The sequence below is a fragment of the Dendrobium catenatum genome, unplaced genomic scaffold (genome assembly GCF_001605985.2).
Source record: "Dendrobium catenatum unplaced genomic scaffold, ASM160598v2 fragScaff_scaffold_1125, whole genome shotgun sequence".
In the NCBI taxonomy this organism is placed as follows: domain Eukaryota; kingdom Viridiplantae; phylum Streptophyta; class Magnoliopsida; order Asparagales; family Orchidaceae; genus Dendrobium; species Dendrobium catenatum.
Genome location: NW_021319587.1, coordinates 1,344,141 through 1,488,319, shown reverse-complemented (window position 1 = coordinate 1,488,319; position 144,179 = coordinate 1,344,141). Strand labels below are relative to the sequence as shown.

General features: G+C 34.9%; 1 protein-coding gene across 2 annotated transcripts; it reads right to left on the bottom strand.

Annotated features, from left to right (window-relative positions):
* Nucleotides 1-32,815: 32,815 nt before the first annotated feature.
* Nucleotides 32,816-98,805, bottom strand: LOC110095556 (calmodulin-binding transcription activator CBT). 2 transcript variants are annotated; one of them, XM_020821149.2, is made up of 6 exons: nt 98,520-98,805; nt 76,373-76,498; nt 72,125-72,240; nt 49,277-49,365; nt 40,358-40,403; nt 32,848-33,029 (listed from the first exon to the last, which is right to left on the bottom strand). In XM_020821149.2, exons 1-6 carry the CDS (start codon nt 98,578-98,580, stop codon nt 32,979-32,981), a joined length of 489 nt encoding a protein of 162 aa, XP_020676808.1. In that variant the 5' UTR covers nt 98,581-98,805; the 3' UTR covers nt 32,848-32,978. The 2 variants fall into 2 exon arrangements, with proteins under 2 accessions (XP_020676809.1, XP_020676808.1); XM_020821150.2 differs by lacking the exon at nt 76,373-76,498 and having other exon boundaries at nt 32,816-33,029.
* Nucleotides 98,806-144,179: the final 45,374 nt, after the last annotated feature.

The window sequence follows — 144,179 nt, the reverse complement described above, 5'->3', positions numbered from 1 at the left end:
CACAGAGAAATTCTCGTGCGAGAAACAATATGCTTTATACGTGATCTTAGCATGCTCATCAGGCAATCGAGACATCATCAAATCCCTCTTCTCAGCAAACTCGATAGCACATTTTCGGATAACAACCATTAAAAGAATAGAAGTTGCTGGCCAAGATGGCTTGAGTAGTCGAGACCGACTCCGGGGGAGGGAACAAGTCGGCATATTGAAGAGAGAGAGCAAAGTAACAGGCGTATCCACGGCCTCACCCCCATATGTACACTCGACGACACTTAATCCTGTGCCTCCATGAAGCCCAAAAACAGGCGTCAACACCTCCTTGGAAACACCTCGGTCTATGACAACCCCTTCGTCATCGCCTTGCTCCATTTTTGACTCCATTAGCAATGCCTAGATTATGATAACCTCCTCTACATTATCGACGATGACGGGTTCAATTTAGGGGGTAGTTGCTGAAGGCTTGACATCAAGAGATGTCATAACAGACGGCTCAACAATAGTCAACTTTCTTGTCAGCATCATTAAAAATTGGTCAGAACTTAAACTCTAGAATATGCAGGGGAACATACTATACTTGGTCTCGCAGTATATTCCTATTACGATATTTGAAGGTCGTCTACTGTTACAAAGCATTCATCTCCTGTTCACTTGGTAGACACTGCAACAACTTGCTCGAGGATACGCAAACTATTGGCTCTCTCACAACATGTACCTTCTTTCGTAACAAAACAATTTTTAAATAACTACAGTTGTTTCTATTGCATTTAGGGGTATTAAAATGTGTCGACGGGTTGAGTTTGAGGCTGACTTGAAATTGATTTGACCTGAACCCAACCCGATTCCAGTCAACCTGAACATAACCAGTTTAATAAACAGATCAAAAACACTGATACGAACCCAAATCGGTAGCAAATAGAATGACTCTAGTCTGACCTGTTAACCCGTTTCAGTTAATTTTTTTAGTCATGATGGTTTGCTAGTAAAGTCAGGCATCATCCACCTGACAAATTTAGTTCCAAATGTAAGGGTAAGCTTGAGGCAAAAACATTTATTTTATTAAAAATGATGTTAACATAACTCTGTGTGTTAACCAATATACTATCGATCTGGTAGTTGTTGACCAAAACAATGATGACTACTACATCATTGTAGGGGTTCTCTAGAGGGCCTATCTGCTTCAAAAAAAGTGATTGGGGAGACATCCACCATTGGTATCCAGGAAGTGGATGTTGAATTAACTTAACCTATTTAAAACCTCTTAGCCGCCGTGGAAGACGGCTCATTTTTATCTTATGATGACATGCACTATTCTAGTGATGTGAATGGAGCGAGCAGCTTATTCCTACTGCTCTCCACTAGGGATTTCCTTGGGCATTGAGAATGGTTAGTGAGTACAAACATTTATTAGCTTCCTAGCCTTGTTAAGATTTTTAGCTAGCAAATGGAGGCTGCGACACTCCTTAGTATCATGTTCATGGTCATTGTGGAAGGCGCAATGCCTATATGTATCCGTGGTGTTTACTCGCCTTTATAGGCATTGGTTGCTTAAATAACTCCTTATTTTAGTTGGCCTATTCTAGCTTGGCTAATGATGCTAATAGAGAGGGGGGGGGGGGGAGTTTACACGAAAGTTGGAGTCGCCTGCCTATCTTTGCCTTCTTTAAGAATAGTGATTTTTAAGAGTCATTAAGAATAGTTGACATTTAATGCATCATTGACATCCAACCATGATGTCTTGGACTCAAAGTTAGCAATGTGATTGCTGGGTTAGTCTTTCCCATGTAAGACTTAGATGAGGCATCTTGAATTTTGGAGGAAGCATAATCTCTTCTCTCTCTTGAAAAGCATTCATCAATTCATGCTCGACCCTTCTCATGCTCGGTGGTGTTGGGTTGTATTCTTCATCACTCTTCATAATTTGAGTTGGGTTTGAATTGGGTCTTGAGGTCAGTGTTGTGCTTTTCGGCCTCCTATAGTGAACAACTGAGATAGAAGATCCCTTTGGGGTGCTTTCCTTTTGTGCAAGCCTTGGTACCCCTATTATGGCATCTTTTGGATCATCTTGGTCATCTTTTCCTTCATCACCATTAGATCTTGACGAGTGGTGTAATTTGGGTTTTCAATGTTCACATATGGCTGGTTGGATAGCTTGCTCATTAAGTTACTTTCTTCTAGTCACTGGCATTGATTCATGCTCACTTCACTTTTTATGATGTTAGATTCAAATTTGTCTGTAGGTGATATCGAATCTTGCTAGCGTCCAAGCTCCAAAGGTTGGAGCTCAAGACCTATGGTAGAGTATGGAAAGAAGAAGTTTTTTTGGGGGCAAGTATTTTACTAGCTCAATAATATCTTTATAAATTACCGAAAACTCCAAAATTTGCATCTTCACCTTTTATTTATAATGATCTAAGGGCTACTAGAAATGTTACACTAAAAGGGAAAGAAGAAATTATAGTAAGTGGGACCTAGTACAGACCACCTTGGGCACGTTTCATGCTTTCATAGGCACTTGGAATAGCCATTTTTTTGGTCCAACTTTGCCTAGGAGCGAGGCCTCTATTGCTGAGTGCTCATAGGCAAATTGATGAAAAAGTTTGCTGGTCGATCAAACGGAAAGGACTATTGCTTACGAGTCCTTTTACAATGCTAATGAACTTTGTTATGGAGTCTTGGGACTGCCTTGATGCTAGGGGTTAGTATTTTTTTTTTATTAATTATTTTTGAATTATTGGGGTTGTGAACTCTCTGGCTGGTTGAGTGTTAGAAGGTGATCTTGGGTCGTCTTGTGATGATCCTTCTTTGCAACTAAGTAGATGGAGTTCACTAATGGCTCAACACCTGGGATTTTGGAGAATTATTTTGAAAGTGTACTTCTCGTAGGAGGGACGAGTCCTCCATAGTTGCGGAACCCTATGTGAACCTGCGGTGTTTCTTCGAGCAGAGTCTTCCATTAGATAGCTTTGTCTAGTTGGCGACGATTACGGCTTAGGCAAGTCTTCATTTTTGAGGTTCATGTGGTTCAAATTCACCCATTGTAACATGTTAACTATTTGTTAAAGATTTGAAAAAGTATATGCGAGCATACATTTGAATCTTTTTTTAATTTGATGTCCTATTCACTATTTATATTTTGTTGATACCGGTTCATTCAATTTAGCAGTTTTTCTTTCTATGCATGCGTTTTTCATGATTTGAGGGGCCATCTTTTTAGCCGTACTGATTGTAAAGCATGGGATAAATGGTATAAAGGCATACACTTCATATTTTAGCATATATCTGTCTTGAATTATTGCCTACAATTAATGCTTATCAGCATCCTTACGCCTTTTTTTTGTGTTGGAATGACTTAAACATCAAAGCTAGAAGTTGTCTAGTGTTAGTTTTGTATGAGAATCGATTATTTTATTCATCATTAAAAACAGTAACCTATAAATCATTGTTGCATTCATCTTATTCGGGGCCTGTAAGCAGGTATACCTTTTTCGGCAGCGGTGAAAACTTTGAGATGTATTCACCTTTGAGATGTAGTTATTCTGATATCCTCTTGCAGATAAGGAGTACATCCGTAATTAGAAAAAAAGACAAGTGATTTGATCTTCCTATATTTTTGAAGTAGATTGCTTTCATGTCGATATCCAACTTGATCCCTTCGTATGCTCCTTTGATATTTGCGAAATGCTTGAGGAACTCTTATTTTAAGCTATCTCATCTTAAACCCTCGATCTCGCTCGGGTATTATGTTTTTAAGCTATTTCATCAAGTTTTGTACTGCCAAGCTTCTTCCTTATATTGAATCACTTCAGTTGGCCACCTAGAACCTTACTCCGGCCCTTTTATTGGTTTGAAATAATTTTAAGGAAATGAAAAGGAATGCCAACAATATTGAAAACTTATGTGTTTATTCTCATTGGGAGTTGCATACAGCAATTATATGAACCGAATTTATTTGTTTTAATCAATTGATTTTTTATTTATTTTGTAATTGCAGTAGTTGAGGCATGTTTGTGATGATGATGATCTTGAGAGTGTTATTAACCTTTAAAAAGTCTTCAAGAAAGGAATGATCTGAATATCATCGGGTTTACCGCAGGATGTTATACTGAAAGTTGACAGTGTCAGTGCCTATAGGTTAGATAGTGATCAAGAATGATCTTAGCATGCTCAGAAGGGTTATATCTTTACAACTTTCAACTTATAGAGGATTAGCAAGCCAACCTGATCAAACTCTGTATCTAATTCGATCTTCAATCAATACCAATTCAATCGAATCAAACTCTACTCAACCTAATGAGTGCCTAAGTTCATTGAAGTGCTTGAGATGAAGGCTATGTGACAACACGGTGAAACTAGGTCATATGTTCTATGAGCCAAAAAACAATGTTCTAAGGAGAAAATCAAACTTCAAAAGCTAACATGCAGTTTTTATTATTTTTAGACTGCTACCTCAAAATCACCAAGGGTAGCATAATAAATCTACCTACTACTAACATTAAATGTGATACATGCTCGTTGATACCATCCCAACAAATCCAGCTCATATGTAGACGAATATATGAAATTACCAAATTTTAGGATACAGAATGTTCAAATAAAAAAAAGAACATATATCACTAAAATATTAATACTTAAAAGAAAAGATAAGCCTGCAATAGATCAATTTAAACACGGCAGGCTCATGTATAATAATGATTTAAAAATATTAATTCGATAATAACCAACGTACATATAGTAAGGGTAATCAATAGCATAGAATGATCCAAATTAGAAAGTCATGGACAACTTAATAATAATAACATTGAGGCGGGCAACACGCAGTAAGGATAAATCCATCTGAAAATATAAAAGCAATTTTATCATTAAAAAAGGGTAACAAAATAAAAAATAAAAAATAAGGAATTACTTCATGTTTTAAAGTGAGATTCAACAAATTGAGGGGGGGGGGGGGGGGGGGATTTTAAAAATAAGTATGCAAATATGTAAGTGGAGTTAAATCTATCTAGTTATACTCCTTATTCAAAGGGTGAACACTAATAGCCTCAATGAAAGGAAATTGCATAATGAAATAATTGTATTATTTCTAAATTTGTACTCATTCAATTTTATATTATAGATGAATTTCTGTCAACCTTTGATTTTAATCTTGTGATGGGATCATCATGGCTCTAGATCTCATCTTATACTATCGATCCGCTTTGGTATTATAGCTATAGTAAGTTGATGATTGATGTTATGTCTCATTTTGTCTTTAGTGAATACCATGATAAAAGAGTGCTTAATTTTACAAAATAAAATTCTATCCTAGTGAAAATAAATACATCACTCTATTTTCTTTGATAACTTTAATAGCAAAAAATTTGTAGGCTATTTGTCAGCTTGTAACAAATTTCTACCTTAAGAATTTAAGGTTCGTTACTTTTGGATATAATCTATGCTTCTATTTTAAATTGCATGTATAAGAAGGTATAGGTGCATACAAATTGATTTTTTAAATGTAAAAGGAACTTCATTAAAAATGCCTAGGTTGTCTTAGGAGAGCATGTTATGTAAGAGGTCTTGTATTCCATTCTCATGTAATTGTTACTCTATATCACTTATTACCATTTTTCTTGCATCTATCTCTACATGCATTTTCAAAATCATCTTATGCTACCCAAGTCTTTTTCACATGACCAAATTAAATTTCCGATTAGAGCTTTAGATCACAAGCTTCAAGAAGAAAATGATAAAATTAGAGAACTTTTTCAAGAAAATAAAACTTAAATGAAAGAACTAAAAGAAAAAAATGCAACCATTAGTGAATTATTTTTAAAATAATAGAAAATTTGCCCCACTTCTTATCCCAAACTATAATATGCCTTGAGGATCTTATAGAAGGCAACCAAATCATAAGATTGGAGGTAGAAGTGACAACCATCAAAGGAATATTGATAATTTAAATGTTCCCTTTTAGATAAAAAAAATTGAAGCACTTATCTATGAAGGCATATATGATCCAAATAATTTTTAAGATTGATTAGTTGGTATAGATGATTCCTTTGGCTATCACAAAATGGAATACTACTACTGAGTAACTCTCACCAAGAAGAAATTTGTTAGGCATGCTATTTCTTACTTGAAAAACATCATTAATATTGGAAAAGATTAATCTAATATGGGTAGAAATGATAAAAATGGTAAGAGAAAAATATTTTTATAGGAACCATGGTAAGAAATTGTATGGCTAATTACTAACTTTGTGATAGGGTAGATTTTATATAATTGAATAATTAAAAACATTAGAATATCTTGACTAGAGGCCAGTAAAACCAATTTTGTTGATATTGATTAGCAATACGCCAAAAAATTTATCATTGGGCTTAGGAGCAATTGTGTTGTTATGGAGAAAAAAGAGTGATAATATGAGTGCATTCTTTCACACATGATATTTGACAAGAGATAAAGTGGTCTAATATGGTAGGATTAACAATATTTATCTAAAATTATGTAAAATACTTATATGAAGTCATATCATAAAGGTCATTGTAAGTTAAATTAAGAGAATGTTGGTTACCCTATCTCAAAAAAAGATTAGGCTTATTATATTGCTCCTCCAATAACATTTCTCATTATGTATAACATTTCTCTATCTTTATGTGTAGGCTAATTATCAAAAAGAGGATTATAATACGTAGAATATTATCCTAATATAATAATCTATATTTTGAGATGTGTTAATCAATAAGGTATATAGTGAAACACCATAATCAAGTGAGATGATTATCTTTCTATGTAGAAAATCTATGCAATATTAATCATCGAGTCGCCGAAGAAATAAAAAAGTGTAAAATGGACTAAAAAGGGGTGATGGGTAGGGTAAGAAGTCTTGATAGAAATAACGTTAGTCAAGGCATTATAGGTCTATTATTCCTAGGTTATCAAGCTTGAAATCACTTAGCTAAAGTTACACTTTGTAAACTAATAATAAGACGCTCTATTAGCAATTATAAGTTACATCTTCTAGAGTTGGCCTCATTATCTCAATCTAATGAAAGAAAACTCAAAATTTCTAAATAGATGAATTCTAAGAGGTACATGTTGAAAGATATAAGACTTATAATATCTAATAATATAGAAAATTTCTTAGACAATGAAGAGAAGGAAATGACCAAGTTGTATACAATTAGAATTACTCAACAAGACTAATAATCCTACATGGGTTAGGATTGTTGCTGCCTAGCATATTAAAAATTCATGTTTAATTTAAAAGCTCTATCATAAGAATAATTTTTTTTTTTATTTTTTAATTTTTAATTTTTTTTTATTTTTTTAGGGGAAACCCACAAAAGGGCCTACGCGTTGATTAAGGAAAAATAGTACACAGTCCTTAAGGGGAATTCAAGCCCATTACTACTCAAAGAGCTACAAAAATAAAAGAAAATAAAACCTATGAGCTCGAGTTCCCCACTAAAGAACAGTAAAAGAAACCCTAAGTACATTCTACGGTGCTTAAGAGAAAGCATTCAAAAAGCAGGAGAAAACCAAAATAAAAAAAATGCTACATGCAACCAATCCTCGTACCATCCTTGCAGCCCTCCACCCAAAAAACAACCTGTAAAAAGGCTGGCATGCAAGGAAAATATAGCAGTAATATGGCCTAAACTAAATGTATGGATACTTCAAAAGATTAATATCACAACCATTAGAGTGATAGACAAAAATAATATAAGAAACTGAACAAAATACTTGATAATTCTCCTTAATAATAGTAAGATAAAGCAGATACTCAAAAGGCAAATGACTGAAGCAGGAGAAGCTATCAGCGTTCAGGATAATAAAGCTAGGATAACCCACCTCCATATCCCTGTAAAAAGGGTATCACCAATATGAAGCCCCAATGCTCCCACCATATAAACCAAAAAAGGGAGGCAAAATCAATAAAGGAACCATAGCTTGGTAGAAAGTAGGAGATCCAGGTAACCCAGAAGTAACCAAACCAAGCCATTCAAGAAAACAGGAATGGACAGAAAAACCTGCACCCCAAAAAACACCCAGGCAAAAAAGCACAAGGAACTGGAGCACCCCTTCCATGGCTTGGCAGACCAAACCAAGGCACTAGGATACTCAAGGGAAAGCAACAGAAAGAACAGCATGTTAGAAACGAACCAGCAAAAGGCCACTGAGAAAAGCACATCCAGAACATTAAGCAGTAGAACAACACAGAGAACAAAAACCAACCCAATAAAGAGGAGGAGAATAACCACAACAACAGAAAATCCAATAAGCAGATAAAACCAAGCAAGAGACGAGAGGAAAATGGAACACCCCAAAGCAACCAACCCCATAGCCACCTTCCATACAAACTGGAAAGCAATCAGAAAGCAACATAACAAACAACAAGAAAGAAACGAACCAGAATAGGCCACCAAATACACCACATCCAAAAAAAGAAGCAGTTAATTCTTAATAAAAGATAAACCAATTTGGTGCAGTCTAAGGAGGCCTTTAACACAAAAAAGGCAATTGAGAAATAGCAAGCTCAGTCATACTGTTTAAATCATAACCTAAAATGACAATAGACTGAGCACACACATTCCCTTCATCCAAAATGATAAAAAAGGAGCAGTTTAGGGTGTTCAAGTTATCCCTAATGTCCCTTCAAATGTAAAACAAAGCAGAAGAGCAAATCCTATCCTCCTTATCATGAATAATATTGTAGTCAAAATAACAGCCCACCTCCAGCATAACATTAATAATATGAAGGTTAGCACAGAGATTTAAGCTGTGAAGCATGGCATAGGATATAACAAAATTAATATCACCATTAATAACAGGACCAACAAAACCCAACAAGTAGGTGCCATTATGATCTCTAATGACACCACCACAGCCAACAATAGTGCCCAAAAAACTAGCACAAGCCACATTTAACTTAAAAGAATTAGTGTTATGCTTCATCCAAGTAATGCACTTAAACACCTTATGACAATAATTCACCTCCAAGTTAATGCCAAAGATAGAAGAAGTAAATAAAAAATTCTTAACACAGAGTAAATTAGCAGAGAAAAAGGCAGCCACTTTATCCTTAATTTTTTGGATAATTTTATGATAATTCATAATGACCCCATTGAAACAAGATTCATTTCTCTCCAACCAAAGAAACCAAAGTATAAGGGAAGGGATAACATTTCTAACATGGCCTTTAGACTTGATAAACCAGCAATCAAGCAAATTATAAATAAATATCCTTGCAGAAAAAAGTTTTGATGAAAATTTTCCTCAAAATAATACCAAATATTAACAGCAACAGGACCAGAGATGAAAAAATGATGCATATTGTCAACATGGTAACAACATTGGCATTTAGAGGGAAAAATAAAACCTCTTCTCCTCAAATTCTCATCTATAGGAATAAATTTATGTAAAATTCTCAAAATAAAAATAGAAATCATAGAGGGTAACCTTTTATGCCAAATCATTTTAAAAACCTTAGAAGCCCATTTTTAGCTCTAAAGAAATGCCAAGCATCTTTAACACGAAATAACCCATCTTTAGTGAAAGTATAAAGCAACATATGCATTGAGCTAATGTTTAGAGGAATCTTTAAAATGAGGTGAATAATAAAGTCAGGGAGAACATCAAAAAGTTTTTCCAAGTCCCAACCATTATTAGAAAAGAAATAATTAACCTTCACAGTAGCAATGGAAAAAGAATTCAATAAAGAGTCAATTTACTGGCTATTCAGCCAATGATCTTGCCAGAAGCAAATATTGCCATTACCTAGACCCCACATAAGAGCATGCTTAACCTTCCATTTAACAGAACAGAGCCACGACCAAACTTTAGAGTGGCCAACACTTGAACTACACATGGTGGGATGTCTCCCACCATAATACTTGGCCATCATAAAATTGGCCCAAAGACTCACATTGGCCCTAAAGTTGTACTAATATTTGTAAGAAAAGGTGAAATCCAAATCAAACATATTTTTGCACCCTAAAGCCTCTTATTGCAAAGTCCCTCAACATTTACTCCAAGACGACCAATGAATCTTAGAATTGTTCCCATAACATTTTCAAAAGAATTTATTAAAAATTTTATCAATTCTATAACAAACAGTCTTAATATAGAGAAGGATTTGAAAACTATAAATCGGAATAGAGCAAAGAACACTTTTAATAAGAATAAGACGGCCACCAAAACTAAGAAAATTAGAATCCTAAGAAGAAAGTCTGTTATGCACCACAGAAATTAAGTCATCAAAGAGAAAAAGACTTCTTTTTACCCTTATAAAGAGGAATACCCAGATATTTTAAAGGCATAAAACTTTGAGTGAAGACAGTAAGATTCTTAAGAGCCATAATACGATTAGAAGGAACATTTTTAGTAGAAATAAAATAGCACTTATGCTTATTAAAAGCCAAACCACTAACTGACTCAAACTGGTCAAATAAACTCACAATTTTATTAATCTTATTCTTCGAAGCATTCGAAAAAATAATAAAGTCATTAACAAAACATAAATGGGAGATTTTAATGCCACATAAAGTTTTGAAATAGAGACTAGGACATTTATCAAAAAGATTCACAATGCCCCTAGAAAGATAATCAGCAGCAATAATAAAGAGCGTAGGGGAAATGGGATCCCCTTGCCTAAGCCCATTAGAAGTCTTAAAAAAATCATGGCTTTTACCATTCACAATAATGAAATAAAAAGGGCTTTTTAATACAAGTATTAATGAGGGAGATGAAATTATAATAAAAATCAAATAAACTCAAGATATTGTAAATAAAAGTCCAATTAACATTGTCATAAGTCCTAGCAATATCCAGTTTCATAATCATATTACCACCTCTAACCTTGACATCCAAGTCTTGACAAAATTCTTTTAGGAAACTGTCGGCAATGGAATGACCTTTGACAAAACCCATTTGAGAAGGAGAAATAAGCTTAGGCAACAAACCAGTTAACCTATTCATCAAAATTTTAGAAAGCATTTTATAAAAAATAGTACACAAACTAATATGTCTAAAATCATTATAGGAATTCATAGCATTGTTCATGGGAATAAGCACAATAAAAATAGAGGACAAAAACTTTGGAATATAATTACCATTAAAAAATTCAGTGGCAGCAGAGAAAATATCCATATAAATAATAGGTCATATTTTTTTAAAGAACTTAGTTGTGAAATCATCCGGACTAGCCACAGAATCTGCATTCATACCAAAAAGAGTATCTTTAACCTCCTCAAGAGAAGGAGATATAGATAAGCCACGATTATCCTCAAGAGAAACAATATTAGGAATAATAGAAGGATTGGTGATAATAGATGGAGTAAAGATTTTATTAAGATGGTTTTGAAAGTGAATAATAGCCAAGTTAGCAATTTCAGTAATATCCTCAGAAATAGAGCTGTTCTTACAGGAAATTTTATGAATGCAATTAATAGCTCGTTTCTTGTTAACCATAGCATGAAAATATTTAGTATTGTTATCACCTTCCGTCAGATGCTTAACAACCACTTTTTGCTTCCAAAAAGTTTCTTCCAGAGCTTGAAGCTTAAAAAGCTCAGCTTTAGCCTCTTTCAAAAGATAGAGGTTGGGGCCAGATGGATTCAACTAACAAAGATGCTCAATAGTATTCACCATATCTTCCACAATTAAAATATTATAAAAAGATCTTTAAAGACATTATGATTCCACTTGTTTAAAACTTTCTTCAACCTTTTCATTTTAAGCCAAAGTCTATTCATACCAGAAATAGAATCATCCGAAAAAAGAGGGGCATGCCAATTATTCTGGACCACATCAAGAAATGAATCTTGAAGTAACCACATATTTTAAAATCTAAATTGAGACAGGAAATCACTAGCTCTTTCCTTAATATGGACAAGAAGAGGAGAGATATAAGAGAGGGTGCAGGTAAGGTGGTCAACCTTAGTAAACTCAAAAGAATTAAGCAAAACATTATTGAATAGAACTCTATCAAGCCTTTGCAAAAAATAACCATGATGCCAAGTAAAATTATTACCAAAAAAACTTATATCGATAGGGTTGCAATACATAATCATATCATTGAAATCCTCCATTGACTGATATATAGGAAGAGAACTCCCTATACACTCAAACGGGTTTAAAATAGTATTAAAATTACCACCCACAAGCCAATGATGATTGCAAATACTATGAAATTGAATAATTTGATCCCATAAAATCTTTCTAGTATAACGAGAAGAAGCAGCATAAACGAATGAAGCACAACATTGAAAATTAGCAATCTCAATATTACAATGCAAGACTTGGGTAAAATCCCCAATGATATCAATTCTAACATAATCTTTCCAAAATACCCAAATTTTATTGGCAAAATTCAATTTAACATGTTTAAAACCCAAAAATTTAGCAGTGCTAAGTAATTTATCAACATAAATAAGAGGCTCAAGCAAAACAAAAATAGAAACATTATGAATATGACATAAAATTTTAACTCTAACTTTAGAAGAAGGGCAACCAATACCTTGGACATTCCAAATAATGGTGTTAAACATAGAAAACAAATTAATGAGAAGTATGCGAACGTGTGCTTCTAGGAGACTGTAAGAAAACATTTTTTGGTTTTCTACCTCTTTTACCACGACCCTTGGTGAAACTTAAATCATGATCTTCTCTAGCATAGCATTTAGCCAAAATATCCACCTTTGTATCAGTAAAAGCGTCACAAATGTAATGATCATGTAAAGGAAGCTTATTATCATTTTAATTACCTGAAGGCCCCTTGGAAAGAGGTAGCTCACCTTCCATATAGAAAACACCATCTTCCAAAGTAGAAACATTCCTCTCAACGCCTCCATAAAATTCCTTCACACTTATAATTTGGACAATAGGGGGGATCTCTTGTTGGGGCAAATCATCCTCTGGAAATAAGGATACAGCTCTTTCAGAAATTAGATAATTAACCTGCTCATTCATAATCATAGATTGAAGAGGATTAGGATAGTTAGTATTAATATCAGAAACAACCAATTGAGACAAAACTTGTTGGGATTCAAAAGGATTAAAAGAGGAATACAGATCAGGTATGCTATTAAAGTTATTAGGTTAACATATGTTTCTCCCCAATAGACAGCACATGTATAGTATCCATAATTGGATCCATAGTTTAACCACTAAGTAAATCACAACCAAGAGAGGAGGGAGGGTTGGCTTGAATGGGATCAGGCTGAGGAAAAACCACTTCAATACTCTAGGACATTTCACCTTTACCATCCGCCATAGTCTGATTCAAAACAGCATTGGCATGATCATTGGAAATACCTTATTGCACTTTAGAAAGCCTGGCAATATCTTTTTCCTTATTAAGGTGCGGGTGCAATTTAAAGCATTCACTTTAACATTCCTTTAGATCGAAACAGTGGGCTCGTCCGTTTGCAAAGGCCGACCAAGAATGGAAGCAAGCCCAAAAAAACACTTGAGAATTAAAAAAAGTGAAGCCTCAGATTAGGGAAAGAAACCCAAACAGGAGCGATAGGCGATTCCTCATGGACATCAAAATCAGGTGTCCATTTAAGGAGTCTCATTTGGCAAAGCCTGAATGTAATGATATTTCCTCAAGAAAATCCGCCTGTAATCCAAATCATTAGTCAGCTGGATCACCACATGACTTGGGTCAAGTAATCTGATATGAAAGGAACCAGAGAGCTTCAAATTCACAAAAACTTTGGAATAACATCGAGGTTAGGTTGCCTTAGAACAAAATTTCCAACAAGAGTAAGAGCGAAGAGGGAAACTAATTAGGACACAACTAAGTCATCGAACATTAAGGCCGAACAGCCCTTAAATGATGTCTGAATGAATTGAAAGGGAGGGGGAGAAGCAGAAGATCCTGCAAGCACATCCTTGTAAAAACAAGATTTGCCATTCAAAATTGAAGGTATTGGAGGGTATGATGACGAGGGGGTCTTCATCCCCCAGATCCATGAAGACCGAAGAGCAAAATAAAATGGGAGGTCAAAAGCAACAAGAAAAACACAGAAAACATGAAAAAAGAATGAAAACAACAGAAGGATCCACAGAAAATCCGCAAGAAGACGAGAGAATAGAGGGAACCCAACAATGCCAAATAAATCCCGAAACATAAGAGCGAAACAATAGATAAAGCAAGAGAAAAAACACACAGGAAAACAACCAGGAAGCCACCAACCGAACGCAGAAAGAGGAACCCTAGAATCGTCTCAGAATCGCCTCGAAAGCCAGAGCCAAAGAGATGTTAGAGCACAATTTAGTGATGGGTAGAAAAGAATCATATTGCTCTATCATAAGAATCATTGCATGTATGCAAAGTTATATATCTTTAAGTGAGAAGGACACTTATATTTTCATGCTTGATAGGCTATATCTTTAAATTGAACTAGCAAACTCTATCTTGTATTCAATCTAAGCTACATAAATAAAGTAAATGCTATTTAGAAAATAGATTGAGATATCCATAATGTTTAAGAAGAGTTTTTTCTTGAATTGATTTTAAGTTTATTTATCAATTTTTTAAATTTATTAAAAAAGATTTTATCCTAAGAGTTTATTGCAATATCATTTACAACACTGATAATCACAATACTCTTAATAAAAAAAACCATATCATTACTTAATTTGTTGTAGGAGAATGATGTCAATGAACTAGCGAGTTGTCCTGAATAAAATGAGCTCAGTAGTGGGTGAACACCTTTTGAGTGATGCTACATATAAGATGGACCTATAGTTGGTGGGTTGTCTCATGAGGTTAGTGAATGGCAAAGGGGGTTTAGTGTTAGCTTTCTAAGGAAGGCGAGCTGAGGTGTTAGTAGGGAAGAGGAGTTCCTGAGTTTAGTAAAAAGTTATATGCAAATGAGTGAAGGGTCATTGAGGTGGACACTTTCTCATAATAAAGTTTTGTTGGCTTGTTTGGCTCTCAAGATGTGAGCTTGATTGAGATGAGTGAGTGGTGAGTTTCTGAACAGGCATGAGTGACTGGCACCCTCTCTTTAAGCAAGTTCCTCTAGTAGTCATGGGAAAATCCTTTAAGGCATTTACTCCTAAGAAGGAATATCCTTACATGACCCTATCGTTACTTGTGAAGGAACCTAAGAAGGAAATTGAGGGTGTAAATTTAGTTCCTCACTTCACTTAACCTTTTCGATAGGTGAGCTACAAGAATGGCGAGTGGATGATATTAATAGTAGCTACCCAACTAAAATAGTGAAATAAATGTAAACTTACTACCGTAGTTTTATGGACTTCTCTAGAAGTTGGGTTTTGTTTAAGGAATTTGAAGCTCAAGGTCAAGGTGCAGGATTTGCCTATGCTTGGGTAATAAAAGTGAAGGTATGAGCATTTATGTGAAGGATTTAATTTTGAAATAATTAGGGATGAAGCCAAGGATTTGATTGGAAGTTTCATTAAGATCTAAGTTTAGTCGAAAGCTAGATTGTTAGGTTTCCTCCTAGAGTCCTTATATGTTGACTATACACTAGGCTAGGGGTGTCAAGACTTGACCCGACTTGAAACCAAACACTAAAAATTTTGGGTTCGGGTCAACCCTTTTATCATACCAGTTACGTTGTGTTTAATAAACTGACCCATTTCAAAAATTTGGCCAGGTTTGGGTTGATTCGAAAACTTCAAAATAACTCGTGAAGCTATGCTGTTTGAGTGACTATGCATTACTTTTTTAATTTTTTCTATTTTTAAAATTTTTTTATTTTTTTTTTAATTTTTGATTGACTATGCCTTAATGCATTATTTGTTTATGCCTTAATACTCTTTGGCTAATCGGCTCTACCATTCTCATTCTTTTTAGAGTTTCGCGTTCGTTCATTGATTCGTTATATGACTTCTTTCGACATTGTGTTACCTTTCTCTTCTCAACCTCATTGGCTTGTTTGTTTTCACTTTCCCTCTTTATTCCTTTCTTGGCCTCCACCTCTTATGTAGCTTTTTCATTATTTCTACAGTTGTACTATGGAGGGTCTCAATTTTTTCACATAGCCTTGGGTTATTGCCGTGTGGTTTCTATTGGTTGAAGCTTGAAATAGTGCACTTAACTAGATTGAGTCTTGTTATTTACTGTTGAAATATTGAATGCTACACTATCATCATTACTCTGTTTTCCATTTAGCTGGCTTTTTTGGGGTTATTTACTTTAATTTGCTGTTGTGGGTTTATTTCCAATTATTTTTAAGAAAAAAATATTAAAGTAAAATGGGTTGGTGGGTCAATCCGGGTCGACTTGGACTCGTATTTGATTGGGTTTAAGATCGGGTATCCAACCTGTTTCTCTAAATGAGTCGGTTTCGGGATGGGCCATATGATGACTGATTGATTTCGAGTTTAACCTGAACCTAACCCAAAAACCCATTTTGACAACACTATACTAGGCTAGGAAGACATAAGAACTAAGGATGGAGGATGATGGGAGAATTTGACCTCATACAAAATTTTGGTTCATATATGGACCCCCAATAGGCTTGAGAAACTCATTAAAGTTTATCATGCATATTAGTTTTGATCGAAGTGATTAACCAGATGTGTGATTTATGTTGAAGATTTGTTTTGATTTGATTTTGATTGAGTTAGAATGAATGAAATAAAATGGAATTGAACATGATTGTGGGTTGAACTTGGAATTATTAGTGATAGAATAAATTGATTGATTTGAAAGTCGATATTGCTCACTTTACAAAATCAGTGATTAATTGGGTTGCACTATTAGTAAAGCTAATATTAAGGAAGAGATGAATGATCATTAGAAATTTGATTGTAATTTTATAAGACTAAAGTAAAAGTCAAAGAGACAGGATGCCAAGATATACAAATTGTTACTTATCTTAAAAAACTAGAGGGCATCTTCGAAGGAAGGAAAATCCATATGAGGACTCACACCTAAAATTATAACATTTAAAATTTAAGATTTAAATTTAACTAAGATGATGCCTAAAAAGGTGTTATCTATTACTAGTGAGTTTTTTCTAAGAAAAGGAAGCCAACATACAAACTCACACGTAATCTTAAGGAAGATTTAAAATTTAAGATTTAGATTTAACTAGGATGGTGTCTAATAGATGTTCTCCAACACTAGTGGGTTTCTTCTAAGAAAAGCAAGCTTACATGGGGACTCACACATAATCTTATGAAATGTTTAAAATTTTTGACATTTTGTGCCTCATTGCCTAGTCTAGTGATTTTGATTATAACAAATATATGATTGGATGCTGTAATTTGCATGCTAAGTATTTCAAGTGCATTTGTTAGATGTACATGCAATATGATTTCTTATATGGGATGCATATAACACATCCCAAGTTTAATAAAAAAATTGATCTTAAAAAAATTTAGGTTGGATCAAGATGGATAGCTTGGAGGTTTATATATATATAATAATTCAAGTTATATGAACTTAGGAGAATCTTAGAAGTTTACAAATATTTATTGGCATGGTTTAGTTTTCCGATAATATATTATATATGTTAATATGATTTATAGATTATTAATTAAGGATAACAAGATTAATTTATAAATAAATAGGATTACTTAATTAAAAAAATGTATATGCTTCATATATTACATAAAATTTATCAAATATAAAAATATAATTAGGGAAATTAAAAGTAATAAGTCTATATGATTAAAATTTTATTTTGTATTCATTTTGAATTAAATTGTTTATAAAAAATTAGTGATGTGTTGGTGCGGGTTTATGCTTTGTTTTGTTTTAAGTTCAATTACATATAATCCCCAATAAAATGTTAGTTCACATACCAATCAAGTAATAAAGTGAATGAGAGATTATAGATCCCATGAGAAAATTATGTGCTACACATAAATGTTTTAATTATTATTTTCTTAAGTTAAGATATTTATCTTATGAGTTTAAATCAAGGGTAGTTTCTATCTTTAATGAGAAATGTAGAAATTAGTAAGGGTAAGTAATTAAAGTATTTTGGACTAATGATTGTGAATATCCTATATTTTTTCTAAGCAGACTCCTCCACATTAGTTATGAATCAAGGCATGCATCCTTAAATCTCTATCAAGCTCGTAAGAATGTAAAGGAAAGTTTATAGCCATCTTATAATTATTAAATCTTCATTGACACTAAAATACTAAGCATCCAATGTCTAGGAATGCAAACATTCCATCTCAATTCTCCTAATTATTCCAACATTTTTCTATTGAGGCAATGTATCACACTAGTTGCTAAATTTATACATGGCCATAGTATAAATTAAGTAAAGAGTGGGAGATATTGAAAACAAATATCCACACTTTAAAACACACGAGTCTATATTAATAATTACAAAGGTTTTCACATCATCAATTCAAAACTATGAGTTTAGTTGGTCATGAAATAAAAATTGAATAATACAAATTTTATTACTTGCTTAACAAAGAAAGTATAAGTAGAATTCTCTCAGAAAATCTACCTTAACAACTCTGCTCTCTAAACTAGTTTATTCTCTATATGATTGTGTGCTCACTGTAATGCTGACCAGCCACTCTAAAAGATGTATCTTATAATTCTCTGGTCTCTCCAAGACTTCTCTAAAAAGTTCTAAAAAAAATCCAACATAAAAGGATAGAAAAATTATTAATACTAAATATATAGATGAACTTAGGTGCTGCAAGGCTCTACAAGATGGCACCGCGGTGTTACAATATAAACCAACATCTCGGCGTTGCTAAATGGGTTAAATTGGTGTAACTGTTAACTAAACCGGTGTAACTTTTGGCTGAATTTGTGTGGCGCTTCTTTTTCTTTACCATTTTGTTGCGATGTTGCTAAAGATGAGGGCTGTGACGTTTGCTTAATTCACCTGGCACTATGGCATTTTTGATGTTGGCGCTCAGACATTGAATTATTTATAATTTTTTTAACACTATGGCACTGTAATATTAATTTTTAGTGCTATGAACTTTAATCCTTTGAGGAAGTTACTTTAGTGATAATATTTTGAGACTCCAATGTTGTAATGTCCAAGAATGGTATTGGGCGTTGAAGATTTTACGACGCTATTAGTTGTGGCACTGCAGTGCTGGTTCTAAACGTTATAAATTTTGCTCCATTTCTTAAGGCAGTCATGCACAACATCAAAATATACATCTCTATAAGATTAACAGAATATAAGTACTATGTAATTTTTACTTAACAAATTCTCCCCAATTTAAACATTTATTTGTTCTCAAGCATTTGCATTTACATCTTTGATTAGCTTTATTATTCCAAATAAATTATAATTTAAAATTAATTAAAATGTATGATAATACTTTACAATTTGGACATAAATTACAATGATCAAAGATGATAATTTTAATTTAAGCATTGTTGAACAAAGCATCCTAAGGAACCATCTTCATTAATATTCGACTTGAACCCCTTAACTACATGTGTAAATGCATTTTGACTTTTGATTTAGGTTGAATAGTTTATAATTTAGGAATTGATCATACATTAATTAATTTTAAAATTGATTTATAACTTTTCATATATAATAGCTTACTTACAAGCACCTTTTAAAATTACATATTTGAATTCCTTAGGAATTGAAACTTCTCTGGTATCATTTTGATTTTATAGTACTGATTTTCCTTTGGGGTTTTCTTTCTTTCTTTCCTTTTGATCTTTTTTAATCTTATTTCTCTCTTTTCAATACACGTGTACTAAAACAATAATTATAAATATCTTATTAGTGATGGGGGAGTTTGAAATATATTTAAATTTTCTTTGATACAAAAATTGATAAAATCTAGCTAAACTATGCAAATATACGTGCCAAATTAAGTAATAAAGTGATAGAATAGAGTGTCAAACCCACAAGGAAGTGTTATTCTTAATTGTAGCTTAACTATTACTGCTACATTAAATGTATGACTTATCTTGCTAAAAATAATTATGATTGTTGTGAGCTAGAATGTACAACATGGCAATAGAGTTAGAGTTTTTCATCTCAGCGTTATACAAATATCCAGCATACAAACAAAACAAAAATAAAGTACAAAGATTTTTACGTGGAAAACCAGGGAAGGGGAAAAACCACAGCGCCTTGCCCAGCTGAAAAGATTCAACTAGTGTTTGATTGGAGTACAAATGACTGATTCATCTCTAAAATTTAGGGCAATCATATTATAATAATCAACTCTTAGGTTGAAATGCAATTATAAAAAAGGATCGGCAATCTGATGATGTTGGGTGGTCAGGTAAAACTCTGGAGTCACTTGGAAATCGGACAGAATTTCGGTGCCACTTGGAGATCAGGTAGAATTCCAATGTCACTTAGAAGTCAGGCAGAATTCCGACATCTCTTGAAAGTCAGGCAGAATTTTGGCATTACTTGAAGGTCGGATAGAATTCTAGCTTCACTTGGAAGTTGGGCGGAACTCCGACAGTGCTTGAAGAAGAGTCTCTTCCTATCTTCTTGCTTCCTTGCTTAATTCCAATGTCGGCCAGCTACCGGGTGAAAGTTCGGTGGTGGTCGAGGAGGAGCTTTTTGGTTCTCTTCCTTTTCTTCCTTCCCTTTTTTCTTGGGGTCCCCTCTTAAAAGTAGTGAGGGGCTTATTATAGTTTTTTGAGAGTCGCATGACCAGTAAATAGGAGGAAGATCTGGGGTATGTTGAGAGTGATTTGAATGGACGGTTGATGTTGAATCTCTTGATCGTGGACTATTTATAAGGCATTTGAAGGCTCTCATGATATCATAATTTAATGATCTTGGGCTTGTTGGATTCGTCTCGTCAAGCATCTCAATTTTACTATAAGCATGCCATATTTAAAAATTGTTTGGTGATCCAAATTATGGATTGAACCTTCCAAAATGCGCTTTGGGTCTTTGATTTGGACTAGTTAGGGCTCAAATTGAGTTGAACTTGGCATCATTGGGTTAGTATTTCCAAGATGTTCACTTCGAATGTATGTTTGCGGAAATAAGAGTTTAGATGGTCCCAGATTTGATTTTTGAAGCCTTCAACTTATTTTTTGCCTCGAGATTCATGTTTGATCAAAATAATTCATTGATGTGATATCAGTTGCCCCCTATTTTCAAATGTCTAATATCTAGAAGTCCAAAAATATGCATCACAATGTTTGGAGAATTCTTTATATGATTTGAAACTTGAAAATAATCCAATATTATGTGTAGAGGTTTTGAATGGCTTTAGAAGTTCCAAAATTTAGTCTATAACATTGAAAAAATGATCCCAGGGACCCAAAAAATGTTTGATTTGGCCTGCACAAGCTAAAAATTAGGTTCAGATGCAATTTGGTGAGCAAATTGGCCAACTAGCCGGATGACCACCACCGCCTTCATCGCCGGAAGTAGAGCCGCACGTTGTGGTATGCCCATCGCCCTCCTGGCTTTATCCTGGCCCGAATAAAAAAATTCAAAAAAAATCCAAAAAAATTAGAAAAATTCTAGAAGCTTTTTTTCCTCCAAAATGTTACTATAAATACCCTCCTTGGGTTAGGGGGGAAATTACTCCTTTCTCTTTTCTTTCTTCTCCCTCTAACTTTTTTATAGTTGAGGTATTCCACTATTTTTTTTGTAGGTGACTTCCTCTACGTAGATAAGTGCCCCTCTCCTTGTGTAGATGTTAGAATTTTTGTAGCACTACCTTTTCTTTCTTCCCCATTTTTCTTCTTGTTATAGAGGCCTTCCACTATTTTTTTGTAGATGACTTTCCCTACTTAAATTCAATACTCCTCTTTAGTGTAGAAGCTTAAATGGGTGATCACACCTCCACCAAAATCCCCCCAGCCAAAGGAGATTTCCTTACTGCCCAATCTGGGGGTCTAAAAAAACTCATAAGGCGTCTAAGATAGATGATATTATTACCACCATAATTGGTAATTCCTTGATTAATTTTAGGACAAAATTTTATTTTTCAAATGATCTTATATTGAAGGTGCCTACAAAGTCCGTTCGTGCGCGTTCTCCTCCTCCAAGATTTTTAATAGTATATGAGTTTAGTTTGCGAGCAGGGCAATGATTTCTACCACCTACGGAGTTGATTGACATTTTAACGACATATGAAATGAGTTAGTCTCAACTTTCTTATAGAATCCTTGTTATTCATAATGGGATGGATCACATTTTTTAGAGATCATGGAGCAGTGTTATCTCCAAAGTGTCTTTCTCGGATAGGTCATCTTATTAGTGATACGCAGGATTGTATCTCTTTCAAATCCAAGTGGTTAGATATTTGCACTCGAGATTCATCAAATTGTTGGATTAGGGATTTCTTCTTTTTGCTAAATGATTGGAATCTCCTTGAAAAATGAGAAGAGCTAAAAGAGTTACCCATCCCCCTACATATTGGAGTAGAGGATCTACTGAAGATACTCAAACATTTTGATATCAACACCCTACACTATGAGGTATGTTATTTAAGAAGAAATATAGATGAAGAATATTTGTTCAAGGTGAGACAATCTTCTTATGAAGGGAGATCACATGCACTTATTCTAAAGAAGTTAGCCAAAGTCCTAGAGGCAGTTATCTAACCCTCAAAAGCTCCTCCTAACTGTCCAGGGAATGAGGGTGATCCGTATGCATCCAAGAAGAAAAGGATGGAGGAGATTTTCGAAATTATTAGCAAAGATCATCGTATCTCTCCATCCAAATCACATATTCCAGAAGTTGTTTTGAAACATCAATATGTTAGCCATTGACGAGTTGAGGAGTTGGTCAGTTCATATTTTTTTTTACATCTTCTTTTTGCATCCTAAGGATATGTCCAATATAAAACTTATTTTATTGGTTTAATTGGTGCAACATATGTATCTTGAAATTGAAATGACCAAGGCCTTGAATGTCTGGAATAATGAATTTTTGAAGGTCAAATATCTTGAAGGAGAGTACAAAAAAAAAAAAATAGTTAAATCAAGGAGATGAAGGCAGTGGAGGAGAAACTAGCAGAGTGTGAAGCTGTGCTGGCTAATATGATAACTTCAGCCTGCTTGTATAGTCAAAAAGATGGATCGTCTACATATTTAGTTGGTGGATGCACATGAGATGATCAATCAATATATAAAAGATTAATAGATCATTGATGAGAAAAAAAGGATCTATAGTATGTTATTAGAGATGGAAACCAAGCAGTCGCTTTCTAGAGTCATAGAAGAATTCAAGAAGTCTGTTGCCTTTATGATAATTATCAATGATCAGATTCTTGAAGCTCGTGACCATATATATAATATGGAGGTGAAGGCTTTGGAAGCATAGTGTATGTAGGAGGGCTTCATTTGAGGCTTTCTGAAAGGTGTCTGACTAGAGCATTGTAAGACTGGAGTAGGGGATGAAAGTACAGTAGGCTGACTCATCCCTGAGGGCGATAAGATTATAAATATCAACCATTTGGTTGAAATATAGTGACAAATGGGGATGAAAGTACAGTGTCACTTGGTGGACTGGTAGAAGTTCGATGCTACTTGAAAATTCAAGCATCAGTTGGTGGTCAGGCAGAACTTCGGGCCTCTAGTGGTGGTCAGGCAAAAATTTGGGCCTCAGGTGGTGGTTTGGTAGAACTTCAGGCCTTAAGTGGTGGTCTGGCAGAACTTTGGGCCTCAAGTGGTGGTTTGATGGAGCAACGATGTCAAGCGGTGGTCCGACAAAGGTAAGGACATCAAATGGTGGTCCAATGAAGTAATGTCATTAGAAGGTGGTCTAATGGAGGTGAGGGCCTCAAGTGATGGTTATGTAGAGCAACGATATCAAGTAGTGGTCTGGCAAAGGTGAGGGCCTCATGTGGTGGTCCTATAAAGGTGAGGGCTTTAAATGGTGGTATGGCAGAGCAACGATGTCAGATGGTGGTTCGGTGGAGGTGAGGGCCTCAAGTGGTGGTCCGGCAGAGCAATGACGTCAGGCAGTGGTTCGACAAAGGTGAGGGCCTCAAGTGGTGGTCCGAAGGAGTTGCGAGACTCAAGTGGTGGTTCGACAAAGGTGAGGTCCTCATGTGATGGTCCCGCGGTGGTCGAGGAGGAGCAATATGACAAGAGCGATCTCCAATCTCTCTGTTGAATCCTTTGGCTTGGGATCCCCCTTTCAAGAGAAAAAGTGGCTCTATTTTTAGATTTTTGTAGTAGCATGGCTCATAAATAGGTGGGAGATCAAGGGCAAAATTGGAGTGGTTGAATGGACGACCGATGTTGAATCCCTTGATCATGGACCATTTGATGAAAATTTGAATGTTTTTGTGATGTAAAAATTTAGTGATCTTGGACTCATTGGATTTGTTTTGTCGAGCCGCTCAATTTTATTATAATCACATAATGTGTGGAAGCTGTTTGGTAATCCAAATTGTGGTTCGAAACCTCCAACAGTGCTTCAAACATGTGATTTAGATCTAGTTAGACTCGGATTGAGTCGATTTTGATGTCGTTGGGTTTGTATTTTCGAGACGCTTAGTTTGAACGTAAGTTTGCTGAAATCAAAGTTCAAATGGTCACAATTTTAATTTCAGAAGTTTTCAACTTGATTTTTGCCTTGAGATTCGTGCCCGATCCAAATAATTTTTTGAGGATATATATATATATATATAATTGGAAATGATTATTGGGTCAAGTTTGGGTTATGCTGCAACTAGGAGAGGGTAGGAGACTTCTCCTTCCCCCCAAATCAACCCCGCTCGACCAAACATCGAGTGGGGGAATCTCTGTTAAATAATTGTAAATTTTATGATTGAGTCCATAAGGAGATGATATTTTTACCCTCCGGGGTAATATATCATATTCTTATGCCGTGCCCGATTATAAAATATGCAATCCGTTCGAGGATACAAAAATTCTCCAACAGCTGTCTTTAGGCCTTTCATTTACTTAAATTTAATGGGTTTAATGGGAGATATTTGGGCTGTTTGGCTGCCATTTTTGTGCCTATAAATAGAAATGTTTGTGGCTGTTTTAGAGGGGTTTTATGATGATATTTTTGGAGCCAAAAACCTGAGAGGTTTTTCTTCTTTCTTCGGAATAGCTTGCGAGCTATGTCCTTCACCTTCTTCTCCTCTCTATAGCTTGCGAGCTATACTTCGTCTTCGCTTCTAATCCCCTTCTTTTTCCCACAAGTATCCACCTCAACTATATCCTTCTTCTCAAAGCAAAGGAAAAGTAGTTTTAGGAGTTTATGTTTGTTTGTGTGTCATTTGTAAGTCAAGAGTTGTAAGCATCCTTTATGATATAAAAATGTGTTTTTTTAATATTTTATGTATTTTCTTATCCTATGAATTGTTTCTTTTTGCTCGCAAAAATTTGGTGCCCTTCTCAAATTTTTACTCGCATCAAAAAATTCCACCATCACGCTTGTCTGGTCACTTAATATAGCATGGCACTTTGTTTAAATCCGAAGCATTATCAAAAGCATACATACACAGTTTTAGCCACTTAATAGATCAGTTATGTGCCTTCGAGGATAAGTTGCATTCAATATTGATTGTAATGTAATTATATCTTGTGTGAATTTCCCCAGCTAGTTAGGATTAGAAACAAATGCCCCCTTCTGGTCCCATCCATTGAGGAAAATGAAATACTGGTCTTCCTGGGAGAATTTGGATCATAAATTCAAATCAAAGTGTAATTCTCTCCCTATATGAAAGATTTGTTTCACTTGCCATAGCTGAGAGCAAAACCACAATTCAAATAGCTGTTGATGCTATTGAAACAACAACACGAGGAAATACACATGAGCAAGTATTAAGAGTATGGAAAAAATGGCTTATGAAATTAAAGAGATCTATGTCCTGTCTTATTGAACCAATGGTTATCAAAAAGGTTTAACAAGTCCTCAAAAGCAAATAGAAATTCTTACGGATAATCATAGCAATTTGCTCATATTTTATGAGGAGATTGATAAGGATGATTTATTTTACACATATTGAGTATAAAGATTATCAGAACCAATCTAGAAAACAAAATCCCTACATGTTGGATGCCATGTTAAATTCACCTTCTTATGTTGATACGGTGGATGTTAAGAAGATAAAAAATTGATTGAAAATGATAGAGATTGGTGTGGCACAATGAGTTCAAGGAGAAGGATTTGAACCAACCACAAGATCATAGAGCAAGAAAGAATTTGTTCACAAATAGGGACCTATCACAATGAGCAAAATGAAAATAAATAGCTTTTGAACTTTAGTTGTTATATGATCGTTATAAACGATTATGTTATCACAATTTGTAGTTTTTGAACAATAGCAAATTTTAAATTTTAAATTTTGAATTTTGAAGTTAGAATTTTTAAAAATTGAGGGAAATGCTGCTTACTTTTGTTAAAATTTTATTAGCGGATTCAAAAATAATCAAATAACTAATTTAAAACATGGCATGACTAGCACCACATTTTTGAAGGGATGGTTACATTGGATAACCATCTCCTCCGCTCATTGGCTGGCCCATCTCTTTCTTCACTTTCTCTTCCTTCACTTCGATTTTTTTTCTTAATCATCTTGAATTTAATAAGACTTCTGCTAAAATAAAAAATAAGGGATTGAAGTATTTTTACTAAAATTTTAGAGTTTGTTCTACGCAAGAGGAGGCTTAATGACAGGCCTCACCCATAAGAAGTTTTGGTGATCTCTTTTTGGAATTGTCATTTTGGTGAGTGATAACTACAAGCATTTAAAGTTAAATCCACACTATTTTTTTATCATTCTCATATAAAAAACCACTTAAAATCCTAAAGAAATCTCTAGGCCAACCATTGCATGAACAAGAATTTGTCTTGTTCATTAAATTCATTTGGCCAACTAAGAAATTTGTGAAACACTCTAGAACAAAACTAGAAACAACTCTCTATCATTCGCAAATTCTTCTAGCCCTTAGTTGACTTCCACAAATAACTTCCTACACTAAAGCCCTAATTCTACTCAAGGGGTTTTCAGCCAAAGTGTTTCCCCGTGAATAGCCAATCACCTCATGACCAAATCATATAAAAGCATCTCGACCAAACCTTTCCCAAGGCTCATACACACTACCTAACACCATTTAGAAGCCTCACAAGTCTAATCAAGCCACAATTTCGAGGACTAAACCTACTTCACATCAATGTAATATCAGAAAACAGGAATAGGAGCATTGGAGTGCTCAACACTAACAGGGCTGGTTGATCAGAAAAGACTTGCAAATGATGGAATTGAAATAAAAAAACAGATTTTTTTATAATTTTAGAATTATTTAACTCCTTCTTACATTATTTTATCTTCTATTGAAAAATTAGAGACAAATAACTTAATTTAGGTAATTCTATGAGCCATTGTATGACAAGTCAACTAGTTTCCCTCAAATTTCATAACTTAGCCAATCATTCTATAACTTATCAGAACCTAAAGCTCCGTGAGTGATTCCAATTAATAAGAGACTGATCCACATTCACAATAAAACCTAGCATAAGTTCCAATCAATGTCAGGAAACCTTACATTGAAAATTTGGGCTTTATTGAACTTCAAGCAAGGATCTTAAGCATTAACCATTCTAACTTGTATCCAACATCAAAGTGAAGGCTTCAAGATTTTCAAAATCCACTTTTAAGCATTTGTTATTTATCACAAAAAGCATCCGTTACATATTTTAAGTTAAATAAAATAAAAATTCTTTCAAACTGCATTGTCATTGAATAATCACGACATACATACCACCTAAGTCTGCTAGCATGGATCAAATGGATAATTGTCTAGAAAGGTAGAAGATATAACTTTGGATAATGAAGTGAATTTCCTTAAGTTACAATAAATGATAATGTACTTAAATACCCAAATAAGTCGTGAGCACTATGATGAAAAACCCACCACTCGCTCAAAAACATGATGAAAATGATAACCCAAAATTGAAACCCTACTATTGGATATCCACAAAGGAGAGGCTATATAAAGAATTATAATAGAAATAACAATCATACAAATCATGATCATTTAAATAGCAATCATACAAATCATGATCATTTAAATAACAATCATACAAATCATGAACATTGATGCATTCATGTTTTTATTCTATTTTTGTTTTGATGTATTTTGAACAATACTAGTTATGTTTTATGTTTTTTTTTAAAGCTATCCAGTGATGGAGAGCATCCAATGATAATGGTAGGAAGTGCTTGGGCATGGCAAGCCTTGGGTTTGCTTGCATTTGAGTCCTTCTTGTCCTTGGGTTGCTTGCTGTTCTCTATTTGGAGCTATTTGCTGCTCTCGGGTTGGGCCTTGGCTACTTGGTGTTGAGCTTAAAAATTGGGTTCTACTTGGTGTTAGCTCATTAATGATTGAGCTGAAGTTTAGCTCATTATTTGGTGGAGTAAATTCACTTCTTAGCTCATAAAATCAAAAAGGTATTCTTCTATATTTAACACATTAGTGTGGAGTGGACTTGTATCTCTTCCCTTCTCCTTATCTTCTCGGTTTTCTCCTGGCTGTTGTTGTTCCCGTGCCTTCTCCTCTCGGTTTTCCCCTGGCTGTTGTTGTTCCCGTGAAAAAACTTGTTGGGGTTCCACCCCCTTTTTCTGGCCTTCTCGGTTTCTGCTGGTTCCGTCCCTTATATCCTGGATGGGGATGAATTTGGAGGATATTTGAGATGCCTTTTCAGTAGCTGTTTGGAATGACTTTTGGCCTTTTATTTCCCCAAAACTGATTGGTTTTGGTTGGAGGTGTTGTGGTTGTTTAGCTTCTTCCTTTTGCCTATAAATTAGAGATGTTTTGAGATGGAAAAGGTTGTTGAAAATCTGAGCAAAGTCTCTACAAAAACCTGAGGATTTCTTCTCTTGGAAAAGCTTGAGAGCTTGTTCCACCCCCTTTCCTCCTCTCTATTTTGTCTTGGCTTCTAATCTCTTCTTCTCTACGCAAGTTCCACTCCACCTGTATCCTTCTTCTTGAGCTTTTGGAAGTTGTTTGTTGGCTGAAATTTGGAGACATTTGTCGGAGGAGTTTGGTAGGACGTTGGACCTTTTTGTAGTGATGGACCCTCAGTTTGCAAGCCTAAGCATAATTGATGTAGGCAAGGGGGGGGTCAACTCAAATCCTATTATTTGATTTTTGACTCATCTAGCTCATTAATGTCTAGTAAAAAAATTAGCTCATTATGAGCTGATTTTTAGTTCATTTATTGAACTAAAAATTAGCTCATTATTTCTTAAAAAGTTTTTTTTTTCTCTTCCCCCCTTTTCCTTGTCCCTTCCCCTTCCCCTTTTTTTCTTGTCTCTTGGAAAACCGTGGCTTGTATTAATTGGGGGCTGAATTCTATGTTTTGAATTTATTGGAAAGTTAATGTTTTTAATGCAGCCGGTTGATATTTCCATGCCTGGGCCTTTTTTCCATGAACTTTTGGCTCCAGAGAATATAAAGCTTTGATGGGATGCTTGCTTACCGTGACATGGGCTCTTTGGTTCCATGAATTAGCCCTTTGTTTCCTGTGCTAATTTTAAATGGGGCTGATTTCCAACAGGAATGAATTGTTCCTGATGCTTTGCTGTTTTGGACGGGCTGCTTGCTTTATGGAGCCGTGAGATATAATTGTTTCCTATAGCTTTTTCTTCAGATTTAATAATGGGCTGATTTCTGAAAAGGAATGCTTTTTCCTGTTAATGTGCTGCTTTGAAAATTCAGCCTGTCTGCTTGGTGCCGTGAGTTACCAATGATTCCTGCTGGGATGTTTTCCTAAGTGGCTTTTGGAAAACCTATGGGATTTGCTGCTTTGGAATTGAAGTGTGTCTTTTGGCTTTTCCTATCCCTAAAGTTTATTGGAGGAATTATGGGTGCATTGGCTGTTGGGCTTTCTTCTTTGCTTATAAGTATGAAATGCTTTGGCATAAGATGTGATGAAAAAATAGAATGATGTGAGTTATTTTTGGGATAAAACCTGAGTGGTTTTTGGCTTTAGAAATCCTGCGGGCTCTTTCTAAGCTTCTTCCCCTCCTCCTCCGGAAATCTTGCGGGCTCTTTCCAATCTTCGTCTCATCTCCTAATCTCTTTCTTCTCTCCATAGTATCCATTCCATTGTATCCTTCTTCTCAAGTGAAGCAATTTTAGGGTGTCATTTTGTTTGTGTCAAAGTTTGAAGCGTCCAAATTGTAAGTGTCTTGTAAGTGTCATTTGAGTCAAAAGTTTGTAAGTCGTTTTTATTATATAAAGTTGTGTTTTATAGTATTTGTGTTCTTTTAAGTATTTTATGTCTTTCTATCATCCTAGAAAGAGTATTGCTTTTTGTGATCAAAAATTTGGGTCCCTCTCCCAAATTTTTGATTGCATCAATAATTTTCATATATTTTCCTACTCTCGTTGCATGTGAGGAAACCGCTAGACAGTTTTTCTGAGGATAGTGTTTTTATGTTATTATTTTGTTTCGTTTGATTTTACTTTTGTTTCTCCGAATGTTTGTTTGGTTGTTTGCAAGCTATAGTGAATCAAGTTTGGTTTTATTTTGTCCTTGTGTTCTCCAACTTGGCTTTTCTCTCTAGTTTGCACGCATCAAACATTTAAGACTAAAATGGTGGCATATACATCAAGACAGCTAAAAGCTCATGAAATAAATTGTCCCAACCATGAAGTAGAATTAGCATGGTGATTTTACACTTAAGATATAGAGATATTATTTATATGAAATAAGGTGTGAGGTCTTTATATATCATAAAAGTCTCAAATATATATTTAGTAAAAAGGAGCTTAATTTAAGACAGACTGACAGAGACAACGGTTACAACTTAACAAGGATTATGATTTAAATATACAGTATCATCCTGAAAGGACAATTGTGATTTCATATGCATTAAATAGAAAGACTTATAGTAGTGTAAATTGATTACTCACACAACAGAAGCAGATAATAAAAGATATGAAAAGATTCAGATAATAAAAGATATGAAAAGATTAGGAATTTCAGTAATAAATTATGAAGGTGTAAAATTCATGTATTTAAATCAAATGATGATAAAATCAACATTGAAAAATCGGATATGTAATTTTTTATCTCAACATATTGGTTCCAATAAATCATAAGGTGAAGGCAAGACAATAGTTAAGATTAAGAGAAACTGTTGAAATATAAAGACACAATCTACATCCCAAATGTTAACAATTTAAGAGAAAAAATATTGCAAGAAGCACATCTCTCTAATTATATCTTTCATCAAAGCAATAATAAAATGTAACAAGAGCATGGAAGAATATTTTTGTGGTCACGATTAGAAAGAAATATCGTAAAATTTATGAAAAAATATATTATATGTCAAATAATTAAAGCAAAGCATCAAAAGTTAGATGGGCAATTGCAACCTTTACTAATACCTAAATGAAAATGGGATGAAATTACAAAAGAATTTGTAATTGGATTACCTAGGTCAAGACAAAGACATGATACTATATTGTTTATTATAGATCAATTAACAAAGTTCGCTCATTTCTTGCCAATCAAATAGATTGATTCAGTGAAAAAAAATATCATAAGTATATGTTGATACAATTGTGAGATTACATAGGCTACCAAAAACTATATTTCCTAATAAATATATTAGATTTGCCTCTAGATTATAAACGAAGATTCAAGAAACTTAGGATACTAAATTGACATTCAGCATTGCATTTCATCCTCAAACAGATGGACAATAAGAAAGGACAATACAAACTTTGGAAGATCTACTTCAATTGTGTACTGGATTTTAGTGGAAATTAGGAATCACATTTACCCATAATAGAATTTGCTTAAAATAATAGTTTTTAATCCAGTATCGAAATGGCATCATATGAAGCTTTTTATGTGAGAAAATGCAAGACTCCTTTATGCTAGGTAGAGGCAAGAAAAAGAAAAGTTATCGGTAATGAGTAAGCGGATATGCTACTAATAAAATTAGATTAATCATAGACATATTGAAGGAAGTACAAGATAGATAATGAAAAAATTATGATGCAAAGCACAATCAAGTTGAATTTGAAGTTAATGAATTCATTTTTATTAAAGTCAGCATAATGAAAGATGTGTAGTGTTTTAGAAAGACAAGGAAATTGAGCCAACGATCTGTTGAACCTTTTGAAATTATTGAAAGGATTAGAAATGTCTTACAAGTTTGTTAGTTTTGCCAGTGCATATACAAGAAATACATAATCTTTTTCACATATCTAAGCTTTGAAAATAAATCTCTGATAAGTCAAAAAGGATTTTGCTGAAATTAATTAAAATGCAGCCTAATTTAAAATGTTAAGAACCTAAAAAAATACTACAATATGATATAAAATAAATAAAGAATCAATAGACATCATTTGTATGTAATCAATGAAAATATTAAACAGAAAGAGAAGCGACATGAGAAAAATAATCAAAAATGAGAGTTCAATATTAGCATTTATTCCACAAAGGTATGTCTTTTAATTTACATTTATATTTATTTACTTTTAATTTAAATTTGGATAACTAAATTTTTATAAGGAGAAATTTTTAGAACTGGACCAGTTCAATTGAACAAGTCTTCTAAAGCAAGAGAGCAGACGATTGCGGATGAGAGCAAAGCAGGCGAGCGAGTGATATGAACCTGATTCAATTCCTTAATTCTCGGGAATAGATTAGGTAATTTTAATTAATGTTCAGACAGTATGAAATGGTTCGTAAGTACGATCAGTGAAATTTTGAATTTTCAAATTTAACTTTTTTATTCAATTTAAATGAGAATTTGACTCTTAATAAGACACAATGGAGAAAAAAGATTCACGTAAGCTGACCCCACATAGTGGGATAAAGGCTTGATGTTGTTGTCGTTGTTGATTTATTAAACATTTGAATTAACTTCTATTTGAAGTTTTGAACAAATTGTATAGTACAATGTTGATCGTACATTATGATATAGATAGCACGATACGATTAACAAAAAAATTTAAGTATTCAATTTCTCTCCCCCTTATAAATATGTGCTTGATTGCTTAGCAAACATACACATAATACAGAAAATGACACAAGAAAAATAAAAAGTACAGACATGCTAAACACAAACTAACTTATATATTAACGCTACACTATCATAAATCTTGAATCTTCAAAGTTGCTCGATGTATGCTCTTCCTGAAATGGTTAGTAATATGCATGAAAATTATCTAATGTATAAAACAAGAATAAGAAAATACTCATCCAATAATATTTGCAATCATCAAAATAGATGGTCGGTCTGTCGAATTGCAACATCCTTTGGTGGGTAAATGCCCGACATTTCTCAGTTTTGGGAGAAAAGTAAGAAGGAGAGAGAGAAGAGTTTAGGTGAGGATAAAAATATAGTGTGCGTGCAACAGTATATATTTCCTTTGCCAAAAATAGGAAAGTAATTTATAGTTTTATTTTTTGTTCTTTAGGTGAAGGAGAAAGAGTAATTCATGTGCTTGACAGAGAGATGCAGGAGGAAGAGTAAGGAAATTTTTTAAGAGGAATTTAGGATTTGCTAATTTTTATTAAGCAATATGTTGTTTTAATCAACAAGAAGAAAGAAATAATACACCGTGATTCATATGATTTTAGCTCAACAAGAAAGAAGCAAATTTGACGCAAAAGATGCAAGTTTTTTAAATGAAAAATTCGACAAATTTCAAGGAATACTATATGCAATGTAATCAGAAATATAATTTGTTAGTTTAGAAAAGTTCGACATTTGATATATTGTAGTTGATGACATCTAACATGTTTGATAATAATTTGATAATATTTAATTTCTTCAAGATTTTGGGTTTAACAATTTCTAATTCAAGTTAGTGCTATTTTGGACAAAAAAGAAAATTTAACTGCAGAGCTGTGGCAAAGCACCGGAATTAAGAAAAGATTCCTAAAGAAATTTAGGTATGCTTTTAAAATAAAAATGGTGAATTAATTGAAATTAATGAAAATATAGTTATAAGATAACAGTGCAGATTCATGTAATTGTGTATGTGACCTTAGGTGTTGCATTAAAAAAGGTCTTATAAAGTTAGAAGGAATTTAAAAAAGTGTCAACACATGAAAGAGAAGTAAAGTAGGTGATTACATTTATTTTATAATAGCTTTTTCCTAATATACTTTAATGAAATAATTTGATACTGAGTCATGCCTTTGTATAGATTAAATTCTAAAGTACTTATTAAGCAATATGTAGAAGAATATTAAGCAATCAATATTATAATATGATATATACAAATATATAAGCTGTTTATACAAATTGATATGCATATATAAAGGAATATGATATGAATAGAATAAATCATAATACATACATGAAAATATTAAAAGGAATAAGGTATTGTTAGCTCTGGAAAAATATATCTTTGTGAGCCTCGCTCTCACAAGCTTAAGGTCTCCTTATTTTCCCATAGGAAGATTGGATTTAAAATTTAACCTGATTTTCCAAAAGAGTAGTGTCAGGGTTTATTCTACTTTCTACGAGCATAGGCGCTGATATAATTACCCCTTCTAACGTATGAAGAGCACTCTCGATTAAGGATAAAATTATATTTAGTCTGCACATGAAGTACAGATATGTGTGCAACAGTATATGAATGTTCTAAACCCCAATTCTAGTGGATGAAGATAGACCCGATCAAGATCTTATGGTTCCATCATCCCGGGAATACTGTAGGAGTTTGAGTTTTAATATGAGTTGTTCATAATCAATTAGTGGAACATTTAATTCTACATTTTTTTTATTTTTTTTAATTGCATTAATTAATTAGATTAATTAATTAAAACAATTCTTAATTGAAGTTAAGTTTTAATTTAAAATCAATTGCTCAACTCATTAATTAAATGTATTTAATTATTTAAATTGATTTGATCAATTAATTTAGTGAATGTTAAATGTTTAATTTAAAACAAATATGATTTAAATTTGCTCTTTAAATTTCATTGATTAAAGATTCCATTTAAATTAATTTAAGCTTTGATTTATTTTTAATTTGAGTTTTAATCAATTTTAACTTTAGCTTAAAATTGGATTTTTGATTGATTGTTTTAATTAATTAGGTTGATTAACTAAAACTTAAATTAAAATTTTAATTGGCTCATTTATTTGGTTAAGGTTTTAAATTTTTAAGTGTCAATTGCTCAATTTAATTATATTATTAATTAAATTGTTCATTAAATTGATTCAAGTTTTAATTTTAATTAATGATTTGATTTTATAAATCTTTCATTTACTTAATTAGTTATCTTGGGAATTTAAAAAAGTATTTTATTTCTGGTTATTTCTTAACTTTAATTTTATTAATTATTGAAATTAATTGAGCTTTAATTTTAGTCTTAATATTAATTTAATCATTAACCCATTATATGTTCTGTTATTTTTAAATGATTCGTTATTTAATTAGTTAATTATCAATTAATATTTTTAATTGATTAATTAATATAATTAATTAAGATTCCTTTGCTCGATTCAATTAAAATTACTAATTGGTTTAGTACTTAGTTAAGAATTAATCAGCTCCATTAATTTGGAATATTAAATTCTAAATTAAAGTGTTGATTAGTCAATTAGGTCAATTAATTACCATATTTAGTTGTGAGGTTTAATTTTAGATTAATTAGTTTATTAATTAAACTACTCAATTAGATGAAGTAATTTAATTTTTAAATTGACTAATTAATTGTTCTAAGGTGGTGGCTATCCACTGATTGAAGGCATATAAGTCACTCTGAGCATGGTGGAAATCTGATTTATAGTTAAAACCTTGCCAATTGAGAGAACGATGCCAGTTAACCATGTTTCTATGGCCTATCTAGCTTGCTCATAAGTCGTAGCCGATAGTGTCATATTTTCATCTATTATATTTATCATTTTCACATGCTGATGCATTGCAATCCGATTCATAAATCTTGATTCAATGCCTCCAACTTCTTCCCTTAGCTACTTATTAGCTATCAATTGTAGAAGGAATACTTCAAATTTGTAAATCTCTTTAGAACTTGATATGTAGGCAAAGGGGGGGGTCAAATCAAACCCAAAAAATTTTGGTTTTGACTTCCCTCGAGTCTTGTTTGAGTCGCTTGAGTGTCAAGTTTGTAAGTCTTTTATTTTATATAAGTAAAGTTTGTGTTTGTTTAATTTGTCTAGTTTTTATGCTTTTCAGAGCAAGTTAGGAAGTCCTAGATTTTTAAGTTGTTTGTCAAGTCAGGTCTTGTTGTGTGAGTTTTGTGAGTCATGTGAGTCTAAGTTTTTTAGGTTGAGTCTTTATTTGAGTCAAGTTTATTGTTGAGTCTTTCTTTTAAAAATGGAAAAGGACAAAAAGATCGAAGAAAGCAAGCCAGATGAAATTGAAGAGATGGATTCCATCAAAATCATCAAATCCTCAGTAGTATGAACTGTACAAACTTCAATTTCTGAAAGAACGAGAAGAGATCCTGAAGAAATATGAAGAAAAAATTAAAGAATTGGATGCTCCGTCTTCACCTCCTCGGAAGAAAACAAAAGCTAATTCATCGGGAGATGAGTCCTCAAGAAGGGGAGCCTGATGTAGGCAAAGGGGGGGGTCAAATCAAACCCAAAAAAATTTGGTTTTGACTTCCCTTGAGCTTGCTAGCTCAATAAATTTTGAGCTAAAATTTAGCTCATTATGAGCTGGTTTTTAGTTCATTTATTGAACTAAAAGTTAGCTCATTATTAGCTAGGTTTTAGTTTATTTATTATCTTATTTATGTAGTTTTTTATTTATAGTTTTATCTCTTAAAATTCTGAGTTGTCCCTTGGGATTCCAAAATGGCTTTTGGATTTCCTATGTTGGTTGTTTTCCGTACTTGGCTCCTTGGCTTTCCCGGTTGGCTGCTGGGTGGCCTTTCCCGTGCTTTGGTGCCTCGGTTCCGTGCGGGCCTCTTGGGTTTCCGCGGCTGCCTCTTTGAATCCCTGGATGGGCTGTTTCCCATGGATGATGGGGGGCTTTTCCGTGGCTTTGGTGCTTTGTTCCTAGTGTTGAATGTTGGCTTTTCATATTCCCTATTTAAATAAGCTTAAATTAATGTTTTGGGGCTGTTTGTATTCCCCCCTCTTGTCTATAAAGATAAGATGTTTTGTGGATGTTTTAGTGTGATATGTGAGTGATTTTTGGAGCCTAAACCTGCGGGTTTCTTCGTGGAAAATCTTGCGAGCTTGTTCTATTCTCCTCCTCCTCTAGGAAAGCTTGTGAGCTTCTCCTCCTTCGTCTTGGCTTCTAACCTCTTTATTCTATCCGCAAGTGCCACCCCACCTGTATCCTTCTTCTCAAAGAAATGCAACTTTAGGTGTTCGTCTTGTTTGAGTCGTTTGTAAGAGTTGTAAGGTGTCTTGTTTGAGTCGCTTGAGTGTCAAGTTTGTAAGTCTTTTATTTTATATAAGTAAAAGTTTGTGTTTGTTTAATTTGTCTAGTTTTTATGTTTTTTATATTCTAGAAAGGTTTTATTTTTCTAGCAAAAATTTGGGTCCTACATCAGAACTACTATTTGGATGATCATGATCCTTAAGTTTCAAAATCAAGGGCTCCCTACCTCTTAGCCACCTAGAAAATTAATTAATGAAACTTTCCGTTTGAAAATTTACTAGTCTTTTGACAAAATTTCGTCAGCCTCCCGACATACCATCCCCGTGATGGGAGGTAGCGGAGGGCACTTGCCCTTTCAAATCGACGACCAAGAGCTTCGGGGGAGCAAATCAACCCTGGGACATCCTTCGATTTGGAGTTTGAGTGCTTCTTGCTCTTTATATATATATTATTTATTTTTATTATAAATTGTTGTACATATATTATTTATATGCATATAATTATAATTATTATAATAATCATATACATAAAATTCCTCTAACTGTTCCAAATTGAGAATATATTGGGCGTGTGGAACGAACTGAAAGGACCGACTCAAGTCTTTGTTCGCGTGAATCGAGTGAGCTCCGACGCAGGCGGAATTGGCGTCTGAGATGGACAAGTGAAAGCCATTAATGTATGACCTGTTTAAGCAAGGAGGAAAGGGGCGGACGCTGGGTGCTGGCTGTTCGCATGAGTGAAACCAGACAAGAGCAAGGTATTTGAAAGATTCAGACCTATAGAGAAGGAGAACAATGCAGGCTATTCACATATTGGGAGGTGTTCGCTCGGGACGATCAAATACATGAGGAGATCGTCGGTTGCGCTTTGCTTGCGATCGTAGGTTTGGAATCGAGCAGGACATCTCACACAAGAGGATCGTAGACAGATCGTGTTTCTTGTAATCAGCTTCAGATCAGAGACAAACGAGAAGCTCGAAATCACGAGAGAAGAAAAACCAAAAAACTAGAATTTCGATTGAATCAGAACGTAAGTGGGAATGTAAAAAAATATGCTCATTCTCCTTTACTCTATTATACACGTATAGGCTGACAGTTATTTCGACCATGATGTAACGACGTGGGCAACGTGTGTTGTGGCTTTGCAGGCGTGTTGTAGTTAGTATACATTATGCATATTTTTGATATATATATGCATATATTTATTCCAGCACGATAAGGCAAAAATTATCATTGGATCATTGAATTCATCCTTTTGTAAATATCAAATGAATCCCCTTGCAGGTATTAGCGAATTATTATTTCAAATTGATATATTCATGAAGATGAGTATTGCATGTATTTGCTGGAAATGAACAATACAAACTCAATGACATTTTCGGTTATGAGTATTTGAGAGGCTTAATAAGATTTGAGCATTAAGGATCTATTTCTTGAGCTAACTTGTTATTTGTTCGCTATATTTAAATTGAGGAAGCGTTCATTGCATTTTCCAGCTTTCCATTAGCAAGCAACACATATTATTACTTCATCTCTCCTATTACATTGTTGGGATTTTTACATACATAACACCTAAAACTATTCTATTTACATATCTAACACCTAAACTATAATATTTACTTATCTACCACCTAAATACCATTCTCTTCATCTAAAATAACACTCTGTTACCTCCGGTTAAAACTCCCATCTCCCTTCGCCAAATCAGGTCATCTCGTGCCTTCCACTCCCACATTCTTTAGGTTTGCTTTTTCATTTTCTCCATTTCCTCATTGTTGAGGCCTAAGTGCTTCAGATAGAGTCGCACGCTCCGAGCTTCTCCTCCTTAACGACAATGTTGTTGTTGTCGAATTAAAAACAATCTCATCGGCAAGGTAACGAAATTTCTCTCCTTTGTCATGCTTCTTCAACTAGATCCGCTAAGAAAGTTGATTTTTTTGTCTTCAGCTAGATCCGCTAAGAAAGTTGAATTTTTTGTTTGTTTCGTTGTTATTGCTAGGTTATGTAAATGTACAACTAAATCCGCTAACAATTAATTCAAGCTCCAGCTCATTCAAAAGCAAGAACACTTGGAAGTATACTGTGGCAGAAACGGCCCTCCTAATGTTTATAGTAATTTGTCTGTTGCTGTATTCTTGTTGGCACAGAAGCCATTCATCTTATCAGAGGGAGCTGATTTCACATGTTGCTTCATCTGCCCCTAAAGGAGGCAACGAATCACTTCCTTAAGTGAGGACGAGGCGTGAGATGGTAAGTTTAGGAGATGACAAAAAAAAGGAGCTAGAAGTGACCGGCGGCGGTGGAAAATACCCAATCTCACGCCTCCAGCCATAATTTAATCATCACAATCAGGCGATGAGAAGGATTCGATGTGGAAGGGAGATGACGACTTGGAGGGTATCGGCGTAGGGGTTTCCTGGAGAAGCTAGAGGGTTGGGAAAAGAGAAAGAGAGGAAATGAGAAGGGATGAAACTCTCAAACACATTGCAGTGTTGATGCCTTCTGCACACATTGCATTTGACAAGAAAAGAATTATGAAGCTTAAATTGCTCGACGATTTCCTTCCAGCGAATGAAATGGAAGACGACGCTGGGCGGAATTTTTGACAGGGCGTAAACGAAGTGATAAAATTGAGAAAAAAAGAGGTTTTATGTGGTATATAAGTAATTACAACATTTTGCGTGTTAAATATGTATTTTCAATTATTGCAAGTGTTATGTATGTAAAAATCCCTACATTGTTTGGTTATGGAGTTTCCAAATTTGTTGCAATTAACATAGATTTCAAAACCCTGTGGTGGAACTTCATCTACGATAGGAGTAGTGATTGATAGATAGTTTGTTCTTGCCTCTATTTAATTCTTGTTTTGCTTATCTTTTGCTTTGAATGATACATGTTGATTAAGAGGCTAAAAATGTCATCTTCAAGTAGTTTGATATGTAGAAATTAAAAAACCAATTCAGAACATCAACTTTTCTTGTCCTAAAGGTTACAAAGCAATATTAAGTAAATATAAATCCATCTAGCCATAAGCTCATGCTTGACATTGAAGAACAACATACAAAAAGAATTATAAATATAACTTGCAAATGCATTAAATTATTGATGAATCAATTCGTCATAAATTGCAAAAAGAACACAGATAAACCTCCAAAGTTTGGCGATAATGAACCAGAACAATGTGCTCCAATTTCCTGAGGAAGAAACAACAAGTTAGCTGACAAAAGTGCTTAAAGCTTGTAAGCTAGAAAGTAGCATAGGGATTTATCATAACTACATGCAATGTAATTCAAGGAAATAAACTTTAGCAAGATTAAGCATGAAAATATATATATATATATATACATATATACATATATATACATACTTATAAGTGTTAAAGTAGAAAAATATAAATATGATAAGAAACAACATACCAAAATAAGGAAACAAGGCTCTCAAGTGGTGAGGACCACAAAGTGATTTCCATACAAAATCTTACACTTTCAATAGTTCAGAAACATACTAGGGACTGAGAATATCCAAAAACAACCAGAAGAAAAGAGATTCAGAAAATCTATAATGAAAAACCACGGATCCCACCAAATGCAAACCGTCTAAGTAAAGTAAAGTATATGAGGACAAGACCTCAGCCCCCTTCGCTGATATAGGATTATTTAATATAAGAATATGGACAAAAAACCTATGGTGTACCAATGCAGACACATCAGCACCGATACAACATGATACGGATATGGGATACGCCAATTATTAAAGTACAGGACACAGGTACAGGGTAGACACGACATTATAATTTATAAATCATGCATTAAAATTAAGAAATCAATCAAAGCATGATATTTAAAATGACAAAAAAATATTAAATAAACATCATAATTAGTCTTATAGCTTATAATATCAAAATAAAAGCAAGCATAAAATGTCTAGTATAACATCAAAAACATAAACATAAACTGTTAATGCAATCAAAAATTTGGGATGGGGCCCAAATTTTTTATCACAAAAAACAAAATCTTTCTAGGATGATAGAATAAAGATATAAAATGCTTAAAAGAACATAAATACTATAAAACACAACTTTATATAATAAAACGACTTACAAACAAAGACTTACAAACTTGACTCAAACATGACACCCTAAACTTGCTTACTTTGAGAAGAAGGATACAGGTGGGGTGGTCACTTGCGGAGAGACGAAAGAGGTTAGAAGCTGATAATATCTTCAAATAATAGTAATATAAAATAGAATTAGATAATCATTATTTTAATTGGACATATTTTTGTCATGTCTGACACGTGCCCGAGCTTTTTATCAGGCGGGTGTCTGTGTCCAACATGTGTCTAATACAACATACCTCCATAAATAGGTGTATCGATGCATCATAGTCAAAAAACATGACCTAAGTTTCAAAGTTGTCAAAAGGAAGAATAGAGGTAAAATAGATATCCACAAAAAAGCTTGGCTCCTAGTCAGCAAAAGGTAATCGATGAATGACCATGATAGTGTCCAAACATCCATCAAAAAAGGATGCAAATTGTTGTACAACACGGTGTTCCTATCAAATTGTTGCACAGCCTGCCACATCAATATTCGTTGCTAACATCCTCAACAAATTGTTGCCCCAATGTTAAAAGTTCTACAGTTGGACTCATGCAGAGGGTTGACATACCAATTTTGAGCACCTAGTCAAATTTAAGACCATGATAGTCCTACACACAATGTTAGATAAGATCAAATACTGAATTTTGTTGACCACCTAAAAGGATACAGCCTTTCCAAGCCAATACCACAAGAATATTTCTTCATAAATTTTTACAAGTAGCTTATCACCCTACCTTACAAAACCACAAAAAAGATGTCAGAACCTTCTTTGTCCTGAGGTCACGAGAAAAATGTAGGAAATATCTTATATGGATCCTTTAGTGAGCATTTCTGTGGGTTGCAAATCCACTCACCTCCAAGATGTAATCAAGACCATAAACATGTGAATACAAGTACTAAGATCTCATCATAAGTTAATTTTATTCAATAGAATGGGATGCAAATGTAGAACCAATCATTTCAAACCAAATTAATAACACAAACCATAATTCACTCAGTCCAAAGAATCTACATGACTCTAGAACATCGATGCTTGACTCGGTAAGAACCAGACAACCATATGAGATGATCAACAGGCATAACCAACCCAATTCCACATCCCCAAACACTTCCCCACATATCTAGCATTAAACAAGACCAGTGCAACTGTTCAGTTTTTAGGCAGTGAATGACACAACTACTCATCCACATAACTTCTGCCCATTCTGTGTTAATAAAAGGCATAGCAAGCATTGACATATTAAGCTTGTCGCTAAATCCAAATTCGTGAATAAAAATCTCTAGTTTACATAAAGGAAATCTAAGAAATTTTGTTAACCTCGTCACAACAGATACAACCAAATAATTCTATAAATATCTTCCTTAATTTACACCATGGATATCGGATGCATCTTGGAAGTAAAAACAGCAAAATAGGTAGACGAAAAATGCAGGAATACAAATATGGGGGCTGATTTTTTACTACTTCTTCAACAATATTGAAAAATACAATTGACCAACTATACGAGAGGTAGATCGGCTCTCCCACAAACCCTAGCCGCCACTAGGAAACTCACACCAAACCCTAGAAAATAAACACAACACATATCTCATGATAACCCCAGATAAAACTACCCCTTAAATAGCCCTTACACACAATAAACACAATTGGAATCTTCCTAAACAGCATAAACACAATATGGAAACCTTCGTAAATAATTTAAACCTTGCTAAACAGCATAAACACAATTAGGAAACCTTCCAAAACAATCAAAACATTTCTAAACAACAAAAATACAACTAGAAAACCTTCTTAAACAATTAAAACATTCCTAAACAACATGAATACAATTAGAAAACCTTCCTAAACAACTCCCCTTGATTCCTCCTCATATAATGAATAATAAGTTCCTTAGGCCCCACACAGGGGTCTGAACTTCCCCTTCTTGCTACCACTAGTTCCGCCCAGCCATATGGCAGGTTCGACCTAGGCTCGGCTAAGCTAGTTCGAGCATATCAATACCCCCACACACACACCAAAAAAATAATAATAATAACAAAACGCATCTTATCCTCAAGATGGAAGGATAGAAACCATCTCCTCATCATCTCGTAGTGCTCTCATATGGCTTCATACTCTGAAAAATCCTTCCACTTAAAATATAAGCCCCATCCTTCGGGCAATTCCTCCAACAAGCGTTGTTGGAATGTAAGCCCCAATCTTCTAATAAAATATCAACTTAAACCCAAAAGTAGGTTGTTAAAATGTAAAGCCCAACATAAGATAGTTTGGGCACCTCTGAGTTTCATCTCAGAATCAAGTGCCCCCCTACTTCACCTCTTTTGGCTTTCATTCCCAAAAATCTGATTCTAAGTTAATCAACCTCTTCCTTGAAATTCTAAAGGACCAAACCCTTTAACCAAGACTTTCACAGATTTTAAAACAAAAAAAAGCAAACTTTAGCCAATGTCTAAAATGACTTCCAAGAAAAGCAAAACCACTAGTTTAATCAAAAGTTTTCCTAAACCAAAGTTTGGGATGTAATTAACCATAGGGGCTTGCCCCTATGGGACGTCTGTACCCCAGAAATAAATAAACACCGCTTGACCAAACATCGAGTGGGGGAATCTCTGTTAATAATTGTAAATTTTATTATTGAGTCTATAAGGAAATGGTATTTTTACTCTTCGGGTAATATATCATATTCTTATGTCATACTCGATTATAAAATATGCAATCCGTTTGAGGATGCAAAAAATTCTCCAACAACAAGTGAAAGGCAAAATCAAACAATTATAGACCCCCGCACCTCTTTCAACAAACATCAGATCTTTTTAATATAGAGTGCAACCTAATTAAAGAATTTTAAAATTATAGAGGTCACACTGTCCTTGATCCAAACAAGAATTAAAACCCTCATGGTCAACTTCTTAATGCTAATGTTACTGACTCCATTTACTGAGTAGGGCTGGAGCTGTGGGCTCCGAAAATTCGGCCCCGGCCTCCCCGCCGCGCTTTTTCTTTATTTTATTTGAGCGAGGGAGTTTTAACGAACTAAGTTCCGGGGTAAATTTTGGAAGGCAGATGGGTTTGTAGATAAGACACTACCCAGAGATTTCACCCTCATTTTGTGAGGACTTTATGATCTGAGTTCTGGTTTCCTATAGGCGCAAGCCCCTATAGTTAATTACCTCTCTCGATCACGAGAGAGAACTTTCGATTAAGGCTAGTCGTCAATCAGATACGTATAGTATACGTGTTATCCAACATATAGTAGCAGCAATGGGTTTGGATATTGGTAGAAATTGGATTTGGAAATTGGGAATTTGGAGATTTTGCTATTAAAATAGAAATTGCACCATCTAGCACTTAAAGCGGATGGTGGGGGAATGGATGATGGACCCGATCAAGATCCCATGGTTCCGTCATCCCGGGCCATCGTGGTCCCTGGTCTACTTAGTCAGAGGAGGTAGTCGACCCAACCTGACAGAAGGATCCTTGTCAGCAGCCATGGGTTGCTTCGTCCAAGGAAATCTTGTAGACCGGGGTTGATGTTTGTCTAAGGAGACAAATTTAAATCCACTTAGCTTGCAGAGGGCTTTGTGCCCTATCGATCATACCTATTGATTCATATCTCAATGATTTATGCCAATAAGAGCGTATTGGCTCTGGCCATAACCGGTATATTGTGGTGCCATTTGGCGACAAAATCACTCAGTTCAGAGGCCCCGGGTCATCGTAACCGTTTATCCTGCGGTGCCATTTGGCGGCAGACCGCCGGTTAGAGGACACGTACCACGTCCTTACTGGCAGGAGACTATTTGAGAATGGATCCTAATAATATTTTTGACTAGGCATTTGGCTCTTTGTAAGCTGAAGTAATTTTTAAATTTGTCCACCTCGGCAAACTATTGCGGAGGGTGGAATTTAGCTTTGAGTGTTGATGGTAGATTTCAATTTTTAAATATTTTAGAATTTGGGATTTGTGGAGTTTGGATTTTGAATGGACTTTTGGGATGCATTTGAAAATGCTTGAAATTAACCCCTCCGGTTGAGATAGGAAATCAACACGGCCATCATCGGGGTGTTTGGGGGTCATTTCCATTCGATTGAACCTTGTCGACCCTATCAACTTATCGATAGAGGATCGGGTTTCTCGTAGGCTTGTGCCTTTGTTTATAATTTCTTGATTTTAGGCCTTGAAGGCCGAATATGAATGCATTAAAAAAAATATTCCGATCACATTCGTGACCGTATATTTATTCAATATCTCGAACCCTGTCTACTCCTATTACTACTTAGGAGGATCGGGTTTCGTAGGCTTCATGCCTTTGTTTATGAATTTTCTTGATTTTTTTTTTCTTGAAGGCCTAAAAAGAATGTATTTAAACAAATACACCGGTCGCTACAACCGTGTATTTTGTTAGGTAGTTCGAATCTTGTCGACTTCTATTGATCCGTATAGAAGGATCGGATTCGAACTTGAATTCACTTGTCAACCCGCGTAGCATCCATAGGCGTCACGTGTGTACCAATAACACGCTCGCCAGGGCCCATGCGGGTTGAGATTGTATTTACCACCTTGTGTACCGTATGTGTATACAAACTACGGTGCACGTGTAGGGGTATTTTGAAATATTGTAGTTGTGCATGTATTTGTCATTTTGAATGCACAACATTTCCTTGAAATCTTATACACGCCTTTCTGCCTGCTTTCATAAGTGTTTGCAGATCGTGGCGTTGGATTTTGATGTTGACTCCCCCTTTCTCAATTCACCAGGGGAAGGTTTTTTCTGAACTTTGAGTCAATGACTACTGATTTGGGGAGAATCCTTTTGGGATCTTCGTGTAATGAAACTTGTTATTTTCGGTGTTTGTGAACACCCGAACTGTTCAATTCTTAATTATAGAACTAAAAAGAGACTTTGAGAACACATGGAAGTTTGGTTCTAATTTGTTCAAACATTTCCTCCTTCTGCCAGGGGGTGTCCTTTTTGTATATAGAGTCGCTCTTGTACTCGACATAGTTGGAGATTTTGGTCACCGCTGTCGTAGGTGATATCTGTACTTTGGTCCACAGTGATTCGTTGTTCTTCAATACACTGTTGTTACCACAAAGTGATTTGTACTCATTTGTAGGGATCCGTTTGTTACTTACGACCCCCTAGCGGTATTGTAGAGAGCCCTTGGTTTTGTATTGAAACCACCTTTCACCAATCTCAGGTGGTTTGATTGTACTTGTTTGTAGGGGGCGGATCCTCCATAATTGGTCTCCCGTATCGTCATCTCAATCAACAGGCACTTGTAGGGATGTTATAGGAATTAACACATCTTTCGTGGTGCACCAGGATTTTCATCCCCCTTGTAACTTGTTAATTTAGAGAACTGTGCATTAAACTCTGATTGGTTCATTCACCAAGTCCCAAATTCTATGTAATTCCAATCGGCCCGAGTTCAAGTTCAACTCATGCTTGAATCTCCTCGTTGTCCTTGAAAGTGTGGTGCTATTTGACCTCGTAGGAACTATTGTAGGAGTTCGTTGTATTCAAGGTCTTGTAGTTTGAGTTTCCCGTGTGTGATCCAAACTTTGATCTTTGCATGTGTTTTGATCCAAATTCAGTTTCATTCAGACTTGATTCATCAAGTTTACAAGTCCCCACTTGATGTCGTATAGTCTGAGTTCAAAGTGCGAGTTCAACTGCTTTATTCGGATTCGGATCCAGTCCAAATCAAAGTCTTTGTATGATGTTCTAGTCTTGTTCAAGTCCCCTGCAGTCCTTTGAATTCAAGTGTAGGTTCAAATTGGTTTGAGTCTGATTCCAATTTGATTTTATTTCATTTGATTTTGACCTTTAGAAACTATTTAGATTTTGTTCTAAATTAGATCCACAAGTTCACTGATCATCGTACAGGTCCTCTGCTCATTTTAGTTCAATTCTGTGCTCTTCTGTTCAAGTACAGATCTAATATAATGTTGCCCCAAGAAGATTTTCAAATTGTTCAAGTCTTTGTAGATTTCAGTGAAATTTTTCGGCAAGCACCCCTGCATATCCCCCGTTTGGGAAATTGGGAGCTAGGCCTTCCCACCACGCTACTAGAGCGTGTATGGTAGGTTGCCGTAGACACCGCGGCCGTTACAAATTTTTATCCCACCACGTTACAAGAGCGTGTATGGGGCATTCAGCATATCCGTACCAAACAGCAGTGACGTACCAGAACAACAGTGACTCTCCCCCACCGACCTACAAGAGCGTGTATAGGTCTCCTCCTCATCGTATGCATCGCAACCGGGCTCCCTCTACCGTGCTAGCAAGAGCGCGTATAGGTGGTTCCCGGTCCGCTGCAAACGTCGAGAATGGGATTTCGGAAATCATACCTTTCGTAGCAGTGTCGGCGGTGTCGGTGTCGAGGTCGAGGCCGAGGACCGTCCCCACCACGCTACAAGAGCGTGTATAGGCTTACCCGCCCGTCGTATGCTTCGCACTGGGCCTCCCTCCCACCATGCTACAAGAGCGCGTATAGGTGGTTCCCCAGTCCGCTGCAAACGTCGAGGACGAATTTAACTAGAATTATATACCTTTGCGACTCTGGCGGTGGTTCGTGAATCGAGGCAGGCGAAATGTTTTATTTTCTTCTTTTTTTTTAATTATATTAATGTAATTAATTATTAATTTAATTAATTATAATCATCTCTATTTGTTAATTACAATTAATTAGAAATAATTAATATATAATTATTTATATTTAATTAACATAATTAATTATGATTTTTTATTAATCATAACTAATTAATATAAATAATTTAAAATTAATTATATAATTTAATAGATTAATTAATTATAATTAAAATTAATTATAATTAATTATAATAACATTTTTTAATTAAAATGATTATAATTAAGAAACTAATTAATTAAAATTAATTTTAATTAAGATAAAAGGATTTGGCCGAGAATGTGCAGGAAAGGGAGAAAGTCACCTTCACGGTCGGTGAGCTCCCGTTGGCGCTTTGGATCAAATCGAAGGAGCAAAGTCAATCGGCCACAAGGAGTCGGAGAAGGGCGTGAACGGGAGAAGGTTACTTCACGACCAACGAGCTCCCGTTGGCTTTCCGATCAAAATATGTAACTTCCGATCTTGCTAGAAGGGAAAGTCGAGAGGAGCGAAGTCGAGCCCACGAAGGAAGCGAAGAAGCCACGGGAAAGGAAGAAAGTTATTTCAAAGCCGGCGAGTTCCCGTTCCACTTCCGATCAAAATGTCATAACTTCCGTTCCGTCTGGAAGAGGAAGTCGCCTATGGAGCGTAGTCGAACGTCCAAGGAGCTGGAGGAGTGACACGAACGGGAATAAGTTACCTCCCGAACCAGCGAGCTCGAGTTGTCGCTTCCAATCAAACTGTCTTAACTTCCGATCACCGGAAGAAGAGAGAGCGAGAGAAAGAAATGGGATCGGGAGAGGAAGCCAGAAACAGAGGCCTTCGGCCTCTTCTATTCGACTACTTAACGACGCAAATGCGTCGTGCGGGCAACGCGGGAAGAGGGTCGTGCGAGATCGTGGGAGAAGGGACGTCGACGTGCCAGCGATGTGCGATGGACGGCTTCGGACAGCTACGCACGATCTCTTTTCCTCTTTTTGTTTATATTAGGCAGGTCAACAGGAGCTTGACACCACAAATTAGAGACAGCCATGTTCAAGTTCAGGAAAATGGATGATAGCTTTAGGAAACTAAAGATGAACAAGAGGCTAATAAGTCGTTAAAGAACAAACCTTTTATATATTTTAAGAAATATAAAGACAACATTTTGCGACAAACAAGCGTTTAAGACTAACCAGGAGATAAAAACATCGGTGACATGAGAAGGCAATTAATGAGATGAGTGGTTACTACACAACAAATACTGGTTCTAATAAAAATGTCAGCAATAATGAGATTCCTTGAACACAAGTAGCGAACAATTTTTAGAGGCAAGAATCAGCAGAACATACTTATCAAGAAGCCAATAACACCTACGGTAAAAGTTTGGATCATCCTCCCCACGTGCATAGTATACATGGATTCTTTCTTCGTTACCAATCTGTAATAAAAATTTATAGAAAAGGACCTTTGAGGATGCAGATATGCATTTACTTAAAAAATATCATTCTTAGCAACCACTCCAAATTTTCTTAATGTAGTAAAACATATATGTACAAATTCAAACCATAATCAATGAAAAACCTCCCCAGAGTGGAAAGGGGACAACCAATTGAACATGCTAGAGCAGCATAGATACTAAAGGATTGGCTTTAACTTTAAAAAAACAATATATGGAGGTAAAAAAAAAGTAATGTGCACCTTATAATCAAAAACTATTAGTAAGCTTAAAATTTCATCAATATTAATGCAAGTGAACAAAAAGCCTGTACAAAATCCAAAACATGTGTATTTCAACCATACAAAACAGAAATTTCATATGACAAATTTTGGGAATAATACAAGATTATATACGACAAATGTATAAATGCATACATAGGAGTTTGGGGTTGCAGGGAAAAATAAATAACAGTAACTGCTAGTAGAAATCCCTCCACATAAAGCAAACTATCAAACGTTAAAAACTGCGGTTGAAACGATACAAGTCATGCCTTCACAGACCTCCATGTAATGGTATGCTTATTTTCTTCTACCCTGAGTGAAGACAAGCTCAGCGATAACAAATCTGCTGCTATAAATAGTTCCAATTATACCAGTCCTAGATGATAAAAAATTAGGAACCATAGTTTCCATACAGGTGGAAATCCTAAATAAAAATGTGGGACCGTGTAAGAAAGTTTCAGATGAAGTTAAAAGTGTGCTCCGAAAATTCGTGCCCGACCTCTTTGAGACACTTTTTTGTTGACAGAGAAAGTTTTAACAAATTTAGGTCTGAGGTAGATTTTCATAATGCGGATTGGGTTTTAGATAAGATACTACCCAGAGATTTCGCCCTAATTTTGCAAGGACTTTATGATCTGAGTTCTGATTTCTTATAGGCGCAAGCATCTACAATTAATTACCCCTCTTGATAACAAAAAAAAAACTTTCGAGTAAGGCTAATTGTTAAATAGGTCACAATAATTACTAAAAAAATGGCTCCAATTATAGGATTTGAATTTAATATTGGATTTTTTAGTTTAAGATTTGAAATTTATCACTATGTATTTAAAACAGGTCATGAGGGGAATGATGACGGGCCCGATCAAGATCATATGATTCTATCATCCCGCGTTGTCATGGTCCATGGTCTACTTAGTTAGAAGAGGCAGTCATATGATTCTGATCATAATATAGTGGTATCATTTTACAACAAAATCACCCGATCAATAGGTGTAAGGTTCTATTAGCCTATTAGGTATGTCTAAACTATAAAATTAAGTATAAAAATTTATTTCTAAACTTAATTAAAATATTTTGTTATGCTATGATTATTAGATAAAATAGTAAAGTAATTTTAATTAGAATTAATAATTAGTTATTATTTTTATTGAATCGATATTTCCAAAAGAAGTTTTGAAGATAAGATGACGAGGAATAGTGTTAAGTGGGCCCTCTATATTGCCGTGGAATGGGAAAGAATAACCGCATAAAGCAGTTTCACGCAAGCCCTCATAGTGCAAAAATTCGGATATTGCCTGTAGCAGAAATCGCTGTTTTGTTGCTGTAGCAATAGGCGGAACAAGGCTGATTTTCCTGTAGCTTGGTTCAGTGAAATTCAGTGCAGTTCGCAGAAGCCCTTGTAGAGGAAAATCGGCACATGCAAGGAGGGGAATTGGCTCAGTACAGGGAGTAGGGGCAAAGGAATTATTAGGCTATTTGGCTTGGTGTGTAAGAACAATTTCAGTGAGAGAATCGTGGCTGTGGAAGATCTCTAACATTGAGGAAAATTGTTTCGTAGTGGAGTAAGAAACCAAAAGAGTTATGATGTTATAAGTAAAGTGTGCAATTTAGAGGAAGAAGAGAAGGGAGAAGGAAATTGAGAGAAGACAAAAGAGGTAAGCAAATTGTTTGTATGATCATATTTGTAGTTGTCTTTCAGATTTTCATAAAGTTGATAATAGTTCCTAAAGCAAGTATATCAATTATAATTTTAGGATTCATAGATTATATGCAGAAGGGAGATTTTGAAGTTACTTATAATCGTAGAAGGCGTATTAGGGAATTGGAACCGACGTCTCGGAAAGAAGGTAAGTGATACAAATATTTTTAAGAAATATATACCTTATCATTTGATATGTACAATGCTTATAATGGCACTTTGGAAAGTAGTCATGAAAGTAGATGATTTGAGACTATGCATGTTTGATCAACCTTTTGTGAAAGGCCTAGAAAAGAATATACTTACAAGTTTTCAAGTATGATTAACCACTTACATAAATTAATTATGTGAGTTTAAAACAAGGTGTATTATATTCATTTAAATATTTTCTTTATTGATAATGTTTTGGAAAGAGATCATTTTCTTTACTTATTATATGCATAATCATGTTATATAATGAAGGAATAAGAAAGCATGCAATAAGTCTAGTGTGGATAATGAATATGGAAAGTGTACTGAATATCAATTTAAAAGTAAAGTTTGGTTAAAAATTTATGTATAACTTACCAATGCAGGTGGGGCAAAAGGGTACCCATATATTAAACTGTTTGGTGAGTGGGGCGAAAGGGACCCCAAAGAAATGAAACATGCAAAGCAGGTGAGGCAAAAGGGACTCCAAAGAGGCAAAAAGGACATCTATGTAATTCAATGGCGATAATGTCAGGTTTACCTGGGCTCCAATGAATATGTTTATGAATGAGTAGCCAAATATTTTAATGAGTAAAATTGATATCCAGTATGGATGTAAGAGTAATTACTGGGTGATGTCAAATGAGAATTTATGAAGTTTTCTCAAGTAGTTTAACTTTTATTTATGTTTCAATATTCTAAATTTTATAATCCTGCAATTTAAATGTTATTCCAAGTTGCATCACTTATGGAGTCTCATAGCTCACCGGTAGTTTATTACTGACTGTTGTTACATAAAAGGGAAAGGGAAATGTGTAAGAAGACTAATCTGCAAGTATTTACATTATATGTTAATGTTTATTCTATGTTTGAAATCTACTTTTGAGGTTAGTAAGCAGTTTACATGTTGTACTACTTTGAGTTTGTTTGGACTTCCTTAGTCGCTCTGTAAATGTGTTTATTGAGGATTTAATTTGGAAGATGCTTCCGTTGACGTATAAATGGACTTATGGTTAGATGTTTTATATGAAATTTTAGATATAAAAGTTGTATTAAATGTTTTTGAAAGGATAAATGTTTATGTGATGCATGTTAACTCAATGGTACTATTTAGGGATACCGTAGGGGTGTCAATTCGGGTCAGCGAGTCGGGTTCGGGTTGAACCCAGAACTGACCCGGCACTGTTCGGGTCAACCCGAACCCGAGCCGTTTTTAAAAACGGGTCAGGTTTCCAAACCCTAACCCGACCCGATTCGGGTCCGGGTCAACCCGACCTAACACGAATGACCCGAAGTTGACCTAAAATTGCTAATTTTGGGTCAATCTCAGGTTTTCGGGTCAATTTCAGGTTGCTAGGTCAACCCGAACCCGACCCGATTTTTAAAACGGGTTGATTTGTTCAACCCGAACCCGACCCGTTTCGGGTACGGGTTGACCCGAACCCGGATTTTTCCTGGTCGTGTTTCGGGTCATGTCAAAAATTGACACCCCTAGGATACCATGAGGTGTTACAATAGGGCACATGTCACATCCCTGTTGGCGATGAATCAACTGAGAATGAATTATAGTAATACATTCCACAAGACGTCTGCTCTTTGAGAGCTTAAGTTATTTTTAATTCATCATCCTCGCCAAACCGTTGCGAAGTGTGGATTGATTTTAGTTTTAATTTTTTTATGATTAAACTTTCATATAAATGTTTAAAATTTGATAAATATTGGATTTTGAATTGTAATAAGCTTTTAGAATTAACCCATCCAATTGAGATTTACATTCAACACAGTCATCATCAGGGTGATTTTACAATCACTTTAAAATATTTATTTTTCTATCAGTGTTCATATATATTTGAAAGGCAAGGTCCCCTTCTGATTGAGGTTTCTTTTCTCAACACGGCCACATCAAGGTGTTTGAACACAATTAGCGAATCTGGGAAGCATTCTCAGATCTTGTATTTTGGAGCATGGCATAAAGATCGGAGCACATGCGGAATTTGTTTTAACATATAGATTAGAGGTATTGTCAAGATGTTTGAATGTTTTTAGCCAATCCATGAAGCATTCTCATATCTCACATTTAGAAGCTTAATGTATTGGGAGGCATCTTAAAAATATGGGAACCCCTTCGGTTAAGATTTATATACATAGGGTCATCATCGAGGTTCTTGAGCTTTTTTATCTCAAATCTTGCATTTAAGAGCTTGATACAAAGATCGGAGCACATGCGGAACATGTTTTAAGTTTGATTAAACATCCCTTGTCAAATTTAGCAATTTAAATTTGATCATATGAATATGGATGGAAGGAAAGAAGGTACAAGACACTCATTTAAGGTTATTAAAATCATTTAGCACTCTTTTATGAGGTGAATCAATAAAGCAGCCCTATTAATTACTTAAATTCTTACTTATCATCATTTGTCTGGTTTTTTTTAATGTCTTTTACATTTTGCATCCAATGTAGCTCTAAGTAGTGTGTCCACAAGCCCTAAACTACTTGATCTATTAAATCAAATCAATAAGTAATCTGAAGGGCCCAATTCACTATTTCATTGGCCTTATATATCGGCATAACCACTTCTGTTATTCCAAAACAAGCATCATCAATTATTCAAGGACTTCCTTTCAAAGAAGACATGATGTATTTTATCCTCAGGACGACAATACCCATGATCGATGGGAACGAGCACAATTCGTCCTTTTTCTCCCTCTTTGCAAAACAAAATATTTTCATCAGGCCTATTTGCATTAGTCAATCTTATATCTAACACAGTGATCTTATGAATCTCCTCCACAGGAAAAGCTCTTGGACCCGTATCCTCACAACTACAATTCTTCACACACATATGTATTAACCAACCTTGAAATTTGGCACAGCACGATCAAGCTATTTCAAATGATTAAAACTATCACTCAGGTAATGAACCATTGTTGTTGGAGTGATAGCTAAAAAACCAAATTCATCACTCATTGATGTTCGAAACCCATTAATTGGGTGGTTCAAGCAAAAGAAGTCGCAACTTCCCTAGAGACCCCCTCCTCAACTCGTGTTTCCTTCAAGATTAACAACAAATGGCTTGGCCGAAACCACCTTTTTCAATGGTTTCTTGCACTCTTCATTTCTTCCTAATAAATTTCACAAATTTCATTTAAATTACATTTTTTTTTTAATCTATTAGCATAAGTTCAATTCCCTGTAAATCCATTCATTTAAGTCATTAATTTCATTACATTTCAAATTCTGCAGGTCAAATTTAAATTTCTAAGTCCAGTTATCATTCAAACAAAATTACGGTAAACTTCGACATCCCCTCCCCGCAAAAGGGGAGTTGGGAGGCACTTTCCATTCAAATATTCCCGGCCAAATCAGAATTCGACAACTAAGGGCTTCGGGAAGATTGGTCTAAGCATAGATCATCAAATCTTCAATATGCTCGCGGTACCTATTAATTAAATATGATTTAATTTAAAAATGCTCTTTTTTTCATTTTCCTTGAAAAATATGATAACCTCCCAAAGTCCCCTTCCCGAAAAGGGAGGTTGGGAGCCACTTGCCTTTCAAATAGGCCCGATCGGATCAGAATTCAATGGTCAAGAGTTTCAGGACCATTATTGGTACTGTTGAAACTCATTGATTTTATAGAAATCTGTTGGCTCAAAAAAAATGGCACGAGTGCGCGAATCCTGCTTTGCAGCTGTAGGATTCCATTTCTCTTAAGTCAGATTGAAATTAACCAGATTTCCCCTGAGGATAGTGTCAGGGTTTATAGATCTGGGGTTCTTACTTCCTATGAGCGCAAGCACTCATAGTTAATTACCCCTCTTACTATGTAAGAGAGAACTCTCGATTAAGGATGAATAAATTTTAGATATTTTTAGTCTCAAATGGTGAGAAGATGGAGGTAAACCCGATCAAGATCCCATGGTTCCGTCGTCCCGGGTATACCATAGATTTCAGTCTACCAACACTAGCAATCATTGACCGTAGTGTATTCTTCAGGAACTTTAACATTGTATTCTTCAGGCACTTCATCCTGAATTATATTCTGACCAGTTGTATTCATGCCAATAGAATGCAGCTTGGGTTCAGGAATCTTCTTTTGAGTCGCTGGAGAAATAATAGGTGCTGCGGAGAGACTTGAAAATACAGAGGTCCTCTAGGGAGCCTTCTCATCAACAACTTCAGTAGTAGACTTCTTAGCGACACCTTTGACAGTAGGTATGCTAACAGGATTCTCGGGAAGGAACTGTATGAACTGCATGACTTCGAAAATAGTTCTGAATTGAATAGTTGCTCCAGTATAGCCTGTGTTCAAAACAGCTCGAGGGAAATGCATTCTGGTTCCCACACCCAGTTTCACAGTCATGAAGGACTTCGCAGGCGTCATGTTATCAACTTGTTAACAGAACTTACAGGGATTACAGTCAACCTGAATTCTACTAAAAAGAAAACACAGAACTGCGTTTGAAAGAACATCTATATTTATTTTTAGATGTTTTATTATGTGAGACTAAATATAAATTGTCTTTTCATCCAAAGATGGAGAGAAAAGTAATCCCCAGCGGAGTCGCCAGAAATCTGTTGGCTCAAGAAAAATGGCACGAGTGCGCGAATCCTGCTTTGCAGCTGTAGGATTCCATTTCTCTTAAGTCAGATTGAAATTAACCAGATTTCCCCTGAGGATAGTGTCAGGGCTTATAGATATGGGGTTCTTACTTCCTATGAGCGCAAGCACTCATAGTTAATTACCCCTCTTACTATGTAAGAGAGAACTCTCGATTAAGGATGAATAAATTTTAGATATTTTTAGTCTCAAATGGTGGGAAGATGGAGGTAAACCCGATCAAGATCCCATGGTTCCGTCGTCCCGAGTATATCATAGATTTCAGTCTACCAACACTAGCAATCATTGACCGTAGTGTCCAGGGAATCTGATTAGCAGCCATGGGTTGCCTCCTCTCAGGGATCCCGAGTAGATTGAAGTGGTTAAATGTTGATTTTAGTTTTAATTTAATTTGAGTTTAGGCTTACTACTTCCTTAGAAGTTGCCCGTTAATTTGTTTAGTTTGGGGCTTACGGCTCCAATTAGGAGTTGCCCGGAGAATTTGATTTAGTTTGGGGCTTACGGCTCCAATTAGGAGTTGCCCAAAGAATTTTGGTTGGATAGGTCTTATGGCTTCCTTAGAAGTTGCCTAACGGTGGGTCTTACGACCTAGCCCTGTAAGCTAAGCGGCCCGAGTTGTGGGTCTTACAACCTAGTCCTTAAGACTAGGGAGCCCGAAGCGTTATAATTTGATTGTTTGAGGTTAGGTCATTGCTATTTATTTTTACAATTTTCCTAAAATGTGGGGGCTTACGACTTCAGGTAGAAGTTGCCCGATAGTGGGTCTTACAACCTAATCCTATAGATTAGGATGCCCAGGAGTGGTCTAGGTTGTATTATCACCTAAACACTTCTCTCAGATGTCGGACTTACGACTTTATTAGAAGTGGCCGGGGTTTTAAATGGGTTTAGGGGTTAGGTCAATTTTCCCACCTAAAACTTCCCCTAAGGTCGGCTTATGGCTTTCCTACGAAAGTTGCGGGTAGCGGGTCTTACAACCAAGTCCTTATAAACAAGGCTGCCCATAGGATTTTGAATTAGATTTGAGATAGTCTTATTATTTCCCTTAGAAATTGCCTTAAAAGTAATTCTACAACTTAATCTCTTACACAAGATGCCCGAAAATTTTGATTTTGATTGTGTGTTTTGTTGAGAAATATGTCAGGTTTGGGATTTGATAGTCGGAGAATTGAAAGATTTGTGATTTTTACACTTCGGGGCTTTGACACTTTGCATTAGTGTTTTAGTTGTTCTATGCTTGAGCATTCTTCCTACCACAGTAGTTCACTTCTTCTTTTTTTTTACCCGTCTTTTCAGCAGTGTTTACACTACTAGCTTTTTCGTACTCAGCTTTTCTGCTTTTCAGTAACTCTGTTTTACTTACAGTAGCTAAATTCATTCAATTTATTTAGTTATGATGCACTGACTATTCATATGTTTGTTTGCAGGTTCGTAGCCGATGGTTTCAGTTGTTGAGAGCCAACCCGGGCTTAAAGTTACAGAGGATAGAGCCTAAAGATGGTTGCAAGATCTCGTACAAGAGGGATTTTGGAAAACTTGCAGACTTTGGAGAACTTGCATAGGAGTTCATTTGAGAGTTTTGGAGAGCAAATTTGAAGAAGGAATTTTTGAGTCAATATGTGTGTATCATTTAGTGAACTTCCCTCCCTCTTCCTTTATTCAATGCATTTTTTTTTTTATTCTTTAAGTTTCTCAATTGATTAATTAAAATAATTAACCAATAAATATATTTTAAATTACACTGCCCTCAAAATTTTTAAATAACTCTCAAATTTCTCTTAAAAAAATCAATTAATTTCATTTAATTTTGACTAATTAAAAAATTAATTGATTGATCAAAAATTCAGCTTTAATTGCTCCAAAATTGTTTAAAAAAAATTTAATAATTTTCTTGAAATTTTGGCAGCCTCCCGGTGTCACCTCCCCACCGAGGGAGAAATCGGGACGGCAGTGCCGTAATTCTTCCTACCCGGACCTAAGGTCGACGGCGTAGGGCCTTCGATTTCAAACCATTTCACCAGGATCTAAGATCTACTGCGTGAGGTCTTCAAATTTGGAATCATTCCACAGATCTAAGATCGATGGCGCGGGTCTTCAAATTTTAAAACCATCTGCCCGGATTAAAAATCAACGGCGCAAGTCTTCAATTTCAAACCATCCCGGTCGGACCTAAGGTACAACAACCGGGGTCTTCGATATTTATTTGAAAGTCTTCTTCTTCTTTTATTATTATTATTATATTTAGATAAATTATATTAGATATATAATATTATATAAATAATAATATGATATAAATATATCATAATATATATTTATATATAATATTATATATTTCATTAAGCATTTCAAAGATTGTGTTCATTTCGAGGCATTCAATATCATATATACAGAAGGATTTATGTCAGATTTACACTAAGCCAAGCCAAACCGATTTTGTGCACGCATTGAATCTCGACTATGAGTAAATCCCTCGGTTCTGCAGATTTATGGGATTTGGCCGAAGGATCGCATGAAAGGAATAAAATTACCTTCACAACAGGAAATTCCTGTTGTTGTTTCCGGTCAAAATGTCGTTCTTCCGATCCAATAGGTAGGGAAAGTTATCGAAGGAGCAAAGCCGGGAGGACCACGGAGAAGCAGCATAAGCAACAAGTGCAATCTCTACACCGCCTGCGAAGGAATAAAGTCGGACGGCCACGGGGAGTCGAAGGTGGCGTCCGATCTCCTCCCTCCCGCGAAGCAGCGAAGTCGAACGGTAAGGGGCCGAAGAAACGACGTTGAGACGGGACCGGCAGCATCAGCTGCGGGTCAGGCGTGGGGGTCGGACGTCGAAGTCGGAGAAGGGAAGTCGGACAACAATGAAGGAACCGAATGAGTGATCCGTGCGATTTCTCCCTCTCGAGCAAATAAACGAAGTCGAACCGAAACGGAGGAACCGAATGAGCGAGTGAAAAAATCTCCATCTTCGGTTCTCCCTTTCTTTTTATCGTGAAGCAACGGTTGTTGCGTGAAGGGATGTGTCGTTTTGGCGAGATGGGGCCGGATTGAAGGCGGTTGCTTTCAAAAAAGAAAAAAAAATTTGTTAGTCAACAGGTACAAGCACAGGTTTTCAGGTCTTTAGCTTGCAGTACCTCTTAATCGTTTCAAAAGTGTTTTGAGTTTTAGTTTAGCATTGTAGTTTAGTTTACAACATTGGTTCATCTATTTTTCTGCACTGCAGTTTACAATACTTGGTTCTTTTCTTGCACTGCAATTTTGGTTTACGTTATTGATTTTTGTTGTTTGCTTATTTGCAGAAATTTGAGCTACTTTGGATCATGCTCAAGAGGAGCTTTTAAAGCTTTGGAGCTTCATTTAGAGAGTTGATTTTGTTTGGTTTGAGAGCTTAAGAGTAAATGTTTTAGTTTTAGGAGTTTGATGTTTAGTTGGTGTGAGTTGTATTAGGAGGATTAGTGTAAATATTGTTTATTTTCCCTTTTCCTAGCACTTTAATTTAATTAATTAATCAAGTTTTAAGAAATTTTAATTGGTTGTTAATTAATTAGAATTTAATTTATTTTAAATTGATTCATTCTTTACTTTAAATAATTATTTAGTTAATTAAATGAAATTTTAAAATTGGTTGAGTAATTGTTCAATTTATTTTTTTAATTAATTAAAAAATCTCTTGAATTAATCTCCTTACTCTCCAATAGTTCCAAAAGAGAATCTACCATCCTCCCAACGTCCCCTCCCCGTAAGGGGAGATCAGAATAGCACTTGCCGTAGTTTCTACCCCACGGATCAAAGATACAATGGTGCGAGGTCTTTGAAATAGAAATCTTCAAACCCAGATCAAAGATCAAAGGCGTAGGGTCTTCAAATTGGGATTTCCATAGTCTGGATCAAAGATCAACAACACAGGTCTTCGAATTTTTAAAATTCATCGTGCCCAAGTCAAAGATCAATAGCATGGGGCCTTCGAATTCAACAATTATGCCACACTGCTTATCATAAATTTTATTTTATTGCAAAATATATTTAATTATTTAACTAAAAATAATATGTGATAGTATGTCGGAGTTAGTAGTGCATAAAGGGAAAGATGGGTTGTTGTCATGATTTGAAGCAGACGGGCACCACAAAAACGAGAGGTATAGTCAAATGTATAAGAGCGACTGAACGTGTAGGCGGGTATGCAAGGTTGAGGTCGAGGCGGATAATAGCTGGTCGGAGCATGTTGTTACGCAAGAAAGGGGGAGGTAGGCTCGTTCGTGCCTGGAAGTGATCGAATAAGGAGCCGTGCGGGTGTGAGTTTGGACGAAGCAGAGATTCACCTGACATTGGGTATGATCGGACGAATGCAGATGGAGGTGTGTACAGACTCCCATTTGTGTCAAGTTGAACAGGAACGGAGGCAGGTCGATCAGGTTGTGGAAGACACTCAAGTTCACGTGGGTATGGGGTGCGGGTGCATGCCAGAAGATCCGTGCAGGAGTGTTGATACACACGAGTTGTATAGGCATGCCGAAAGCTTGCATCGTGGCTTCAAATTGCAGGAGGAAGTAAAGTTCTAGATTGAAGATTGGAAACAAAATAAAGCCAGACACGACTAAAACTATAATGAGCGCAATTTTTTTTTCTTCAGATTCATTGTCTTTTATTTATTGAATTGTTCAAATGATGTGTCATTTCGCAAAGAATCATGTTTGTTCGCTTTGCTTTCTGGAACAAATGTTCAGCTGATTTGTTTTATTCTCTCTTTTTAATTTAATTTTAGTCAACAATTTTGTTTTGGGCTTTATCTATGGTAACATAGACAAGGCAAATAGAAAAGAATTTTTCCATAGAAGAACTTATAAAGAGATCTAGGAAATTATTTATCAGAAATGTGACAACCAATTACATTAGGCTACTAAACTTTTGCTAAATTATTTATTTCATTTTGATGATAGTGATACGTCTTGGAGTCAAATTCAGCAAACAACAGCAAGAAATTCACCAAAAAATAGCAAAAAACTGTAGATTTAGGAGGAACAATTGGATTATTTTGATTAATAACTAAACAAGAAATAAACGATACATGCGATCTACAATTAGAGAGATAGATCATCTCTCCGAATCAACCTAGACATCGCTAGGAAGCCCTCATAGAAAGCTACAGCAGAAAAAATTCAATCAAAACCTAACCCTAATACAAAATAATAATCCCTATATAAGCCCCTACTCTTCCCCCGAAAACGGCCCTAAGAAATCTCTCTTTCCATAATTAATTCACTCCCTATTTTGAATTCAAATTCTCTTAATTAATTCCTTAATCCTACTCCTCCTAGCATATAGAATAATTTGTTTACTATGCCCCACAATGGCGACCAAAATCCTTGTTGATTTGCCCCTTATAGTTGGTCCTGCCCCTTGTTGCTAAGTCGACTGCAGGACCGATCCTGTTTGATTGGCCGTAACAAAACTCCCCTCCAAAAAATGCACCTTGTCCTCAAGGTAGAAGGTTGGGAAACGTCTCTTGATTGTCTTGTATGACTCCCAAGTGGCATCATGCTCTAGCAAGTCCTTCCACTTGATTAGCACCTCTTGTGCCCATGTCTCCCCCCTGAGTACATATGATATTTACAGGGTTTTCAATATAGCCTCCATGTCCTCTATAAGTGTTGGGGGTAGTAATTATGGTGTATGTTCTCCTATCACCTTCCTCAGCTATAATACATGAAAGACTGGGTGTAAGGCTGAGGATGGTGGTAGTCTTAATCGATAGGCTCCTGCTCTGATTTCTTCCAAGACCTCATAAAGCCCAAATTACCATGGGGATAATTTTTCATTCCTTCTCTAGGCTAATATTTTGTTTATAGGGCCTCAATTTTAAGTAAACTATATCTCCTGGTTCAAAATTTACCTCTCTTATGTGCCCATCTGCGCTTGCCTTTTCATGATTTGTTGGGCTCTCATGAAATGCCCCTTAAGCACCGCTAGTACCATGTCCCTCTCCTCTAAGTACTGCTTTACACTGGACACTGATAGAGTGTTTACCCAATAATGAATAAAGTGAGGAGGGTCCCTCCCATAGAGGATCCTGAAGGGAGTGGTCTTTATTGTTGAGTGGTACAAAGTGTTGTACAAATATTATGCCCACACAATCCACCTAGCTCAACTCTTTGGTGTGTTTGATATAAAGCATCTCAAATCGATTGACCACTTCTATTTGACCATTTATCTAAGGGCGATAGGTTGTACTTCACTTCAATACCATCCCCAATAAACAAAATAGCTCCTTCAAATTGACTAAGGAACACCTTGTCACTGTCTGACACAATGGCTTTCGGGAACCCGTGCAAGCATACCACTTCTTGAATGAAAATAGTCACCACTTTGACTGCGATGTAAGGGTGCTTTAGAGATGAAATGTGCAGACTTGCTCAGATGGTTTACTACTAGCAAGATCACTGAAAAGTGAAAACCCTTCTAATCGTGGTAACCCTTCGATGAAATCCATTGTCACTTCCTTCCACACCCTCTCTGATAGGGCTAAGGGTTGTAGTAACCCTGCTAGCATCATAGCTAAGTAATTATGCTTTTGGCACACATCTCATTTGGCCACCCAGTTCTCTACATCGTGAAGCATCCCTACTCAATATAACTCTGCTGATAATTGACTGTCTTCTTAACTCCGGAGTGCCCTCCTATCACACTTCCATGGAAATCTTATAGTTTGATAATATACCCTGAGGTATGAGGTAACACAAACCTCCTATAATACAATAACTCTCTCTTTCAAAACATAACATGGGTGATTGTTTAGATCCTTCAGTAGCTCATAGCTCCTCCATGATCTTCCTCAACTCTTCATTATGCTCATTATCATGTCTTAATGCCTCCCAATCTACCATCAATGGTACTGACAAGACTGCCAACTAAGGTCCCTCGACTCACCTGGACAAGGCAATTGCTGCCTTATTTTCTTGTTCTGACCGGTACTGAATCTCAAAATCATATCCAAGTAATTTGGATAGTCATCTTTGGTGCTCAATGACCATCCGTTGTTCCAACAAAAACTTCAGGCTCATTTGATCTGTCCTGACTATGAAATGTCTAACATATAAGGCAACCACTTCAGGATAGCCAAGACGATCTCCATCAGCTCCCGCTCATAAACAAACTTGAGCTGGCCTCTAATATAGCATGATTATTGCTCCTAACCCATAACATGATGCATCCGTCTCCACCACAAATGGTCTTATAAAATCTGGGAGTGCTAACACAGGTATATTATTCATCACTATCTTCAATTCCTAGAAGGCTCGGGTCACTCCTCCCCCCACTTAAAATTATCTTTTTTTCAATTACTTAATTAAAGGTCTTGCTATAATATCATATCCCTTTACAAACTTCTGGTAGTAACTGGTGAGCCCTAAGAACCCCTGCAGCTCCCTCAGGTTCTCAGGAAGAGGCTAGTCCACCATAGCCAGAATCTTGGACTGGTCAGCTGACACCCCCTCTCTGGACACCACATGCCCTAAATACTCCATCTGTCATTAGCCATATGCACTTTTTTCAATTGGAAAACAATTGATTCTCCCTCAATGTCTCTATGACAGTCTTCAAGTGCTCCAGTGTTTTGCCTCGATCATGCAATATATCAAAATGTCATCAAGAAATACTAGGACAAACCTTCAGAAATATGGTTGGAACACTGAGTTCATAAGTGATTAGAAGGTGGAAGGGCGTTGTTGAGGACAAAGGGTATCATCAGGAACTTGTAGTGCCCTTCATGTGTCCTGAAGGTCGTCTTGTGCATATCTGTTGTCTTCATCTTGATTAGATGGTATCTCGACTTCAAATCAAATTTGAAGAAGATCACAGCTCCAAATAACTCATCCAGGAGTTCATCTATCACGAGAATTCAAAACTTATCTAGCACTGTTTCCTTGTTTAAAACCCTGTAATCTATACAGAACCTACAGCTGTCATCCTTCTTCTTCACCAACAGTATCAGGCTATAAAAGGGACTCACACTAGGTCTGATGATCCCTGCTTCAATCATCTCCTTGATCAACCTCTCTATCTCATCTTTCTAGATGCTGGGGTAACGGTATGGTCTGACACTAATGGGAGAAGTCCCTTCTTTCAAGTTGATGGCATGTTCGTGCTCTCAAGGCAGTGGTAACCGGACAGGCGGATGAAATACATCCTGATATTATTGCAAAATCTGTTGGGCCCCCACTAGAACTTCCCTTGCTGCCTATTTTAGAACCCCTTCTATGCTTTGCAACTCTACTAAATAACTCGACTTGCATCCTGGATTGTCCTGAGCACAATCTTGCATAAGCCGGCATACCCTTGAAGCATTACCTTTTTTGCCTTCCACCTATGTCTCCATGGTCAATGATTTTCAGTTCACCTTCATATCCCCATAATATGTAGTCACTTCATCCCTAAAATCACATTTGTACTTCCCAAGTCCAGGGGAAGTAATTCTTCTGCCAACTGAATATCCTGCAAGGTCATCACCACCCTTTTACATATCCCCTGCTCCTCTCTATCTTGCATGTTCCCATCATCGCCCCACACCCTTCCGTCCTTGCTAACTTTAACCTCAATCGGTCCACCACCCAATTTGAGATGAAGTTGTGTAGCTCAACTATCCACCAAAACTACCACAGATTGCTCTCCATTTCCCCCCCCCCCTACTTTCATAGTGTGATTTGGAGTAAATTCCGCCCAATTTCATAGTGTCTGCCACATTCAAATGCGACTGCTCTGTCTCCACCAATACATCCTCCAACTCATCCTTGCTCTCATCTTCCCCTTCACAGACCATCAAGACATGAAGGAGGCGATTCTTACACCTATGGTCAGGTGTAAATCTCTCATCACACCTGAAGCATAGCCCTTTCGCCCGCCTATTCTGCACTTATGGTTCTGTGAGGCATTTGAAATTACTTCCTGGATGAACTCTAGTGCTCTTCTCCTTAGGTGCTTCCCTCTGAAATGAAACTGTATGGGTCCTCGGTGCTAAGGTTGTAGAGGTGTTTCTGTAAGCCCCTCCCATGGGGTTGCTCCGGCTGACCTTCTCCCTCTGATGTTTCTCCTCAACCTTTTGTGCTAGCTCAAAAATCTCTCTCAGCCCTCTAGACCTCAGCACCCTGAGCTCTGCCCTTATGTCTTCCCTAAAGCCCTTCATGAAATTTCCTTTCAACCCTTCCTCAGAAATTCCCCTCAATCTACCTGATAGTAGCTCAAACTTCTCCTGATAATCTATGTCGGTCCCATCTTGAGTTAAGGCATAGAATTGTTCACGAAGGTCCCCTTCCCGAATGGCTCGAAAACATTCAAAAAACAATCATTAAATTCTCCCCATAAAAGACCAGATATCTAGCTTCTCTCCACCAAAACAAACCCAGTGCTTTTCCTTCCAAACATAGTCATACCTCCATGAGTTTTTTTTCCTTCCATAAGACCATTCATCGCAAAGTAACGCTCCACCCGGTACACCCAACTTTGAGCATCTTTCTCTTCGAAGATCAGCATCTTTAACTTCCTCGGCCTGTATCCTTACCCCCAATGGTTTCTTCCTTTATTAGCTCCTCCTGTGTAATGGTGGTGTGATTCCCTCCCGTATTCCCCTGCAGATTTGGACCCCATGATTTGGCCCCACCATTGCTTCCTCTCGGTCACCTTTCCTTTTTTTCTCCCGGTTTGGGTCTCCAAATAGATTGTTGTTACCGTCCCCCGCCCCCCCCCTTTCTCTTCTTACTACCCTTTCTTCTGATATTACTCCTCATATTGCACCTCCCTCTTCTGGGGTGTCCTTTAGGGAAAATGCTCTTCACTTCCTCATCCTCCTCCTGAACTTTCTTCCCTTTCCAAATAGGCCTAGGAGTAGATGGTGAAGCCTTTGATTACATCTCAATCAATTTTTTCACCATGCTTTCAATACAACAACAACATCAAGCATTTGTCCCACAAAGTGGGCTGGTCCATATTGTTGTTGATGTTGTTGCCGCCTTCAATGTTTCCAAAACGCCTCTCATTGGAGAAAACCCTTCCCTCCATTACGGAAGATCTTTCCTCCATTCCAGAATGTTTCTCCTGCATCTAGCCCTTTAAGTTGTTCCATCTCACTCTCATAAGCTTCCAACTTCTTTGCTTCCATTCACAGATTTTGGGCTCCAAACCGCAAAAAAAATTGGTGAATGTGGCCTCCAAACAATGAAAATCAGCAAGGTGGAAAAATAATTTTAGCATATAAATCAGTGATGGGGACTTTAACTTTCAACCTAGGACACCGCTTTAATACCAATTTGTAACGCCTTGGAGTCAAACTCAGCAAGGAAAGCATAAAATTCACCAAAAAATAGCAAAAAAGAACTGATTTAGGATGAACAATTGGCTGATTTTGATTAATAACTTAATAAGAAATAAAACATACAAGTGATCTACAATTAGAAGAGGTAGATCATCTCTCCTGATCAACTTAGATGTCATTAGGAAGCCCTCACAGAAAACTACACTAGAAAAAACTCAATCAAAACCTAAGCCTAATACAAAATAGAAATCCCTATATAAGCCCCTAATCTTCCCCCCAAAAAAGCCCTTAAAAATCTCTTTTGCCTTAATTAATTCCCTCCCTATTTTGAATTCAAATTCTCTTCATTAATTCATTATTTAAACCTCCTCCTAGCATATGAAATAATTGATTTACTAGGGACCACAAAGGGAGCGGAAATCCCTATTGATCTGCCCCTGTAGTAGGTCTCGCGCCTTGGTGTTGGGCCGGTTGCATGACCAGATATGCTAGACCGATCGTAACAAAAGATTTTGATAAGGTTGATAGACAACTTGAAGAATTAATAACAAAAAAGGGAATTTTTGCCATGAGAGCTGCCCAAATATCATGCAAAGCATGTACAAATAGTAAGATGTCTATCAACTTTAATTAATATTAAACTTATGAGTAAGTTTAATAAATATATAACTAACATTTTTTTTTTTTTTTTGACTTGTGAATTAGAGCATTGGTGGATGCACTTTGGAGATAAAACAGCTGAATTAAAAGCATTTATAGTCAAACATTTAGGTCTAGCATGTTATGCTTATGCATATCAATGAAATTGGAGCACATTCAACAAACTGCATGCAAAGAGAAGAAAATATTTGGTTGCAACTAGGATGAGCAAATTTGCTTCTGTCAGGTATAATAAGAAATTAAAAGTTAAACACCTCAAGTTAATCCTCTAGTTAAATTGACGAAAAGATGATGATGATGATCCTTTAACACTTGAAAATTTGCCATCAGATAATGAATGAATGATTGACCAACATGAGGAAAAAAATGAAGAAAGTCTTACTGAATCAGATAATAATGAAGATTTTGATATTTATGCTGCTAATGTAACAGAAGTTGGTAGATGTTCAAAAAGATCCACCAAACGCAAACCAAATTAAATATCAAATATCACAAAAATTCCATAGAGTAAATTCATTATGAAATATATAATAAATTGTTATTTAATGCTTCCATATTATGAGTGTACTTATAATAATAATCTTGATACAAAAAAGAAGAAAGCAATAGTGTTGGATGAGGAAGAAGATGAATCGGATGACTCATATGAGAGTGATGGGGAGGACGATAGATTTTTGAGATATCACAACGATTCTTTAAAGGATGCTACTGGTGTTGACGACAATGAATATTTCAAGTTTTGAAATAAAAGGCGTAAGCCTTAAGACTTAAAAAGTTTTCATTTAGAATCTAGTTTTATCCTAGATAATTAATTTTCATATTTTTTAAATTCAGAATTTCTATTTGACATTTCAAACTTTGAGTGCTTTCTTATTGTGCCTATGAATTAAAATTATGTTTTTGATGAATTTTGTGTGTTTTTTACTTTTCATAATTTTATGACTTTTTTTAATTCAAAACATATGCCTCAATTCGATTCAAAGCCTACATTTTGAGTCAATTTTGGAAATCACCTCGATTCGTGATATAATCTTTATAAACATCTTTATAAACCATGAGCGCAGCCATACATTTATAGGCCACAATTGCTTATAACTCTAACAATGATGCTCCATCTACCGTCCAAAAGCCACAAGCATCCTACTAATGTAGAATCAATTTGAAATATTGCATTCATTATATACTTTATTTTAATTCATTGAATTTGTTTTCTAACTGGTTTTTCCCTCCTTCAAGACAGCAATGGCCGGTTTTAGCTCTTGGTTTATTCATTAATCTAGAACCACCAAATTAACTATGTTTTTTAATGAATACTCTACCTCTTTTACCAATGTGAATAAAAAAATGCAAATTATTCTTCTCTCATGTTTTTCAATGTCTATCTTTTATCCATATATATTCTATTTTTCAAACTTCTCCATCTTCCATATCATTTCATAGTTCTAGACCTTCCTAATCCTTTCTCTAAGGATTGTTTTGTTTAAACCATGATGATGGTTAAACATGAAACAGACTGGAAAGAAAGATCCTGTTTTGGTGCAAACTTCTATAATGAATCAACTTCCCATGAAAACTCCAATATCCAAGAAACATTCTCCAAGTCATTGATTATCCAACTCAAACCAAAATCTTATGCATCAAAAATCAGCATCAATATAATTCTTGAAAAAGATATGATCTTTCATGTCTTAAATGTCTAAAACAAAAAATTCACAATCATAGACTATTGACTCTAGACTTTTGATCATATGATAGAGGATGTCTCCTTATTCCAAAGTTCATCCATATTTAAACATACCATCAAAATTGTCGACGGAACAACATCACAAATAACTGACATCATAACCATCAATATCATCAGCTCTCCAGTCTTTAGCTTAGTTCCTAAGCTTTTCTACAACTTCATATCAATTAGCAAAATTACCAAGAATACGAAATGTACATTAATTTTATTCCTTCATTGTGAATTCCATAATAGGGATCAATAAAGATAATTGGCAGGGTGGAAGAAAATGCTGGTCTCAAGCCTCTAAGTTCTAAATTATAAAAAGGAATCCTAAAATACAAGAGAAAAAATATTAGTCCATATCTTCTTTGACAAAAGCATAATTATATTATAGCACTTTCGCCTTGGTCATCCAAATATTATTTAACTAAAAAAATTATTCCCCTCCCCTTTCCAAAATAATCCTGAAATATTTTAAGAGTGAAATTTATTAATTATCTAAAGACAATTGAACTTTCTGCAGAAATCATCCTTATAAAGCCTATCAATATGTTGCAACTCTCCATAGTGGACCCATCTTGACAAAACAATTTATCTCACGTACTAGGTAGTTTATATCTTTTATAAATGATCATATTAGAATCACTTTAATTTTTCCACTAGAAGACAAATCTGAAACAATAATTATTTTTTAAAAATTTTGCACATTTATAAAAACTCAATTAAAAATCCAAATTCAAATTCTCATTATCAATAATGAGAGAGAATACCTGAATGCTATTCATGAAAGTAATATCTTTATTCTATTCGGGGAGAAAATCTCCTCCAACAAGGAATCATCCATCAAACTGCTCAAATACATATTTTCCCATAAAATGGGATAGCAAAAAGAAAAAATAAATACCTTCTTGAAGTAGCTAGATCAACTATGGTCATTAGCAACATCCCAAAATATTTTTAGGGAGAGTTTGTCCTCTCTGCTACAATCTCATCAATTGCATACCACCAAAAATTCGAAAATTCAAAGCTCCATTAAACTCTTACTCATGCCTAGGGTTGCAACCGAGTCAAGCCGGCTCGCGAGCCTGCTCGGGCTCGACTCAATAATAGGCTCGACGGGTCGAGCTTGAACACGATTTCGAGCTCGACCGCTAAACGAGCTCGAGTTCAAACACTCTGTTGCAGCTCGCATAATTGTGCTGGGAAAATTGAAAAGACGGGTCTTCTGTCGACCGGAAAATGAAAACGGACTATGTAACTACGAATTGGAAAGACGAACACAAACAACTACTGCGGAGAACTAAAAGCAGCCTGTGTAATTGCGACATAAGAGCGCAAACAACTACGGCGGAAAAATTCAGTTTTGGCATAACTGTGTCGTCTTGTTTCGGAAGGCGGGACGGAGAGGAGCAACTGGAGCGTTTCGATCAGAGATTTGTCATCGAGGTAGACGCTGCTGCAAACGAATGCAGGTGGACAGAGGACGATGCAAACGCGGATGACTCAGACGGACAAAGCAGGTGTCGCCGACGCAAGCAAACGTGCCGGCCGACACAGTCCCCACTAACGCAAACGTTGACTAGCTGACGAATGAGGAAGGCGACGTAGATGCGAGGCTTGTTAACAGGAACTTTTATTACATCCAGTGAACGTACGCTCCTTTACGTTCGGTTTTAGAAGAAAACAGCGCAATACCGAGTTTTTTGAAAAAACTCGGTACAACTTGGTACTCGGTATTGCGCTTTCTTTGCCTAGAACCGAACGTAGAGGAGCGTACGTTCACTGGATAAAATAAAAGTTCTGTTAACAGGCTCGAACTATGGCTCGACGAGCTCATATTTTCTTGTCGAGTCAAGTTCAAGCTCAAGCTCGAGCTCTATTTTTGGCAGTCGAGCTCGGCTCGAACACCCCCTAACTCGAGCTCAACTCGACTCATTTGCACCCCTACTCATGCCTATCCCACAAATAAACTTATATTTATCACTTCTATCAAAGTGTTTGGCTATTCTACCTTTGTGCACATTGCTCCTCATTAAAGAAGCAAATTAGACCCAAAAGTCTTAATAGCATCTTCATTTGTTACTTTCCTCGCCAAAAAGGATACAAATGTCATTCTCTTAATACTAAGAAACAAAATACAACACCACCATGGGCGTAAGATTCTTCGAAAAATCAATCATGCTTCCCCAAAACTCAAATTCAAGTAGAGAACATCAACCCTAAGAATATGAGTTTTGTGAGAATATCAATCATACAAACACGCCAATGGATACATTAAACAAATTTGTGACTAATAAAAATCCTACCTCAATTGATAATAGAAGGTGCCAACGGTAGGTAGAAAAACTTATCTATCTCATACTAGACCTTATATTTGCTTTCCACTAATGTTGTTAGTTTATTTATGAATAAACCCACAAATGAGCACCATGATGCTTTATATATGATATTAAGAAGCCAGAAAAAAAAATAAAGATTTTTAGAAAAGGATTGTTCTTCAAAAAGGGAATTAACAAAGGTCCAGAAACTTTTACTTGTGGAAATTGGGTTGGAATTGTTAATGATTGTAAACCCACATCAACTGATTAATATGGGGAAATTTAGCTAAGTGTTGCCTATTTGTAGTTGTAATGCACTTGATGATTACAAGTTGGCACTAGGAGGTTTTTTTATCATGAGCTCTTCAAGATACCTTTCTATCAAGTTGTAATAGGCTGTTAAAAGAGAAACATATAATTAAGTTAAAGTGTTGCAGAGATGAGGATGCTCAGGTGGATGAGTTGTTTTACTCTTACAGATAAAATGTGAAACGAGCATATAAGTGAAAAGGTTGGAGTAGCTCCAATGGTAGATAAGATCAGAGAGAGTCGCCTTAGATGGTTTGGTCACATAAAACGTCGGCCTTCTAATGACATCGTTAGGAAGTAGATGTATTAGATTTAGCCTATGTTAAGAGAGATAGACGTACACCTAAAAAGACTTGATTAGAAAACATTAGAAATGACTTTTTTATTATATTTAAATGATAATTTGACTCTTATCAGGACACAACAAAGAAAAAAGGATTCATGTCGTCGACCCCATGTACAGGGATAAAAGCTTGATGTTGTTGTTGATGATGATGATGAACCATGTACCTTCACAGTTCATATGTCAAATTTTATAAAGTTCTTGCATGAAGATGCATATATCTTGTTGTATTTTTATGTTAAACACATTTTTAACTTTATATGATACTACCAATATGGAAAAAGCATTAAAGAGTATGATATTGTGAACATACCTTCAATTTTTCATGAGCTTCCTGAACAGTTTTCCCATCCTTTTTCTTCTTCCAGTTATACCCATCTTTCCGGAAATTTCTTAGCATTTTGCGATCAAATAGCACAATACTGCCATCTAAGTCACATGAAGGAAATAAATAAAAGTTGCTTCATCAAGGGGTTAATAAAAAAAACTCATAAAAAACTACAAAAAATTCTAGAAAAAGGAACAATTTACATATATAGCACTACATTTACAAATTCGATGAAAGAATCACGATACACTTTGCATGCCAACAAAAAAAAACAGACTATGATTGGCAATCCAAGGGCTACACTGCAAGTGGATCAAATGTTCCAAATGAATTGATTATGTAACACAAGTCAAAAAAATTATTCGTGTTTTGGTCATGCATTGCTTTTTATTGCTTCACAATTATTATTCAAGTAAGGCACAAGGGAAAACCCTATTCCATTCACCCCTGCATATCTTCATGAGGCCTTTGCAATGTAGCTTGTCCATCTTTGTAAGAGTAATGGGGACTTTGTTTCATAGAACACAGAATAGTACAACACCACCAAACAAAGACCTAGTTATTAGCTTATAAAACTTATGCAGTTAGTTTTTAAGTCAAAAAATATTTTGATGATGCACATGCATCAAATAAGTAACAGTGTTATCAATTTTTAAGATGGGTGTTCTTCGCTAGCTCCATTATACTACAGCAAAGATTGAAAATATAGGAAGTTGTTAGAAATAAGATGAATTTTGAAGGCAAGAAAAAAAAGAATTTGAAGTCTGTATCCTTAAAATAAAATAAAATGAATTAAAAAAAACTCTATAATAAATGTGACAATTAGTGAGAATTATTACACATGTTCGGCAGATCATTAACAAAAATCCGTTCTTGCAATTCTAATATGACGAGGACGGATTTAAAGGCATTTGAGGCGCACGAAGACGCTCAAAAATCACCTTGAGACTTACATCTTAATGGTCTGAGTGAGGCTAAGGCCTTTTTAGATTAAGGTATATACCTTGAGGCTTTATGCCTCAAGGCACTTTTGGTGGAGACCACAAATTATAATATAATAAGCATAAAAAAATCTTCTGTTATATTATATTATATTATGATATACCTAATAAAGTTTATAATAGGTTCCGGTTTAATTATTTTGGGACTAGGACTGAGAGTCAAGTGAGCAAGTGAGAAAAGGCTACAAGCAAGGTATGCAAGTAGGTTGCCTATGGCTATACGCGTAGAGTTTTGTGAGTGGCACTGCAAAAAACTACAAAAGAGGATGAACAAATCTACAAGCAGTTGAGCAACTACATGAATTCCGGAGAACGTAAGATTTTTTTCAAAAAAATTTAATTTTTCAAATATTTTAATTTTTTCCTTATATCAATTTTAGAATTTATCTTTAACAAGTTTTATTTTTATTTTAATTTTTTAGTTTCTTTTAAATATTTTTTGAATTTGTTAATTGATGATTAAGTTAATATGTTGATGGTTTATGATATATCTATGAATTATTTTTAATTTTATGAGCTTTTTTATTATTACTCAACTTCAAAAGCTTAAACCTTGCCTTAGAGTTTGCATCTACAAATAAAGCTACAATTATAATGGTCTCCACCAATGATCAAAAATTCAACTTGAATCATAAAGATAATATCTAGGTTTTCTTTCAAGAACATACCCATGATTTGCATCTAGCAACCAAAAATTAGATCGAAAATACTTGACGCTAATTTGTTTTGACAAATGGTTGTAAGGTACATGGTAGAAAATTAACTTTAAAAGCAGCTTTATGGAACCAAGTTCAAGCATGTATGTTTCACCAGCACATATTTACAATAAACATAATTATTCTGTTCATTTGGGCTGCTCTACACATTCAATTTCAATTGTGAAGAAGTGCATGAAGTGGTATAGCTACCTCTAACTCATTTTATCTATATGAACAAACTTCTACAATAAACATAAATCATATGTCCATGAAAATCAAAGATTCATAATATAAATTTATCAGTTAGTATGAATACATATACTACAAAAAAGAAATTCATAAAGTACATTATATATAATAAATCACGATTTTTTAAGGTCAAAAATCAACTTAATATCCTACCATCAAATCTATTTTAAAAATAAAAATTTACAATTAAATATAATGAAACTAGGAATAGGACATGCAACAATAGAGAGTGATAATATCATAGTTCCTTTTACCTGGTAATATTGTACGGAAAACACTTGGAAATGACTTCCACTCCATTTGAAAGGAAATCATACAACAACAACAACATCAAGCCTTTATCCCACTACGTGGGGTCGGCTACATGAATCCTTTTTCTCCATTGTGTCCTATTAAAAGTCAAATTCACATTTAAATCTAATAAAGAAAGATCATTTCTAATATTTTCTAACCAAGTCTTTTTAGGTCTACCCCTACCTTTCTTAACATAAGTCAAATCTAATACCTCTACTCTCCTAACTGGGTCATCGGAAGGTCGCCGTTTTATGTGACCAAACCATCTAAGGCGACTCTCTCTAATCTTATCTTCTACTGGAGCTACTCCAACCTTTTCACGTATATGCTCATTTCGTATCCGATCTCTAAGGGTAAAGCCACTCATCCACCTGAGCATCCTCATCTCTACCACACTTAACTTAGTATTATGCTTCTCTTTTAATGGCCAACATTCAGCACCATAAAGCATTGCAAGCCTCACTGCCATCTTATAGAATTTTCACTTAAGTTTGAGGGGTACATTTCTATCACATAACAAGCCCGATGCATTCCTCCACTTCAACCATCCAACTTGAATTCTACTGATAATATCCCCATCTATTTCACCATCACTCTGAACAATAGATCCAAGATATCTAAAATGTGTACTCTTATTAATGACTTGATCGCCCAAAGTCACAATCCCCTCACTAGGTCTATTACTACAAAAATTACACTCCATATATTCCGTTTTAGATCTACTCAAGCTAAAACCTTTAGACTCTAAGGTTGACCTCCATAATTCAAATTTACCTTCAACTCCCTCTCTAGTCTTATCAACAAAAAGAATATCATCAGCAAAAAGCATACACCAAGGTACATCCTCTTGCAACTGTCTAGTGAGAACATCCATGACTAAAGAAAAAAGATATGGGCTCAAGGCTGATCCTTGATGTAACCCAACCGAAATAGGGAAATACTTAGTCAATCCACCTTGTGTTTGAACACAAGTAATAACTCCTACATACATATCTTTAATGATTTGAATATAAGCATTATTGACTCCTTTTTTTCAAGAACTCTCCATAGCACTTCTCTTGGAACTTTATCCTATGCTTTTTCTAAATCAATAAATATCATATGTAGATCCTCCTTATTTTCTCTATATTTCTCCATCAAATCTCTTAATAAATGTATGGCTTCCATAGTCGACCTACCCGGCATGAATCCAAATTGAGTTTGAGAAACATTAGTATCACGCTGCAACCTATGCTTCATAACTCGCTCTCATAGTTTTAAAGTATGACACATTAACTTAAAACCTCTATAATTCGCACAATCTTGTTAATCACCTTTATTCTTAAAAAAGGAATTATATAAATAATGAAAGGAAATCATATCTTATATTTTTTAAAGTCAACTTTAATTTTATAAATTCTTTTACAAGCTCTTAGATTCAGAAAAAAAAGGCCAAAATCCACTTCCAAACTTATTTTCAACAATTTTTTAGTTATTTCTATATGAGTACTAAAGTTACACTGAGAAGTACAAATCAACACATGAATGGGATCAAATAGACTCATTGATCATAACAATATCTGTCCTAAATATATAGTTATACAAATTGATACCCACAAACATTAAAGCATATGAAAATTTCCTGAACTTATTGAAGATAAAAATTATATCTTAGAATGACTTTCGAAAACCACAAATTGCTACACAATGCTAAGATATTTTCAAATACTTCAATCCATACAAAAATGTAGTAGTTTGGTTTATCAAAAGGTCTTTATCTTAGTGTTAAAATACAAGTAACAATGAAGTGAAAACTACTCAGATGCATGAGCTTGATAAGGGTACAAAAAGAACAACTTTTAGATGAAAAATGCACATTCCAGTCACAAATCTACATTCCCCATATGAATGGAAAAACTGTTTCAAAACTAAAAAAATAATGAATCAAAAACCTGAAAGAACTTAAGTGATTAATAGGTTAGAGTGAATGGAGAAGGGATCAAACAACATACTGGTTGGATTTTCAACTGGTTGTGGTAAGACCGTAAAATGAGTAGAATTAGTCAATATTGCATGAACCTCATTGGGCCTAAACCACCTTGTTGATGCATCTTCCCTCAACTTTGTTATATCCAAATCTGCTTACAGCAAGCATGTTAGTGCAAACAAAGTTGACCATAAATATATAACCGCGCATCTAGCTCACCCACCTAGCCCATCTATATGTCACAGTAAATCCATAAATTGGGCATTATATAATAAACTTTGACTGAAAATAGCAATTTCCAAAACATCTGCACAGGTATGAAACATGAGCAGTAAAAGCTTTCTCATGTGATATCATAGAGAGCAAATTTATGGGAAACGACAAAAAATAGGCAAATGTGAGCCAAACTAGTACAGATAAAAGAAAGAAAAAAAATTAGGGTTGTATAAATAAAATGAGTGCAAAAAATAAACAAAACGATCTAGTCCATCTTGTTAATTCATACTACTTAATACAAAATATACTTTAATACCTAATGTATAGAGACTAAAGTCAAGAAACAATCAGATGCCTCTGTTGCAATGAAGATGAACGAGTGTGCTACAACGGAGATGAATGAGTGTGTTATGACAGACGAATGAGTGTGTTACAACAAAGACGAGTAAGTGTGATGCGACAGTGACAAGGGCTTCACATGCATCTCTACTGATAGAGAAGATCATTTGTTACACAATGAAGACAATTGTGCTACGATGAAGAGGAGTGTGCTATGATGTAGATGAGTGGGCATGTGCCTTTGTTGACGAGCACAAGTGATGCAATCAAAAATTTGGGAAGGGACCCAAATTTTTTATCACGAAAGAAAACTTTTCTAAGTAATAGAAAAGACACAAAAGGGCACAAAACAGACGAATAAACTATAAAAAAACAACTTTTCTTCATAATATAAAAGGCTTACAAACTTAGACACTTACAAATGACTCAAACAAGACAAACACCTAAAGTTGCATTTCTTGAGAAGAATGATACATGTGGCGTCGAACTTACGAAGAGACGAAAGAGGTTAGAAGCCAAGACGAAGTGGAGACAAGCTCGCAAGCTTTCTCAAAGAGAGAAGGAAAGAGGGAATTTGGACAAAGCTCACAAGCTTTTCTAAACAACAAACCTTCAGGTTTACATTTCCAAAAATCAAATCATCACTTACTTAAACATCCACAAAACATCTTATATTTATAGACAAGAGAGGGGAATACAAACAGCTCCAAAACATTAATTTAAGCTTATTTAAATAGGGAATATGAAAAGCCAACAGTCAACTCCATGAAACAAAGCACCAAAGCCATGGAAAAGGCCCCCAAAAGTCACGGAAAAGCAGCCCAGACGGAACCCGAAGAGGCAACCGCAAGAACCAAGGAGGCAGCCGTGGGAACCAAGGAGCCAAGGCACGGGAACCCAAGAGCCATCCACGAATAGACAAGGGGAAGGAGAAGAGACAAAAATTAATGAGCTAATAATAAATTAATAAGTGAACTAAAAACATAGCTCATAATGAGCTAACTCTTAGTTCAATAAATGAACTAAAAACCAACTCATAAATGAGCTAAATTCCAGCTCAAAAATTAATGACCTAGCAAGCTCAAGGGAAATCAAAAATAAATTTTTTTGGGTTTGATTTGACCCCCCCTTTGCCTACATCAGACTCCCCTTCTTAAGAACTCATCTCCCGATGAGTTAGCTTTGATCTGAAGGCGTTGCATCAAGAGACACCAAGGCTTGAGATTGCTCACTTGACACCAAGACTCGAATGACAACATGACTCGAAACAAAACTTACAAGATAACTAACATGACATCAAGACACACACGACTCATAAACCTAGGACTTCCTAACTTGCTCTAATACCAAATTGATGCAATCAAAAATTTGGGAAGGAACCCAAATTTTTTATCACGAAAGAAAACTTTTCTAAGTAATAAAAAAGACACAAAAGGACACAAAATAGACGAATAAACTAAAAAAACAACTTTTCTTCATAATATAAAAGACTTACAAACTTAGACACTTACAAATGACTCAAACAAGACAAACACCTAAAATTGCATTTCTTGAGAAAAAGGATACAGGTGGCGTCGAACTTGCGGAGAGACAAAAGAGGTTAGAAGCCAAGACGAAGTGGAGATAAGCTCGCAAGCTTTCTCAAAGAGAGAAGGAAAGAGTGAATTTGGACAAAGCTCGCAAGCTTTTCCAAACAACAAACCCGCAGGTTTACATTTCCAAAAATCAAATCATCACTTACTTAAACATCCACAAAACATCTTATATTTATAGACAAGAGAGGGGAATACAAACAGCCCCAAAACATTAATTTAAGCTTATTTAAATAGGGAATATGAAAAGCCAACAGTCAACTCCAGGAAACAAAGCACCAAAGCCACGGAAAAGGCCCCCCAAAAGTCACGAAAAAGCAGCCCAGGCGGAACCCGAAGAGGCAACCACAAGAACCAAGGAGGCAGCCGTGGGAACCAAGGAGCCAAGGCACGGGAACCCAAGAGCAATCCACGAATAGACAAGAGGAATGAGAAGAGACAAAAATTAATGAGCTACTAATAAATTAATAAGTGAACTAAAAACATAGCTCATAATGAGCTAACTCTTAGTTCAATAAATGAACTAAAAACCATCTCATAATGAGCTGAATTCCAGCTCAAAAATTAATGAGCTAGCAAGCTCAAGGGAAGTCAAAACCAAATTTTTTTGGCTTTGATTTGACCCCCCCCCCCCCCCCCCCCCCCCCCCCCCCTCTCCCCTTTGCCTACATCAACAAGCAATGGGAGAGCCTTTGCTAACGATGGTAAGCATTGCTAATAAGGTCAATAATGTAGGCAAAGACCATTCATGCAAACACGCAAGTTCTTCTCACGTGCGCTTCTTGCACACATTAACACTCGACAACGTGGACGCACGCTCGGCAACCCGCACTTGAGACAAAAGTGAAACATAACCTGAAAGCATAGCATCACTTGGCTTTTGAAGTGCGCTTTTAAAAACACTGGGCAAGCTATTATAGCACCTACAAGCTTGCAGGAGCATAATTACATGTTAAAGGCTTCTATTCTTTAGCATAGACTCCTAGTCTCCTACTCAACACATTAAGATATTTTATATGAAAGTCCATAATCAGATCTACTTTTCAAGAATATTGTGTAGTCCCATGAGAACAACTTAATGCTACATAATTTTCAATGTTAGAGAGATACATGATGGGGGCATAATGATTGCTAAATTATTAAACTAACTTTAAGACCATTAAAAAGGGTATGCTCAATAAGTTAAGGGGCTTAACAAAGATTTAAATCATTGGAATCCCTTTAAAAAAGTTTTAGTTATAACCTTCATAATTCAATCTCCACTTGGCTTGTAAGCCAACGGGAAAGAGCCAAACAAACCAATATTGAGGCTTACTAATCAAGCGCATTCAACTGTCGCTAAATTGCAATGGTTTTAGAAAAGCATGGAAGATAGGCTGGCTATGGCTTCTAAGAGAGGGAGGGTATGTTTGAATAACTAGTAGGACAGGGACAGCACAAAGTGATAAAGATTGAATCACATAACCTAGACTGGCATCGACTTATCGAGAAGACACGTTGCTTCACAAAATCTTTCTTGCAAAAAGTCTTGGCCATCAAATAAATAATCTACAAATGACCTAAAGAAGTTTCCCCTCTCAACAAAGCATATAATTAGGTTGGACAATGAGGTGATGGTTGCATATAGCCCCAGAATCAACCAATTCCTCGAGGTAAAGAACTTTCCACTAAATAGTTATAGTCCTAGTGATCATCGAGTAAGCTAGGAGACTTGTTTTAGATCATCTCAATTCTCAGGTTATTCGGAATCTTCTAATGGTGATCAATCTCGCCAACAACCTAAATATATCTAGCCACTAGAAAATTCAAGTAAGATCTCAAACAATGTTTGTTCAAGCTTACATGGGAACTATCAATGGAGATGTAGAAACTCCATCCACAAAAAGATAAAGACCTAGTACAAGAGGTTCAAGATGATCTTGATAAGGTGAGAAGTTCACCATAATAGTGATTTACTAGTAGGCAACATAGGTATGTAAACATGTTATTTTAACTTCTTAATAAAGTGATATGGTTATGTAAATGTAAGATTGTCCATGTCTCAAACATTTTGTCGTTATGCCATCAAAATTTTCTAGTAAAAAAAGATGGAGAAGCTGCTTGGGCAACCCTATCATCATGGTCATCCATTGCTCAAGTGACGCATGACAACATTGAAGGTATTTTAGAGTTTGGATAAAAGGAAGAAGAGGAGGGGTGGTCAAGTATTATAGAAAATTAGGATTAAGGTTTATGTGAAGGGACAAAGGATAGGTTGGGATTTGATGGGAGATAGAGGGAAGAGGCTGATCCTTTAGCTCAAATTTAGGGTTGCATGATACAAGAGGAGAGGGGGAAGATGAGGGTTTATAAATGAATTGAAGAACATTGAATCCTTCACCAAAGGGACTTACACCACCATGAGATAGCAAATAACAAAATTAAATTCCAAAACAATGATCCAAGAATTCCAAAGTCTGCATATAAATAACATGAAATTCAAATCGATCCATTGAAATAAGGACCTAATCCAAAATTCGTAAGAAATAATGATGCAATTTAAAGCAAATCATAAAGCCAAAGGAGGCAAACATAGCAAGCATGGAAACTAGAGCCATTCCTTTAATTGTAGAGTCAGTGAAATAGCCTTACAAAGATGGGAGTGACCAATTCATATATAGATAAGGAGGGTAGGGTCGAACAAGCTCAAATTCAATCCACCTTACTTCAAAAATAAAATAATTAATTACATAAGTAAGATGGAAAAAACCCTAATAAGGGTTTGGGGAAGATTTTGCAACATGGTAGTCCATTCATCTGTATCCCCTTTAATTTCATCATTCAAAAGGTTCTTGGATGTTTCATAATTGGTTTACATCTAAGCTCTAATTTGCATCGAGGGATTCTATGCAAAAATAAAACCTTAAAACTTCGCATAAAATCATAAGCCAAAGTATCCTACTAAGTCCAAAAACCTTCCACACCCAAACCTGTATCAATTTTGCAACCATAAGAATAGATAGAAAGCATAAACCAAATAAATCCTATGTTTCCGAGAATCCATGTTCTTCTCCCTTTTATCAAAAAGAATACTTTCAACATTTGAAAGTCGTAGAAAGCTCAATGGAATCTTCCAAACATTGTTGAAGTCCCTGCCTATGCATATTTCTCAAAGGGTTAAAACAATTAAAGAACTAACTATATTAAAAAGGCTAGTTAAACTTCAAATACTTACAAATGGGTTAAATTTATTTGGCATGAGGGCCTCTCTTCAATATTCAATGGTTTTGTGGATAGCTTGTATGAATGGGCTTAAACTTGAGGAAATTACTAGATAAAGAAGATAAATTTATAATTTGAATTGTGTGATGTGTGCTTTGTACGAACAAGCATGAAAGTCACTCTCATATTTTCTCTCCTACTTCTTTTATCTTATGCTGCTTCAAAGCACATTGCCAACATGTCTCACGTCCTCTTGGCCCCTTATTACTTCAGATTTTAGAATTTAGCTCTACCTATCATTACTCTCAGTGCCAAGAGGATACATCTTTTAATCATATGCAATTTGATTGATTAACTTATGAACAGACAGGAGCAATCCCAACCATCTTCAATCTTCCTGTTCAACTAAGAAGATTTTGAAAATCATCAAATTTCAAATTAAGAAGAAAATTAAATCGTGGTATCATTTAAACTCCATCATAAATAATGTGTAAGCTATTTTTATTAGAATTAGATAATGGTTTTAGGTATTGTAGCATTCCCAACGACTTTGGTGATGTATTTTCAAATGCCTTTGTGGCTAACCCTTCAATTTTGAGATTATGATAACCCTTACCGCGTCCATTTTTTTTTTTTTCAAATTCTAGTAAAATCTATCTTTACTGAAAGTTTGAAACACTCTTTGATTCTTGTATAGTTGATAGGTACTTGACACCCTTCTTTACTCGGATACTATGACATTCCTCCCGTGTTTAAGTCCCATTGGTGATCTTTGGTAATTGGGATTTTCTTGTTTATTCAATCTCTATTGTATGTGATTGCTGTAAATTTTTAGGCTTTGATTTATATGTTTGTTTGGCATATTGTGACCTAGCCTTGGATGGGGTTAATCCAAACTTCACTTGTAGTGTTAGGGGGACTAAGGATGTGGAATACACTCTTGAGTAGTTGGAATAATTGAAGGTGATGATTAAAAGGAAGAATACAACAAAATGGTTAGGTTATGGCAAATTCTAGGGCTCCTCTTAGGGTCTTGGATCTAGGGCGTATACTTATATATTTCCAAGTAGGTACTACTCAAGTATCTAACAAGTCCTCAAAGGAAACTCGGCCCGAATGATCATACCTCACAAAAGGAGCACCACCGTGAAGAGAAACAGCCAGCAAGCTATCCAGCATCATTAAGCGAAAATGGCCACTCTTCAAGCAAGGCTATCATATCAAGGCTCACCTAAGCAGGTCATACTAAGATGTCCTCATAAGGAGCCCCAAAAAGTTTCATTCAAGTTTGTTAAATCCATAGAGACTAGGAGTCGTTCATCTACAGACATTCTCCACAATCGAAGCCACTCAACAGCCATTGGTATCATTATCCCAACGACAATAAACATATGCACCTCAAAGGCTATAGCTACGATCTCTCACATTCATATAATCCTTAGCCTGCTACCACTATCACCTAGGAGAACTCATCAATTTGCTTTCAAATGTCGAAATCATGCCTGAAATGGACTTGCTATTACATCCAAAAATTTCACCTTCATATAATCATCTCATATACCAAGACCCAAGGACTCGCCCTCTACACTCACCCATGAAGGCTCGCTCGACGGACTCATAATGAGACCAAGAGTTATATTATAGACATACACGTGGGGACTAATTGGCTAGGCCAAGTGTCCATGACAACTTATAATAAGTCATATCATCCGCCGCACTTTGTACTTTTTTTTATTTTCTAAAGAGTATCATTTCTTATAGCCTTCCAAATCCTATAAATTAAAGGTCAAGAGGCATATCTAAGATTTTTTTAATCTTTCTAAATACTTTCGGCAACACTGTTGTTACCAAGTCCCAAGCCCTTGATGAGAAAAATAGAGGGTTGAGTTAAGTAGTCAATAGCCAATGTAAAACTTGTCGAATAATTATAACATGAATCTTTTAATATATTTTGTTAATGATAGGGCATTCCGTGGAAGCACTGTATGGCCTGAATACAACATGAAAAGTGCAAGGATAACTAGAATTAAGATAAAACTCGAAATATAGGTTCTCATACCGGCAAATTAATGAAACTAATACATATTATGATTCATAAGAAGATAAATATTCTAAACATTCAAAAAAGCTAAATGGGTTTGAGAGAAAGCTAAGAAAATTGATAGTTTATGATTTAAACTATGATATTCAGGTAAAAGTCGTACTATAAATGGTGTATGTGTGATTATAGATAAGAGTTTGAAGAATAATATTATAAAAATTAATAGAATTGAAGATATAATCATAGCTTTAAAGATTGTTGTTAATGTTAAGATTATTAAATTTATAAATGCTTATGCTCCTCAAGTAGGTTTAGATGTGTTTAAAATTAAAAATTTTGAATGACTTAGAAGAATGATGTAATCATTCCCAAGTTTTTTATCACAAAAACAAGCACTTCCTATATAAAAGAGATATAGAAAATGCTAAAGAAATACACCAAATTCTCAAAAAGATACAAAATAAGAAACAAAGATACTTTTATAATATTAGAAAATGACACTTACAACTCTTGAACACAAACACCTTACAAATACTTTACTAACTTGGACACAGACAAACCTAAAGGAGCTTCATTCCATTAGAAGAAGGATACAGGTGAGGTGGCACTTGCGTAGAGAATAAAGAGATTAGAAGCCAAGATGAATAATAGGAGTAACTCGCAAGTTATCCCAAGATAGAGAAGAAGAAGTGGACAAAGCTCTCAAGCTTTTCCAAGAAAAACTTTCAGTTTTTCTATTCCAAAAATCACATTTTCACCTCCCTTTCCCTTTAAAATACATCTCAAATATATAGGCATGAGAGGGGAAACCAAACAGCCCCAAAATCTCTTCAAATACTTTGAGGGAAATGAAAGGCCAACAGCCCCTTTTTTCTTTTATTCCCAAATGGCACAGCTAAAACAGAGAAGGAGCCCACAGTTCCCAGCAAGAAACCGCAAAACCCAAGCAGCCAGCACAGAACCGAGGAGTCAACCGCACAAACCAAAGGGGCCAGCACGGAACCGAGGAGCCAAAGGCACGGGAAAACCACCCAGCACAGGAAACCAACTGCCCAACTCGAAAACCCAAGGGACCAAGCTCATAATTTTAAGAAGAAAAGAGAAGCAGAAGGGACAAGTCCACTACATAATGAATCCAAATTATGAGAATACCATAGTAGATTAATGAGCTAGGTAGTTCAATAAATTCCCCCATTAAATGAACTAAACTTCAGCTCATCATTAATGAGCTAGCAACTTAGCAATTAAAGCTCAACTTGATTTGAACCCCCCCCCCCTGCCTACATCAGACTCCCCTACTTGAAAAACTCATCTCCCAATGAGTCGCCTTTAGTTTTGATCCGAGGAGACAGTGGAAGTGCATCTAACTCTTGAATCTTTGCCTCGTATTTCTTCAGGATCTCATCTCTCTCCTTCTTGAATTGTTCTTGTAGAAGTTGTTTCTTTTTTATGTACCGCTCCATACACAAATGCATCCACAACTGAATTTTGTATAATTCATTCTGAAGTGGATTAGTTGAACTCCCTTCTAATGGCATCCAACTCTGTATCTTGTAAAGTTCATTTTGTAGTGGATCCGTTGAATCACCTTCTGTTGGAATCCACCTATCCATTGGTTTTGGGTCTTCAAAATTTTATGGATTGCTTTCTTCTTTGACTGAATCGATCTTTTTGTCTTTTTCCATTTTTCAAAAAAAAAAGACTCAATAAAACAAGACTCACATGACACACAACTGCTGTGACTCACCAAGATTTACTTGAAAAACTGACTCATAAACCTAGGACTTCCTAACTTGCTCTGATACCAAATTTGATGTAATCAAAAATTTGGGAAGGGACCCAAATTTTTTATCACAAAAAACAAGCACTTCCTATAGAGATATAGAAAATGCTAAAGAAATACATCAAATTCTCCAAAAGATACAAAATAAGAAACAAAGACACTTTTATAATATTAGAAAAGGAAACTTACAACTCTTGAATACAAACACCTTACAAATACTTTACTAACTTGGACACAAACAAACATAAAGGAGCTTCATTCCATTAGAAGAAGGATACAGGCTCTGTTTAAAATTGCGCAATAAGAGGCGCGCCTCTGCGCAATTCCTCCCAAAACCGCCTTGAAGCCTACGCAATTCCACCTCTGTAAGAGGCGTACGCCTCACTGGGACTAAGGTGTGCCTCAGAAGCGCAATTGCGCAATTCTTAGTGAGGCGTACGCCTCATGGGAATGGGCCCACTCACTTAAAATGAAGTTTTTTTCTCCTTATACCCAAACGGCAATAGCTCTCCCGAAATTTCCCCATCCTGCATGCTCCAGTTCGCGAAACAGAGGGCGCCCGCACGGTGCTTACCCGTCGGCTTCCTTCCCGCCGCTTCTCCCGCCGGCGTCGCCTCTCTCCGGCGAAGTTGAAACTTCCGACCACCCTCTGGGAGCACTCCACATTGGATTTTAGGTATTTTTTTTAAGTCTAGGGTTAGATTTTTCAAGTTTAAGAAAATCTAGGGTTTATGTTTTTTTGATTGTTTTTTTGTGTTTCTGGATTTTACTTTATGAGACATGGTTAGAGGTAAAGAAAAGGCGAATACGTCATTGCGGCGTGACCCTTCTTGAAAATATAGCGTGCAAGTTGACGTAGGAGGGGGTGAGAAAATGTATGTCTATTTAAAATGCAATTTTTGTGAGAAAGTGGTGAAGGGCGGAGTAACCCGCATGAAGGAGCACTTATCATGCTCTCATAAGAATGCAGCACCATGTGCAAAAGTACTGGACAATGTGAAGAAAGAAATAAGTGCTTACATAAAGAAAACTACCACGGCGAAACACTTACAACAGGAGCAATTTGATGAAAGGGTCGAACATGGTGCTTATTTTGGAAGCGAGGGTGGAAAGGGGTCTTCCTCCACTATAAATAATAGAGGTGCACGGGGTCCTATGGATCAGTATATGACTAATCCAGGAGCGGATAGAGACAAGCAGAGATGATGCCTGCAGCTGGTACCAGAGAGGGTCGGCGACAGGTTTGCATGGACATTGGGAGGTTTTTTTTTTTAGAAGTTCTACTTCAGTATGCTGCGGTCTGTAGGGTTGTATGGGAGAGGGTTGAAGGCACCTTCCATGTATGAGTTGCGAACATGGATTTTAAAGGAGGAGCTGCAGAACACAGAGCAGAGCATTGATGAGATTAAAAGGACATGAATTGAGACTGGTGTGACCATATGTCAAATGGATGGTCTGACATGAAGAGCAGGAGCTTGATTAACATTCTTGTCAACAATCCCTACGGCACGGTGTTTTTACGATTAGTTGAAGCTTCAGATGAGGTGAAAAATGCTACATTCATTTTCAATTTACTTGATAGGGTTATTGAGGAGATTGGGGAGCAATTGGTTGTCCAGGTAGTGACTGATAATGCCAGTGCATACAAAGTTTTGCTGTAAGAGTGTTGGGCCTCACTTGTTCTTCTTCTGGGTGTGAGCGAAACTAGAGTACATATAATCAAATGCAAACAAAGAGAAGAAATCCGCTATTAACACTCAGAATGAACTCCCATTATCAGACTTACAGCTAGAAGAACTGAGTGTGGATGTCTTGAGGGGTGAAGCAGATCAAGTTGGCACATCTACTAGTATTACACCACACACATCCACTAGCTCTGCAGCACAACAATCAAGTAAAGGTATTCCACAACTTCTTATATGCTATATTGCATTATATTTATATCAAGTGAGCAATTAACATGATAATGATCTTTTCTCTTATTGAGCAGAGAAGAGAAAAGTGAGTCATATTGAAGATGATGATGATATGGCATTCATTGATACAATTGGAGAAGAAGATTCCCTTGAAGACTCATTTAGTGATGGGATATGATTGCATTTTATATGTTTTTTGTACTTTGGGAGTTTTGTTAAACTAATATTTTATGATTTTGAACTTTGGGACATTATTTTATTGCATCTACTTTCTTACTTTCCACTATTTTCATATATCATTTAGATGTTTTTATTGTAAGATACAATATTGCTATTATTTTCCTGTTAAAACCCTTAATTTTTCATTTACACAATTCTGTGTCCGTGAGGCTTACGCCTCAGACCGCCTCGAGGCTTACGCCTCGCCTCACGGACGAAAACCGCCTCGAAGCTTAATTACGCAATTTTAAACCTTGGATACAGATGAGGTGGCACTTGCGTAGAAAAGAAAGGGATTAGAAGCCAAGACGAATGATAGGAGTAACTCGCAAGTTATCCCAAGATAGAGAAGAAGAAGAAGTGGACAAAGCTCTCAAGCTTTTCCAAGAAAAACCTTCAGTTTTTCTATTCCAAAAATCACATTTTCACCTCCCTTTCCCTTTAAAATACATCTCAAATATATAGGCATGAGAGGGGAAATCAAACAGCCCAAAAATCTCTTCAAATACTTAATTAAATAAGGGAAATGAAAGGCCAACAGCCCCCTTTTTTTAATTCCCAAACGGCACAGCTAAAACAGAGGAGCCCACGGTTCCCTGCAGGAAACAGCAAAACCCGAGCAGCCAGCACAGAACAGATGAGTCAGCCGCACAAACCAAAGGGGCCAGCACGGAACCGAGGAGCCAAAGGCACGAGAAAACCACCCAGCAATGTTTAAAATTGCGTATTCGGGTATTGAGGCGTTTTTCATTCGTGAGGCGAGGCGTAAGCCTCAAGGCGTTTTGAGGCGTAAGCCTCAAAGCGTTTTGAGGCGTAAGCCTCAAAATCAAAAGATTGCGTAAATATAAAATCAATGTTTAAAATTGCGTATTCGGGTATTGAGGCGTTTTTCATTCGTGAGGCGAGGCGTAAGCCTCAAGGCGTTTTGAGGCGTAAGCCTCAAAATCAAAAGATTGCGTAAACATAAAATGATAAATTTTTTATATACTGATGAGCGAATAATATAAAACATAAAAAAGCATAAGATATGAAGTGAAATCAAAATATCCCAATAATAAGACGACATGAAATATAGTTAAACTCAAAATTATATCTTTCCCAAATCCCAGTATTGTTTTCATTAACATATAATTCCAATTTCTAAAAATAAATAGCAATGACATATCACATAAGAACTCATAAGTCCATCACTAAGGGGTTCTTCATTTGAATCATCATTATGATGAACTGCTCTCTCCCCTTCCTCCTCTCCTATAGAGTCCAATGTCGGGCTTTTACTTCAAGATTTATGTAAGCTTTAATATATATATAGCGTGAAGCGTAAGCCTCATGCCAGTGAGGCGAGGCGGGGCTTAAGGCGGGCCTCAACCGAGTTGAGGCACAAGCCTCATAACAAAAACTCGAGGCATAAGCATCGAGGCGTTCTTTACTGGAATTGCGCAAAGGCGGGCCTCAAGGCGGGCCTTATATTGCACAATTTTAAACCATGCATAAAATGATAAATTTTTTATGTACTAATGAGTGAATAATATAAAACATAAAAAAGCATAAGATATGAAATGCAATCAAAATATCTTAATAATAAGACAACATGAAATTTAGTTCAACTCAAAATTCTATCTTTCCCAAATCCCAGTATTCTTTTTATTAACATATAATTCCAATTTCCAAAAATAAATAGCAATGACATATCACATAAGAACTCATAAGTCATCAGCACTGTCATCAATAAGTGGTTCTTCATTTGAATAATCATTATGGTGAACTACTCTCTCCTCTTCCTCCTCTCCTATAAAGTCCAATGTAGGCATTAACTTCAAGATTTATGTAAGTTTTAATATATATAGCGTGAGGCGTAAGCCTCATGCCAGTGAGGCGATGCGGGCCTCAAGGCGGGCCTCAACCAAGTTGAGGCGTAAGCCTCATAAAAAAACTCAAGGCGTAAGCATCGAGGCTTTTTTTACTGGAATTGTGCAAAGGCGGGCCTCAAAGCGAGCCTCATATTGCGCAATTTTAAACCATGCCACCCAACACAGGAAACCAACAGCCCAACTCAGAAACCCAAGAGACCAAGCTCAGAATTTTAAGAAGAAAAGGGGAGGAGAAGGGACAAGTCCACTCCATAATGAATCCAAATTATGAGCATACCTTAGTAGGTTAATGAGCTAGGTAGTTCAATAAATTCCCCCATTAAATGAACTAAACTTCAGCTCATCATTAATGAGCTAGCAACTTAACAATTAAAGCTCAACTTGATTTGACCCCCCCCCCCTTGCCTACATCAAAGAATTAACATAAATGATGCATCTTGAAGAAAGAGTTCTTATTGGAAGATATTTAAATGGGAATGTTGGTGGAGTGGTAGAAGATTTTAAAATCATTCATGGTGGATATGGGTTTGAAATGACTAAAGGAGGTGGTAAGATCATATTTAACTCTAAATTATGATTTGTAATTACTAATACCCTATTTAAACAAAAATAGGAGCATCTCATCATCTCATCACTTATAAGAATAGATATGCTAAAACTCATAGTGATTTTTTTTATTCGAAAAAAATAATTAATTTAAATTGCAAATATTGTAAAGTTATTCCGAATGAAAGTTTATGTACCCATCATCACTTATTAGTTTTGGGCTTTAGGATAAGAAGGCATAATATGAAAAATAAAGTAAAATGTTATCCAAGAATTACATGGGGCATTTAAAGAATACAAAATATATATATTTGATGTAATCTAGACTATTTGGATCCAACTTTGGAAAAGTATACAAAATGCGGATCCAACTTTGGAAATGTATGATATGTCTTTAGATGTAATCTAGACTATTTGGTAAATTTTCAAATAGTTTAGATGCCAAAGAATGGAAAAAATCAAGACTAGGTCAATGTGACTTGCAAATTTGATTAGTCTTTAGAATATTAAGTTAGTGTATTGAGAGGCTGGAAAGGATATGGTATGTTAACAAAATGTGTAGAGATCGGATCTAGAGTAGATGGTGGAGATGCAAATTTTTTCAAGGGTGACGATGGAGGGAATACCAAAACTAATTGTTATGATTATAATTGTGAGTAATTCTTACACATGTTACATTGTTTTATTTACTTCACTATTGTACTAGATTCTTTAATCATTTTTACATTTATTTATATTGTTTTATGTTTTGGTATAGATCTAGTTTTTTTAGCATACCAAGTTCTACCCAGTAGTGGATAAATTGGCTTGACCCCGTCTACTTCGTTGAGATGGAAAATTTAATTATAGAGTTAAAGATGTTATTAATATATTAAATAACCTTCATGATTGTGAGGTAATATGATTTATCTGAAGTAATTTAAATTTTTAATGTACTTATATATTTTGGATATTTATAAAACATTTGTTCCAGATATTGACATATTTACAAGAGATAACAGATTCTGAGAAGAATTTAATTCAGAATACTTCGGCATATTATACAGGAGAGCATTTGCAAATTGTGCTTACTCCACTAACAACCCCACATATTTCTTTTAGTAAGGCAACTCCATCTCCACCAACAAGTCCAACTCCAGCCAATCCAAGCCCAACTGATTCTCCTATTCAACCTCCAACCGACACTGAATGTCCAATTGAACAGCCAATCAACACTGATCCTCCAAATCATTTGGCAAAACCCACTGAAACTACTATCCAACCAACATTCCAAAATGATTCTCTTATCCAAACCCCAATCCACACTGATTTGCCAAGTCCCACTATTGAACCGCCAATCCAAATGGAAACTACTGACCAAGCAGCAACTCAGAGTGATGCTCCAAACAAACAGCCAAGCCCAATAGAATTTACAGAAAATACTGATGCAGAACGGACTGTTCCTGAAGAAACAAACTTGAAGATTATCAATCAATCCATAAATAAACTTATTACGCAGCAAGAATATATGGTCAGAAGAATTGCATCACTCGAATTGTCAAAAACTCTGCTTGAAATTCGGGTAGTAGCATTGGAACAAGAAGTTTTCGAGTTAAAAGGTGATAATAATGAAAAATTTTGTGGTATATATAAGATACTGTGTCATCATTTTCCAGCATATTTCACTTCAGAGAAAATTGGAAGTCCGGTTCCCTCAACTTCAAGAACTGAATCTGACAACATTTTGGAAGAAGTATCGAAATCTGTGGATAAAATTGTTGAGGAAATAAGCAAAGAAGCAGATATTAAAGGAATGGAAGAGGATGTCAGCTAATCTGAAGATTAATATTTATCTTTACCTTCATCAGGTAGAGGAGGAATTGCTCATAGAGTACAGCTCAGGAATGATAGAAAAAAGAAAAGAGTAACAACTCCATTCACAGCAGGTGATAGGAAAAATAAGATAGCTCAGTTGGCAAACACTGAAGTTGAAAAGATTACTAAAAAAGAAACATCAATCACTGGAAGAAAACCTGCCACTCGAGCTTCAACAAGATTAATGGAGAAGGCAACTGATGCTAATAAAGCTTCTGGGCCTACTAATGGTGCTCCTGCTGATGATGTTCCTTCAGATGCTGTCAATTCTGATGCTGCTGTTTCTGTACTCCCAAAATCTTTAGTTTATGATGTTGATGAATCCAAAAGTATAGAACGTCCGGCCGCGGAATTTTTAGATTACCCAGGACGATTACTAATTAATGAAGAAAAAAGGATTTCCATTGATAACTTTCTTAAGCAGTACCAAAAAAACTAAGTAATTTTATACTCAATACCGAGTTGTACCGATTTTTATACTTGTCGGTACAACTCGGTATTTGCTCTGTACTTCGTGTTAAAACTCGGTATTGCTACTTACTAGGTATTCAATACTGAGTTTTTACTGTATTTATACTGAATACTTAGTTGTACCGAGAATTTTATTCTCGGTACAACTCGGTATTTGCTCGGTACTTGATTTTGAAACTCGGTATTGCTACTTATTCGGTATTCAATACTGAGTTTTTAATGTATTTATGCTGAATACTTAGTTGTACCGAGAATAAAAATCTCGGTACAACTCGGTATTTGCTCGGTACTTGGTTTTAAAACTCGGTATTGCTACTTAGTCGGTATTCAATACTGAGTTTTTAATGTATTTATGTTGAATACTTAGTTGTACCGAGAATAAAATTCTCGGTACAACTCGGTACTTGGTTTTAAAACTCGGTATTGCTACTTATTCGGTATTCAATACTGAGTTTTTAATATATTTATCCTGAATACTTAGTTGTACCGAGAATAAAAATCTCGGTACAACTCGGTATTTGTATATTTTTTTTTCTAACGATAGTGAGAAAAATTATGCATGGACGATACTATATTTCAGAGTGGAAATACAATTATTTTCAGAAGCCAAATGGACGAATTGTTGCTATGCGAAGAGCTTGATATCAATCATGTGGACGTTTTTGCAATTTTGTTGTCTGAAAAGAACGACTTGGTTCCAGGACTGAACCAACCCTTTCTATATGTTTCTAGTTTTCATTGAGTGAGTTATCATTTATAATAAAGGTTTAGTGTATCATTAACTAACGCAGTGAGTTTTTTTTCAGGGATATTATTGTAATAATAAAGAAACAAAAACAACTTCATTTGTTGAAAATATCACCCGAAGTGCTGTTAAGAATGCTAACCTTATATTTGTTCTCATTATAAACGAGAAACATTGGACTTTACTGGTTGCCAACCTGAGAAAAAAAATTGAGATTTTATGGATTCAATACCAAAAGCAACACACAAGGCTATAGCTCCGAAAGTTGTAAGTCCTTAAATTTATCTTTGGTTCAAGTTATAAGATTGATTATAAATATTTGAATTTTATTACCTTAACAGATATCTCATTTATATGCTGATACAAAAGATGTTTTTGAGGATGATATACGAACCTGGCCAATCCAAATGATCCCGAACTTGCCAGCACAAGAAAACAATGTGGACTGTGGAATGTTTGTATGTAAATATATGGAAACAGTTATACAATATAATAATATTGAATGGGACATGCATAACAACTGGCAAAGTAATATGGCCTTATTTAGGGCTGAATTTGCATATGCAATTTTTTGTAATACCATAAAATAAATTTATAAATTTTCATCTGCTATTTCTGTGTTTTATTAACTTTGATTATACCGAGTTACTCATACTACAAATAGAATACAACACATACTCTTAGATAAAGTAAAAATCTTTACAACATAAACCCAAAGATAGTCTAAAACTGATTATTACATAGTTATACCGAGTTATACCGAGAATAAAATTTGTCGGTATAACTCGGTATTGCTCGGTATTTGTTATTCATTTACTACTTCGTATTGTAAGTACACCAATTCCATAGTTTTTGTATTCAAAATCTAGTTGTACCGAGAATAATAATTCTCGGTACAAATATTCTTTTAAATTCTCAGTATTTTGGTATATCCATTTCTTCATACATACAGATATAGTAAAACTTACAATGCAAATCAAAGACAAAATATTACTCTAATACCGAGTATTAAATGCTAATACCGAGTTTTACCTAGGCATAGAGACATGTTGATAACACTTACATAAACGATGACTGACTTCCAGATTCTGCAGGTGTAAAATATAAATGTGTAGGGGGATTATGCTCTGTCAGTTTAACTTTTTTGGGCTTCCTCTTCTCCCAATGATCCTTTAATCTAGCATTAGAGACTCCCTTAGGCCGTCGCTTTGCAGGATCTCTAATTGTTTTGTGGATGCCTTCAGTTATGCGTTTATTTCTTTTCCCTTCCATAATGTTTTGAACGTTTAATGTCAATGCACTCATACCATCGATCATACATTGTTCTGCATACTCATTACCTTGTGCTTTGGTGCTAATTTGATATACAAATCGACATACATAATTTCTAAAAATAATGTTTCGGGAAACTTGATTCCATGTGCACATACTCTGAGCCATACGTTGGATATTCACTCCACTATATATATCGTTCCGTGCAGTAGATGACCATCTTGGAATTAAGTATTTCTGAGGAATATTACTAACATCCAACTGACTCATCACTCTCATGCAATGAGAACACAGTATTCCCATCATCTCGAACTTTGCACAGCTGCATTGTATAGTTCATTCAGATGAATTAAACAAAACCGTCACTTGTGTGAATCAAAAGTATGGTCCATGTTCTTGACAGAAAATGTTGATGAGTCTGGTGAAGAGTGATTAATGGATAGTCCACCTAAACCATTTAAAAACTTCTCTTCAAAAAAGAAATATAACTTTCTTGAATAAAATTTGGCTGCTTGCTTTAATATCGGACTTTTTTTCATGTACGGTTGTATTTAGCTTTGAAAACACCTAAAAATTTCATCTCGTTCATTTCTACGCCAAGTGTTTATAAGTTTCTCCAATCCAAGGAAACATTCGGTGAGAGAACTTGTAGCTTTTGAAATACCATGGCAAACAAAATTGGTGGACTCACTACGTTGTGTAGACAATATTCCAAGGTTAAAGCAATCTTTGTTGAAAATTGTAGACCACTTTTCCCTTATTCTGTACAAATCTTTTAACCACTGATGGCTCTGTAGGTCTCCTTCTCTAATCATCTCATTCCACAATCTATCAAATTCATCCGCGGAATCACACTTGGTGAAGCAACTATAGAAAAGGCCTTTCACTTTGCTGTTACTATTAAAACACCAAACTTTGGAAGGAGTCTTCTTCTGTATATGCCATTGGCACAACCGATGTCTTGTATTAGGGAATACAATCTCTATCGCCCTAGCCATTGCTTGATCCTGATCAGTGAATATAATAACTGGATGTTTATTATCCATAATTTTTAAAAATGTTCGAAATAGCCAACAGAATGAATCAATTGTTTCATCAGATAGAAATGACACCCCTAATATAATATTTTGCCAATGATTATTGACGCCAATAATAGGGGCACATGCTAAATTATATTTGTTAAAACGGTAGCTAGTATCAAAAATAATGACATCGCCAAAGCAGTCGTAATCCACTCTCCCCAAACCATCAACCCAAAAAAAATTTACCAACCTTTCATCTTCATCAGTTTGCACATCCCATGCAAACATGTTGTCTTCAGCTGCCCGGTTTTTGAGCAATTCAATTAGCGAATTGCTATCCCCATTCTCAATTTTTGCTCTTCTCTCCTTTTGAATGTAGTTGTATGCATCTCTTTTGGTAAACCCCAAATTTTCTACACCTCCAACCTCCTCCGATAAATAGGAAAATGCATTTATAGTTCTTATTCCCGCATCAGCCATTGATTTCAAAACGGAGGCATTTTCTTCAATGATGTGCCTAGATGATCTCAGCAAATGTTGATCATCAGGTTTTGTCAATTCATGGTTGTGAGTTTCTACCGAATTTTTCACCGTCCATATTCCATCTACACTAACAGAAAATCTCACCATAGCAGGACATCCAGTTCTTGTACTTGATTTTCGAAATTTAACCTTCTGATTTTTTTCTGTCTTTTTTGAATCCAGATTTGGAACAGACAAAAATCTTTGATTTTAATTTCCTTGAATTAGAACGGTATGAAAGATGTTCTTTCCGAACACTAAAGCCATGCGTATGTGCATATTGGCAATATTTAACATATGCTTCCTGCTCAGATTTATAAACCCCCAGTGAAAAAAATTTCCAATACTATGAATGTGTACAACGGATTAAATACCTAATAATACACGAAAATACCCAACTGTACCGAGTTTTCTAAATGCTCGGTACAAACATATGGTTTTTATAATCGGCACATAGTAAACTTATCTGACAGAAAACAAACAAGAAAACTGACCATACCGAGTTTTACGTATAAATACCGAACTATACCGAGTTAGATAAAACTCGATATAAAGATATTATTAAAAACTCGATATATACAAGACAGAAGTGATGTAAACATGCCAAAAACTTATCCATACCGAGGTATACGTATAAATACCGAGCTATACCGAGTTCTCAAAAAACTCGGTACAAGTTCATCAAAATTATAATATCGGTACAAAAATCATTTTTCAAATAATATAAATAAATCTCGAGCAGTACCTAGTTATAAAAAGGTTCGTTACAAATTTATCATAATTATATTCCCGGAACAAATAAGCATACCGTATATTACATATAATACCGAGCTGTACCGAGTTATAACAAGGTTCGGTACAAACAAAAATGATTTGATCAGAAGAAGATGAATGAAAAATTACTTGTAAAAAAGCAGAAAAATCGTCATCCAGAGTATAAGTGCCAAATGTTTCGTCGAAATCATTTAACTCTTCCAAAGTAACAGAAACATTCTTCTCATCCATCGCTTTCAACGCTTCGAGCAACTTTTCTCTTCTACCTGTAAACCCTAAATACTGTATAACGTTCTGTGTACAGAAGCTAATCGGCCAAATGTTTATTCATGTAAAGGTGCCGCGTGTTTTAAAGTTTTCCCGCCCGTTTCAGCCAAATTAGTGAAAAGAGACGTGAAAATCATAATTACCACGAGTTTGGGTCAAGTCTTCGGGCTGCTACATAGCAACATTTGGCCAGAGGACCTAATAATTGTTCCCAAAAGAGGGGGAATTAGGGGAATTAGCCACCAGGCTCTTTGCCGTAGAGATTTCACTCTCCAATATTTTTTTAAAACATTAAAACTTCTTTTCTCGTTCATTTCAACAATATTTAAACTCTTAAATCAGGTCCTATAATTTAAAATTCAAAATATTGAGGAAAAAAATCAAATATAGAGAATCAAATAAGAAAATGGAATGGAGCCACTCCAATTCTCTCCAAGATTCTCTCCCCACATAGGTGACCAGCCCAAACACTTCCTAATCAAACCTAAACCTACTTAAAATAAAAGAATTCCAAAGTGTTCTACATGAAAATTTTAAATTAGAGGTTAAAATTTAAAAAAAAATAAAATTTTGAGTACAAAGATTAACTTTTTATTATAATTTTTTTGAGTTCCATATTAAGGATCTTTATTGATGCTTGCTTGATGATGATATATAGCCCTTGATCCTATGTTGAGCATTTGATATTGATTTTATAGAGGAGCCTTTAAATTAAGTTGATGTACTAAATCATTTTGTCGATTAGTGGGCAGGCTTCATTGTGAATTTTGTCACATTATACTGTAAGCTTCCCCTCTCATTTGCCCCCAAAAAAACAAAAAGGTTACCAATGTAAATTCTTAAACTTTAATTTTTAGTCATTAAGTTTCAAAGTAGCTGGTAAACAAAGGAAATGAACCAAAAACAGCAATATGGATCCATGCCCTCCTCCATCTTAGTTGCTTAGCTGATCAAAACAAAGGAAGGGCTTGCATTTATTGTTACAGAAACAGTAATTTGTTAGATCAAGGTTACTAATTCAAAAAAAAAGCATCCTCAACTTGCTCCTGGCTTTGCATTATTTTGTGACAAAAATGCCGCAGACTAGAAACATCGAAGACTTGCCATTATTTGTTCGACCAACTAGATAACATTGAAAACTTGATGACTTCAGTATTGAGTGCCAAACCTCCAGCGTTCATATGAATATAAATTCTGCAGTAAAGTGGCATAGGAAAAGAAAAGTCCTTTTGCCCTAAATTCTAAAGAAACGCTGCCATTGATTCATCATTCAGACAAGGATAATCACCGCCTCAAGAAAAACGGGGGAGCTGCCGTAAACCAGTTCCGCAACGAAATTTCATACCCTAAAAAAACTTTGAGCAAAAACAAGAAGATTTGATAAATACATGGCAGAGAAAGGGAACTCGGAACCTTTCATAGCTTGAAAGCGTCATTTCATTCATTAATGGTAGCTAACGAAGCATGGACAGGAATCTCCAAGGAAGGTAAAAACGGACAGGCAGGCGTAGGCAAGCGTACCTGCGAGGGTCCGGAAGCCATGGACCTCTCCTCCAGCTAGCGGAATCAGAGACGGATCCATTGCCAACAGGAGAAAGATGCCGCCGTAGGAAACCCTAAACGTAAAGAAGCCGACGGAGGACCGGAGTAGAGCTGACTGCTGAGTAAACCCCTGTCAATTATTTCTCCGTAGGCAGGTCAAAGCGAAAAGCACGCCAATTTCTCGGAGATCAGATAGGTTACCAGCAATTCAAAGCGATTTTCTCCTTCTCATGCTTAGGAAATTATTGTTTTGTCCGGACTCCAATTAAACTTTTAAAAATCGATTAGACATGTGATTCAATTAGATTTTTTTTTATATTTATGCCTTATCAGCTCGCTGACTTGACTCGATTAGATGAAAATTTTGAATTCTTAGGTATTCAAAAGCTTAGAGCTAGGTCATTTTATTTTTTATCCCGCATTTCACAGCTCACTCTTTCTCGCTTCACTACATTCCTTTGGCTTTTTTTTTTTATTTGAAGGGCTACACAAGGCAATTTATTAAAAGAGCTTAATTACAAACTACACTATCAAATTCCTCCTTTAACAAAGAAATAAAGGAGTAAGGAATTTTATTACAGCTAACATCATCCCAAATGAAATCAGAAAAATGAACAAAGTTAGCATATAGATTAGCCAACTTATTACAATTTCTATTTAAAAAATAATAAAACTTGATTAAAACAATTTAAAAAAGATAAATCCTCCATGGACATAATTTCCTTGCTCGGACACATCTTATTCAGCAAGCTTTGAATGGTTTTGATAACATTATAATCCTTCTATAATGATACCTTTTGCATCAAAAATCCAATCATGTACAACCTTCTTCAAAGAGGTGATAGCTAACATCTCTGGTTGTGATATGTCTTAGTGAATACCGATGAAACTAAAAGTTAAAAGGAATCTTCCTTTACAATCTCTTACCACCACCAATATTGACTTATTGACTTATTTGATTTCAATAAAGAGGCATCAATATTAATTTTAATCCATTTGGTAGGAGGAGTGTGCCAAAAGGAATGAGATAGCTAATGAGGCTAATTTGCACCCCGTGTTCCAAATACAGATTAAAAGTAAAAGAAGCAACAGCCCAGTTAACTGCAATAGAAGCCACAAACGAAAAACCATCTTCCTTCCGCCATGTATAAACTTGCTCCTGCTCTTCTAAGAAAAAAACACATTGAACAATACAAATTCCCAATGAAAGGATCAGTTGTTGATAAATTTTCCAATATCTTATTACAATCTTCAAGAGAATTGAAACCCGGCACAGCAAAACCCCATGTTTTAAGTAATTGAAATACATGACAAAACTTGTCACAGCCTACAGCAATATGATCTGCATTTTCCACAATGTTACAACCTCTCGGGCAGACATTGCAATCCAACAACCACATATACATTAGAAAATCATTAGGATTAGAAGGAATTGCATTGTTATTTAATCTCCACCAAAATAATTCAACCCAAGGTTTGAGCTTCAGTTATCTAATCCATCTCCAATAATTGTCTTCAACAAATTCTTCATACTGTTTAGACAAGGACACAATAGTGATTGATTTACCAGAATATTTGTAACATAGCTCCAATTCATCCCTCTGTACATCTGAATAGATCTTCTCTGATTTAATAACTTCCACCAATTATGTATCAAAGTACTTACATAGCTTAACTTCATTCCAGTTCCCATTTACTATAAATGCATTCAGATACCTGCATTCTTCATCCATTTCCACAACATAAGTGGGCCAATTTTGAATACTTTTATCAAGTAGCCATATATCATATAATGCATCCACTTGAGAACCCATAGACACTCTCCATCTAACAATACAAGCGGTGCAAAAATTTGTCACCACGTACAAACAAGTGCAAGAACTTGTTGCGCCTTTTTTTGTGCTTTTGCTGCATATTCATAGGTATCGATACTGTATTGTGTTCTATTTTAAAAAACTATGATGTTGTTGTTTGCTTTAAAATTTTTTAATTATGTTTGTTCATTTTAGCCTCGTTTTAACTACTCTTTAAGTGTAATTTCATTATGCATTAGCTTTCATGATATCAACTCATATAATGATTTCTTCAGTTTTCAAAAGTAAGTTGCATAGCTTTAAAATATTTGAGTATATTTTTTAGTAGCTATTTTCTTTACTCTTTCACTGTGCACTTGCTATTGCGCTTTAACCGCATTTTGAATACACCTTTACTTGCTTTAGTTGTGTTTTCACTGCATTTTAGTTGTACTTTCATTGTGCTTTTCCTTATATTTACTACTTTTTTATTTGTTTGCAGGAAAAGGTTTGAAAATTTATTTATATTAATTCTTTTGTTAATATGGACAGTGAATCAATATTTGTTCTTTATTTCGTTCGTATTAAAATGTATATGGGGATACTAAAGGATCTTTTGAGACCAATATAATTAAATGGAATATCCAAAGTGTCCGTAGAATTTTCAATATTGCATTCCTTCTTTAATATAGCAAGAGCGGAGGAAAAGTACTAGGAAAGTGAATTAAAAGAGTAGCAAAAGCATACTAAAAGCACAACGAATTACACAATATTGTGCTATTTTCTAAAAAAAATTCCTTACAAATTTAATTAATAGGGAAAACACTTATAGTTACATGATCTGAACTAAAAAAAATTGATTACAATAGAGATTTTCAAACTATGCAATCTAGAATTGAAAATTAAACTTGACGTAGTCGAAAACACTGAATATACATCAAAAGTGTAGTAAAAGCACAGTGAAAGCGCATCCAGAGCATGGTGAAAGCGCATTAAAAGCACAATGAATTACATATTGTATTCTCATTTTCTTTAAAATTTTCCTTACAAAATTAATTCATAGTGAAAACACTTATAATAAAATGATATGAACAAAAAAACTTGAAAATTAAAATTGACCATTGTCTAAACCACTCATTACGAAGCTAAAGTGGAGCAAAAGCACGGTAAAAGCACAATGAAAGAGTAATGAATTACACATTATATTGAATTTTCTTAAAAAATTCTTACAAATTTAATTCACAGTGAAAATACTTGAAGAAAAATGATATGAACTAATAAAATATAAAAATTAAAGTGGACAATTATCTAAACCCCTAATTACACAGTAAAAGCGTAATAAAAGCGTATCAAAAGCACATTCAAAGTGCAGTGAAAGTTCTTCCAAAGTACACTGAAAGAGCAATGAATTACACATTGTGTTGTTAATTTTTAGAAATTTTTTCGTACATATTTAATACATAGTGTAAAATCATTACTAGCATGAACTAAAGTAAGAAAAAACTAATTTTATTATAATAAATTTAATAAAAACAACCAAAACTCCAAATTTTTCCTTACCCCATGACCTGACTGAGCAGGTCGAACCCCGCTAGGGGCCACTATCCTCTTGGAGCCCAGCCACGGTGTTTTGCCCCCTTGGACCCGACATATTCCCTAAGTATACCAAAAAAATATATTAGTCATTAAGGATGCAACTCTTTCACCTTCAATTCTTCCTCTTTCTTGTTGTTTGTATACCGCCTTTCATATTTCGCATTTTGTAGGCATATCATCACCTCAAAGAATCAACGTCCTCCTTAAAATTATTCTTCATCTACATTAACTCTTCCTCATTTTTTCTTCCTCGGTAGATATAAAAAAATTATTGAGCTAAAATCCTATATATTGCAGAGCATTTTGCGATTATTTTCATCTAAAAAAAGAGTGTCAAGCCTAAAATCTAAATTTAAAGGGGATGTTGAAATTCTAGGTCAAGTTGATCGCGCTGATAAGATAAAAATTAAAAAATGAAATTCAAATTGAATATCCACATCTTTAAACTATGTGTCATGATTTAATTGGAGTCCAGATGTAGAGCTACGTCTGGACTCCGCACATAATAATTTCTCTTCATGCTTAAAGGCTTCACTAATACATTTGTTTTTTCGATGAAAGACTATTTTAGATTATCATTTTTCAATTTGTATTAATGATGTGTTAAAGGATTTTTCAATTCTCCAGCATTATTATGAATGGGCTCTTTAATCTTTTTAAAGATGTTGTTATTAACCACTCTTTTAAAGGTTTCACTGCTAGTGACATTAACATTTCACATTTTTTATATATTGATGACCTTTTTAATTTTTGGCTTCTTATTTTAATGCTAGATCTTTAAAAGCCATTCTTCACTAGCGGTGTAAATGAGTTGAGTTGAGTCGAGTTTTGACCTTATCAAGCTTGGCTTGTCTGCCATAAGGTGAGCTCAAACTTGAGCTCAAAAAGCGAGCTCAACCTCTGCTCATCCTATTGTAAATGAGCTTGAGTCGGCTCGCAAGCTTTCGTCATCTCGTTCCAGCTGCTCTCGATCATCCGCACCCATCCCACGCATAAACATACAGTCATCTTTCATGCTCGTGCCTGCAACATGCCTCGTGCTAGTTGTCAGCCTTGCACAGGCCGCGAACTCCCTTGAGGCCATCACGTCTAGTCGACGAAGTTCCTTGGTTAGTGAACATCTAACATGAACTAGCAGGATTTGAAGCAACAAGATTTTAAGAAATTAAGCAGGAATTTTATAAGCATTACTTTTTTTTTTTTTGAAATTGCATTGGGATTCGAGCTGGCTCATAAGATTGTGAGCCGAGCCTTATTAAGCTCGAACTCAAGGATATTTAATAAATGTGCTCGAGCTCGGGCTTGAATTTTGAGCTCGATAAGCTTGACTCATAAGCCCATAAATGAGTCAAGCTCGAGCCGGCTCAGCTCACTTACACCCCCTATTCTTCACCAATTTGCTTCTTTTGGCTTATGCATGAACCATCCCAAAAGTGTTATTTTACTTTCTAGGAACCTTGCAACTGTTAATTCTATTTGCAATGAACTAAATATTGACCCCACCTCTATCTCCTTTAAATTTGTGGGTTTGCCTATTTCCTCGAAAAGGCTTTCGGTTTTTATATTTTCAACCCCTTATGCAAAAAAATTGATACTTTACTTAATTGTTGGAAAGTTAAGACTTTATCTTTTGCTGGTAGAATTCAATATCTGAAATTAAATATTTGTGATACTCTAGCTTATTGGATTAAAGGTGTTATTATTCCAAAAGCCTATATAAAATACATCAACAAGATTTGTTCTTAATTTTTATATTTTGGCAATGTAAATTTTAAGAAGCTTAATATCCTTTCTTAGAAGGCTGCTTGTCATTCTACAACTTATGGTGCTATTGGGATTCCTACCGTACAATCTTTGTATCATGCTTATTTTGCACTCTCATTTATCATTTTCTCTATGGTGGTGGACTGTTGATGGATTGGTGGAAGTAGAAATGCATGTCCCACTAGAAACCGCCCCCTCCTAAGGCTTCCAACTACTAAACCTTACTGGGCAAAATTGCCAGTAACATTAAAAATTTCCTTTCCTTAATGGTGACTCATACTAGTAAGTTATATCTTTGTTAGGATCCATGGTGTAATGGCAAATCATTATTTGAGCATATGGATAATTGTACATTAGATTCTGATTGTGGGCTCTCCTTCCCCTTCATATCTATAACTTCATCTTTTCTAACACATGGAACATCCTTCAACATATCCCTTCTCACATCATTTTTTGTTGTCTCCTATATTGCCATTTTATATGGCACTAATTATTGCAAGTGGAATAGATTCTAAAAACCCTACATTTAAGTTCTTCATTATTATTTATCTTTTTCATGTACACTTGTTCTCTTCGCATAAAATGATATGGCACAAGAATTACACAATTAGATACTCCTTTGCTTAGTTGGTTGTTATTAATGAGCTAAAAATAGCCCACCTTCTTAACCACTAAGTCATTATCACTCCCAAAACTTGAAGTCTCCTGAAACTCATGCTCATCTCTTTATTGAATGCAATTTTTCATTCAACATCATCTCTGCTTTACTACCATAGATTGTATGTTTTCTACTTAGGCCTAAAATTCATCAACTTTTGGATTACATTTTGGAAATTCCACTTATCATCAACCTTATTAACAATCTGTAATATAATATTATTTGTTGTGTTATCTATTGTACCTGGAGGAAAATAAATGATAAAAATTTGGGAACAAAATTGAAAGCTACTACTATCATATGCAAAATTAAGAGAGATATTCTTCTTACGTTATCTATGAGTAAGAAGTGTGATGAAGAAAAGTAATGCCTTTTTTTAATTCCATCTATTTAGGTTAAGGGTCTTTACTTTCCATGTTTGTTGGGCACTTTTCTCAGTTGAGACTTTTTCTGCAATTCATATGGCTATCAGTTGCTATTATGTGGATTGGAACTATTTCACTATGGAAACCGGGGGTTACTATTTCTTCATGAATTGTTATGATGTTGGATGATGATTTTATTTTGTAGTGCATTCAAAGTCCTTGTACCTAACAACACATCTTTTGTTTTGGTTATGATGGGAGGGGCTTATGGTGAGCTAATATAAGACTCACTGAGTTTGAAATATGCTTAGGTTTTTTTTAATATAAAATAAATAAAATCATGATGAATTACACAAGTATACGAGTTGAATTAAGTAGTAAAGTGAAGAGTTGAGTGTCAAATCCACTAATGAGGGTTGTGGAGTTAACTTTGTAATTGTATAAAAATTTTGGGCTCTATCACCCCTAAATAATGCTTAACTTTTTTTGATATAAATAATAGCATATCACTCTTAATATATGCAAGTATATGTGCCAAATTAAGTAATAAAGTGATAGAGTTGAGTGTCGAACCCACGAGGAATTACGCATTACTTACAACAAACTACAACTGGTTACTTTAATTGCAATAAGTATCCTATTGAAATAAAAAAAATGATATTTTTAGAAATTCTATCAAAGAATAAAATAGTAAAAGTATTTGATACAATATTTAATAAAAGTATTTTGGATTGATGAGTATAAATTGCATATCTTTCCTAAGAAGAATCTTCAAAGTGATGTGATTTAGAGTATATACATCATTAGATCTTTATTGAGCTTATAGGGGTGTAAATGATATATGCTAATCTCTTACAGTTATAATATCTCCTTAAGAATCTAGGATATTTTACATCCTATATCTAGACATGAAAACAACATATCCCAATATTCCTAGTTGTTCTTGTGTTCCTTTACCGAACTATACATCACACTATATTTTAACTATATATATGATCACTATATGCTTTAAATAAAGAGTGAGATAATGTTAAAAAGTTCTTTTAACAGTTATAAAATAAGAATCTTCATTTATACTTAACATACAATTTATATCAACACCATAAAATTAGAGAATTAGCCAAACATATAATGAATAACTAGCAAACTCATTTTAATTGAACTTATGGAAGAATGAAAAATATAAGAGAGTGATATTACCAAGAAGGGTCAAAGTATCTCCTCTAGACTGAATTGCTTCAAGAAATACATGTTAAACACTCATAATGATAGTATTTTGTACTTATCTTGTCTCCCTTAGACTTTTCTCTAAGAGGAAACAAGAGAAGTACTTTAAAAATAATGATTTACACAAGTGACTGAACTTCCTTACAAACATGGCATCACAACTATTAATAGAAAAAGGCAACTGGAACTATGACACCCATGAAATAAATGAACACCTTAGTCCTGAAGCTTTAGCACCACCACGATGCTTATGTATGTTGATTGTTACTTAGTGAATAGTCACATCTCTTTAGTGATATAATATGGCCCTTGAAAGTTACACCTTCAATGCCATGACACTATGGACATTTGAGTGATGCAGCACCCAAATGCAAAAATGATGGCAATACGTGAGAAATTTTGGCACCATGACATTTAAAAATAAAGAATCTGGTGTTGTCAAGCTAACTTTCTAATGTTATAGAGCTAACAATACTATAGTGTTATTTGTGTTATCATTACATAACTTTCAAATAAAAAACTCGACACTGCCATGTCATAATTGAAGCACATCGGCCGTACTGAATGAAGCATTGCGACATTATTTCATCGGATGTCGTGGCGTTATTGACTACTTATTTTTTAACATATTTTAATTTTTCTAGCATAAAAATAACTAAAATAGAATATTTTTTACTAAAAATAAAATGCATAAAATAATTATGTAATTTACACTTATCACCCACAAGGAAGTGTTCTACTAAATTAGAATAAAACTACTATTTATTACTCTATTTCCATAAATTTTACCTACTAAAATAAAAAATATATTGTTTATGACCATTGAATGAAAATATAAGTAAAAAAAGTTAATACTAATGACATAAGGTGTTTTGGACTGATGAGTACAAATTACATAGCTTTCTAAATGAGACTTTTAATTATAGTTTTGGATCAAAACATGTGCATCTCTAGATCTTAGTCGAGCTTATATGGGTGAGAAGGAAGTTCGCTAACCTTCTTATAGTTTTACTATCTCCATAGAACTTAGACAATTCAAAATATCATATGTACTCTAGTCATGTCAACATTCCATTTCAATTCTCATAATTATTCCAGCATTCCTCCATCTAGGCAATGCCTCACACTAAATTTTAACTACAAACATGACCATTGCATATATTAAGTTAAGAATAAGAGATATTGAAAATATCAATACTTTTATTAAAGCACAATAGTCTACAATAATAGATAATATACTTTTTATATCATCAGTCCAAAATAAAAGATTTAGCTAGACATGAAAAAAATAATAAGCAAACTCATATTCATTTTATCCATAGAAGAATAAAGTATAAGTGAAGTAGTAAGAAGTTTATCACCATGAAGGATTGAAAGATCTTCTCCACACTCATTTCTCCAACAAAAGAGATCCTTATATAAACACAATCTAAGATCTCTCAAAGAAAGTATCTTACACTTCTCTAGAGTCCCTTAGACTTTATTCTAAGGAGGCACTAAAGAAACACACTGATAAATTTATAATTTTCACTTGAGTGATGGAACTTCACAAGTAATAGAACTGAAAACTATTTATAAAAAGTATAGGATCAGACTCAAGCATTGTGGCGCTGGACAAGGTGTCACTGCACTGGTGAAAAATGAACTAGCTCCTCGCTGTTATAATGTTGGCTCAGGTATAGCACTACCTGACATGACATGATTTCTGTATTAAACAATGCATCTTTTTATTGAAATGGCATGACACTTGAAACTGATAACTACTCCACTACGATGCTGCATAAATTTGAGCATTGCAATGTTGTGATGCTGGTGCTTCTAAGTGAATTGTTTTGAAACACATAATGTTGTGGTGCTTCTACATCAATTTTTGGTGCAACAACGTGAATTTGGGTGCCGTAGTACTGTAATGCATTGTGGCGCTAATATTTATGACACCTCAGCTCTAAAAAATAGAGAGGGTCAGCATCACCACATCTAAATCTGGCGCTTAAGCGTTCATCAAGTTGGCGCTGCGGTGTTATAATTGATGGCACTATGTCGATGTCCAACACTTATAATTTTTTTTGCTTTTCATGTACATTTTCCATACAAACGCAACTAAAATATTATTTTTTACTTAATTTTAAATAATTAAAATAGTATAAACCCTCTGCTTAAACTCTTGCTTATCCTCAAGCAATAGTTAAAATTCCCTCTTAATTAATTTAACAGCTAAAATAAAAATTGATAACTGAAAATTACTAAAATATAGGATAATACATTACATTCTAGAAGTAATTTGGAATGAATAAAGTTATAATTTTAATTTGAAAAATCCTAATAATTTTCCTAATCAATCACCGTTACTATTGCTTATTTTGAATTTTTCTGCTATAAATTTAAGTATAACATTGACTACTGAATTTGAAATGAATAATGTAGCTTATGGATTATGCTTGTAATTAAATTAAAAATTTATTAGTTCTCCATCACATGTACTAGTTCACTTACCTTATCCCTTTTTATTTTATGTATAAGATTACATTTGGACCTTAAGTCTTTAACTGATTCCAATCTTTAAATGAACTTATCTTTTTTCATTTGTTTTAATAAAATGTTTATTTTAAAATTTTCACTTTTTTATTCTTTACATACTTGTGGAGTACAAAATTAATAATTTTGAATACCACTTTTGCTTTTCATCCTTTTGTAACCTATATTATTTAAATGTAAGGATTTAGTAAGATCACTAATTCTAATTTCAAGTTTACTATGATCTTTTGAATTTAAGTTATATTCACATATATTCATTAAACTTAATTATTCATTTTTCTATTCAGGGGTCAAGATATCCTACGGGATAGTGTAGTCATACCCTTTGTATTCTAAACTCTGCTCGTAACACCCTTTGGAAGACCCATAGATTTCAGGAGACCATGGTGAGACAGGTTTCTCTCTCCATCTTTGGATTCTATATTATTCTCTTTTGTGTGTACTCTGGCTTTGGTGCTTCTTAGTTAGATTTTTCTCTTCTTAGCCTTTAGGCTACTCCACCCTCTCTTTTCCTAATCTTTCTCGTGGTATCGTCTTTTGCTAATTATTGTTTTTTTTATTGGTAGATAGTACCATGACTTAATTTGGTTCTTCAGTTACTTTCTCTTTCGACTTAGATTCGTGGGTGACACTTCTTGAGTGCGACAGTCAAGCAGCTAGTGCCTGTAGTACTAGTTGTCTAGATGGATCCAACCCCTCAGTGCGGGTAGCTGGCAGTTCCACTTCATGCTGCTCTGATGGAGGATGCTGACTCTTGGGCTTCCCCTCCTTCTTTTTCAAGGAAGAGGGGTCCCAGACTGAGCTTCCTTCACCTTTTTCTACTTGTCGAGTTTTTGTTTTTTCCTGGATTTTTTACCCCGAGACTTTTGGGAAGACCCTAACATTTCCTCCAGCAGCTCCTTTTCTTTTATCGTTTAGTTAGTTAGTCTAGATGTAGTTCCTTCCTCACCTCCAACTTTAGGAGAAGGGCCCGAAGGAATAAGAATAATAGGTTGTGGATAGCAGCATCTGAGGAAGCACTATACTAGATGGCATATTTTGTGGCTCGTTATCCAATGTAGTAGAGGGTGATCCCTTATAGTGGGATCCATGCCGATCGTCAATTCCTAGAGTTCTTGAGGTTTTTATCACTCCTAAGATCGAAATAGTTCATGGATGATACTTCTATCTACTAGTGCATAGTGGTGATAAGGAGGAAAATATTTATATTATGGTGACACCTCCTACCATTACTATTCTTCCTTGCACTAGAGTTTCCAGGGACAGTACTACTATATCCCTCGCTCTGAGGATCAGAAGTATTATCCGCTCAGCACGTGGTAGAGGTCATGTTAGTGAGGAGATGTTACTCTATTATATATCTTAGGTGCATGCTCAGTACTAGTGAAAGTTTGTCATATAGAGTTACATGTGGCAGAGAGTACAACCACCACGTTAAAAGTAGTCTAGGGAAGTTACGATAGTTAGACCCCAGGTGGATAGTCGTACGTTGGATGTCACCCATATCATTATGGATGTTTCTCCGGATCTAGTCTTACCTTAGCTCAGTTCCATTATTATTCCCCATCCACATCCAGGTGTTCCTACTGGGTCCCATTATAGTGGATGAGTATGGAGATGTCAACACGTAGATTGACATGTCGAGGCAATGCATCCCTAGTTATGGAAGCTCAATAGTTAGATACAGTACACCCTTCAAGATCAGTAGTAGTACCAATGATTTTTTATACTCCAACAGATGGTGAGGATGTTGTTCATCTAGACAGTTCTACAGCTCGATTGGAGTCAGCTCCTGCTCCTGATCCCCATATGATTTCTTCCCTTATGGGAATAAATATTGATGCCCTTTATCAGACCATCTCTAGGGATGAATTCCTTATAGAAGAGTTAGATGAGGATATCCCCATCCACCATATGTGTTTTATTATGAGGAGGGGTGTGTTGTAATATTTAGAAATTTATGAATAGAAGCTTCCGTCGAGTAGTGAGAGAGGCGGTTAGTGCATTGTGGGGTCCACTCCTTTTTATCTTTATCCTTGTGTGGAAATTATGCAAGCCATAAAAAAAAAAAAAGAAATCCCATCAAATGGCTGAGATTTAATTCAGCAATTCAGTTATTTTAGTGTGGGCAATCCCTTATCTCTTCCAAGAAGTCACGCAAGCAATCAGGAATTCCGCTGCAGTCAGTGGAAATTCTGTCATGGAGATTGGCTCGGTGCTGTGCATAGGAAGAAATCAGAAGTACTGGGCATAGGCAAAACTTCAGCACAGTAACCTGTAGGGGGAATTCAGCTTAGTGCAAAGGGGAAATTCAACATAGTATCCTAATAGAAAGATCGGCTCAGGGAAGGGATTAGTAGCAAAGAAAAATTCCATTGAGAACTGTGTAGTGTGAGAGCGCCATTGACTTGAAGGAATAACAATGAGCAATTGATTTTAGAAAACAGTGATCGTGTAAGAGGAAGTTGTGATAAAGGAAGAATTTGAAAGTAACTACGTAAGTAATTTGTGTTTATTCAGTATTAGTGTTGTCTTATAGATTTGCTAATATTCATAAAGCATTAGAAATCAATTGTGTAGGAATTCATCGGTTACATGAGGAGGGAATCTAATTTTGAGGTAAGCTATTTTATGCAAATCAAATGTATGATTTATGGAAGTTATAAAAAATTTAGAAGTTAATTGTATAGGCTACTTACAAAAGGAAAAGAGTGCAGATCTTAAAGGAGGTAAGTGATGAAAGTATTTTTCGAATTATATATATTATCATTAGACATGTACAATGCTTTTAATGGCACTTTTGAAAAGTAGTCATAAAAGTGGATGATTTGATAATATGCATGTTTGATGAACCTTTTGTGAAAGGCCTACAAAAGAGATATACCTAGAAGTTTCCAAGTATGATTAACCACTTACATAAATTAATTATATTAGTTTAAATCAAGGTTCATTATATTTATTTAAATATTTTTCTTATTGATAATGTTTTAGAAAGATGTCCTTTTCTTTATTTATTAGATGCATATTCATGATATACAAATGATGATATGAATGATTATGAAAGCAAGTGGAAAATATGAAATTTGAAAATATAAAATGTATCGAATATCAATTTAAAATAAAATTTATCTATATGATGTATGACTTACAAGTGTAGTCAGGATAAAAGGGTTCCCAAACATGTGACTACATTTTAAGTGGGGCAAAAGGGACCCCAAGAAATGTGACCTACATAACGGGTGGGGAAAAAGGGACCCCTAAAGGGGCAAAAGGGACCTCTATGTAATTCAATGACGAAAATATCAGGTTTACCTGGGCTCCATTGAATATGTTTATGAAAGAGTAACCAAACTTTTATTAAAAAAATTGATATTTAATATGGATTTAAGAGAAAATGAAGGTTAATATAAATTGAGATTGTATGAAATTTTCTCAAGTAGTTTAACTTTTATTCATGTTATTTTATGTTATGAATTTTATAATCATTCAAATTAAATGGTATTTAAATTTGTATCACTTATTGAGCCTCATAGCTCACAATATTATCTTACTAGCTGTTATTACAAGAAAGGAAAATGAGAAGATCATAGCTGATTAATTTAGCAAGTATTCCATATGTTATGTTATGTTAGTGTTTCTTTTTGTATGAACTCTAAACCATGTATGTAAACTTCCCTGTGATGTATAACCTTTGGATTTCTATAGTGTCTCTGTAAGTATCATATGTTGAAATTTTAAAGTTATTAGTTACTTCAGTTTGATGAAATGTATGAAACTAATATATTGGAAGTTTTATAAAGATTATCAAATGTTGAAAAGCATTGTATAATAAACTAATGATAGATTTATGTTAGTAATACTTCTTGTACCATTAAGGAGTACTATGGGGTGTTACATGTGTTAGATAAGCAAAGAGAGTTAGATGAAGGCATTGAGGAGCATGGTAGGCTGACATGCCTTTCACCTCAACAAAGAGTGGACCTCCTAGTATGTGGATATAGAAGCTATAATTTTATAGTTGTAGAATCATATAGCTGAGATGGCTAGAGTCATGGTGGCGATAATCACCCATTTGACAATGTTAGGAACTATGCCCTGGGTTATGGATATAGGTACTTCTACTACGTCTAAAGATGATCCGGTAGTACCATATATGTTAGAGACAAAGCCAGTGAGAGTGGACAGGGTCCATAGGATAGTTTCAGTAGCTCCATCAGTAGTGACCTTAAGTGTTCCAGTACAAAGTTAGCTAGTGCAATTATATCCTTGCCATATTAAGGATATGATTACACAGAGTATTGAGTAGGCTATCTCTTCTAGAAAGTCTGGAGATTCAGTCAGTAGAGGTCATCTGTACCCTATAGATTATAAGTGGGAGCCATACCATACGGGTTTTTTCCCTCCATATTTTTGACTATTTGATGGGTTGGTGAACCCAAGGTAGCATGTAGATCAGTATTGGGCCATATTTTGTAATATTGGAGAGAACGACACACTGATGTTGAGGTTATTTATTAGTAGTTTGATTGGGGTGGCATTATAGTGGTATGTTGATCTCCCCATTAATTTGGTGCGTACATTTATAGAGTTTAAGTAGTTGTTTATTCAGAGGTTTATTAGTACAGAGTATCGGGTGATAGTTGGTGAGGTTGTAGTGAGCAGATAATACCCACATGAGTCTATGCTAATTACCTGTTAGGTGGAGATACTTTAATCTTTAGTATAAGCCTTAGTTGCATGAGTAGCATGTAGTTAAGACTATGTTTAAGATTATCGATGGTCTTATCACTCCATACCTAAAAGATTTTAGTATTTGAAACTTTCAAAAGCTACTAACTAAGGTCACTAGCTTACCAGGCATTGTACCCGATGTAATCCCTCTTAAGACTGAGAGTTAACCCCCACATAGACCTCAGAAGGAGTTTTTAGGGGCACCACCTCCTAGGAAGGTGAATGATCACAGTACTTTTGAGTCTCAGGATAAGGGCAAGAGGCCCATGGTCAGTTCAATACCATAATGGCTACCACCACCTCGGCCATAGGTACAACCACAATCACAGATATAGCCATAAATACAGGTACAACCACCTATATAGTTTCAAACATGACTATAGACTCAACAACATTTTAGACCCTCCCATATAACTCCAGAGAGTTAGCAGAATTTATAGGAAAAGTTTAGCAAGGAATATCTCTTTAAGAGGGAAAGTGTACGGAAGATTTTTAAGTTCTTTGTTAAGAAGAATATTCTAATATTCTCAACGAACAGGAGAGTGGAAGAGGAAGGTTAGATAGAGCATCCATGTATTGTCTAGTCCACAAGCATATTAGGTATGCCCTTGAAGATTATTATGTATTCAAGGATAGGGTGGAGAGCATCATGGTTACTGGGAAGATTCGCTTGTAAGATAGTGATTTAGTGCAGCCTCGAGATAAGGTGGCTTAGATCATTCATATGGTTACAAGTTCTAGTTAGTGTAACAATTAGTTTGATGTTCAGAGCAGTAATAGCAGAACTCCCCTTAGTTTTGGGGGAGAGTGGCAACTTATACTCTCTCACAATATAAGGGGTATAAAAAAAGGCAGTATAGAGTTCAGAGGAAGTTGAGAGGAGGGCTTTACAGGCCAAGTCAGCAATAGATAGTTTAAATTTTTTCCTATTTCTCCTTCTTCCATTATAGTGTCTACTAGGCACACTTCTTTTCTTTCACGTACTAAAAAGATGTATGAAAGAGAAATTTGTTGTAACTTCACAAAGTAAGATGGGATCCCTTCCGCACTTATGCTACAGATTTCATTCTCCCTTCTATTGATAATGAATCAATGGAAGAAGATGATTCTGGCTATATTCGATCTCTTGCTCCTTTTAGTTATACTTTTTTTAGCTATAGTTCTTCTTATATTTTATATATTTATGGTAATGATGATAATCCCTCATATATAAAAGGGTTTTAGTATGAGGAAGAACCTAGGTTTACATTCCTAAGGGTAGTATTTTATGGATTCTAGAGATAAGTCTGAGAACACCCCCTAATTATCACTCTCTATAGAGTCAATTCAAGACATGACCTCTAAACCTAATGAGTCTTCTGTTGAGCTTGACTCAGTGCATGATATCCAATTGCGTTCAGGCAAGGTACTTCCACCTAAAATGGCTAAGAGTAATAAAGAAAATGATAAAAATATCATTACCTAACAGGACAATCCTATTCCCCCTTCTCAAGCACAAGTTAAGGAGAAAATAAAATGCACTTACTTAGATGTTGATTATAATATGTTCGCTCATTTGAGGAATATTCCTTCCCTTCTCAATGTCTATGATGCACTCATAAAGTCTTTTGACTTGAGAGAGACTTTGGTAAAAGCTCTGCTAGAATAAGAGTCATATCAAGCCTTCTTTTTCACTGAGTCTATTAAGGATGCACGCAATTTAAGAGAGATGCCATGTATAAACTTTTCAGATAAGGACCTCCTTGTAAGGACTTTTGAGCACAATCGTCCCTTGTATGTCACTTGTGGAGTTAATGGTTATGAGTTGAATAGGGTCCTCTTTGACCAAGGAGCTTTAACCAGTATCCTTAATCAGCTACTCTATAAAGTCTCTCCCTTGGTCACTTGAAGCTTACTTCATATAAATACATGCTAAAGGGCTTCACTGACTGAGGCCAGCATACTCTGGGATCTATTACCTTGCCTTTACATTTTAGAAATCTCATAACTGACATGAAGTTTCATGTTATAGAAGCATATACCTCGTACAAGGCTCTCTTAGGAAGACCTTAGATTCATGAGAATGAGATGGTGCCCTCTATATTGTATCAATGCATGAACTATATGAGGAATGATGTGGAGTATTGCATTCCTGAGGATACTCAACCTTTTACCATACATGAAGTCACTATTTAGCATAATGCTGAGAATTACATGCCTCAGAAGGCTCATAGACCTCCCACTATACAATTTCCAAAGAGACCTACTAGCATTATACAGTCTTATATAGCTACTTGCATAGGGTTCTATATAACCACTAGTGCAAGATCCATCACAGGTTTGTATTGAGGTAGATGTTTCCACTATAGATCATATTGGATATTCCTGTAAGTTTACATTTGGGCATAATGTTATCCCTAGTTGAGGTAGGGGATGGCATGGTAGAGTCCGAGGTATAGATTCAGATCGTCCCGCGAGATACTTTGATACTTGAGTTCCTCCTCCCTTAGGTCTTTATTCTTCCTCTTTAACTATCGAGTAGGACTCCTTCAATAATGAGATGATTGATGCTCCTCATTATTCAGTTCCCTCATAGAACTTTAGTGTTGATGATTATAGTTCCTATCATATATTTCATAGGTATATGATTCCTCAAGCTGGCCTAGTTATTGATAATGGCTCAGACAAAAAATTAGATGTCGAATATCAGACTGTTGGCTGACAATCATTTTCTCATCAAATATATGGGATGAGAGTCTAGGAATCCAATATTCATCCTTCCCCCACACCTTCCACTAATGTCTTTGATCCACTACACTTTGACTGTAAATCTTTGCATGAGTTGCATACTTTTTATGTACCACGATAGCCTGGTGGGCATGCATCATTATTTTATGGTATAGGTGTCCCACAAGGAACCAATATATTAGGTCATGTAGAATCCATTATGGAGAATGAGGTCACGCATGTCCCTTGGTACATTTCCGCTTTCATGGATAGCTGTGTTGAGGGGCATATTTGGCAAACTAATCTACCCCAGACTCAGTAGGGTATAGGCTATTTTGAGAAAGATCAATTTCCTTCTACCAACATTTGTGTTATCTCTCACTCCTATCCATTTATTTAATCTTAGATAATGAAGACCCCAATGATATTGAGGACAGGGTCCTTAATGCTCCATGTGAATTTGAAGATGGCATTAGTTCTGTCATGGATGAATTATGTGAAGTTAATTTGGGCACTGAATCAGATCCTTGACCCATCTTTCATAGTGCGTTGCTATCTGAGTTAGAAGCCTTATAATATATTGATCTCATATCTGGGTTTAGAGATTATTTTGCTTAAAACTATATTGAGATGCCTGGTTTAGAAATAGAAGTAGCGATCCATAAGTTAGCCATTCGGTCTGATGTAGTCCCTACTAAATAGTCACTTCATCAGATGAGGTTCGAGATTGAGCAACATGTAATCATTGAGACTAAGAATCTAATATAAGCTTGTTTCATTTGTGAAGAGAAGTATCCTACTTGACTTTCCAATATTGTTCCACTTTAAAAGAATAGTTGTTAGATTCGTATTTGTATTGACTTCCATGATTTAAATAAGGCATATCCTAAAAATGATTTCCCTCTTCCCATCCCCAAGCTCATGGTAGATATTACTTCATCCCATAACATATTCTCCTTTATGGATGGTTCATCTAGTTAAAATTAGATAAAGATGGATCATGAGGATGCAAAATTTACTTATTTTTGCACCCTTGTTTATGTATATTATTATAAGGTGATGCCATTCGGACTCCAGAATGTCGGGGTCACCTATCAACATGCCATGACTATCATTTTGATGAGCTAATTTATGAGCAGGTTGAGTGTTATGTAGATAACCTCATGGTCAAAAGTAAGGTCTGCAAAGATCACATTCAAGATCTATGAGTTGTTTTTTAGTGCTTGTATAAGCATAATTTAAAGATGGATTCTTCAAAGTGTGTATTTGGCATTACTACGGAGAAGTTCCTTTGTTTTATTATCTGCTATCATGGCATTGAGATTGACCCCTCCATAATCAAGGCTATAGTGGACTTAAAACACCCAAAGAGTCTTACATAATTGAGATATTTCATGATAAGCTTACTTTCTTACGGAGATTTATCTCCAAACTTGTCGGTAGATGTCATCACTTCGCTTCTCTTGCGAAGAATGATGCTTACTTTCATTGTGATAAATATTATCAGGAGGCCTTTAAGAGCATAAAGTGCTACCTGATGAGTCCCCTTGTGTTAGCAACAGTAATCCCTGATCGATTGTTAATTTTTGACACTAAATCCTTGGACGAGTCGCTTGGTGCACTTTTAGCTCAAGAGAATGAGGAAGGCAAATAAAATGTCTTATATTACCTAAGCAAATGTTTGATTCCTACATAGCTAAAATACCCGATAATTAACTGAAGTGTTTGGCTTTGATCTTTGATGTGCAAATTCTTAGACACTATATGCTTTCACACAAGATCAACCTCATTTCTCTAGTCAACCCTTTACAGTATTTGATGACCCATCCGACCCTCTTAGGTCACCTTACACATTGGTTCATGATCTTGCTGCAATTTTACTTTACCTTTGTCCCTTAACGGGCCATCAAAGCATATACTCTAGCTGATTTCCATGCAGCTCACCTGATCCCTACATATTTCCCACTCAATGATGATTTGTTTGATGAATTAGTCATGAGTGTAGAAGAACAGGAGTCCCTTACTTAGGAGTTTTAATTTGATGGCACATGCTCCATCAAATCAATACGTGCTCATGAAACTCCCGTGGTTAGGGTATATTTTCCATCATTTTTGTATCCTCTAAAGGCCACACCCTTCATTACTCTTACAGTCTATCAAAATATCATATTAATAATGAAGTTCTAATTTTGGAACTTCAGTTGGCCATTCAGATGAATATTGCATGGGTGAAAAATCTTTGGATATTCCCAATTAATTATTAATCAAGTAGCTAGAATCTTTAAAGTTCTTAAACATGAGCTCTTACCTTATCACAATAGTGCAGTGGAGCTCCAGTGTCTAATCCCTAAAGTAACTTTGGCTAGAACCCCTCGTTCTAAGAATGGTAGAGCGGATGCATTGACTAAATTTACGAAGGATTGGTTGACCACCCTAGAAAACCAGTGTCTATTATTTTTTTGTATAGTCAAGCCTTATGCCATGTAGATTTATCCTCTCCTAATCAGACCCTTACAGTGTTTGCTATTGAGGTAGAGTCAGATTGGAGTATCCTTTATTGAATATTTAAAGCATGGTAGACTTTCAGATGATCGCTCTATTTCCACTTTAATTAGGAAGAGAGCTTTATTATTTACGTATGTGAATGATATTTTATATCGACACTCTTTTGACCAAATGTAGTTGTGTTGCTCCAATAATGAGGAGGTTTGCAAGGTCATGGGTGAGATATATGAGGGGCTTTGTGGTGCTCATCAGTACATGCCTAAGATGAATTTCAAAATTAAATGCCTCATTATTATTGGCCAACTATGATCCATGATTGCATGGAGCACACTAGAAAATGCCATCAATGCCAGATTCATAATACAATTATCCACCAACTTCCTAATCCGTTAAACTTCACTATATCTTCTTGGCCATTTGAGATTTGGGGCATGGATGTAGTGGGTGCTATTGACCCTCCTTCTTCTAAGGGTCATAGGTTTATTCTAGCTACCACTAATTACTTCTCTAAGTGGGCAGAAGTTGTCCCACTTGAGGAGGTTAAATCAGAGGATGTGACGCGCTTCTTTCACAATCACATTGTCTACCATTTTGGTGTTATGTGCCATATAATTTATAATAACAGCACATCATTTAGAAAGCAGCAAATTTGCTAGATTTACCCATCACCATAACATTAATTGGTGTTATTCCTCTATTTACTATCCTAGAGTTAATGGTTTGGCTAAGACCTTTAATAAAACCTTAGTCCAGTTAAAGAGGAAAATACTTTTGACAAATAAATGAGAATGACATGATAAATTGCCTGAAGTATTGTGGGATTATAGGACCACTTACCGTACTCCTACGTAGTCCATCCATATGCTTTAGCCTTTGGGGTTGAAGTCATCCTTCCACTTGAGGTTGAGCTTTCTTTATTACGTGTGAAAGTTAGCCATAATCTTTCTCATAAGGATAATGACTAAATATGCTTTGAAGAACTTGATGGTTTAGAAGAGCTTCGTCTTTAAGCTCATCAGAACCTTACGTTAACTCTGGCCCATATGACACAGGTACATGATCACCTTGTTCGACCCTGTGCTTTTCGGGTCGGTGATTTAGTGCTTATATTACATATGTTGCAACTCGAGCTTATGAGTTTATGTTTTTTAATGATAACAAATATTATGGTTCACTTTCTGCTGCCTATATGTACTTGAATTTTAGGTTTATTTGTGTGTGTAATAACTTTTCAGGACTACGGTGCACCACTCAAGGCTCAAGATTTGGGAGAACTATTTTACTTGTAATTCTCACTGATGTAATTTTTTATTTCTTGAGTCATGTCCTGTAAGGGTGCTTGCTTTCTTTGTAACCTTGCACACACACACTTGAGTTTTTTTTTGTTTGATTTAGAGTTTACTATTTTTAGTCACATCGTCTGGGACGATCAGTACATCATCCTGGACGATCTGTAAAAACAAATCCTAATTAGTGCATCTTCGCCATGAAAGCCGTCATATCACATCGTCCTAGACGATTTTGTATCAGCCAGGATGATAGGCTCAAAATAGAAAGAATCAGCCGCAAGATCTATTTAGGAATTAGTTATTTTTGGACATCATCCAGAACATTGTCCAGGATGAACCATCATAATTTTTCCTAAATTAATCTGATATTTAAGGAAAGTAATTAAGACTTGATTGCACGATTAAATTGTCCTAGACGATTGCAGGATCGGTCAGGACGATACGCTGGACGATTGGACATCGGACAGCTCTTATTAAGAGCAATGTTCAGGACGATATTCTACGATTTGTATTAATCATCCAGGACGATATATTATCATCCAGGATGATATGAACACATTTCTTCTGATCATCCTAAATCGTCTTGGCTGATTGAGCTTAATTTGCACTGATCGTTCATGACGATATTCATATCATCCTGGACGATAATGTCGGCAAGTTGCAATTAATGAGATCGCTTGAAGATCTTCTATTTAATTAGTTTAGTGCAATACCTGGAGGGTGCCTCCAGGGAGTGGACGTAGGTCATGGTTTGACCGAACCACTATAAATCTGGTGTGTTCTTTCCTTTATTATTTCTGCATTTAATTTCCGCATTATGTTTTCTTTATGGTTAATTTTGGTTTGGTTTGAGTTTTGATTTAAAGAATTTTTATAATACCAATTCACCTATCTCTTGGTTAGCCTTGGGCTAGTTCATAAGGGGCCGAACATCCCTAACAGACTTTCAACATAGGCCTATCATCTAGCATTATCATCAAGTTGGTAAGTTTGAGCCTATTTGGGAAGGGTCATATTTTATAGAACGAGTATATAAAGGAGAAGATCCTTGGAGGGGGTTTCCAGGGAGTGTGGAGGGGGATTCCACACGGTTGCACCTTAGTACCACCAGATTCAAGGCTTATTTTGAGGGAAGTTCTGGGAAGAAGAATATCTCTTTGGTGTCAAAGGACCCGGCTACTTCGCCGCACTAGGGAAGGTAGAAGTGAGTTTGTAAGGGCTTCTCCACCTAGTTGTGGGGGCTAAAGGAGAGACACTTAGTTTAATGCAATACTCGGAGGGCGCCTCCAGGGAGTGGATGTAGGTCAAGGTTTGACCGAACCACTATAAATCTGGCGTGTTCTTTCCTTTATTATTTCCGCATTGTGTTTTTTTTTGTGGTGAATTTTGGTTTGGTTTGAGTTTTGATTTAAAGAATTTTTATAACACCAATTCACCTCTCTCTTGGTTAGCCTTGGACTAGTTCATAAGGGGCCGAACATCCCTAACAGACTTTCAATATAGGCCTATCATCTTGCATCATCATCATGGTGGTAAGTTTGAGCCTATTTGGGAAGGGCCATATATTGTAGAACGAGTATATGAAGGCAGCGCTTACCTGTTAGTATATGTGAATGTTGTTCATCCCATGCCTTATCAATACTTGAATAAGTACTATGCTTGAGTTTGCATATAATGGGGGCATCTTCTCGCCATTTATAAGCATCCCTTTATACATATATCGCTTTAGAGGATTCCACCTACTTTTTGGTTGTCCATGACTAAGGCAATTTATACTCTATAACATGATGTTCATCATGCAAAGTAAGATGTTGTCCTTAGGAGTGATACAAAAATATGATGTAGGGAAATTTGTGCTTATATCCATGCACACCAATAACCTTGGTGTTATTGCACAGAACCTTTACTTTATCCCCCCTCTGAGGGTTCACTTTCCCCAATTTCACTCACCACCTTGAGTGTGGTCTAAGTTATCAAAACTAATCTTCATGATTCTTTAGGTTTTTTGTTATTCCCTAACGTGAGTAATATGAATTTTGTATATTCAAGTTATATGATTCATTTAGCTCATTATAGACTCATGAAATTTAGATACCTTTGAGCTTACTATGAGTGTTAGCTCTCCAGTTTCACTTGTCACCCTCAAGTATGATCTGTGATATCAAAATCATTCATTCAGATCCCTTATGGAGTGTGATACTGTGTTTATACCAAAACTATGCTAGTAAGGTATGGTTATGCTGTCCCACTATCACAACATGGATTTTTTACTCTATTATTTTCATATGAGTTGAATGTGGCCTAAGTTAACAAAGCCAATATTTTATTCCTTTATAGACCTTGGGTGTAATATCCATCTCTCAGAGTTTTTTTTATGTTGCAATTATGACTTGGATTATCAAAGCCAATCATATCTCCTTCTCTTTGTGTTCCAGTCATTAGAGGATATTTCATACAAAGAGTAACTCATGGATATGATAAATGTTCCCTCTACCATATGTTATCTTTGACAGTATGTGATATACACAATCTATAAATGTCAATATTACATAAATTTTTTTTAAAAAATGATGATAAAAGAGAGGAAGGCTCTCATTAGAGCAAAATCGGTTGCCCTTATCATAGGTGGAACCCGGTTCTATTCTCCAAGAGTTTAGGTTCCTCCAAAATTCTTTCTTTTTCTCTTCTTTAAAGCATCTTTTTGATTGCTTAGGAGTTGAACCTACACATATTTCTTATTATAGTTTTTCTCTTATAGCGGGAGTGGTATTTTCCCCGCCTTTGATGTGACACATCTTGTTCTAGATGTTAACATCATTTCTCAGTGGATTCTAATTTTCGGGTAAAAAATTAGTCCCATGTCTTCTTAGCGGCATAGTTCCCCATCGAGGTCTTGCTCTTAACTGCAAGGGTGACCCTTTGATTATGTCGATGTTGTGTATATTCCCCACAAGGTCCCATTATTTAGTATGGGTGTTACCAATGTGATTTTTTAGTGACTGTTAATTCCTAACAGAGCTTTAATCTCTATTGTAAGTGAGTCCCCGGCCCTCGCTACTTCAGTATCATTCTCCATAGCGTGAGATTATTTTCTCACCCTGATGCTTATATATCTCTCCCTTTTTAAGAAAATATGCATTATTCAGTTGTCTCCTATCTTACTTGATAGGCTCAAGTGATTTTAATTTTATTTAAGAAAGCCTGCTTGCATTTAGCTACTCATGGCTACAACAATTTGCCCTCTATCATGTGATAATTAAAATGTAAGCTTGGAATTTCTCAGATAGCCCATCACTTGGGATTTTTTCCTTTGCATTTTATAGTTGGATTTGCTCCCCAAAGTTTCATATGTTGTTGTGCAGCACGCTCTTTCTTCTACTTGAAATCATGATAGCTTCTCTTTGATTTCGCATAAGAATATTTATATTATCTTTGCAATGGTGCCCATCTATAGACAGGTCCATATGGTACGTTTTTGTGGATCCCTGTATAAAGAGAGTCACTTTTAACTCTCTTTTCCCCTCACATCACTTCGAGCCTGTGTGTCAGGCGGTTGTTGAGGTGGCTTTAACTCTTTCTCTCATTATTGTGAATATGACCTTGTGAAAGTTAGACTTTATTTCTTTTTCTCTGGTGTTGTGAATTTGTTCATGCATGCATTAGATTTTTGGGAGGCTCTTTACTCACCGTTGTGAATTTGGTCAGGTTGGTATTGAGTCATTCTCGTTTGCTATTGCAAATATTGTCAGGACAATGTTAAACACCCTTTCTAATTGAGTGCCCCATAGAGTCTCTAGGGGGCATACTTAATCACCTCTTCATTCCCCTTATTTTATTTCCAGTTTGGGGGTGGTTGAGTTTTTTGTGACTCGTTATCTCACTATTGTGAATATGGCCAGTCAGATATTGAGTCATCCTCATTCATTATTGCGAATATGGTTAGGTGAATGTTGGACTCATTTCTTCTTTTATCCTACTATTACGAACATGGTCAGGAAGATATTATATTTTGGGAGGTTCTATACTCACCGTTGTGAATATGGTTAGGTGTATATTGAGTCATTCTCATTTACTATTCTAAATATGGTTAGGCGAATGTTGAACTCCCTTTCATGTTCGGTGCCCGACAAAGCCCCTATGGGGCATACTTAACCATCTCTTCATTCCCCCTATTTTATTTTCTATTTGGGGGGTTGTTGTGTTTTCTTGTGACTCCTTTTCTTATTGTTATGAATATAGTCAGACATATATTGACCATCCTTATTCACTATTATAAATATGGTCAGATGAATGTTGGACTCTTTTCATCTTTTGTCCTGCTATTGCCAATATGGTCAGACGGACATTAGATTTTGGGAGGCTCTTCACTCACTATTGAGAATATGGCCAGGTGTGTACTAAGTCATTTTTATTCTCCATTGCGAATATGGTCAGGTGAATGTTGAACTCCCTTTCTGGTTGATTACCCGATAGAGTCCCTATGAGGTATACGTCACCATCTCTTTATTCCCCCTATTTTTATTTTCTGTTAGGGGGTTTGTTGACTTTTCTTTGACTACTTGTCTCAGTATTATGAATATGATCAAGTGAATATTGAGTCATCCTTATTCACTTTTGTAAATATGGTCAAGTGAATATTGGGCAATTTTTTTTTTCCTGTTGTTGCGAATATGCTCTGGCTGACATTAGACTTTTGGGAGGCTCTTTACTCACTATTATTAATATGGTCTTGTGGGTACTGAGTTGCCCTCATTCACCGTTGTGAATATGATCAGGAAAATATTGAAATTCATTTCTTATGGCTCCTTATTTTGTTGTTGTGAATATTATCAGGTAAACACTGAGTTGTCTACATTCATTGTTGCGAATATGGTCAGGTGAATGTTGGACCCCTTCCTCCTCACATCACTGCAGGCATGTGTGTCAGGTGATTGTTGAGTTTTCTTTAGCTATATACTCACTATTTTGATCTAGTCAGGTGGCTACTAAGTTATGCTCATTCATTGCTTGTATTAGTCAGGTGAATATGAGACATCTCCTCCTTCAATTATGTTGTTTTGTCAGATAGATAGTTGATTTTCTTCTTGCCATTCTTTGACTTTCTCCTATTGTTTTGATCTGGTCAAGCGGATCATGGGTTTTTTCCTCCCTTTTCGTCCCACCGTTTGCATGATTGTGTGATTTTTATACGACTTTGTGATCATTATGAAGTTTGGTGCTTATTGTATTGATGGAGTGATTATTGTACGATTGATTATGAATTTGTCTAGTTTCTCTTGGTTGATTGTTGGGTTACATTTCCCTAGATGTAGAGAGGTCAACGCCAACATGTGTGGTTCAGTATTCGTTCGTCATACTTATTGGGAGTCCATTTGTTGATCTCATTTTTTATCACACTTTGCACTTGAGCATATTCAATCGAGTTCATTGGTCTGTTTGTCGATATCATTTTCATAGAGATAAATTTCTTTATGAAATTTTATCATAGTTGAATGATGCATAAAAAATGTATGTATCCATCTATAAAATAATTTAATATAAATAATTTATTCAATTATACTAATAGAGCTTGTACATATTACCTTTATGATAGTGTACTTTTTAGATATAACTCCTCCTTTATAGCCTTTAGCAGAGTAAGATATTTGAAATCTCCAATTATGTGCTTCATCTGTTGTCCAGTACTATCTGCTCTTAGTGCACCACTTATGAGAGATGGCTACAAACTTAATCAAAGGTCAATTTTGGGAACACAAGTGGGTTTGGGTCCCACCTTTTGCTTGATTGTATACATGCAATGTTGTGATCCTAATGCTTTAGGCCTCCAAATTAAGTGTCATATGACATAATGTGCAAGTTTGTGAAATGTGTCTTAATATGTCATAAGATTAACATCTAACCCCTGGAAATGGATTTAACAATCTAAATGAGGGATAATGCCTTTTCCTAGAAATGTATAATGCATGTTGTGCCCTAAGTTGTGTATTTCTAAGCATAAGCTTGTCTGTGTTATTTTATAGTGCATTTATTTTCTTTATCAAATATTCGTTTGAATAATTTTCAAAACCTACTTTAATCGGTGCTTCATGCTCTTTGTAATATAATTCTAGTGCAATTTTTTTTTTAATCCTTGAATTCTTCTTCTAATTCAAGATGTTCACTTTTCTAGAATTGATGTGGCTTTAGTAAATCAATATGCTTCTTATTCAATGCAATAAATACATCTAATAGTGATGTATGCTCCATATCTAATAAAATATGTTCAGTTTTAAAAATTGAATGCTCATTAGATAAGGTATCATACTCTTCTTTTAAAGTTGAGAATTCCATTTTCAAAAGAGTATGATACATTTTCAACTTTCTATAAAAATCATGTTTTTTTCTCATAAATGGATAATAACCCATGATAAGATAGTTCGCATACCTCATCATGATTAGAGTTCCGAATATAATCATTTTCCATTAAGCAAATCTTTGTTACCTCCTCTTCCGGTTCTAATTTTTAAGGAGTATCAAGTTGAGTTTGCCCAAAAAACTTTTTATGTCCTATGGTTACCATTTTTAGAATTGAACTTTCTTCACCCTTTTCCTTAGTAGGGTGACTCCTAAGATTGAGGCAATAACATTAGTTGAAGCATTAATAAGCTTACCATTCTTACCTTTACACCTTTTGTGGTAGTGCTTTATTTTTGTTTCAGAAAGCTCTTGAATTAACAAGCCATCAATGCTATAGCCTCATTCCCACAAGCTCTCGAGTTAGTGCTATCTATGTCTCAGCCTTTCATGGCACTACTCTCTCCTTTTTCTTATCAACTACATCTTGAAGCCTTTGGCACACATTTTTCTCTTAAGAAATGAAAGAGCCAAAAGCTTTGTTAATAGGAAAAAAAAAGTCGAACTCTTTAGATTCACAAATTATAATATTGAAATTTACATCAAAAGTATGAGGCAAATAATATAGTATATTGTTAACTTTATATGAATTTGAAAGATCTATTCCTAAACCATGCAAGGAGATTACTATCTTAATGAGCTTATTATACATATCAAAAATAATTTCAGTAGGTTTCATGCAAAATTATTCATATTCATGCAACAACACATTTAAATGGGATTTTTTCACTCCATTTGTACCTTCATAAGTAATCCACAACCTATTGCAAACACCCTTTCCAGTATTACATGTCGACACAAGCTATAGTCATCAAATTTCTAGGCACAAATGAAATAATTAAAATATTTTACAATAATTTGAGCAAAATCCCTATCTTCTATACTTCCTTCAGTAAAACAAATTTCTATTTTCAGGCCATTAATGATGTGAGATGAAACGGTATAACCTATTTATATTATATGCCACAAGCAATAGTCAAATGATTACAAAAAAAGTAGACATGAGAATTTTTCAAAATTCAAATGATATGTTATCAAAAAGAAGTATATGGGTAATTGAACACCCTTCAACAATATTTTTAGTTAAAAATGTACCATTAGATCTTTCTTTTGGTTTTTAAACCATAATTCAAGAGAGCCTGCTCTAATACCAATTGAAAGTTCAATTTATGGTTCTGAAACTAATTTAACTACATAATGGAAAACAAAGAGAGGGGTGAAATGGTATTTTAAATTTCTTTTTCAAAACTTTTCTTTTTGAATTAAACAATAACAATTTCAATTTTATAAAACAAAAGCAAATAATAAAATAAATGTTAAATTTTTATTTTCTAATTTTTTAGAAACAAAAAATATTTTTTCTTCTTATTTTCTATTTTTTTTAAAAGACTAAATCTCAACAAAAATATGATGATTTTGTATCGCAAAGATAACAATGCTCATCCCAAATTTCTAGAAATTAAAAGGGCAAGAAAGTAAAGTGAGGAAAGAAAAAGAATAAGTAAATTAGATTTTTATAGTTCTTCAGCCAACTTGACCTATGTTCAGTCCTCAAAGTCCTAATCTTTGGGTATTACACTAAACTCTTATTGACTCTCTATTAGCTCCCACAGCTAGGTGGAGAAATCCTTAAAAAATCACTTCCACCAACCCAGTGCAGTAAATAAGACGGAATCCTTTTCACCCTCCTTGTGATGCGGAGTAGCCCGAATCACTTTCACCCTTCTAGTGAGGCGGAGTATCCTAAATCACTTTCACCAACTAAGTGTGGCGGAGTAGTCGAGGCCCTTTAACACCAAAGGGATTTTTACGAAGTTTCCCTTAAAAAAAATATTGGCACATGGAGGAACAAAGGAGAAAGTTTGCCAGAGCAACCATGTGAAAATGCTATCTCACACTCCTTTGAACCCACAAGGTTCTTCTCTCTCACACACAATTTTATCTTCTCTCACAAAGCCTGCTCTTCAAACACTCACTTAAAGAAGACTCAATATCCAGACTACCAAAGAAATTTTCAAACAATTTTAAGAGAGCTTTTATAGAGGGCTTCCAAAAACCCTAATTATTCAATTTTCCATCTATGTTTGTATAGTACGACTTGTAGATCGTACAATATGATTACTTCAATTTTTACCTTTTAGTACCGTACGATGAGTGGTAGTCTATATGATCAATTCAAAAATTTTACTTACCATCCAGTATCAACTTATGGTCATACAATATGATTAGTTCAATCGAATCATAGTTTGTATAGGATGAATTTTGGGATGATAAAAAATTATCTCTATCAATCATCCAATATGATCCAATTTGTGCCATAAAATCCTAAATCTTAATTATCCTGAATTTGATTGATTAATCATAGGGATTAAATTAGGCAAGATTTTAAAATATCGTACAATACGATTTGGTTCTTATAGTATGAATATGACAATTTTCATAATTAAAAATACTGCCTAATTTTAAATGGCAGGTGGGACTTTTGATCATAATTGATCGTCCTATATAATTTTAGTCATACCATATAATTAGTTCATTATAATTTCAATTTAATTTCACTTAATATCAATGTTTTAATTAATTTTTTATTATACATATCATAAAATATGATAAAAAAAATTTAAAATATGTAATTTCACTCCCCATTTATGTGTGCACGGTTGATAAGCTAACATACACCTTTTTAAATGCATTTACTCAAGAAAAAATAAATTACATATTCTTTCAAACAAATCTAACATATGCAAATCATTCTTGAGCTCTAATTCTCTATTAATATTTGGTGTATGTTGAACCTTAAATGTTAGTAGTACATAAAAAAAATGTAATATAAAGTGCAAGTGAAACTAAATTGATAACCAAAAATATTTTTTATAATCAAAATAGAAGGTCAGATTCTCTGATTACAATATGGTCATCCTTGGTTGACGAAAAGGCTAATTTAACCCAATAAAATACATTTCATGCACTAGACTTCACCATGCTATAAAACCCCCTTCGACAAGTTTTAAATTTTATTTGGAATGTGTTGGACCTAACTCCAACCCATGGTAAAACTTGGTTGACTGAGGCTTCATTAGGGACAACTTTCGTATTGCTTTTTAAAATAGTTTTTTATTACAAAAATTTCAAATTCAAGAAATTTTTGTACTAGAAAGTTGTTTTAGAAAGTAAGAACAAAGCCATCCCAAATGAAGCCTAAGTAAACCATGGTTGTCCAAGTTAACTATGGTTGACCAAACTATCCTTCAAATTTCTAAGAATTAAATTCATGCATTTAGATCAAACAATGGCGCCCAAACCGATAGGGACTATTCATTGGGTCCCCAATGATCAGTAAAAAAGGATCCAACAAATTGGCCCACTTGAACTAACCATATAGATTGACCCAAATGAACCCAAAGGGGTTTTCATGGGCGAAATTCCAAACCTTAAGGAATGAAATTGTATCAACATTTGCATTAGGTGTCCATGGACCCTTTACACCAAACCCATCTTGGGTCAACCAATTGGATTGCCCCAAACTAATAAAACTCTAAATTATCAAGCCCATTCATGCCCCAGCCCAAATTAAACCCTGTAAATGTTTAAATTGAATTCAAGAATGTTCTTACCACCACTATTAGTGGGCCATCCCAACTCCTTCAATTGGATTTAAATTTAATTTCAAGCATTATAAAATATCAATAAATATTGTTGAAATAAATAAAACAATTCTTTGGTTGTGTTGTAGAATTTGAAGTTTCTTCTAAGAAGAAGGGGCTTAGTGGTTGACCTTAGCCATACAGCATTCTTATGATCTTATTAAACTTCACTATCTTAGAAACTGATAATTTTTCTATATCCTTAAATAAAATTAATCCTTCCTATAAAACTCTTCCACATGTATCTCAACACAGTATCACACTCATTTCTCATTTATTTCCCCACAAAAACCTATTTCATAGGTGGAACCCTTGATTCCATCTGAATGAGTTTGGTTCTAGGCCCATTTTGACCATTAAAACCCCTTATAAATTTATGAAATATTCCATACTCAATATAAATACACTCCTCTTCCATCTCAAGTAGAATTCAAGTCCAAGAGTTACTAAATTTTTAAAAACTCCAAGTGGTAAAATTCAACCAAATTCCATGCACCTTACATATATCCCCCTCCATTGCATGAAATTTGAACACCATTCATAGTCAAACCTTCCCAAAGCTATTATATCATTCCTAACAAATTTTAGAATCCCCTCAATTCTAAAAAAGTAAACTCTTGGTACTCTAACTTTGGACCACACCATTTGGAGTAGCTTAGGGTGGGTGTATATCAGGCCATCATCATATTATTTATATTCTTCTATTAACATTTATGGATTACTCTAGAAGCATATTTATCATTACTTAAAATCTCATGTATAATTTAAAAATCCATTATAAATAAGCACAAAGAGTTAGAGAATGCATGAGAAGGCATGTCAACTACATTATGAAGGATTCAAACCATGAATTATCACAAAAAGTTAGTTCTTGGTAATTCTAGAGATAATATTATTAAAGGCAAATTTTCATACAAGTAAATGAAAATTTGAATTTCTTAAAAACTCTTCTAGTCAACATCTAAATAGAATTTGTAAAAGTAATTAACTAGTTCAATTTATTCATCAATTTGAGGATGATAAATATAAAATAAAAAATAAAATAAAAAATCAATTTGAGCATGAAAGGTATAGGAGAATTTCCTAGTAATTTCTTTAAGGTCATCTAGAAGATTGAAATAAACATAATATAGTGGTTCTAACAGTAGACGTATGAGATGAAGTCGAACATGTTTGATTCTAGTTCTCTAGATGCAACTTTTTTTCACTTTTTATTTTTATTTTTTATTTTTACTAATAAAGCAAAGAAAAAAAAAAGAAATATTTTTATAATATTTTTGGTTCAAATAATTCAATCTAAATCATGGTATCCATTTGAAGTGTGATGAGAAATTCTTTGGTCAATTTCCATCATTATCAGCACAATTGATTCTAGAAAATACATCTTTAAAGGGGTTCCAATATTCAATAATGGGAAGACTACATTGTCTTAGTGGAAATAACTACTTACATAATTTCTTACCATGATGTTGAAGGCTATTTTTTACCCTTAAGACATAATTCATTTCGATTCAAATAGTGTGATTCTTCCTAGCTTTCATTTGTTAGCTAAAGCATTTGTGCAATAAATTTAATCATTTTCAATTAATTTTATTTCGATAAATATAACTTTAACTTTGTTATCCATATTATACCAAAAAAAAAAAAAATCATTCATCTAAACTAACTAATATAAGAATTTACTTAGATCATTAGTAAGATCATGGGACAGTGCTTCAATTTTAACAAGTATGTAGGGATCATTAAAATTAACAACATTCAAATGAAATTGTTCTCTTCTAACTCAATTCTTAAGATTGAGTTGGTCCCTATTAGGTTAATCTTCACTTTAGTCTAAGTAGGAATCATCAAGTTTCATGGCTATAGAACAAGGAATTGGCAAAATTTTCATAATTTATTATAGCTTATATTTATTCTTTTGACTCTTGCATTTAATTCTTATTTCAAAAAGTTACTTAAATTTTGCATCATTTTCATGAATTTTAATATTCAAGGCATAAGTAAACTCTAAGAAATAAATTTGGATGTAATAAGATTGTTTTTAAAATATGTAAAGAGATACAAGAACAACAACAACATTATGCTACATGAATCATTTTTCTCAATTGTCATATTAAGAATCAAATTCTTATTTAAATCTAATGAAAAAAGTCATTTATAATGCTTTATAAATAAGCATTTTTAGGTCTACATCACATTTCTTAAAATAGGCCAGATCTAATACATCTATTCTCCTAACTTGATCTTCGAAAGACCATCATTTTATGTGAGCAAACTGTCCAATGCGACTATTTCTAACCATATTTGACACTATAGCTACTCTAACATTTTCTGTATATATCATTTCACATTCTATCTCTAAGATTATTATATAACATAATGCTTTTCAAATCTCACTATCATCTTATAAAATTTTTCCTTAAATTTAAGAGATACTTTTCTATCACACAGTAGACCTGAAGCATTCCTTCACTTCAAACATCTAGCTTAAATTCCACCAATAATATCCTTATCAATTTCACCATCATTTTGAACAATAGAACCAAAATTTTTAAAACATGTGCTCTTTTAGATGACTTGATCAACCAAAATCACAATACTCCCCATATATCTATTACTACTAAAAGAGCTATAAATTAAATTCAGTGAAAAAAAAAATAATTACAAAATTAATGTGTATCACAAGCTAGAAAATATATGCTTCTAGGTGTTTTGGGAGTTTCAAAATCTTTTATCTTGAGCTGATTTAAGTATCTTCAGTTTAACTTTTATTTGCATGGAGATAAAATTTTATTTTTTGTTATGTGAAATACTCCAAGTGTACAGATAAATTCACATAAAGGATACTGGCTAGACTTTTAGTGAAATTCACTAATTAGATTTATATACTATCATCATAATCATACAAATAATAAGCTAGATATTCAAGACATTAATATAAATGTAATCTATCGTTAAAAAAATTTATTAACCTTAATTTAATAGACTGACTCACAAGCTTTAAAGGCAAGTTCAACACAAGAAAACCTCACCCAGCTCGCAAAATTGTTCCAATCAAATTTGAACGTTTCTATATTAACTTCGATAGCAGTTACATTTGTTGTGGATGGTCATATAGTGGCTTAGGAGCTAAATTTGGTTATTATTGTTTAGTTAAAGGTGTCAGATGGGTAAATTATTCAGCATACAAAAAAATAATGGGCTCAAATAAGGTGCTCTATGCATTGATAATAATTACTGTCATAAAAACTGAAGTCTTGTGGGCACAACAACAGTGTGGTTAGTCCGTTTTTACTTAGTCGCCAGGCAACAGCTTCTTCAGATCTTTCAGTGCATCAACTACTTCGGGGACCAAATTACACTCGAGGAGCTTACCTTGCATGGAAGTTGACCTACAATTTCGGTAAGAATTATATGGCCTTCATGTAAAAAAAAAAAACTAGAATTTACCATATCTTAACGCTTCAAGGCTCCGTTTGGGACGGCTTTTTTATTGCTTCTTTTTTTTTTTTAGTTTAAAAATTAAAATTTTGATAATAGAAAACTGCTTCAAAAAATAGTAAGGAAGCCGTCTCAAATGAAGCCTAAGGTTTCGTTTGGGACGGCTTTTTTACTGCTTCCGGAAGCAGCTTTTTAGTACAAAAATTAAAATTTTTGTATTAAAAAGCTGCTTTAAGAAGCAATAAAAAAGCCATTTCAAACAAAGCCTAAGTTAAAACTAACTATAAATTTAGCAGAGGTGTCTCATCATAGATTATCCAAGATGTTTCATGCAGAAAAAATATGCATTTTTCGTGACCAAAGCACAATAGTACAATATAAAGCACAGGATTAGTATTTCTTTTTTTTTTTTTTGAGGAAATAACAAAAGGGCTGCAATTGCATAAAGTCATTAAATTCTTAAACAAAAAAGGTGTGGCTGATGTAAAATCAGAATACAATAAAGAACCTCAGGTATTGCCGAGAAATACTTAGTGCTTGTAACATATCACCAGGGCAAACAAATTTAAAATGATGAATTTAGACTCCTACATTTCATCCTATAACAAAAATAGGTGCAATGGTTGTTACCTGAAATGCCTCAATAAATTCAATCAATAAAAGTTTATTTTGGGTTTGCACCATAATCGCATATATCAATTTGATGCATGCAATAAAAAAAAATTCAACTCTAGATTTTTGGAATATTTAAACTTCCTTCAAACTTGTTTATAAAGCAATTTCTCTCTATTTCAATGAAGAAGCTTGTTAATATTTATTAATAATATAGTATTACAAGAAAGCTTGTTTGTCGCTTTATTTTGTTGTTCAATTAGCGTTAAGTAGTAAGATATTAATTTCAAATATATCAAATTTATTATTCATTTAGATCAAGGCTTTTAAAACCGGACCGGTAAATGAACCGGAAGAATGAGAGGTTAGGGGTTCGATGGTCGAACCAGAGTCGAACCGGATGACGTAATAAATGCTTATTATATTTAAATATTATAATAATGATACAACTATCTTGTATGGCTATCTAGAGGAACATTATAGAGCAATTTGACATTCCAAATTGAAGAACGCAAGCTTAGTACAACAGTAAAATGAATCTAAAATAGGATAAAAGGTTCTTAGTTCTTACTAACAAAACAAGCAAACTCACAACAAACTTGCAGAAATAATAAATTTAATCCCATTCATGTGTGCATATAGGACATCTAGCCAACAAATAAACAAAAAAAAATATATTTTTCTTGAGCTTTTGCTTATGATTTCATTATCATAGTTAATAAAAAAAGAAAAAACACAACAAGAACATAAAAAAAAAACAGTAACTAGTAGCTACTGTTGCTAACGGAGATGAGCATGATACAAAAAGCAAAGGAAAACCTGGATTTTGAAAAAATAGCACTATCATAAGAAAAGAAAAAAAAAAGAGAACAGAGCAAATGAAATCTGTAGATTTTGAAAAAAAAAAAAAAAAAAAAAATAGAAACAAACCTGAAAAAAAAAAAAAAATCTAGAAACAAACCTGGAGCAGGAGACGCCAAAACAGTGTTCGGACATTGGCTTCTGGCTTTGCGAACGAACAGATAGCAAGAGACGTTGTTGTCTTGTTGTCTTCTACTCTTCTGGATTCGTGAACGAGCGAGACATTGAGACGGGGAGAGCGAAGTGCGAACGAGCAGAGAAGTTGGGAAGAAGATCGTCTGAATGAGGGTTTTTTGACTTTTCGTTTTTCCCTCTCCCGTATAAGCTTCGCATTCCCGAATCACAGCCGTCGGATCACGCTAAAATTGAATCGGACGGTTATCAATAACCGGAAGGCGGTCGAACCGCTGGTTCGAGCGGTCAAAAGCGGTTTTGAGCGAAACCGATTATATGCTGAACCATAACCGGCCAGCCAGCCGGTTCGCGTTTCAACCGGTTGAACCGTCCGGTCCGGTCTGGTTTTAAAAGCATTGATTTAGATATGTAAAATTATTTATTAATATCACCATCACACGGGAGTTCATGTGTGAGCTTGTTTATTAGCTCATTTAAGTACTCATTATATTAAATTAGGTGAGTCAAGTAAAAGTCAAAAGCTCGATTCAAGAAAATTATAAATGAGCTAAATACGAACATATATGTGAAAACACAGCATGTATTCAACCAAACATAAACGACTAGTATGATCAAAACCAAGCAAAATCTCAGTTGACATCAACCTTAATTGACATACACTTGACAAATTTAGTACATTTATGCAAGAGGACTCACCACTGCACCTTCTCAGGCTGGGCAAATTATTAGGTCTGGTCACTGGACGTGTTCAGAGTCCAATAAAAATGCGTCACATCGCCTCCTACTCAGTACTAAGCTCGGTACTGAGCAGTACCAAGCAATACCGAGCTCGGTACTGCTCAGTACCCTGCTCAGTATTGCTAGGTACTCAGTACTTCACAGTACTCGCCACTGCACCTTCTTAGGCTGGGCAAATTATTAGGTCTGGTCACTGGACGTGTTCGGAGCCCAATAAAAATGTGTCACATCACCTCCTACTCAGTACTAAGCTCGGTACTGAGCAGTACCAAGCAATACCGAGCTCAGTACTGCTCAGTACCCTGCTCAGTATTGCTAGGTACTCAGTACTTCACAGTACCGAGCTCAGTACTGTGAATACCGAACGTAAGCAGTTACCGGTGTCCGAACCCAATAATCTCTCCTCGGGCTGACCAATTTAACTCTACAGTCATAATTTGCACTTTATATGTGAAGAATAAGGTTGTGGTAGACCAAAAGAGTCCCACATCAAAGCATGCTAAGTGGTGTAGAAGTCATTAAGCTTAAATGACCAATTTAGAAGTCAACTCGAGCGAGCTGATTTTGATTAAAGTTTGTAAAATGATCAAATGATAACTTGGTGGGATGGGCCTCAAATTTTGAACGAATTTTTCAAGCAATGATTAGTAGTGCCCAAGACAACTTGTCTATGATCAAATATCTAAATTAGTTTCTCGTAGTATTTAGCCTAATGGTAAATCATTCATTGCTTTCTCCCATTATTTGTTCTTTAATAGAACTAACAGCCACTTGACCTACACCAAGATAAAATAGAAATCATAATCAGATCGAAGATGAGTTCACATCAATGAATTCTATTGAACAAATTTTCTCTAAATTTGTTTTGATTAATAAGCAAATACCCTTGATAGACAGATTTGTAATTGAATAGCCTTAGCAAGTTGATGACTTCAGTTATCAAATTTTAGAGACGAGCAAAGCCTTTTCCTTCAACATGAAGTGATGTGACTTTGGGCAACTAATGGCTTCGTGCAACTTCAACCTTGGTGAAATTAAGTTGAATTATCAAATCCAGTTCAGATTTACACAACTTAACTTACTCGACCTAAGCAACTTACCCTCTCTCTCTCTTATAGATATATATGTATTAAACCAAAGATTGCAACCATCAAATTGAGCATTCATGAAAACTAATTTCAGCTGTTCATGGTTTAAAAATAAGATTTTATGAATTGAAAATTGGATAATTAAATAATAATAGCATTCCCTTGTTTCAATTTCATTATTCTCTATCAACACATTAATTCAGTTCAATAATGCATAGTTTTACAATTAATACCAAAATTAATTTCATATATAGTTTTCTGGCTTTCCAACCATATATTACATTTCATCAATGAATAATGCTTTCGTCTATGTTTACCAAATTATATAATAAAAATATTTAGGAGATATCATAGATGGATCTTTTCACCCTGCTCTTTTAGTTTTGAACTTTCATTGGAGGGAGATTTTTCATGCGCTATTTGAAATGTTATCTAGCATGCTATAAACTAGCCATTAGAATCAAAAGTTCAACGAGAATTTAGGGGCAATCGTGCCTGAACAAAACCATTCGGTCAAATGTGTGGCACTATTCAAAAGCTGTAAATATTAAGCAACACACTCAAATACAATCTTTGAAAAACCAATTCAAAAGCAGCATAGATCACTGTACGTTATATGAGCTTTGCTACAATGAAGAAATGTTTTCCAATTAGAACATATTGGCAGGATGTAAAAGCTGCTGATTTTGGTAAAAGAAATCTAACAATGCTTATAAAAGGTTCGCTTTCATGCAAATATTATAATAATCCAGGGGTATCCCAAAAAAAAAAAGGTGAACAGTGCAAATACCAAATATGAATTAGCGAAATTGAAAAAAATATTTAATAAACAGCATACCGTTGCGCCTTAAGTATTGCTTCGAAATCCCTTTGTGACGACATTATCTACAAAGAATGATAGGTTGTTAAGCATACTTGTGTGCAAAGGATGTGAATCAAAATCTTCAATTATATAACAAAACAAACAAAAGCAGCAAATGAAAGCTTTCCTTGCCTTCAGACTCCATTATTAAAAGAAAGGATTGCACATATTAAACTGATAAGCTACACAAATGATAGGAAAGCGTAATACAACAACTGAAAACGTACGAAAGCTATATTGGTCCAAAGTTTTTGGAAGGACTACGTCCACAAAAAGAATAAGAAAGGCAAAAATAATTGATTCACGAATATGAGAGTACCTGATATACTTCTTGATTGAATCAAGAAGGATAGGACACCTTTAGAGTAGGTGGAGAGTGGAGACTCCGAAAGGAAGAGGAAGAGGAAAAAGAGGAGAAGAGGGAGTGAAAACCAAAATTTCATTTCCATGACTTTAATTACAAAAAGGGGGTTTATTTATAGACTTGTACAAGTGAAAAGAAAGAGGGACAACTGTCTAAAATAATAATAAGTTTACGGAAGTAAACTTAATGTTATAGTTTTATTTCAGCTAAAACTATGTGGTTCAGTTCTTAGACCATTTTGTAGGCCAGGTGTATATTATAAACTTTGTATTGTTATCTTGAACTTGTTCTTCTGATTTGTGGATCCAATCTTCTCCTCATTTTTTATTTTGCATCAAGGGAATGTATTGGTGCTTAATAGTCCCGTTCCTATCAAAACTAACCTTGTCCTCAAGGTTAAGGGATGGGGAAAAAGAGGAGAGAGCTAAAAATTCTCCCAAGTAGTGTCATCTGGAGTAGAAAGTGCGCATTATAAAATAACTTGTTTAAGAGGATGTTCATGTATTTTATAATGCAGGTAGAGAGTATGGCAAGAGGTAAGCTTATGGTTGTTTGTTATGACAAAAAAGAGGAAGGTGTAATGATAGTGGGCTGGGTACAGAAAAAAGGTTTGAGGGCAGAGATATGGAATACTAGATGAATCTTATCTTCTGAAGGAATAATCAATTGATATGCCACTTTACATAAAATTGATTGAACCTGACAAGACCAACAACATCATCAAGCATTTATCCCACTATATGGTTTCGGCTACATGCATTGCGGCATATTAAGAGTTAAATTCTTATTTAAATCTAATAAAAAAAATGTCATTTCTAATATTTTCTAACCTTTTCTTTTAATGTCTACTTTTACTTTCTTAACATAAGTCAAATCTAATACATGTACTTCCCAAATCGAGTCATCAGAAGGCCGTCGTTTTATGGACCAAACCATCTAAGATGACTCTCTCTAATATTATCTTCCATTGGAGCTACTCCAACCCTTTCATGTATATACTCATTTCATATCCTGTCTCTAAGAGCAAAGCCACTCATGTACTTGAGCATCCTCATCTCTGCAACACTTAACATAATATTGTGCTTCTCTTCTACTGGCCAATATTTTGCAACATAAAGCATTGTAGATCTAACCACCATCTTATAAAATTTTTCATTAAGTTTAAAGGGTACTTTTCTATCACATGACAGGCTCGATGCATTCCTCCGCTTCAACCATCCAACATGAATTCTACTAATAATATCTCATCTATTTCATCATCACTTTGAGCAATAGACAGAAGATATCGAAAATGTGTACTCTTATTAATGACTTGATCATCCAAAGTTATAATTCCCCACTAGATCTATTATTACTAAAATTACACACCATATATTCAGTTTTAGATCTACTCAAACAAAAGCCTTTAAACTCTAAAGTTGACCTCCATAATTCAAGTTTACCTTCAACTCCCTCTCTAGTCTTATCAACAAGAAGAACATCATCAACAAAAAGAATACATCAAGGTACAACATCTTGCAAATGTCTAGTGACAATATCCATGTATAAAGCAAAAAATATGGGCTTACGGCTAATCCTTGATGTAATACAACTGAAATAGGAAAATACTTAGTCAAACCACCTTATGTTCGAACACAAGTATTAACTCCAACATACATATTCTTAATGACTTGAATATAAACATTATTAACCTCTTTCTTTTCTAGAACTCTACATAGCACTTCTCTTGGAACTTTATCATATGCTTTCTCTAAATCAATAAATATCATACGTATATCCTCCTTATTCTCTCTATACTTCTCCATCAAACCTCTCAATAAATGTATAGCTTCCAATGTAGACCTACCCGGCATGAATCTAAATTGATTTTGAGAAACATTAGTATCACGTCGCTGTCACGACTCGGCCCGGTGAGCTCGCGTAGGCGAGGCGGGAATGGATGGTCGGATGATAGGTCAAATATCTAATTCCTAAAACTATGACCTTAACATTTGAAAGAGCCTCTAAAACATCAAATTGAAAACACTTAAACATAAAATCAGGCATAACTATAAAATTACCTTTCCTCAGGTGATCCTCTCCTACGATAAACATTGCCACCTCTTATACTCATTTTTGATTTAATTAAGCTAACCTGAAAAATGTTAACAACTAACATTAAGCCGAAGCTCAGTAAGTAAAACAGAATTCTCAACTATAATAATCAAGGAAAACTGCGTAATATGTTGAATGTCAATTTCTTATGAACATAACATAAAAATGATTTCATACTAACAATACATTAAACATATCATATCATAAACCATATTTTTTCATTTTCCTTTCCATATTCATATCATTATACTTAGCTTTCTCGTTTCGTATATATTACAACCGTCACAGGAGCCGCCGTCTAGTACCATAAAGGTACTCTTTTAACATTTTCCTTTTCCATATCCTTTACTATTTTAACGTGCACAAGTACAGCGTCCCCAGCTAGTACTATAAGGGGGTGAGCTCCATCTATTCAGCATGCACATACAAGCATTCAATATAACATTCATATCATCTCATATCATTTCATTTCATCTTATTTCATATAATATATAAACTTATAATATAATGCTATGATATATAACATAAAAGTTGCTTGATCAATCATAGGATGAAATAACATAATCATGATCTAAAATGGTGATAAAATTTTCATAATCATGCTTGGACTTTCAAAACATAAAATTGGAAAGAAAACAAAAGTATTACTGAAATAAAGAACCATGTATATTTACATAAATTTTTTAAATTGATTATCCTCGCTAATCCTTCTTCCTTCGAGATTTCTTCAAAACACCTAAAAGAGTTAATTTTTCCTTCAAAATTATTTATAATAAATATAAATTAATGTTCTCATTTTATTCCTAATCTACCCTAAGTTCTTTCTCTCCCTCTCTCCAAAAGATCACATAAATCAAAATACATTCTAAAAATTCTTATTTTTGTATAATTACACATTTTAACCAAAATAACCCTTTTTCCATAACTTACATTAATTTAAAATAACTTCTATTTTCGGATTTAAAATAATTAGAAAATAGAAAAATACATTTTGTAAGAAAAAACTCAATTTCTTCCCTTAAAAACTATCTTAGAACCCTTTGGAACCAAGTTTATAAAAGTACTTTAAAAATTTTCTAACCTTAGGGAAAAACCCTAAATTTCTCCAACTCAAAACTTCTAAAGAAAATCACATTTCTATGCATAAAAATATCTCCTAAACCTTTCCTACACATCTCCTAAAGAAAATGAGAAGTTTCTACAAAACCCTAACTTTTTCATCTCAAAAATCCAAGGGAAAGATAGGGATTTCTAGGTTTAGAAATGTACCTTAGTGCTCCTTAGGCTTTCCCCTACAATTTCCTTCCAAGAACTTCGTCAGAGAAGTCACCAGAGCCGCCGCCCGCCGCCCCTCACCTGTCCGTCGCCTCCCCCTCGTCTCCGCATGTCCCTTCGGTTCGACCGACCAAATGAGCGGAAGGAATGAGGAGGAGGGGGGGGGGTGTTCGGTTTTTTCATAACTTAAGGAAATAAGGATTGCAAAAAACCCTTTTGCCCTCACTTAAACTCTCCAAGCCTTAATAAACACTAGGGGTACTTTGGGTATTATGAGACTTCTTAAATTTTTATTTCCTAAATTAAGCAAAATTAAATATAAGTTTTATATATATAATTTCTTAGAATTCTATAAAATTAATTTCGTCGAAATCCGATAACCTTGAATTTTTTTCACTTAAAACTCGTCGTGGCGCTTTGAAAAGCGTGCGAGGTCTAAAACGACATTTTTTTGGTTTTACAGTCGCAAACTATAATGCATAACTCTCTCCAATAGTTTTAAAGTATGATACATTAACTTAATTTCTCTATAATTCGCACAATCTTATGCATCATATTTATTCTTAAATACTGGAATTAACACACTCATTCTCTGAGACTTTTTTAGTCTTTAAAATAGTATTAAAAAGTTTAGTAAGCCAAAAAATTCATTCATCTCCTAAGCATTTCCACACCTCTATTGGAATATCATCAGGTCCAACAACTTTTCAACACTTCATTTCCTTTAAAGCCTCACTAACTTTAGTTTTACTAATATGCTGATAAAAACAAAAATATGTAATTTAATTTAAGGTTTTAAGATCACAAAAGTCAATCGTATTGAAAAGTTTAGAAAAATATCTCATCTACCTTTGTTAAATATCCTCTTCTAATAAAAGCACTTTTTGATATCCATCTTTAATACACTCCACTTGAACTAAATCCTTACTACTCATATCTCTTTATTTGACTAACATATACATATATCATTTGTCATCCTTACTATCTAATCTCTTTATGTCTTTTTCAATTATCATCATTTTTATATCTAATTTATTTTTTATAACAGATCTTCTTATTTTTTATCTTTTATTATAGATTTTGATTCCACCACCAATTATTTTTACTATTATGAGCTTTTTCTTTTGATACTCTAAGCATATTTTTGGTAATATTCTTAATATCACTAGCTATTTTTTTTCACATTACATTAGCTTTTTCATGCATAGACAAAATCTTAAGATCTAGTATCTTACTCTCAAAAATATTTTTGTTAATATTTTTTAAAAGCCTACATCTAATTCTAAAATAATTTTTTTATTTATTTTTTAATATTCTGCCACTTCATCTTAAAGTCCAAATTAATAAACAATGTTTGGTACATAATCTTTCACTTGAAATAACTTTACAATCTTTGCAATCTAAATAATCTATTTTCTATAAGAAAGTAATTAATTTGAATTTTACTATATCTATTCTTATAAATGATGAGATGCTTGTCTCTTTTCTTAAATAAGATATTAGCAATTACAAAATCATAAGCCAAAGAAAAATTTAATACGATCTTACCATCTTCATTAATCGCTCCAAACTTATAGGCATCATGAATGTTTTTAAAATCATTTACCTCTCTACCAACATATCCATTTAAATCTCCTATAATAAAAACTTTTTTTCAAGAGGTATATTTTGTATTGATTCTTCTAAGTTATTCCAAAATTTTAAGTTTGAACATATATCCAAACATACTTAAAAAGCATAAGCATTTATAATATTAATAATCTTAGCATCAATAACAAATTTTAAAATTGAAATTATATCTCAAATTCTATTAGTTTTTATAACATTATCCTTTAAACTCTTATCTATAATCACACCTATACCATTCTAGTATGATTTTTACTAAAATACTATAGTTTAAATCCTAAACTATCATCTCCTTAGCCTTTTCTCCAAACCATTTAGCTATATAATTTGAGTGTGTTAGAAGTGTAGTCACAAAAGTATTGCTCCAAACAACTATTATGATCTCGGTTTGGCCATCTATTTGTGGATGATATGCAGTGCTATAGTGAAGTGTTGTGCCACTTAGAGTAAAAAAGATAATGCCAAAATTTACTTAAGCAAATACTATTCCTATATGAGACAATAGATTTTGGGAAATCGTACAAACAGACAACCACATTGACAAAGAGAGTGGCAACATGGGAGGCTGAATATGTAGTGGACAAGAGATCAAAATGGGCATATTTAGAAAGGTAATCAATAACAACCAAAATGGTATTACAACCTCTAGACTTTGCTAGACCCATTCTGAAATTCATGGGCTATTCCTTCAAAACTTGATAAGGTATGGAAAGAATTTTAAACTTGTAGGATTGGAGTAATTATTTCGTCAGGTTCAACCGAATGCATCCGGAAACAAATAATAAAATGCCATGTCACTAAATTGCTCGGTACCGTGCTCGGTACAACGCGTCGGTATGCTCGGTATTGCTCAGTATTTTCACCGGATGTAATAATTTTTCGTAGGATTGAGTATTTTTTTAACTTTTTAAATTAAATTTATAAATTTAATAAATCATATAGGTGTATGAGAAAACTACAAGAATGATGAACCAGAAAAATGAACCCCTAAATAAATCACTAGGTAAATTAGATGTTCAAGCCTGCAGACTCACAGGTCGAGATTGTAATTCAACTATATTATATAAGCAACTCAATTATCATTTTTCCTTTATTTTCTAATTGTAATAACAAAAATGTCTGCTTTACTATTTTGTGGCTTATGGTTGTAATAATAAAATACCGATATTACTAGTCTGTAATTCAACTAAATTATATAAGAAGGCAACACAACTTTTATGCACTTGATTGCTTGTTTACTTTGAATGTGCATTAAAAATGCATGTTTTTTAATAGGTTTCTTCCATTGTTCTTCTAGGGGATGGCCAGGATGTTAAGTTTGTTATTAATTAAAACAT

What these genes read in the sequence shown, in the direction of transcription:
- LOC110095556 (XM_020821149.2), bottom strand. Translation starts at nt 98,580, where the DNA reads ATGGATCCGTCTCTGATTCCGCTAGCTGGAGGAGAGGTCCATGGCTTC. An exon ending in AAGCTCATGAAAAATTGAAG is followed by an intron (nt 49,366 to 72,124) that starts GTATGTTCACAA and finishes TTTTTATTACAG; the next exon opens with ATTGGTAACGAAGAAAGAAT. An exon ending in TGTTATTGGCTTCTTGATAA is followed by an intron (nt 40,404 to 49,276) that starts GTATGTTCTGCT and finishes TTTCTTCCTCAG; the next exon opens with GAAATTGGAGCACATTGTTC.